The following is a 143,603-nucleotide window of genomic DNA, read 5'->3' as shown; positions in this document are numbered from 1 at the left end:
GCCATTGTCGTAACTGTGTTGAGCGGTTCACTTTATTTTCTTTGCTTCGCAGTTTGGGAGTTTGGGACTTTTTTACGTCCAAGGTTTTAGTAATTGGGCTCGGGATCGGGATCGGGATCGGGATCGGTTGATCGTACGAATAGGCTGATTCGTACGGACTTGAAGCACAGCTAAATGGGCTCTTCCTTAGAATAGAAAGGCCAGATAACTCGGATTCAGATTGCACTCCTCTCCTTAGAGGGCATCGTCCAATGAGTGCCCAATGAGACATCCAATGACTCAACTGTATTGTATACATCCACATGGCTGATTGGCTGTACACCGAGAAGTGTGTAGAGAGAAGTTGAATCCGAGTTACATGGCCTTCTGCCCTTCTTATTCTAAGGAGGAGCACATTTAGCTGCATTCCCTTGAAGGAGAGGAGCACATTTAGTTGCGCTCCCTCGAAGGAGAGGAGCTGAATCCATATAACTCGAAAATTCCACATAATGATTATATTAGGTATTTGGACACAATCATAAATCAAAATCAAGAAAGTGATATAGAAGATGATGTTTCAAAAAGAATTATATTATTATTGATAAAATGAAGAGGTGTGTCCGAAATGTTGTGTGACCGACGTATTCTTTTAAAACTCAAAAGAAAATTTAAGAGGACAATCATCAACCAACTATAAATACTTATAATGTATGATACAAAATGTTGAATAGTTACAAAGCATCATATAAATGAACTCAATGCAGGGGAGATGGAAATGTTAAAATAGATGAATGACAAAACTAGGAAGGATGAAGTATGGAACAATCATATTAGCACTAATTTAGAAATTACACAGATACATGATAAACTACAAGAATGTCATTCGAGTAGGCATGGCCATGTTTAACGAAAGACTTTAAATGCAACAGTACAGGATTTGATTCAAGTTGAAGGAATTAAAAGAATCAAGGGCAAACCTAAAATGACCTCAGGAGAAACTATGAAGAAAGACACTCAAGGCTTGGGCATTGTATCAAATATAACATCGAATAGAGCTTATTGAAAGACTAAGATTCATGTAACCGACCCCCTTTAATTGGAATAAGGCTGAGTTGTTGTAATTGTTGTCAGGCTAATGCAAATTCAGAAGCAAGCAGCATTCCACCCAACAAGAAGTTCAATTAGAAACACACCAATATAAACTTATGTAGCTCACAAACTTCCACAGATAACCATTTTTTGTGAAATCACTAGAGTAATATACATCCACAAATAAATTATGTAAACAAAAATTCCAGAAGGCTGTCTGTTTGGAAGGGAAATGAAAGTATAACAAACTCTGACATTCCAATTTTGGTGGTTAAATTTTTTTCCGCCAACCAGAGAATGAAAAAGACGGGGGAAAAAAAAACAGGTTAATCATTCAGAAGTACCACTTAGAGAGAACCCAAAAGATGAAGACGACCAGTTTCTTATTAACAAAAAAATTCTTCCAAGAATTTGTTTACAACAAAGTCTATCTTTTACACCTCTCCCCTAACCTATGTCAGACCCCCTTCAGGTAACACCAATGCATACTCAAAGAAGGGCTGCAAAACAGGACCAAATTTAGGAAAAACTCCCGCAGACCCCATATTTAAATTATCTGATGATGAATGCCCGCTATATCAGCCTCTTTTATCATGTATTTACAGTTGATTTCACCCTCAGCAACACAGCAGCAAACTTCCACCTTCAAAAGAGTCACCATGACAAGCTATGCGGTACGCAGGAGGTTATCTGCCAACATAAACAGAGGGAGATAAGTGATCCTCCCCATGACATTAGATCAAATAAGATTGAATGTGGTGCAACACTAGCAAACATGCTCTAAACCAAGGCTCAAAACTACCAAAAAATCAAAACACTGACAATTGATTACTACTCTCTTGGTTTTGTTTTCACCAGGAATGAAATGCATTATTCTATCCAAGATGAGTAGGCTAGATATCCAGTTTAAAGTAATACTTTTTTAACATCCAAATACTTGGGAATGCATTCAAAATGAATTTATCATGGATTTAGTAATGGGGATCAGTATCGGCTGAGCCATTCCAGAACGGATGGATTTGCCCCTGTTTTTCTTTAAAAATCGATTTTTTAAACCCTTTTACCCTTTGTCTGTAACAATACACCTATACAGGTACGGCCAGGAATCTGTGTCAACGGCCGATTCGGCCAATCCAATACCGATTCCCCAAACCATGAAACTGATTCCATTCCAAGTACCAACCAAAATGTTGCCCTAACAATTTCTGCTGAATCATATAGAAAAATTGGATTTGACACCTCCACACAATAGAATCCATAGAAACTACCACACCCATAGCATCAGACTTACAGGCCTTCGTAGAAAATGCACAAGGTTTGTTCAAGTTATATCACCATGATTAAACATTAACGCAAGTCTATCATATATCTCATTATAGCAAGATGAAGATCAAGATCCAGACATCGATGCATGAACCAAGATAATGGACATACCACTGCTGGCTTTTCCTGAACTCTGTAAGAACTGGGTATATGTTCTCAAAGGCAGTGTAAGTTTCATCTCTAACCTGAAACATTAAACATACTTGCAGATGTCAATAAGCCAATCCCACAGACAAATTATAAAACAAAACACTACAAAGAACCAACAAACCAACTAAAAAAATCAAAATTAAACAAGGAGTCGTATATTACCTTAGCCCCTGTGAGAACAATTTTTCCAGACACAAATATGAGCAGGACAATCTTTGGTTGTTTCATCCGGTAGATAAGGCCAGGGAAAAGCTCTGGTTCATACTGTACCAACATGATGCAGCTGCATTCAAAATAAGAACCCACTCGGAAAAAGCAGAAAAGCATGATATACCAGGAGCAAATAAAAATGCCCTCTCCTACACAGATGAACTAAACGTCTGATCTTTCAAAAATGAAATAAATGCAGACTTCAACAGTGTCAACTTATCATGGCCAATGAATGTATGCGTCAAACTATCTAGCTTGCATAAGATTCACCCACTACAGCCCTACCAATACTATTTTCTACGAGGGAGATGTTTTCCTCTGCATTTACCCTCTACCAATCTTCAATCTACATTTCTCGAATACTGTTTTTCAAAATATAAAACCCTCCACAACACACCCATGCATACAAGGGTCTTGACTAATGTAACAAAAGAGAAATGACCACCTACAAAATGAATGAAAATGCAAGATGGTAAACAGACCAAGTGGATACTTTTCTAGAAAAACATGAAAGACAAAACAATAGCTTAATATGTATCTGAAAGTATACAATAACTTGATATAAATCCTATCTCAGGGCGGAAATTTTTACTTACGCTGGAAAAGGCACCATGAGAATATGCAAGACCTTCAAGCCTAATGGGAAATTTCACATCACAGGAACCAACAATGTTCTGAATTTTGAAGTCCTGCAGAACATTATAAAAAATATCAGAAAAGAAGTATAACTCACAAGTTCATATGGATAAAAGATAAGGCATATAAATAAACAGAGAGAGAGAGAGAGAGCAAGTACCTTAAACTTAGCAGGAAAACCAAGTTTCTGAATTATTCGAGCATACTGGAATAAAAAAAGTTAACAAGTCAGATTTAACAGAGAGAAATGACTACAATAACAGCATCCTTGAACAAAAAATACAAGCTTATTAGCATTAAGAACAATTTATATATCATCCTCTCCTCCCCGACATTCTCTTCCTTCTGTTCATTCCTCTTGACAAATAAACCAGGAATTGAATCCGTGTGCAATTCAAGTGCCCCCCCCCCTCTGTTCCACGTGATCATTATTTACAATACATGAACAAGGAATCAGTTTAACTTATTAAAAAAAATCATATGCAATTCCAATCTTTCTCCCCCTTATTTTACTGTGTTCATTCTTTTTAATAAGTAAACCACGAATCATCCAAAATAATTTAAATCCCTATGCAATTACTTACCTTTCTTGCTGCCAATTTTGACTCTTGTTCGCTCTTGGCTCCAGTACAGACCTAAAACAGCAGGCTTTCACAAGTCAGGATACAGTGAAAAAGTGAACATTGTAATGCAGCTCAAGATTCTAGAAAGAAATCTAGAAGAAAGAGCTACAACTAGGATCCTATAGAAGTCCATAAAATCAGGTAATGGACAGAATTTACTGAAAATAAGCAAAATTCAATGTCTCAAAATCAAACAATCAGATATGGATGTAATTCTGGTCAGGCATGGAGCTTAACCAGACCTAACATTCAATGTGAAATTAATGGAAATCAGAGATCTCAAACTAGATGAAACGCAACTAGCTTAAATTCAAGCTACAAGCAAGAACTGGAAAAGTACTGCTGCAGGGTTTGGTACTCATCCATGGAACAGGTATGGGATCAATCTAATAAATTGCGTAACTACAGATTTGCAGTTCATATATAATAACCAGCAAGAATTTGTTAAGGATTCCAAGATCCATATGTAGTATAGAAGAGAAGAATATAGGAAGAAATCAGGGGCAAGTAAAAGAATTAGATGAAAATATCAGAATTCATAAATAAAAACAGAGAGAAACTATGAAAGGATCAAGAAGAAGAAAGAATATGAAGGGGGGGGGGGAATGGAAACATATCACCTGGCTATAGAAGAATAGAAGAATAGAAGAATAGAAGAAGCACAATCAGCCAGTGAATTTGGAATACTCCGGTCCGTATGCACGGTAACACAGCAGCAAAATACTCGAGAATAATAAATTCTTAAATCAAATCATGCTTAAGTGACGGAGGAGTGTTTACACATATAAAGACTCCTTAAAATTCCTAATTAGACTTGTAAAAAAGCTCCTACTCACTCACAAACTCAATTAGCTTAATAGACCCAAAACAGAACTCTATACTAGCTATCAAGGAGTTAACTCAAACTCTTCACGTAAGATACTAATCTCGAATACTGACTTCACCTCCACTTTAATGGCTTATAATTAAGGCCCATTACAAAATCGACCCCCATAAAAAAGTGACCCAAGGCCCATAGAATCTGTCCATGGCCCAAAATAAGTTCTTTCTAGGCCCAATCAGGCAGTCTTGGCTGGATCACATTGCTAATAAATTAGATTGCAGTTTCATCAGGGGGAAAAAGAAAATCCTAGGAGGATACATGGTTGGAGAATTCAGACCATGCTAGCCAGAAACGAGAGCAAACTGTCTATTACATCAGTTAAGTTTCCAATCCGGGAAAATATCTTGTAAGGAGTTAGTTGGGGAACTGCATCTGGGACCATAAAGTGATTAAACTCGTGGTTGTCTAGCATGTAAAGTAATTTAAATGCTTCCTAAATATTCACCCAAAAAAAAATGCTTCCTAAATTCAGTTAGGTCTTTGTAAAACCACCATGGCAAGGGAATTAGTTAGTATTACAATCCTCTCTTCTCCCCCCCCCCCTTTTAGCCAATGGGTGGGATTTCCATGACTCCTTCGTGTTGTTTTCTAGTGAATTCGAGCTTAGCTGTGACTTTGACTTTGATGTCGCTGCCCAGTCTGCAATAGAGATTTCTGCTACAAATAGTTGCTGTAAAAGCTCTCTCATTCCCAATGACTACCCCAACCTTTCCCCCCTGTCCTTTTCATCAAAAAACCCCACCATAACACTTCTCTTCATGTGCATTCAATCCCTGTCACCTGCATTCCAACCCTAACCCTAAAACTGAAGACATTAAGAAATCCATTAAACCCTATTCAGAATCTATTTTCATTGACCCCTTCATATTCCTTTACCCTAAACAGCACGTGAAACAAAGAACCTATAACACTAGAAATCATAGTACCATAAGGAATCCAGAAGCTTTACAAATAGCAGGTATCCTCTCATCCAAAGTTTTCAAAAGGATTTGAGGCATAGGCTTGAGGAGTGCTGCAGGGAGAGTAGGCAGGAAAAGACCCTGGGGCATATTGAGAAAATGCAAAAGCCTGCAGAAGATATGCTGCAGAGGGATAGATGTGCCTCGCACCTTTTTTACAACTCAGGAGTTGGGAGACTGCCTTATTACATAGGTATTTTTCTGACACTCACAATAATGCAGTTTTTTGTGATTCTATTTCTAATTTAATCATTGGCATATATGCACAATAACATCCACTGGTGCTACATCGGATTAAAGGATATAAAAGTGTGTTAAACAGTTTTGCCTCCCACAATCTCAGTCCCTGCAAACTTCAAGTCCCAACCCTCGACACAGTGAAAGGGTTTATCATCTTCACTCTTCAAGCCGTGACCATGCGACAGAATCTGCAACCCAGCGTCGCTACCCCCGGCATCTCTTGTTCCTTCTTCTTCTTCTCTTCTCCTTGCTGTATTTTTGTTTTTTTTCTTCTCTTCTCCTCCTCCTCTTCCCCGAGACGCACTGTTTTCTAACTTTTCTTTTTCCCCCTGCATTTCTCTGTATTCTGTAACTAGTAATCTGTAAATGATTTTGTCTTTTTCTTCTTTCTTCTTCTCCCTCTTCTTCATCTTCCTCAAGTTCGAGCTCCTAAGACTTCCACTATTGGCAGATTCGAGTCGAGTTTCACTGTTTCATGTCTGAACCTACAGGTACCTTCAGGAGTTTTTGGTTGATCGAAGACCTGATTTCTGGAGTTGCTCTTGGTCATTCTTAAAAGGCCTGAGCATTACCAATCTATACCTAAATTATCAAACTAAACAAAGCTCTATAGAATGAGCTCTCTCATTTGATAGCAGGCTGGGTTACCCCTGACGTAAGTTTCTATCGTGTCGTGGGTTGGAGGAGGCACTTTGTTATATCTACAGAATAGCCACTTATGCCTATATTTCTTTATATTAATCCCACTTCAATTTAAATTCCAAAATTATATTTTTTTTCTATTGTTTGCAATTATTTCTGGTGTATTTTTATTGTTGAATTTTCCAAGTGGCGTATTTGTTTAAGTTGTAACAGTATTCTTTTTTGCTTTTCCAAGTGATTTATTGTTAGCTATTATCTGTGAGACTGACTATATACTCGAAATATTATCTATTGCCTATTACTCTTAGTTTATTGATTTTATTATTTTTTACAAATATGCTTCATTATATCATATATGTTCATTATTCGTTGGTTTTCTCAGATTAGGTCATTGCTAGAAGCCTAGCATAATGATACTATATTTCATTGATATGATTCTTGATGTAGCATATAAGTAGAATTATATTATTGCTAATATAAGTAAGAATTATACTAGATAATGGATATATTAAAAAAAAGTAATACTAGAACGCTTAGGCAGTTGCCTTTTCACTTAAGCACATAGGAGCCCTCCAACTCCTTGGGTTACCTAAAGCTTTGACAACCATGGTTAAAAATTTATTCTATCTTCATTGTGTCATACATCAATTAGAACAATTTACACTGGCTTACAAACCCCTGTTACCCTCAAACAACTGCAGTAGTACAGTAAGTACACATAATTATCAGCACACAAGAGGTCACTAAGCCCTTCCATACTGATCAATTTTTTCCGATGTTCCCTCTTTTGTGTTCAGGACATGAATAGACTGCTCACAGCTGTCAACCAGCAAAATGAGCCAGCAAAATCCAGCACATGACATAGGATTTCAATTACCCATAAAAAAATTGCTCAACCTTACATATCAAGCATTAGTTAAGGCAGCTTGAGTGGCTATAGGATGGAAGCAAAGAAAAACGAAAAACGAAAAAACAAAACAAGAGATGACCATAAGACAGTAAATAACAGGAAATAAAGAATATAAGATAAAAATTACTTAACACTCAATAAGAGTCAAAATACTTGCTTCAAGAATTACTTACCATCTTTCCAGATGCAAATATCAATGCCGTAGTTTTTGGTTCTCTTATTCTCATAATTACTGCAGCAAAACGCTGCAAGAAATAAGCAAAATGATATATAAGTACAGAAATTTCTGAACAGAAAGAAAGTATATAAATCTAGAATCCTGATCTCTCCCTGGGCATAAAAAAAAATATTCTATATCAAATTGGGAAGAAATCACATTCTGTTCACTCCCACTCCGAAGTACAATAAACTACACTCCATAATGTTCTTCCCTTAAGGAACAAGAAAAATATATTTTAAAAAAAAATAATAGCATGTTCTGTTGACCAATCAACCACCAAACTGGGATTGAAACAAGGAACTCATTGCATGCAAGAGTTTAATGAACAATCTATAATCTAGATTCATAATGGTTAAAAGACGGGAAGATAAACATGCCAAATATGCTATAAAGGATTTATAACCTTAGGGTTATATTCTGCATTACGCGCTTGCAGTGCAATAGCCTTAAGATCCAACTTGCAGTCCAAATTGACTGTTGATACAATGTTCCTGCATACAAGAACAATACCAAATCAGCTGCCATTGCCACTAACAGAGAAGCACATAATTCCAAATCCAAAACTCCAGTAGCATTAAACGATATTAAAATGGAACATTGTAATAGATGTCTCAGGTGGTCAATATTACAAAAAGCTGCTACAGGTTATGGGAAAGAACATTACTTTTGGGAATTTACACAGAGCATGTTCTCACTTCTCACATAGGTCAGTGCACTACTGGGATTTCAATATAAACATATAGAGACATTATGTGAGCTGACACTTGTTATCTACATGTTGCTAGGCACTAGATGACAGGAGCTATTTTCAGATAGGCCATGCAAATTTTCTAATTAACCTGGCGAATCTGAGAAACATAAACCTTTTTAAATGATAATGGAATTATTTTAATTGTTCATGCACATTTACTGGAACCATATAAGTATGCCAACTCTAGCAGTCGTCTCATCTCTTTAGATATCTTTTGGCCAAAAAAATAGTAGTCCTCCCAAATTTTCCACCAAGCTTCAAGGTTTCAACACATTAAGATCAACAAAGTCAAAAAGGCTTCAAAACAGCTGATTTTCTCCACATCTAAGGTCCACCGATCTTCATCTCAAACCTCCTGTAGGATCAAGTGCCAACCCAAGAAGGGGGTGAATTCACTGAATTGAGCCTTTTAAAAAATGAAAGAGTGATGGCCAAAACTTGAATAAAATACAAATGTGGAAGCCAATAAAAGTGAGTGCACACACCCACCCAAGGAATTTATAAGTTAAAAATAAGCAAAAGAAAGAGACAACAATTTATGGTGGTTCTAGAAACCTTCACTATGTCCACTTGAAGGTGCTACTCACACACTCCTTGCATTTCACCAACTCTCTACTGCTTTACCAGGTAGCAATAAAACTCTCTACAACTTGTAGTTTTCCTATTGGCTCACTATAAAACTTCACAACAGTCACCAAGTGACTCTTCTTGTGTACTAAGCACAAGACAATAACACAACAAGAACGAGAGAAAAAACAACTTCTACAAACAACAACCACCATAACCTTATCCCAATTAAATGGGGTCGGCTACATGGATCCGAAGAGGCCGTGACAATAATATAAATAAGAGAAGTAGAAGGAAGTAAAAAAAGTAAAGAAAAATAGAATAAAATTACTAAAGAAAAAAATCTAAGCAATAGTCAAAGCAGCATCCCAGGAACATCCCCCTATAAGGATTTCTCAAAATATTTAAAGACCAAAGAGAGAATACTCAGATGTATGTTGTTATGTTGTTCTATCTTTTTGAAGGTCGACAAATCCCCTTTAAATAGTCCAAGAGAGTTGAGAGAAAATAAGCACATTTTGCCTAAAACAACTCTACGCAGACGTCTGCACTCAAGTACAAATGTCCACTGCGATTCAACGGTAAAAAAACTATCCATTAGAATACAAACACCCGTGCTATAATACAACTTCCGCAACTTTAAGTGGACGTCACCTGGAGATGGGGCTAAAAAAAACCCTCTAGCTCAAAGATCCGCATTCGAGGGCAGGTGTCCATGCTGGCATGCGGATGTTTGCACTTGACCACAAACGTCTCCAGCCAAAGGACCTTAAATCAACACTAAACTCGGCTCGGACATCTGCACAAGTTCAGATGTCGAAAGTTTTTGTATCAGGACTAAGCTAAGTCAAAAATATATAACTACCTAAGCTAGGGGTATTATTCCTTAAGGTCTTTTGGTATGAGAGATGTACATATATAGGGTTTCATTAATTTACTAATTAAAGCAAAAAAACTCTATACTATGGCTCTTGATTCCATCTTGATTTTTTCCAAGGCTTAATGTCTTCAACTCTTGATGTCTTTGGGTCTAGATGAAGCTTTCCATTATATTTCTTCAAGCTTCCATGACTTTGCTCAGAGAGGGTGCTTGCTAGGCATATGTTGAATCTCCATGAAGCTACTTCACATCTTGGCATTAATTAATCCTTGTAACACTCCTACATATGTTAGAAATCCCACAAACCCTCTAATGTAGTCCGAGATAGGTAGGAGACCTACTAGGAGCCAAGGTAATGGGGTCACACACAAAGGCTGGCCGATTGGGTTATGGTTTAGTAATTTAAGGCAAAACATGGGTTAGGGTTGGATATTGGGAAAAGGGTTTATAGGGTATTAATGGACCGGTCTAGAGGGCTATAATGGTATAGAAAAGTTAGGGTTTGGATGAGTTTTGAAATTCTGCAATTTTGGACAGAATTGAATTTTAGGTCAAAATTAGGGTTAAAATTAGGTTTAGGCTAGGGTTGTCTTATATGGTAATGATAGACAAGTGTAGGGAAGTCTAATGGTATAGGTTTTATGATGTTTAAGTAAATGGAAGTAGGTTAGATGAGTTGGACAGCAAGATAAGGTTATTTGAGACAATTCCTAATGGAGGTAGGAGAAGGGGATTCTAGGGTTTAGGGTGGTGGAGGTCTGATGAAACTTGGATCGAGTGTCAATAATGATGTAAGGGATGTATGCTGAAAGATTGGTTTGAAACTGATGGACAGATTTGAAGTTATGGAGGAATCCTAGTTAGCGTAGGAGTGAGAAGAAGAAGGTTTAAACAAAGTTCAGATTCAAACTTACTGGATTTGAAGAGATCTTCAATGGCAACAGCTTTGAAGATGAACAATGGGGTCTCCCGATCTTCACGATGCAAGGAGATAAGTAGCAGCCCTCCCAATCTTCACAATGCAAGGAGTCAATTGGAGATCCACCAATCTCTTCCACCTTGATAAACCCACAAGGATGCAACACTCACAAGGAGCAACAGCAACAACAAAGGCAAAAAGCATAAAGCTGAGTTTTTATTAATCAAATTCGTATTCAATGTTGGCCTCCCTTACAAACTTATATAGAAGACTCAAAAATAGACTTAGACACTAAAAAGGAAAGGCCTAAACCAATCCTTAACCTATTAGCTAACTTAAACTGACCAGAAAACTGAAATAGACTCAAAATAGAGTCCTAATCCAGCCCAACTAAACTACTAAAAGAAAAACTAATAAAATCACTTAAATTGAACCATTAGTTGAACCGGTTCAATTTAAAACACCAAATAAAAACCTAAGTACGGAAATAAAACTAAGTATGAGAGCTAATCCCGTATGCAACCTATTTTCCCATATTTTAGACCCATAAAAGTGGCCTATTACATTAGAAACCCATGGGATCAAAGGCCCAACATGTATGTAACTCAACCCTAGACTTATTCCCAATGAAACAAGTCCTATTTGGTGATGAATCTGCATCACCCTCATCCAACTGTTTTCATCACCAAAACACGGGACATGAACCCATGATCCAACAAACCCAATCCTACATCATTCACTCCACATCTGCTTAATGAGTAGAACCAAACCATGCATCTACTTTTTCCCAGTCCATAAGAAGGAATATGGCCAAATAATCAAGAAGGAATGCCAACATTTTTGCTTTTAAAATAACATGGCCATACCACAGTATGAATGTCAACACACAATAACATGAGACTGTGAGTCAACGGTTCAATCCAAACCATTACAACCAGTCACTTTGGGTGATAGGAAAAGGTAATCAGTCAACACAGGTAAGTCTCTCAATTCATCAACATATGTATGCATATAACCTAAAATCTACTTCCCGGCATGGAGCACAAGCTACAAACAAAATAATCACTCAGAATGAAATTCATACTCAAAATTGGGTTATAATGAGTAATGAAAACTCCATCTTTATCTAAGGGTTTGACAAACTCGGGAAAACTGTTTGTTACTTTAAGAAATCACTTAGAGATGCCCAAACAACAAAAAGAAGTTGATGGAACATGCCTAAGTCAACTGTTCAATAAAGCTTTCTTTTAGTGGCTGAAGATTTGAGAAGACACTAGATTAGTAGCAAAGAAAACAAGGTGGTAAAAGAGTCTTACCATCATACCTTCGTTTGGCAGCACAAACAGGGATCCATGACTAGTGCTTTAACTTTCTGCTTCCCCACATGGCAAAATGAAGGCTTATTTTGTGGTGGAGACTAATAATGAGAAAGGACCAAAAATAAACTTTGACAACCAATATTACGGGGAGAGTGCCCAGGGCATGGAAGCCCACTTAGGTGGTTGATGGTGACAATTGGGGATCCCTAACTAGTAGGACCATATTTGATGCACGATCCAAACTACGTAACAAAGAAATAGATGCAACACAGAAAAAACATTCGCACTTTAATTGATGCTTAGTAGAACATGGTCCTCATATTTCTTTTGCAGTTCACCTTCAATTTCCTAAGCCTTTAGTTCACCTTCAATAAATGTAACACAAACAAAACATAAACATTCACACTTTAATTAATGCTTAGTAGAACATGGTCCTCATATTTGTTTTGCAGTTCTCTTACAATTCCCTAAGCCTTCAATTCACCTTCAATATGTAGAAAGAACCAAAGCTACCTATTGAATCCACGAGCTAAAGGGCATCTCATATTGACAGCATCGTCTCAACTGACAGAGAAATAAATGTGACCAGCAAAGAAAACCTTAGCTCGTCAACCAATGTTCAATAGAAACTGGAAATTATATTTACTTCAAAGTTCTCTAATTAGAACCTCAGCTTTGAGTCCACTGTCCACCTTCTATATGTGAATAACCAAAGTTGCATAAGAATAGTTTAGTCAATCGCCAATGAAGTGAATAAAAATTGCCAAGGGATGAGAATTCAAGCCAACCCCTGTTGCTTATATACGGTATTCTCTCAGAAAAGCAAAGACAAATCAGTACCTTGCCTGTCACTCATTAAAGGAAGGGTTTATAGTTGCTCTCTTTAGTAAAATTCAGGTCATAACCACGTTAAGTACACATCATCCATCCCAAAAATTCGTAGTTGCAATCGAATAATCAACAGAAACCGTAGATATATGGAGACATATCTACTATCAAAATGATAACATTGTGCACCCATGTTTCCAATAAATTTGCCAATACAGACGTTCCTCTCCTTCCTACAACTTTAGGAATGGGAAAACGAGGAAGCATAAAAATGAATCTCATGGTTGGATGTACGAAGGCTACATGATATAACACAAAATCCTACGTCTCCTTCAACAAATCAGATTTTAGCTTAAAAGGTAACACGCACTAATAATTGAGAAAAAATCCATTGACCAAACGCCGATAGAAACCAATAGGAAGGAATCACTTACTGAAGCGTAGGAACAATGCCAGAAGGATGCTTGGAAAGATCTACCGGTTGGCTCCCTTCCAAGACCTGATCTGCCATGTTCCCTTTCAGATTCAGACCTTCCCAGTAATCAGATCAGTTTCTTCGATCTACAAATTTGTTCGTATCCTTGCGAAATCAAATCAAATCAGCTCTATTCGAGACTTAATACAGGATTATGAAAGAAAAAAGCGAAGTCCTAATTCAGGTTCGTCGAGAATATGAATAAAGAGAAACCCTAAGTCGTCAAAAGATTATGAACAAGAATGGCGTACGAAGGGTTCACCTAAGGTAGAGAATGAAGAGGATATATGAAGTTCAAGTTTGTTTGAGAGAGGATCTAACGATTCTAAATATTACTAAGCACCAGATCAGAACTTCCTCGTTCAATATCAAAGTTTTCAGAGACAAATCGGAAACAGAAATCTATGAATCTTCAGCCAAAAACGAATGAGAACGTTCGATACTGAGCGGCAAAGTTTCAAAATCAACTCTCTTTTATATGTATGAGATGAAAGAATGAGAGGTTTGGTGGAAATATATGAGAGCGCAAGATTCACAGAGGGAGGGAGAGAGAGAGACAGGAGAGAAGTGAGAGAGGAGAAAGAAAAAAATGAGAGGACGACAGCCGATGCTTATCTATCGTCTCGTCCAGTATTTATTGAGGCTTACCGGTTAGGGCAACCTTTAACCGGTCATACGGTGACTCACTGGAAGCACCCGGTTGTCTAAATTTCCTATTTATACAATGTTTCTCGAGACGTGGTTCATGTTCAGTTGTTCGGCTAGTGGTGTCAAACCATGGTTCTTAGTATCGGTATCATGTCGGGAGTATCGGCCGATACTTATATATTAATAAGGTCATGGTCCTCATGGACTCATGGTGTACTCAATAGGAAGAGTATCATTTCGGTTCTCAGATCAGGCGATCCGATCCAATACTTATTTAAAAGCTACAACTTGAAATATATTTTTATATTTTTTGGTCAAGAGATTGCTGCCTGGGCCTCTAGAGCTTGTGCGTGTTGGCCAATAAGCACACGCGCAAGTATCATCTTGGGTGGAATTTCTATTTTTTCACAGGGACAACGCAGTACTTTAAAGTGCTTCTGTATCTAGGCACAGGAGCCACACAGGCCACGTGATCAGGTAGCATTCTTTTTTCCATTTTTTTTTTCCATTCATACTTTAAAATAACTAAATCTCATTTTTTACCTTCAATCAAGCTACTTTTTTTTGACATTCCAATCTATGCATCCAACAAATTTGATTTGTCAATTTCTAGGGTTATTAAGGTTAGATTTGATCAATAAATTAAAATGTAATATCAAACTCCTAGTTTGGATAATGAGAAAAAAATGATAACAAATACAAAATCAGGAAAGGAAAAGGAAAAAAAAAAAATTGAGAATAATGTATTTTTTTTCTTTTTTGCTAAACAATAATAGTTTCCTTGCTACCCTTTTTCTTATTCCCTACTCATCTTAAAAATTAAAATTGTTCATTTTCCATTAAACTTATATTTCTGACTCATTAAAAATCATGTTAAAAAAAAAATAAAATTATCAGTAATCCTAGTATAAAGAATAAAAAATTATTTGAAAGGTACACATGGTTTTTTATCTCTTTTTCCTTTTTTGGTATAAACATGGTTCTTGAGGTTTTTTTTCCCCTTGTAATATGTAAATGAGTCAAATTTAAAACTGGAAAAGAAGGGGAGGGGAGAGGGGGGAGAACTTTGTATGATAAAAAATTGATAATAATAAAACAACAACAATTCAGTCTTACCCTAACTAAATGAGATTGGCTACATAAATCCTTACCCTCCATGCTCTATTCGAGGTCATACTTGATACAAAGCCTCAATTGTGCATGTCTTTCTTCATCACTTCACCCAAAGTCATATTATTATTGTCACAAATGTATTATTTTTTCACATGTCACAAAGCATCTATTATGGTACGTGGACTGATGATATGTCTATTATGACAATTGGATGGAGAGGACATGGCCTTGATTAGCCACATGTCAAATTTCAAAGCACACAACGTGTTATACCCGTACCCCGGGATATAATTAAATATCATTTCTTCTCGTGACGTGTAGATACCGCTGTCATGTATGCTGGTGACCTGTTTTCCACGATGGTCAAACCTAGCTACAAAATCGTTGACCACAACACGGGTTTGCCTGTGGAGGAAAGATTCCTCAACCGCCAGTGGGGAAAGTTCGTTGACGGCGACTTCGTCGACTACCCTCCAAGTACCAGCCCGGGAAGCGAGGAGTTCAGGAGAGAGCATCCTGGACCGTCACCTCAGTTGGATAATTCGTTCGGTGATGAGCTTAGCATTGCCGTGGCGAAGCTGTTCGGGGTCATGGGTAATAAACCATGACAGGGGAAAAGTAAGTTCTAGCCTCAAGACTTATTAATTATTCTTCCCTTGGTAACCTCAAAGTGCGGGTCCGGGCTTGAACCGCTCGAACTATTTTATGAGAGAAGGGAATAATTTAAGTTCGGGTCCCACGTACCTTTAGGAAGTACATTGGGGACTTATACCCATCTCATATGAACCCATCTAAGAATGGGTTTTTCCCTAATTAAAGTTGTGGGCAGACCCATTTAACCTATTGACCCAATGATGGGTTATTCCATCCACTTACCCACATAGGACTAATGGGTTGACCCATTAGGCCTCATGACCCATTTGACTAGAGTTACCCCAAATACCCATTTATTATAAATGAGTCCAAGAGGGAGAGAGAGAACATTACTTCTCCTTCATCATTCTCTTCTACCCTAAATCGTGGGGGAGAGAAAGAAGAGAGAAAGAGAAAGAGGAAGGAGAGAGAGGCTTGGAGGAAGGTGGAGACCCCATCTCTTGGGCCATAAATCGTGGAGCTCTCTCATCTTGGGGGTAGGTAAGCTATTGAACCTTCTTCCTTCTTCTATTTTGGATTTTAAAAGGGGTTGGGTAATGGGAGAGATTGACCTAGATCTCTCTTGGAACCTAGGGAGTCGATGGAGCATTAAAGCCAAGCTATGGTGGAGTTATTTCACTCCATTATGAGCTCTAATGTAAGGGTTCTCATTGCCATTTGAGAGATTTAAGGTTGGACCCTAATGAGCTTAGGATGGAGTTTCCTAGAAGTCCTTGTGCTTTAAAACCACTTGAAATGGGGTCCTTGGAGGGAATCCTTGCATTTTGGACCGAAGGTGTGAGGGTTTACATGTGGGTTCGGACTGCAAGAAATCACCACCAAATTACCTTCGTGAAGGCTGAAGGTCGTTTACACTTTCTAAACCACATCCATCCACCTTGACCAAAATTTCCGAGCCCTGTGAAGGTCGGATTTACACTCGGTTTCGATTTTACAAACCACATCCGCATCCGACCTTGACCAAAATTGTCCTCGAGCCCCTGTGAAGGTCGGATTTACACTCGGTTTGCTTTTACGAAACCACATCCCATCCGACCTTGACCAAAATTGTCCTGAGCCCCTGTGAAGGTCGGATTTACACTCGGTTTCGTTTTAAAAACCACATCCGACCTGACCAAAATTGTCCGAGCCTCGGTTACTGTTGACACATCACCCTGAAAAATTGTCCTGAGCCCCGTGAAGGTCGGATTTACACTCGGCTTGATTTTCGAAACCACATCCGCATCCGACCTTGACTAAAACATCCCGAACCCCGGTTTCCTAGGATTTACATGTGGTTGCGAGAATTTTGGCATGAAACCACTCCTGCAACCACTTTGTTTCCGAAACCTTATACTTAAGTGTTTATGGGAGACCTTTTGGGGATCCTTTCCCTTCGCTCGTTTAACCTTATTTCACTCTTTGTATAGGTTAATATATTCATTTTTGTGGCTTATTGCTTGATCGAGGCGACAAGCGATAATCTTGGTGCTTGGCGTATACGTAGTGAGTGGGTTTGGTCGTTTGGGCTTGTTATTATTATTGCATTATATATTATGTAATCATTATAATTAATAAGCATGTTTGTGCATATTGCATACTCTTATATACAATTGTTATAATGTTGATTGGTAATGTGGTACCTTGATGGGTCTCGCGGTCTGGAACCCGAACACTATATACATTTATGAAGAAATTTTGTTGAATGTCATGTTGAATGTATGCGCGTGTCGTGGCTTGTGTAACCGGGCACTAAACCGGATGAAAAGTTGATGCGCCGGATTACCTCTCGGGACGATAGGACTTGCATGTAGTATATTGTGGCTAGGATTTCACACCCTTATGCTACGACCCTTACCAACAGGGGTTTAGGTGTTGGGTAATCAATCGTGCACGGATTCTCGTGGAGGTGGGAGAGGCCGATCATGGTAGTATTGGTTATCGGGGTCCGCCATTGAGTGGTCTTGGAGGCTTCGATCGGCGTAGGTCCCACGTGACAATTGAGGTTTCATTGTGGCGATAAGTTAAGTGACCCACAGTGTCTCCCGAGTTGTCACAGTAGCATATGCCATTGACTTAGTTGTTTGTTAGGTGGAAAAATGGACTTAACATGTGCATGCATCATTGGACTATGTGAATTGCGTGTTTGTGCATCCCCATCCCCTCACTGGCTCAGTGGAGCTAACCCCCTCGTGCGCACATTTTTTTTAGATTATGATGCAGGTGACGGATATCTCGCGGGACTTGGAGTTCAGCCCTCGGGATACGATGAGATCGGTGAGGAGGAACCAGAGGCCGTGTTTGAGGAACATGGCGACGGGTGTCCTTGCGATGATTGTGCCTACGGGCCGTGAGGATATTCGGGACTCGATCCCTTTTTGATTACTTTTGAGGCTAAGGCCTATGGTGAAATACTTACTATTATACCATTTTTGATAGTTATTAGATGGTCATTGGAAATGTAACTAATTACTGTATTTATCATCTAGCCTTTGAACATCTTGTAACTATTCGATTTATACGCTTCCGCAATACTACTGATCCTTGGAATGTAATATTCCTCTTTTCTGCATTCTAATATTATATTGTGTTAATATTGGTTATGACTGTGCGTTGGGACACTGTGTCAGTGATCCGGGCGGTTTAGTAGGATGACACGCGTCGTCCTAGTCACCCTTTATATGATATTATATTCCTTGTCTGGAATAGGGGCGTGACAGCGTGGTATCAGAGCGAGATGCTCTGCACCAGCCACAGTCTAGCGGATTTGTGATTTACTCTCCACAATAGGTTGCTAAGTTAAAAGCTTCCAACACTGCATAATTGGAATGTGTGTGAATGCTAGGGAGAAGACTAGTTTAGGGTGAAAGCCGAAGACAATAGCAAATGATAGGCACAACAGTGGAAGGAAAGACATGTGTATATATTTATAGATATATTCCTTCGTTTCAGCTGTGAATACATTTTCCATAAGCCAAATGAGTGATTACAAAAAATTCAGCTGAACTGTAAACTTCAAATTCTTACAACCAAGAAAAAGAAAAAAAATTTACTACATGGTAAGACAAATAGCTAGGAGTCCATAGAGAGCATGGTGGGAATGGACAGGAGGTCTACTGCTCCATCTCATCATCACTACTGGGCTCATCCTCTGTGCCCTCATCATGGAGGTAGGAGTGCAAGTCCTCCATCTGCTGCTCGAAGCTCTCCATGCGTCTGTCTGATGCATCGAGCCTAGTGTTCACTCCTTCAAACCCCTGAGCCATGCTGGTGCTCATCGGCCCAAAGCTGCAAGAATCCTATCGATGTCTAACCCACTAGGAGCGATGCTGGGATGAAGAGGCCTCATGCACAGCCGGTTGAGAGGAGGCTCATGTCACGAGGCTCGGGCCGTGGCCCTCTGCTGGGACCAATGGCTCCCCATCACTATATGCATCCATCGCAATTCGCATCCTCGCCTTGCATTACGATCTAGAGGTGGATCTTCGGTTAAGTCTTGATCCTCCTCACTCAAGTCAACTCCAAAATGCTGGAAAATAGTGGTGAGCAACCTCCCATAGGGTAAATCTAAGTTCTTCCTGGGATTTCGCCCCGCATGATCCATAGTCCGCATGATAATGTAGGGCGGGCGGATGGGAATGCCTTTGTAGAGGTGATAGGCCACATAGCCTACGAAGATGGAAGGCATGGTGCGGTGACCTGCTATAGGCACGATGTTGTCTTGCACAATCCGGCTCAATATCACGGGAGAATTAGCAAAAGAAGTCTCGGGCACTTTCTTCTCGAATGCCCCACGTGTAAGCTCCTGTATAATTCCTGTATGCCTCTCTCTGAGAAAGGAGTAGGGATTCTTCCATGGTGCGTAGTAGGTCTTCTCTCCCCAAATAGCTACATTGAGGATGCCTGCCAACTGTGCCCCTGTGAAGGAAATGGTGACTCCCTTGACATAAGAGATGATCCGGTAATCTCGCGTGCCTAGGTTCTCGGTGTGCAGGTTGGCGTAGAAGTGACGAATGAGCTTGGGATAGAATGGCTCTGGAAGGTTGAGGAGGTTGGACCACCCCAGTGCTTCAAATCTCGGCCCTACTTTGTAGGCCTTGAGGTCTTCCAGTACTACATCTCTTCCCTCCAAGATACTCTTAAAGCGAAAGTGGTCTTGGTACATCTCTTGTTTCTCTAGGTCTTGGAACCATAGTGCATCCAAGGCAGCTAGGGCAGCTTGTTCGGCCCGTGCACGCCTTGTTCTAGGAGCCATTTACTTCCCTAACCTGCAACCAAGGAAGGCCAAGGATATAGAAACATATTAAGTCAATGCTTGGATATTAAGGCCTAAGCAGATATACAATGAAAAGAGACAAGGAATTAGAACCTAGACCTTGATTCCTACAACAGATTAACCAAATTACAGCAGGAAATGTACTAGGAAAATTTTGTTGTGAATGGTCTAAGGAGTTAGGGAAAAGGGGAATGCATGGCCAACATGTAGATGCAATCATAGAGGATAAATGTACATGGCCACATTATGCTTGGAGAGCATTATATTATGCAAGCAATTAGTTCAAACAAAAATTGGACTGAATTGATAAGAAATATACTAAGAAAACCAAAGAGGAAATTTTCAGAATTTGGTTGGAAGTTGAATGGCATAGTAAACAATATACATACATGGCCATATTATACCTAGAACATGAAGTTTATACCAAATACCTAGTTCAAGCAATATATATGGAGCTAACTTGTGGTAAATCATGCTTAGAACTTCAAAGAAAGGAAAATTCAGATATGGTACATGGATTTTAACTCATAGGGACAATTATTCATAGCCATGTTATGCTTGGGATTAAGCCCTCTTATGAAATGATAAATGCAAGCAAACAAGGGGTGCATTCGATCATGAGGCATGCTTGAAACTCTAAAAGAAAAAAAAAAAAAAATTCAGATGTGGTTCTTGGAGTTCAAATTGCAAGAAGTAAATAGGTAATGGCTTGAGACAACCCCAAATTACATACACCAAGCCTACCTACCAAAACCGAACTTGATTTGGGCAAAAAAAAAAAAAGGAAATAGAATTTTCGGTTAGGGTTTTGGGATTTCTCCAAAATCCAACCCAAACCCATGGTGATGGTGCAAAATTGGGGTAAATGCCTCAACTAGGTTGCATATGATGGGAAACGAAGGAGGGATGGACAAAAATCCATCTATATAGCTAGGAGAAAACGAAAAAAACTCAAACCTAGTAAACCCGAAATGGGTTTTGGGGTTTCTCCATAAGAGAAGTCGAAGGGAGAAAGAGATAGATCGATAGAGAGGGAAGAGGTCATACCTGAACTCGATCGGATTCTGTGGAGGTGGGTTGGAGTGCCAAAAATCCACCTAGAAGGGAAATGGAGCAAGAACGAGTGCGGTTTTGGGTTCTCCAGAGCGTAGGGTGTGTTTAGAAATAGGAATTTGGGTTTTGAAAAAGAGTTTCGAGTTAGAAATTCTATTTTTGGGCCATGCGGTTTTACACTCGGGTGCAAAACTTTGAAACCGACTGTGAATCCGCGGTTTCCCGAGACCAGACTTTGGTCCTGTGAATCTCGGATTTACACTCGGATGCAGCCTAGTGAAACCGCACGTAAATCCGACCCGGCCAGAAAGGGTTTTTTGACCCTGTTTTGCTTAACCAACTTGTTTCTAATGCTTATTACCCTCATTATTGCTTCCCTTACCCCTCGTGTAACCTGTGTTTACCTTTGCAAATCGATTTTTGATTGGTTTGCTTAATATTGCTATTGTGCCTATAACTGTGGGTGTTGACTGTAACCAGGTGTGAACCATGGTTAATACACGGTCAAATGCCAACCGTTCTCCTGCTAGGGAAGAAGCCGGTGAGGCTTCAAATACGGTTCTACCGGTAGCACCGCTGATTAGTAATAATGCGGATGTCGCGCGTTGTTGAGCAATAGGTTGCAATCCATGGAGCGAGAGCATAGGGAGGCGCAACAAGAGCGGCGCCAATTTATGCAAAACATGTTGCTATGTTCCAAGCCTTTGTTAGGGAAAGGCGGCCGGTGCCTCCTCTGTGCAAGTCAATCCTCCCCACCCCTTGTGGTTCTGCTGTACCTAGTGTTCCTGCGGCTCAAGATCTGCCGAATTCCTTTGACACAAGAGGTGCCGGCACCTACTCTACCTCCCACTTCGGTGGCTCCTCCGATCCAAGCGGTGGCTCGGCAGGTAGATCTTTGCTAGGTTATCGGAAAGATTTCGAAACATCGTCCTCCAACCTTCTACAAGATGGCCCATGATTCCTTTTTCCGGCAACATTTATAAGGGATCTTGAGAGAATCTTTGAAGTGATACTGATGCAATGACACGGACAAGATCCGGTGTGCTACCTACCGCTCAGGGTGATTCGATGCGTGGTGGCTCTCCTCTAAAGACCATTTTTGGGCAACTCACCCGAGAGGCAACTTGGGCTCAATTCAAGGAAGTCTTCTTCAAAAATTTCTTCCCTCAAAACTTAGTGATAGGAAGGAGTCCGAGTTTATGAGCTTCTTTCAAGGATCCAAATCGGTCCTTGAGTACCGTAAGCTTTTGAGGAGCGTTTTACTTCGCCCGGTACACATGAAGGCCGAGAATGTGAAGGCTAGGAAGTTTGAAAAGGGGCTTAGACCTAGCATTAGTATACGTGGTGCTACACAAGTACCCTACTTATCTTTGAGACGGTCCAAGCCGCTAAGGTGATTGAGGACCGAGAGAGAGAATTACAGGGCCATTCAGGTGGTAAAGACCCATGACCTCTCACGAACCTAGGATCCACAAAATTCCAAAAGAGAGGATCCTACACTACTACTTTTCGGTCCCGATCCGGAGGAGTCGGATGCGTGCAAGCACCCAGGCCTACATCAACTCCTCACTATGGTTCCCAGAGACTCTCATATGTTACAATTGCAAGGAGTCCGGGCATATGGTTCGAGCTGTCCTCATCCTCGGATGATAGGACCTCCAGTGCGGCTACACAAAGGCACCCCAAGCCAAGCGATTGTGCGTTCTCTTCTTCTGCTTGGCCCATAGATCTCAAGGTCGGTGTGATACGCTGACAAATGAAGAGGCCCGGGCCGATCCATGTTATTACAGGTAATGCACTCTACTCTTAAGATATGCATATTATAGCTTTTGTTTCTATGATTGGTTGTCATTGCTTGTCGGTGTCGTTCTTGTTTGCTCTCAACTGCTTATGCTTTATTTGATTCGGGGGCATCACACTCTTTTGTGTCCCCTAGTTTTGCTAAGAAGATGTCCATTGAACCAAAGCTAATGGCCCAGAAATTGATAGTCAGTACACCAACGGGTAGCAAGGTTGAACTTGACTCGGTTTATGATCCTTGCCCGGTATGTGTGGGTGGTCACGGACTCGAAGCAAGCTTAATCTGCTGGATATGAAAGACTTTGATGTGATTTTGGGAATGGATTGGCTATCAACTCACAAAGCCGATCTAATCATCGAGAGAGGAAGGTTCTATTCAAACCAGTGAAGGTGAAGAGTTTGTGTTTATGGGTACTAGGCGGGAGAGACCCAAGAAGGTTATCATCTCTGCCCTCCAAGTACGAGTTGTTGGCGAGAGGGATGTCGGTGTTATCTAGCATCGCGTGATAGACACTGAAGCCAAAGGCGAGGCCTTTGGAAGAGTTGTGCGTGGTGAAAGACTTTCCGGATGTCTTTCACGAGGATCTAACGCGGTTGCCACCAGATCGCGAGACAGAGTTCATGATAGATCTGATTCCTGGTGCAGCCCCAGTATCCAAGGCACCTTACGGGATGGCCCCAACCGAGTTAAAGGAGCTACAAGAAGCGGTTGAATGACTGTTGAAGAAGGGTTTCATTAGACCCGGTGTATCTCCTTGGGGAGCACTGTGTTGTTTGTGAAAAAGAAGGGCGGTAGTATGCGTCTGTGCATTGACTACCGTGAGCTCAACAAATTAACAATCAAGAACCGGTATCCTTTGCCTAGGATCGATGACCTATTCGATCAACTACGAGGTGCTAAGGTGTTCTCGAAAATTGATCTCCGGTCGGGGTACCATCGATTGAAGATCGAGAAATAGTGATATCGGCAAGACGACATTCGAGATCTCGCTATGGTCATTATGAGTTCTTGGTCATGTCCTTTGGGCTGACCAATGCCCGGCCGCTTTTATGGAGTTGATGAGCGGGTGTTCCACGATGTTCTAGACAAGTATGTCATTGTCTTCATTGATGACATCTTGGTCTATTCCAAGAAGCGAGGAGGAGCATGTAGACCATCTTCGCCTAGTATTGCAACGCCTAAGGGAAAGCGGTTGTCGCCAAATTCGATGTAAGTGTGAGTTTTGGCTACAACGGTGGCATTTTTGGGACACCTTGTTTACGGTAAGGGTATAGAGGTTGACCCTGGCAAGGTGAAGTCGATGGTTGGTAGGGCGATACCCAAGAATGTGGCGGAGACATTCGTAGTTTCTGGACTAGTGGCTATTACGGAGATTTATTGAGAACTTCTCAAGGCTCTCCGCTCCTATGACACGGCCGACCGAAAGGGTGAAGTTCGAGTGGTCGATAGGTGTGAAAAGAGCTTCCAAGAGCTCAAGCGGTGGTTTCCGCTCCAGATGCTTACCATTCCTAATGGTGCTGGAGGGATGGTAGTCTGATGATGCATCTAAATTGGGCTTGGGTTGTGTTCTAATGCAAGATGGGAAGGTAGTAGCCTATGCTTCTCGGCAATTGAAGGACTATGAGAAGAATTACCCGACCCATGATTTGGAGCTTGCATTGTGGTTTTCGCTCGAAGATCCGGAGACATTATTTATATGGTGAGAAGAGCGAAATATACGGTGATCACAAGAGCCTCAAATACTTCTTTACACAAAAGGAGCTCAATATGAGGCGGCGACGGTGGTTGGAGTTGTTGAAAGATTATGATTGTACTATCCATTACCACCCGAGGCAAGGCAAATGTAGTAGCGGATGCGGCGAGCGAGAAATCTCGATCCTTGTCACTGGCATCACTAGCGCGGTGAGAAACTCATTGAGGAAGCTAGAAGGATGGACCTGGAATTCTTGGTTGATGGTGTTACCTTATCTCTATCGGCTTTATCGGTACAATCCCACCTTTGGTAGGGCGAATTCAATCGGCCCAGGCTTCGATGAGGAGATTCAAAAGGTTATTGAGGCTATCAAGGGGACACGCAGTGGGAACTGGATTTTACTTTAGCAGTGGTGTTCTCATGTTCGGACAACGGCTATGTGTTCCTAGTAACCCTCGATTGAGGAAGGAAGTGTTAGGCGAGGCCCATGACTCTCCCTATTCTATTCATCCGGGTAGTACGAAGATGTATAGAGATCCGAAGGAATATTCTTGGTGGAGTGGAATGAAGAGGATGTGGCTGAGTATGTGGCAAAATGTCTTACTTGTCGGCGGTGAAGGCGGACGACAGCGACCTCATGGCCTCTTATAGTCATTGCTGTTCCCGAGTGGAAGTGGGAGCATGTTACCATGGATTTTGTCACCGGGTTGCCCGCGCCTAGAGGTGTCGATACCATATGGGTTGTCATTGACAGATTGACAAAGACGGCTCACTTCATCCCCATGAAGATTACCTATTCGATGGACAAGTGGCTCGCTTGTACATTGATAATGTAGTTCGTCTACGGAGTTCTGTCGACATCATCTCCGATCGGGATCCCGGTTACATCTAAGTTAGGGGGTTTTCGAGAAGGCAATGGGTACACTGTTGAGTTTTAGTACAGCCTTCCACCCTCAACAAACGAGCAGATCGGAGAGGACTATTCAGACATTGGAAGATATGCTCCGAGCTTGTGCCATTGATATGCAAGGCAGCTGGGACGAGCATCTCTCACTTATTGAGTTTGCTTACAATAACGATTACCAGGCTACTATAGGCATGGCACCGTTTGAGGCTCGAGTATGGGAAGAAGTGTTCGGACACCGTTATATTGGGACGAAGTAGGTGAACGGCGTATTCTTGGACCCGAGTTGATTCAGGCAACATGCGAGAAGGTGGACTTGATTCGTGAGCGGATCAAGGCGGCTCGATCCCGAGCGAGGGTTATGCGGACTTGAGGCGGAAAGACCTTGAGTTCACTATCGGCGATAAAGTGTTCCTTAAGGTATCACCCTCCAAAGGGGTGATGCGTTTCAAAGAAGGGCAAGTGAGTCGAGATTTATAGGGCCTTTTGAGATCCTTGCCGGATTGGACCGGTGGCATATCGGTTAGCACTCCCTCCATCTTTAGAAGGTGTGCACGACGTCTTCCACGTGTCCATGTTGAGGAAGTATGTCCATGATCCAAGCCATGTATTGACGCATGAACCACCAGAACTTGCGGCCGACATGTCCTATAAAGAGCTGCCTGAAAAGATTTTGGACAGCAAGGTTGTTCATCTTCGCAACCGGCCCATTCATTATGTGAAGATAAAATGGTGCAACCATCCGGAAGAGGAAGCTTCTTGGGAGGCAGAGGTAGAGATGCGGGCGAAATACCCTTTTCTTGCCTATCTACAAGGTACGTCAAATTTCGAGGACGAAATTTCTTATAAGGTGGGGGGGATGTTATACCCGTACCCCGGGATATAATTAAATATCATTTCTTCTCGTGACGTGTAGATACCGCTGCCATGTATGCTGGTGACCTGTTCTCCATGATGGTCAAACCTAGCTACAAAATCGTTGACCACAGCACGGGTTTGCCTGTGGAGGAAAGATTCCTCAACCGCCAGTGGGGAAAGTTCGTTGACGGCGACTTCGTCGACTACCCTCCAAGTACCAGCCCGGGAAGCGAGGAGTTCAGGAGAGAGCATCCTGGACCGTCACCTCAGTTGGATAATTCGTTCGGTGATGAGCTTAGCATTGCCGTGGCGAAGCTGTTCGGGGTCATGGGTAATAAACCATGACAGGGGAAAAGTAAGTTCTAGCCTCAAGACTTATTAATTATTCTTCCCTTGGTAACCTCGAAGTGCGGGTCCGGGCTTGAACCGCTCGAGCTATTTCATGAGAGAAGGGAATAATTTAAGTTCGGGTCCCACGTACCTTTAGGAAGTACATTGGGGACTTATACCCATCTCATATGAACCCATCTAAGAATGGGCTTTTCCCTAATTAAAGTTGTGGGCAGGCCCATTTAACCTATTGACCCAATGATGGGTTATTCCATCCACTTACCCACATAGGACTAATGGGTTGACCCATTAGGCCTCATGACCCATTTGACTAGAGGTACCCCAAATACCCATTTATTATAAATGAGTCCAAGAGGGAGAGAGAGAACATTACTTCTCCTTCATCATTCTCTTCTACCCTAAATCGTGGGGGAGAGAAAGAGGAGAGAAAGAGGAGAGAAAGAGAAAGAGGAAGGAGAGAGAGGCTTGGAGGAAGGTAGAGACCCCATCTCTTGGGCCATAAATCGTGGAGCTCTCTCATCTTGGGGGTAGGTAAGCTATTGAACCTTCTTCCTTCTTCTATTTTGGATTTTAAAAGGGGTTGGGTAATGGGAGAGATTGACCTAGATCTCTCTTGGAACCTAGGGAGTCGATGGAGCATTAAAGCCAAGCTATGGTGGAGTTATTTCACTCCATTATGAGCTCTAATGTAAGGGTTCTCATTGCCATTTGAGAGATTTAAGGTTGGACCCTAATGAGCTTAGGATGGAGTTTCCTAGAAGTCCTTGTGCTTTAAAACCACTTGAAATGGGGTCCTTGGAGGGGAATCCTTCAGATTTTGGACCTGAAGGTGTGAGGGTTTACATGTGGGTTCAAACCTGCAAGAAATCACCCTGAAATTACCTTCCCGTAGAAGGCCCCTGTGAAGGTCGGATTTACACTCGGTTTCGAGTTTTAAAACCACATCCATCGACCTTGACCAAAATTGTCCGAGCCTGTGAAGGTCGGATTTACACTCGGTTTGTTTTACAAACCACATCTACATCCGACCTTGACCAAAATTGTCCTCAGCCTGAAGGTCGGATTTACACTCGGTTTCGATTTTGAAACCACATCCGCATCCGACCTTGACCAAAATTGTCCTGAGCCCTGTGAAGGTCGGATTTACACTCGGTTTGAGTTTTACGAAACCACATCATCACCTTGACCAAAATTGTCCGAGCCTGTGAAGGTCGGATTTACTCGGCTGTTTAAAACCACATCGCATCCGACCTTGACTAAACTGTCCCGAACCCCGGTTTCCTAGGATTTACATGTGGTTGCGAATTTTGGCATGAAACCACTCCTGCAACCACTTTGTTTAAACCTTATACTTAAGTGTTTATGGGAGACCTTTTGGGGATCCTTTCCCTTCGCTCGTTTAACCTTATTTCACTCTTTGTATAGGTTAATATATTCATTTTTGTGGCTTATTGCTTGATCGAGGCGACAACTGATAATCTTGGTGCTTGGCGTATACGTAGTGAGTGGGTTTGGTCGTTTGGGCTTGTTATTATTATTGCATTATATATTATGTAATCATTATAATTAATAAGCATGTTTGTGCATATTGCATACTCTTATATACAATTGTTATAATGTTGATTGGTAATGTGGTACCTTGATGGGTCTCCGGTGGGTACGGTCGGACCCCGAACACTATATACATTTATGAAGAAATTTTGTTGAATGTCATGTTGAACTGTATGCGCCGTGCCGTGCTGGTAACCGGGCACTAAACCAGATGAAAAGTTGATGCGCCCGGATTACCTCTCGGGACGATAGGACTTGCATGTAGTATATTGTGGCTAGGATTTCACACCCTTATGCTACGACCCTTACCAACAGGGGTTTAGGTGTTGGTAATCGAGTACACGGATTATGTGGAGGTGGGAGAGGCCGATCATGGTAGTATTGGTTATCGAGGGTCCGCCTTGAGTGGTCTTGGAGGCTTCGATCGGCGTAGGTCCCACGTGACAATTGAGGTTTCATTGTGGCGATAAGTTAAGTGACCCACAGTGTCTCCCGAGTTGTCACAGTAGCATATGCCATTGACTTAGTTGTTTGTTAGGTGGAAAAATGGACTTAACATGTGCATGCATCATTGGACTATGTGAATTGCGTGTTTGTGCATCCCCATCCCCTCAGCGCTCGGTGGAGCTAACCCCTCGTGCACACACTTTTTTTAGATTATGATGCAGGTGACGGATATCTCGCGGGACTTGGAGTTCAGCCCTCGGGATACGATGAGATCGGTGAGGAGGAACCAGAGGCCGTGTTTGAGGAACATGGCGACGGGTGTCCTTGCGATGATTGTGCCTACGGGCCGTGAGGATATTCGGGACTCGATCCCTTTTTGATTACTTTTGAGGCTAAGGCCTATGGTGAAATACTTACTGTAATACCATTTTTGATAGTTATTAGATGGTCATTGGAAATGTAACTAATTACTGTATTTATCATCTAGCCTTTGAACATCTTGTAACTATTCGATTTATACGCTTCCGCAATACTACTGATCCTTGGAATGTAATATTCCTCTTTTCTGCATTCTAATATTATATTGTGTTAATATTGGTTATGACTGTGCGTTGGGACACTGTGTCTGTAGATCCGGGCGGTTTAGTAGGATGACACGCGTCGTCCTAGTCACCCTTTATATGATATTATATTCCTTATGCGGAATAGGGCGTGACACAATGACACATTAATTTTTTTTTTTTTTTTTTTTTTTTTTTTTTTTTTTTTTTTTTTTTTTTTTTTTTTTTTTTTTTTTTTTTTTTTTTTTTTTTTTTTTTTTTTTAATATAAAAAAAAATAATTTTTTTTTTTTTTTTTTTTTAAATTTTTTTTTATTTTTTTTATAAAAAAGTTTTTTTTTTTTTTTTTTTTTTTTTTTTTTTTTTTTTTTTTTTTTTTTTTTTTTTTTTTTTTATATAAATTTAAAAAAAAAAAAATTAAAAAAAAAAAATTAATTATTTATTTTTTTTTGTTTTTTTTTTTGTTGGGTCCCTTTATTTTTAATTTTCTTTGTGAAAATTATTTTTTTTTTTTTTTTTTTGGCTTGGCTCAACAAGTTAAAGAAAATGGTCTATTCTGATCTTGGGTTTTCCTGAGTAGGCTAACCAATGTGGGCCTAGAATTGACACCCCTATCCATGCATGTGTATCGATTGCTAGAAGTGTGTCCAACAAATCCATTTTATGTTTTTTAATTCATATTAATTTGCATGACATCATGAGCCTTTTGCATTCTTAGATTTGACTTAAAAACATTCAGGGCAAGGGACGGGATTGAACACCTTGTTTATATATGGTCAGCACATTGTGTATTCCTAAGAATGGAGATTCCAAAACACAAGTGTGGGTGTACATATTGTGTGTACATTGAATCGGATCATTTAAAGTTTGCATGTGTTACTGCCAATTGATTTGGAATAAAATTCTAGTTAGTAGTGTATGTTTAGTCTGCGGACCTTAAGGGTTCTTATCAATCCAGTCACGCATTGTGAATTTTGACGTATCAACAGTTAATGTCACACTGACTATATATCGGTGTACTGGATTCACAGTGTTTGGCCGTAGTCGAAAAAGATGTTCAAAATGGAATCCACTGCCCCATGAGAGAATATTTTGTAATTGATTACATAAATCCAGATCCAGTGGCATTTGCATAAATTGTTTACAAAGTTTTTAAAATAAATATTACTTATTAGGGTAGTTATCCATATCACAATGTAAGCTGATGTTTTCTAAAACCACAAGATAAATTTAAACCATCAAATTTTTTTTTATAGTTTTTTAATCTAAAACTGTATGTTACCGCTCAGAATTGAGAGAGTGCATAATAATGTCCATAGTACTAGTACAATGTAAGGACATACATGACAAGTATGCTAATACAAAAGTGGTATTTGATTGAATTAGATTATGATGTGTGGCTAATCTGGACCATTTCCTCTCTATCCAATGGTCGGAATGGACATATCATTTGTCCACATGGCAAAATAGATGTTTTTTGACATTTGAAAAAAGAACAGACCTGTATGACAATAATAATCCACTTACTTATTAATATTATTTTATCAAACATTTTTTGAAATGTTTTATTGGTCTAATCATAATTATAGAATCTTTGGACAAGTTCAACAGACTCGAGTCTGATAGTAATTTATTATATGCCTTATAGTTTATTATATGACATTACAAAATGGAGGGACTAATTTATAAATAATTGCTACTTTGGGAGATATTTGTCACAATCATAGTTGTCAAAGTGTCGCTTAGGTGATCGCCTAGGCATCCAGGCATCTTGACAACTAATGGTTCAAATTTGTTTTGTGATTTTTAAAACAGTAATTCCCATTGGTACACGGACAACAAACCGAATAGTAATGATTTTTAAAATATATAAAAGAGCAAAGAAGACTAGAGAGTGTCTCGATAATGTTGCCACTTTACAACAAGGCAACTCATGATCCTTCTCATGTTTGACCTAAAAAAGAAAGATCCAACTTATGTTGTAAAAATTTGCCATTTAATTAATATATTTTCTTTTTTTTTTTCATTAAAAAAAGAGAGCTTATGTTGTAAAAACAAGATGCAATCAAATTTTTTTTAATGTTTTTTAAAAGAGTGTTGTCCTTAATAAAACAGATATAAAAGAGAGTTTTCAAAAATAAATTGAAAGTGACATATCATTATTTCATTATCACTGTCATGCAATCTTTCGAGTAAACATGTGAAATGATACTAATATCCTCATTGAAAAAAAACATGTGTCATACTAAGAGGGCAAAGAAGTAAGGTTACAAACTATTTGACACCTTGAGGGGTGTTAATAAGAAATTCCCTAAATAAAATAATGGTGTTGGTTATGAATTACTACCATGACGAGAGGCTATATGTTTTGAGTCTATGAATAATTTTGTAACGTTTATAATTCTCAACAAGTTTTGATAGAATGCTTAACACCTCCCAGGCATCTTGACAACTAATGGTTCAAATTTGTTTTGTGATTTTTGAAACAGTAATTCCCATTGGTATATGGACAATAAATCGAATAGTAATGATTTTTAAAATATATAAAAGAGCAAAGAAGATTAGAGATTGTCTCGATAATGTTGCCACTTTGCAACAAGGCAACTCATGATCCTTCTCATGTTTTACCTAAAATAGAAAGATCCAACTTATGCTGTAAAAATTTACCATTTAATTAATATATATATATATATATTTTTTTTTCATTAAAAGAAAAAACTTATGTTGTAAAAATAAGATGCAATCAATTTTTTTTTAATGTTTTTTAAAAGAGTGTTGTCCTTAAAAAAACAGATATAAAAGAGAGTTTTTAAAAATAAATTGAAAGTAACATATCATTATTTCATTATCATTGTCATGCAATCTTTCGAGTAAACATGTGAAATGATACTAACATCCTCATTGGAAAAAAATATATGTCATACTAAGAGGGCAAAGAAGTAAGGTTACAAACTATTTGACACCTTGAGGGGTGTTAATAAGAAATTCCCTTCATAAAATAATGGCGTTGGCTATGAATTACTACCATGACGAGGGGCTATATGTTTTGAGTCTATGAATAATTTTGTAACCCCCCCCCAACCCTCAAGACACATATAGCAAGTGATGAATTCGTGTCATCTAAGAACAAAGATGTTAGAAGCTATACTTACACTATCGTTATTAGCTATAGTAAGATTCCTTTTTCCGTGGATCTTTTCATGTTGTAATCTTTAGATCACGGAAAATTATAAAAAAAAAAGGTGAAAAAATTCATGTATAGTCACATTAATCCCATCAAAGCTTCATCAAATAAGGGGAGGGGGTTTTGGGTATTTCAACAGTCGCATGTTCCAATTCAATAGGTTTTGGCGCAATCGTACACCATGCAAAAACATGCACAAAGCCATTGGCCTAAAAAAAAAGATGGGGTTTTGCTAAAGTTACAAAATCTTTAGTAGCATTGTTGACAATGCCAATATGAACATGCATGTGAAAATGATAGAGGGAAGGAAATAAAAGTTATCAATCTTGATATCTAGTTGGACATATACAACTCTTTGGGCATCAAGTTTTTGTGAGTTCAACATTTACATAAAAGCTTTATTTTTTTTTTTTTTAAGGAGATCTTCTATGAATAATTACACATTCAAGAAATAATAATAATGCTTTCTTTATAGGTAATATTGAATTTATTCATAAGAAATTTAAAAGGAAGAAAATGAATAATGTACAAGCCCCGAAGCGCCAAAGCAAAATAAGCAAACAAACATCACTACCCTACCCTGGAGAACAATCTCCAAAACCCAGCAACATAAGTCCAAAAAAAATAAATGAAAGAATACATTATATAATTCTCACCTATATATATAATTTATTATTTGATGGGCTCTCAAACTCTATGGATGTATTTTTTAAACTTTACCCATCAAATTCCAAAATCTAAAAAAAAAATTGGGAGGGGGGGGGGGGGAGGTTTTGTGCACGGCCATGCATGGTGCACGATTGTGCATTGAACCATTGGATGGAGGTGAAAAGTGGTGTATCATACATGGTCATGCTCATCCAAGAGTTTGGTGCATGATTGGGCACCATGCATGGCTATGCACATAACCATTTGCCAAAAAAATCAACTTTCAATTAAGAAAAATATATTAACTACATGTACAAAAAATCCAATATATAATAGATATATTTTTTAGATGTGCCAGTAAATTTGATATATGGTCTATCAAAAGGCACCATATGCATTGAATCAAAGTGACCAAATCAAAATTCACATGGCAAAACAGTAATCCACGAAAGGAGAGGGGAAAATAGGGGTGTCAATCGATTCAGGTCAAGATACAAAATGTAGAAAATCAAAACCGAACCAAGAATAGGAATACATTTTCAAAACCAAAAGTGAATCTATTCAGTTCAGTTTCGATTTTTATTTGCTTCCTTATTGTTGAATTGGTTTTCATATCCTATTTTAGGTGTATAGGCTAACTTTTTACATCTTCACCACTAAAGAAACACTTATTTGTTAGGGTCATAACCCACCAAATTTTTTTTTTCAAATATTAAAAAAGAATATAATTTATTATCTACGTTGATTAAAATATTAGAAACAATATAATTTTATCCGAATCCTTATTTGGCTCGAAAATAGGTAATTCGATCGGTTTAATAGATTTAGTCATGAAACTAAATGCGAATCGAACCAAGAAAAACATCCAACATTTGAAACCAAATCGAAACCGATTTACTTCGGTTAAGTTTGATTCGGTTTTCAATATATGGTCGGTTTCAGTTTCGGTTATAAATTAACACCCTAAAGGGAAATATATCACCAATTTAGAAAACAAATTTATTATCCTTTTCTCCTCTCCATTTTACATCAATAATATTTTAAGGAACCAACTTATTTCAAAGGGCTTTTTAAGGTGTTAATCTAGTGTACAAGAAATCCTTCATACTGTCTCAATTTTCTATCAATAATAATGTCTATAGGCACCCATACATTTTTAGACATCAATATCATCATAGGTTGATTTTAGTCCAATTTAAATGTTCTATGTCAAGATAATGCTTTGCAAAATATTTACAAAAGTAAATTCTATTTAAACCATATGAGTAAATTTATATTATAGAAAAGAGTCAACTTACTCAAAGCTATTAAGGGATTGAATGTGTTGGAAACTTGTTTCTTATTGTTTTTCCTTTTATTCATTTGAACTAATATTGGGAAATGATAATTCGTGTTTAATTATAAAAGAATTTCATTAGAAATGATGTATTGACAAACTAAATATTGTGACTTTTTTATCTTTTGAGTTCCAACAAATGATATCATGCCTTAAAATATGATCGTGACAAATTGTTGTCCCTCATCAATACGGTTGTTAGTTTTAGGTTTTTTTTTTTGTTTTTAAAATCAAGAGCTTCAAATACCTACCTTTGATTTTCTTATTATTCGTCAACAAGAATTAAACCCTTGACCTTCCACGTTTGCTTCTTGCAAAGGACAAGTTGTTGTTTTAAAATTCAAATGATGTTTCTTAATTGATCAACATTTAGTATTATACATCGTTGTTGGTGATATATAGTTTTACAAAGTTTACTTTTGAGTTTTTAAGGAATACATTGATTGCACAAATTTTCGAGCGTATTTTAATTTTTTGTACAACATCATCATCTAATTTTTTAATTTTTTTTTTCTTAATGGGTCACATTTTTTTTTATACACTACTAACTTGTTTTTTTTGGGGGGGGGTAAATTATGCGTACACCCCTTGTATTTTGCCTTAAATACAAATTGACCCAAAGTTTCAAAAAATGAACGAGTACACCCCCTGTACTTTTAAAACCATGCTAAACTAACAGTCCGTTAGCAAGTAAATGTTAGGTGATGACATGATTTTAAATTAGACATGAAATGACTATTTTACCCTTAGATACCTACTAACCTAAGGAGTGGGTGAAGAGATCCCCCTTCTTCCATCTTCCTTCTCAAATATCTTCAAATAGACCCACAAGATAATCCTCCGCAAACTCCTCAAGAGCAAGCACTATGTGGCTATGGAACTGCAACCTCCTGAAGCACAAACACCCTCCGCTTCGCTGTAAAAAGTGAAAAGAAAAAAAAACTAGATCGAGATAATGAAGATGGGTCTCCCTAAACCAAAGAAGAACAACTGTTGCATCCATTTCATTCTTTTCTTCTTCTTCTCCATAGATCGAAACTGCCATCACCAGCTTCACCTTCCTTCCACTATAGCCCTAACCGCTACCCAAACCTGGAAAATAGTTTAGATTGACTGTCTTACAAAGTTTACTTTTAAGTTTTTAATTCTTTGTGCAACAACATCAACTATTTTTTTCCCCTTCTAATGAGTCACTTAAATTAGTAAATTTTCTTTTTGTGTTATCTACCTATAATCAATTTTCACTTCATTACTTTCAATCATATTGTTATTAACGTATACATTACTTTTTTTTTTTTGGTAAACAACGTATACATTATTTACTCTATTTTTTTTTTCTCCTTATCTTAAAACCTTTTGATTTCAAAGTTGATCATTAAAATTTCAATCCTACATTTATTAATGGTTTTATTTCATCGATCATAACAAAATCATCAACCAAATAACACATATAAAGAGATCTCATCTTGAATATAGTCAACAAGTCTATGATTAGCACAAACATATATAGACTTAAAGCTGATATTGATATACAACTGGGAATTCGCTACTAGATGAAAAGTTCATTCGCAAATAAAATCACAAATGTTTGACAGAAATCTGCTTTTAACACATAAACGTATAAACCGTTCGACAAAATGTGCCAACGAGAAGTAAGGTATTCTTATTCGTGTAGAACCAGAGCTCACACAGTTAGCCCGAATCACTTGCCCAAAACAGAGTCAAAAAAGGATCACGAGAGCGCTGGTTTATACATAACCGCCGTTAGCCCGAATCACTTGTCCATTAACCCACTCACCGGCATCGCTGGCCAAGAACCCAACAATCGGAGAAATGTCCTTGGTCTCACCGAGTCGACTCAGAGGGCACTCATCGATCACCCTCTGTATAACGTCTTCGGTCTTCCCTGCAAAGAACATGTCCGTCGCAATAGGCCCCGGAGCCACACAATTTGCAGTGATACCAGCCCCCTTAAGTTCTTTCGCTAATATCTTTATCATCGTCTCGACGGCCGCCTTGGACGCGGCATAAGCTGCATACCCAGGCTTGAGTGCTCCAACCAATGACGACGAGAAACATATAATCCGACCCCCACCGCCGCGAACCAACCGATTTGCGGCCTCCCGACAACAAAGGAAGGTCCCTCGGGTGTTAACGTTGAAGGTATCGTCGAAGTCTTCGATGGCGGTGTTGGCTAGTGTGGGGTATTTGGAGTCGAGCACGCCAGCAGCGTTGATTAGGATATGGGGTTGGGTTTGGAACGTCTGCTCCGCGTGGTCGAGGAGGGCTACGACTTGGGCGGGGTCGGATACATCAGCTTGGAAAGAGACGGCCCGTAGGTGGGAGGAAGGGGCGGACACGGGATTGTTGATCTGGGCGGCGAGGAGGTTGGCGTGGGAGGAGCTGGAGCTGGAGGTGTAGTTGAGGACTACTTTTGCGCCCAGGGAGGCAACGTGGAGGGCGATGGCGCGGCCAATCCCCCGGGAGGCTCCGGTAACGATGGCAACCCGGTCTTGAAGGGGCTTGGTTGCATCAACGGCAGCCATTGGAGGATCGATCTGAAAACAATCCCCAGCAGAGAACCCTAAAAAAAATCCTCAACAGAGGCCGACGATATTCAGAAGATCAAGGAAGCAGATGGCCTGAATAGTGGCGTGTTACTTCGGACATTTATTAAGAAAAAAAGGTTGGGTTCGGCCGGCCCCTTATTAAAAAAAGAAAAGGGGGGGAGTGGGATAAGGGATTCTTAATTAGGGATTAGTAAAAATCCTATGGATTTATAGTGACCAAGGAGAATAACTTAAAAGTCAAAGGAAAATTCGGTAAAATTATCAAAAGGAGAAGGATAGGCACATCCCCCGCGTGCAATGAGCTACGCAAGCGACATCAATGGAGTTGAGGGACAGAGCATCATACAAGAGGAAGAGAGGATCATTTCAAAGGGGAAAGAGGGGGTGGGGGGGATGTGCTAGCTTATTGTAGATCCCTGGTGTGTCCAAACTTTTCTCGTTAATTCAGTAAAAGGTTAAACAGATTAGGGTTGTTCGTATCCCCCCGCCTAAAAAAAGGGTAAATTACATGACACCCCTTGAGAGTTGAGCGATACTCAACTCACCCCCTCTTATTTGAAAATACACACCTGTCTCTGTATTAGAGCTCTATATTAGTCCTTATCATTAGTTTTATGTGGTTAACTTATGATGTCAGCAAGTTAAATAAATTTAAATCCCTAAACGACCCTTGATCAGTGTAAAGTAATTATTTTACCCTTGGATCTAAAAACCCCAAATTTGATCCTTTTCCTCTCATGACCTGCAACTCAATCTCATAAGTTCGCCGGAGAGAAGAAATAGAAGAAATTACAAGGATTGTACATCAATCAATGAACACAATAATAGCATCTAAAATAAATAAATCAGAATGAAGAAGAAAATAGTCGACAGTAGATACCACTAAATGCTAGCAGAAATGCTACCGGCGTGCCCAACTCTCCAACCTCCTCCCATAAAGTATAAACTGTATTAAGGGCAATCTGTGAAGAATCCTTACCCTTCGTGCCTGTCTTCTGCTTTCAAAAGGAACCCTAGAGCGTAAGTCATCCTCGCCTCTTCATTACAAGCACTTGCTTTGCCGGAGAAATTGTCGGTTCTTGCATCGCCGGTTTGGTCAATCGAAGGTAAGTCTTATCTCCATTTCTCTCTTTCGCTCTAGTACATGTATTCATGGTTTCTGCTATTCTAATTCTTAGATTCACATGAAACACATCCCATTCATTAAGAAATGAGATTTTTAAAAGAACAACAATTCAACTTCTTGAAAATCAAAATGAAATTTCTGGGCAAACTTTACCATTAAAATTGTCTAAATAGTAGTTTTGAAATGGAAATTGTTATCAAAATAAAAATTCCACTAGAAATAAAAGCGAATTTGTAAAGAACGGAACATATATGTACGGAGAAAAAATATTACTACCGTGTTTGGTGGTTAAGTCTCCTTTAATCAATCTCATATTCTCAGGTAATAATCTCTCAGTTAGGTCAATTCCTTGTCTTTTTTATTTTTCTTATTGCCCAGCGGTACTCTGTTCTCTTATCCATTTTCTTCACATCAATTATTGTTGTTTCTACTATTCTAGTTCCCAAATCTGTATGAAACTTTCTTATTTTATTTTTGTTGATGTTCTCTCTGAACTTACCGTAGCTGAGAAAGACTTAGAATGCCCTAGCAGAGAAGAAGAGGAGAAGAAGATGGGAGAGAGAGGAATGGGTAGATATGTCATTTCACTTTTTGGTTTGATTTAAGTTAACACCGTTACTTTAGAGGGGGAAAGTTGAGTATTTTCAAAAAAGAGGGGGTGAATTGAGTATCGTTCGATTTTCAGGGGGTGTCGTGTAATTTACCCTAAAAAAAAGGTTCTCTCATCAATGGCATCAAGATTTTGGGGATCAGTATATGTATCGCCCGACATCAATATAGATACTTGGTCGAGATCAGTTCCTCTGCACGTACCAACAGGTGAACATACATGTTAGAGCCAACCACTTGTCCTATTTTTTCCATTTACAAGGGGAGGAGGGGTTTTTATGAAAATAAAATTAAAATGTGATTGGCTCTGAGATGTACGTTCACCTGCTGGTACGTGCAGATGATCCATTCTCTATCTTTTGAGGGCCAATATCAATACTTGATCAATATTGGATCATTGATACGATACAGTATACATAGAGTGTAAAATGGTCAAAATAATGTTGGTATGGTATCTTTGAGGGTAAAAACAACAAACAATATGATAGATACAACCTGAAATCAATATCGATATCAAATCTGAAATTGGCCGATATCTGATCTAATCTGATATTGTAGGCTAAATCCTTGAGCGACATAGGAGAAGACACCAATAAAGGTGTGATAAATCATTATCACACATAGGAGGGCGGTGAGGCATTTAATGTGAAAAGGAGAGAAATAGAGACAAAGGTGCTCGTGTAATCACTCAACGACTGAGAGAATATTTACCCGAAGTTCAATATCCAAAGTCCAAACTGAACAAATGGAGTGTTTTCCTATGTATTTTGGTACTTATATCTCTTCACGGGGAAAAGAACGCTACCTGGTCCCATGGCCTGCGAGGCATCTATTCCTAGATACAGAAATATGTGAAAGTACAGTGCTACCCCATGGAAAGGCAGAAGTCTCATCTAGGATGATGCTTGCAGGCTCTAGAGGACCAGGCAACAATCTCTTTCCCATTGTTCATATACAAAGCCAAGCCCATATTATTAGTTATGAGGCTACAAATCTCAATGACAAATTTTTGCCATGAACAAAATTAATCACCGAACTCGCAGCAGTTGCATCTTTTCTGTTAGATTAACCATTAAAGTACTTTTCTGGGGATTTTTATCGCCCCTAGTGCATGATCCCCCAATGCACGTCCAGTGCACCCCTGAGAGATCGACACCTGGCAAGTGACCATCCAAAGATCAATTTTGAAAGCTCAAAAAATCACCCCAAAACCCTGATTTTCGAAGAAATCACTTCTCCTCTCCTTCGTCTCTCTTCTCTCATGATGCGACAATCGGTGATCAAACCAGGACCATTCTACCAAGGGAGAGGTACGTTGTTGGTTCAACTCTCCTCCCATCGGATGTGAGACATCCTTATTTCCCCCCTTCCCCTCCTCCCACCCCCCTCTCTTGGGGTGTCGTCCCCTAATGAACTATGGGCCCTCAGTAGGCTTACAATAAATAGGTAGTTATAAACACAGTTATGAGTATAGGGATTGGATCGGCCATATGGTAGATACCATATCGGTTGAGCCAGAATAGGGGATGGCAAAATGGTCCACAAAAACTCCTGTATCAATATTTTGAGTGGCTAAATGATTGGTTCTTGCTTGATATGGATGATCCGTATCTCAATTGATACGCATTAATACTCGGATTATGACAATAAATTTGTGGGTGAAGAGTTTACCTTGTATCACAAGAAAACTTTCTCCATATAAAATCGTTTTATGTTTTGTCACGCAAAGTTTAAAAGTGTAATTCTACTTACATGTTGCATTTGTTTTTAATTATATAGAATAGATTTAATTTTGAATACACTAGGAAAACAAACCAATAATGTAGATATGTGTATAGTTTGGACATTAAATGTTTCGTTTGAATATTGAGGATATTCTCCCAAAAAAGTCAAAAGGTGTTTTCAATAAAATTTACAACCCTACAGAGGTATCTGGCTTTCACGATCGCGGTTTATCCTATAAGCATGCATTGTCGAAAGTACTCAGTTATTGCAGAAATTTGACTTTGTAGCTGTTCGTTCATTTCAATTAGACGTTTGAAACTTTCAACTTAGAAGATGTGGGTGAAAGATCAGACTCAGACTCCACTTTCGAGTTTAGAGTTAGACGCTCACGTCTGCAAAATTTTTAGATATCCATTGAAAGGATGATATGATGGATCTACAATGTTTATAAGAATATTAGCATTTATTAATGGGCGGTGGAAGTTGCGAAGAAGCCACATACAAAATTGAGGGGATATTCGCATCCCAATCAGATAGGAGATAGGGTGGGTCCCAAGTCCTACCTCCTAATTAATTAAAGATTCATTTCAGACGGTAAAGCCACCATTCACGCGGATCACCTGTCCGTTAATCCACTCGCCAGAGTCAGAGGCGAGGAACCCAACGATATGAGTGATATCCTGAGTTTCTCCGAGTCGACCCAAGGGACAAGCGTCCACTATTCTCTTGATGGTCGCTTCTGTCTTACCGGCAAAGAACAATTCCGTGGCAACGGGGCCAGGGGCGATACAATTAGCAGTGATCCCCGTGCCCTTGAGCTCCTTGGCTAGGATCTTGGTCATCGTCTCCACAGCAGCCTTCGACGCTGCGTAGGCACTATATCCAGGAAGCAACGATCCCACCACCGATGTCGTGATGCAGATGATGCGTCCACCTCCACCACGGCTCATGCGGTTGGCGGCTTCTCGAGAGCACAAGAAAGCACCTTTGGTGTTGACGGCAAACGTGGAGTCCCAATCGTCGACGGTGGTATTGGCTAGGGTTGGATACTTGGGATCCAAGATCCCTGCACAGTTGACCAGGATATGAACAGTAGTGCCAAAGGCTTGTTCGACCTGGTCGAATAGGGACTTGACCTGTGGAGGGTCCGACACATTGGCTTGGACTGCTATGGCTTGGACGGATTGAGAATCGGAATTGGAGTTGATCTCGGAAACTATGAGATCTGCTTGGTTGGAGCTAGATGCATAATTGATGACGACTTTGGCACCGAGGGATCGAAGGTGGAGAGCGATAGCACGACCGATGCCGCGTGAAGCTCCCGTTACTATTGCCACCCGCCCATCCAGGGGAAGTTGAGGACTGCTAATTATTCCACTATCAACACCAGCCATGAGTAGATCGAGAGAAAGAGAGACGAAATGAAGTGATGTTGTTCGATCGGTGGCCAACAGCTTAATTAAATGGTTGATTTGCTGATACCCTTTTCCTTTTCTTTTCCTTTTCCTCTTCCTCTTCCTCTGGTTTGAATTTGTAGTTAAGTTTTCTTACCTATACATTTATATGCATTGTGAGCTCATCGTCCAAAGTGTTTGGCATCATAGCTTACGCATGAGAATAGATAAACAATAGTTGAAAATAGAAACTCGAACTGACAAGAGTAGTATATATATGGGAAAATGCTCTCTGTGCCGGAGCACAGGCTACGCATGGGCTGCCATTCAGGGGGAAGGTGATCATTTCGCCCACCCTAATGCGCCTATCTTCCTTTTGATACCGACAATCAAAATGGTGTTATGTAGATTTTATACCATTGGGCCCAATGGTAGGAATATTGGACTAGGAAGATGATTCCGAATCCCAGCTGTGTGTAGCTGGAGTCTTATCATGTATAGGTTGAGTTCAACAACCCCATTTCTCTGGTCTTTAATGTCGGATTTGGATCCTCTGAGGCCTGGGGTTGAGCGGCCATTGTGCTGGGCTCAACTTTGAGCTGAAATGAAACGGGCTAGGCTGGGGCTGAAGTTCAATTTGGATCCAAATTTATCCATTTCTGAACCAAGCCCAACCCACTTGTTCCTCCATCCTATACAATCTAACTGTTGTACCATGGTTTAAGTAATTGGTTTCAGTAGATATGGATACGGATCAGCTATTATCGGATCGTTTTGCTCTATTTTCTAAAAAAGAAAGAAAAAAGATTTTAAATCGTTTTACCCTTTGTCAGTATCATTAAACCGATAGAGAACCGGATCGAAACTGGAAATAGCCTCACCAATAGTTTATTGGTCCGATTCTGGATCTACCGATAAGTTATTGGTCCGGTTCTAAATCTACCAATTAGGAACTTGTGGAACAGAAACAAACTCACATTCTAACCCTATATACTATATAATTCTTAAGACTAATGGTCATGAGAGATAATGTCAAACCTTTTATTTTTTAGTCTTTCAATTTTGGCTGGTACCACTTATCTCATATGCTATTTTACAAAAGATTTGGCTGTGAATTTTAAGGGTCCATTTGAGAATGCTAACTTAAGAACATACCTTAAAATAATTTTAACATATGAGGGTGGTGGTGTTCTATTTGTTAATTAATAAAAAACAATAGGTGATATAGACTAGTTCTGCGATTTAAGAAAAAAAATGAAGCATATCTCATGTGATTGTAGTTAGTGTCTTAAGATAATATTATTAAATATTTATAGCATGTGTTAGGGGATAAATTATTATTATTATTTTTTTAATTTTGGACTACTAGGAACCGTTTAAGAAATAGAATTGGCCCACCACCCGTTAGTTAATGGTTCTAGATCTCAAGTTTGGAACCGATTAGCTTATTGGTCCAATTCTGATCCTGACCCCTTAAGGCTCAACTGTTAAAGAACCGGATCGATAATCCAAACCAGACCAATGGACACTCCTGTCATGGCACATGAAAAGTTGTTCTAAATCTTCCTTGAGTCCCTCCTCCTTATGTAGTTCAATCTTGGGATTAAATTTCCTCTACGCTACGCTACTGATGTTGGTCACTCTCTAAATTTAAAAAAGGAATAATATTTAAGAGAATCTCTTTGGTTGATAGGATTTCCTTTTCATACTTTGATTTGATCTCTCTCTTCCACTTAGGGCAACTAGTAAGTTTCCATCTCTTCTCACTCTATTCCAAAACCCAAGCATCCTGAAGTGGGTCTGAAGTGGGTCGTACGTGTTTAGGGATTGAAATCTGCCGAAAAGATGAGGAGCAGCCCTAATAGCCGCATTCTGAAGAGCAAAGACGGTGGCGCAGATTTGTGTTGCAGTGATGACATCTTAGCAGAGATTCTTATTCTCTTGCCACTCAAACCGGTCATCAGATCAAGTGTGTATCAAAGAGGTAGCACTACCTTCTCTCCCACCCTTGTTTCTGTGATAGTTCCTGTCCCATCCCAATCGTCAATGCTGCCTTTTGGGCTTCTTCCAAACCTCATCCATAGAAATCGTCTCTGGTCTCGGAACTATCAAAGTTCAGATGCCACCAATGAAATTCTTGGCAACATCACCACCACCACCACCACTGAAAGTGACTCTTTCAATAGTGAAAGAAGAAGTTGGAGATATCATCAGGTTTGAATCATCTCAAAAAATTCTGTAACTTGCTTGGCAATATCATCTGTTCTACCGATGGACTTTTTCTATGCGGTACTCATAACTCTAGGACGACGTATTACATATTCAACCTTGTCACCAAGGAGTCTTATCGACTTCCTCCTTGTACGAAGCAACAATCGTTTAGAGAACCGGTTATGGGTTTGGTTGGTGTTGCCGTCGATTGTGATGATGTGCGCTCTGCTCCTGTTGCCGATGTTTCATCAATCTGATACAAAGTGGTGCGTTCGGAGGATGGCGGCGTGGTTCGAACATCAACACAAGAGATGCCATTGAGATTGAGACTTTCTCCTCGGAGACTGGTGAGAGACTGGTGAATGGAGGCAATCCACGGTACCTGTCACTGGCCCTGGCTTTTATAGCAGCCTGTACGGACCAATGAAGACCACCGTGATAAGAGGAGCCATTCACTGGCTGAGTCATGATTTGTTCGACATTGAGGTGTATGATCTGTATAAGGGAGATGGTGAGAATCATCTAGAGATGATTAAAACTCCTCCATTCGTCTACGGCGGACCCTTTGTCATGGGAGAATCTACTGATGGCCTACTCCAGATGGCAGCGCTCGATATTTCTTGCATGCTTATTAAGGTATGGGTTTTCCATTCAAACAAGGAGGAAGATGAGCGCCAATGGTCGTTGATACATGAGCTGCAAGTCGGTCCACTACCACCATTTGCTGATCCTCGATTCAATTACGGCAGTTTTCATCTAATGGTGTTCCATCCTCATAATTCCGAAGCTGAATTTGTTGGAATTTTAAAATATTTTTTATTTTTTATAAAAAGGTTTATCAGAGGGTTTTGTCGTTTCCTAATAAACACTTTAATGACCAATGGATGTGCCTATTGGAAAACTTGTTTGAATGGTCAACAAACAAGTCTTATTGGAAAAGACATGTTTTATGGGCATATCCTTTGGAGACATCCCTTGGGGTGTCTTTTGGTCTCCTATATAAAGAGAAGAGTATTGCCCATCTCTCTAATAATTTTTGAGAAAAGTTCTTTTGTTTTTCTTTCAATCTTGTTTCTCCATTGTTTAATTGAGTGCAGCTCTCCATGCCTTTAGTAGTCTAGTATTTGAAGTGCATCATTACTAGATAGCTTTAACTGGAGCACTGTTTTATCTTGGAGGTTGATTTGTAAGGACCCGGTTGAACCATAGGGGCGTCTACAGTCTTAAGGAGAGTGACTTTCATCATGACTCAGCCCAACAATTTCTTATTTTCTTTATGGTTTTCAGGCTTATGACGCGTTCGTTATATGGTGCTTGAGATTGTTGTCATTGATCTCGATTTGTGTACATTAAGATAAGTAATCTAACCCCTTAGTTACATATATATAGATATGTATGTTTTGGAAGATTCTTTCCAATAGTATTCCTCAATTTCAATGGTCACATCTTCCACTATCACCTCAACACTACTACTCCAAGATTGGAAAGAGTTCATTACCGCTGCAATGCCAAAAGAGGCTGCCTGCCTGCAACAATACTTTCTCCCACTTTGGCCCGTATCTCCTCACCCAAATACTAGAAAGATAAGACGGCCCTAGTCCCTGATCGATGGATCTGCCCCCAATTTTCTTAATTATTTTGGTGGACATCTCAAATTACTGGTAGATTGATCCTTGCACCCCCTCTGTATCTTGTTGTTGCTAAACGTTATTGTTTCAGGGATGGGTAAAGAAGAAGAAATTGCAATAGGCTTTAAATTATATACAGCACCAGAATTTACGGCAAAAAACTGACTTCTGGTTGACACAAGCTACACTGGTCGATAAACCTACAAATCTCAAAGAATAGAACACTATGAGAGGGCAGGAGCAGACTTTGATAAGGGTTCGTCATGCCTAAGTAGACAATATTGACTTATTGTTCAGTAATCATTTTATAGTTAGTTTCTCCATTCTAGTATGATGTAGAATTGTTTCGGTGGCCATTTCAGTTCAGTTTGGTGACTGACTTGTGTCATTTAAAAAGAATGAAAGGTAAAGAATGTACTTCAAACAAATTTCTAAATTTGTGTCTATATTATGAATCTCCAATATGTTTTGTGATGAGACCATAATAAATTAATAAACAAACACCAACCCCCAAGTTCATGTTCATCTCTGGATTTTGTTTTGGATAATATTCCAGATCTTATCCTTGTTAAATCATGTTTTGGACTCATCATGCACGGTCCTGTCCTCCTCTCATAAATTGGGCAGAAATGAATAAAATAACCCCTATTTCACACATCGTAACTAGTCCCCACCTTATGTACGCAGATTTACAGAGGCTTTTCTAGACTAGTATTTTTCGTCTAGGCTGAAACAGAAGATAGAGGTTGAATTCCTCCAACTAACACAATGTTCCCAACCCCTATCAAAGTATGTGAGTTTGTGTTTTTGATTTAATTCAACTTCAAAACCTAGATTTGGCAATTTTCTCTTTTTACCCCAGTTATGACACTTTAGAAATTATAAAATGCTAAAAAAATGCATAAATTTTTCAAAGCTGATTCACTTAGAAATTGAGTTGTGTAAAATAGTAATCCGTATTCTAAAACAGAAAGAATCCCTTAACTCATCGTCTTATGAGAGTTCCCTCAACTCTGTATCTTTCTGTTGCTAAACGTTATTGTTTCAGGGATGGATAAATAAGAAGAAGGAATTGCAATAGGCTTTAAATTATATGCAACATCAAAATTTACGGTAAAAAACTGACTTCTGGCTGACACAAGCTACATTGGTCGATGAACCTGCAAATCTCAAAGAATAGAACATTGTGAGAGGGCAGGAGTAGACTCCAATGAGGGTTCGTCATGCCTAAGTGGTCAACATTGACTTATTATTCAATAATCATTTTATAGTTAGTTTCTCCATTCTAGTATGACGTAAAATTGTTTCAATGGCCATTTGTTCAGTTTGGTGATTGAAATATGTCATTTAAAAAGAATGAAAGGTAAAGAATGTACTTCAAACAAATTTCTAAATTTGTGTTTATATTATGAGTCTCCAATATGTTTTGTGATGAGACCATAATCAATTAATAAACAAACACCAACCCCCAAGTTCATGTTTATCTCTGGATTTTATTTTGGACAATAATCCAGATCTTATCCTTGTTAAATCATATTTTGGAATTTGGACTCAGCATGCATGATCCTATCCCCCTCTCATAAAATTGGGCAGAAATGAATAAAGAACCCCTATTTCACACATCGTAACTAGTCCCTATCTTATGTACTTAGATTTGTAGAGACTTTTCTAGACTAGTGTTTTTCGACTAGGCTGAAACAAAAGATGGAGGTTGAATTGCTCCAACTAACACAAGGTTCCCAATCCCTATCAAAGTATGTGAGTCTGTGTTCTTGATTGAGCCAATTCAGCTTCAAAACCTAGATTTGACAATTTTCCTATTTTATCCCAGTTATGGCACTTTAAAAATTATAAGAATGCCAAAAAAATACAGAAATTTTTCAAAGCCAATTCAATTAGTAATTGAGTTGTGTAAAATAGTAACCCGTATTCTAAAACAATAAGAATCCTTCAACTTATCGTCTCATGAGTGCTCTCTTTGCCATACACTTAAACACTAAAATCATTTCATTCTTTTGCCTGCAGAACCCAATCTTGAAAACCACATGTCTATGCCAGAGCTTTGAGAGAGATCATGTCAGATAATATCTATCGATGACATCATAAAGAAATTTATATGGTATCACCTGTACCAAATAGGCAAATCCAAAGATAAGCAAAAGCAAAGTTAGAAATACGTAAAATAATTAGGAAACTACCTCCTTATCATTTATATTGACACCCGATTCAAAAACTGCTTTGGTGCCAATAATAGAACGTTGAAATAAACGATCATTGTAAATAGTAGCATCATCCATGATGACTGAATTCTCAATCTGTAGACACAAATAAATAAATTAATGCATAGCTCAGAAAGACAAATACATACTCAATATACTTACCTCTTAAAGTAAAGAGATAAACAACTACACACACACACACACACACACACACACACACACACACACACACATATATATATATATCCCCTACTCCCTCTCACAGGGCACCATGAAATGACGCCCTTGTCTCCTAGGTGGATACCAATGCATGCTCTCCTATATCAATTGGTATCAGAGCCAATGATCCTACAACAATGGGTGTTCCACTGGTTTGTGTTTGGTTGCATAAATCTGTCTCCGATGAGGTCTTTTTTTTTTATGAATTTATAATTTGTTTCAAGACTAGTGTTGTAATTATTAGCCTCAATATTTTCAATAGCTACAATCTCACATGGGTCATCACCTTTCAAATTATAAATCATATCCATTAGTATGTCGAACAATCGTGGTATGAGCTACAACACTTCCTTAATCATCTCACTGGCTTCCTAATGACCCATGCGCTCGATCACCGTCATCAGAAACTCGAAAGTGAGGTGACGGATTTCATCCTCTAGTGTTACAATGTCTACGTACTACAAGGATATAACCATGTTGATCAGGTGCTTTGGCATGAAATCTGTTTCAACCAACTCAAGAAACAACTCTAGAACTCGTTGAGCCCACTCTGAGTTAGTAGGTTCCACTGATCGAGTTAGAATGTGATTTATCGCGGGAACTAGATCGTGACACTGTTCAATCTCCAAAGGGTTGTGGAGGAATATTATGAGCTTAACAGAAGGCTGTAGTGCAGCTATAAAAAAAAATCGAATGATCAGAAGCCAGTCACCCTAGAAGGACCTGATGTAGAGCATTGAGATAGGGAATAAGGGTTTCCACGATGTGCTACGATAACTTTGCAAACATTACAATAGCAAACTCTTGAAGCATTAAGGAATCGGAGTTCGCACAGTTGAACGGAAACAGAAGAAGGTCAGGCCATTCAGCAATAGGAAGGATGAATATGGTAACCTCCATGTCCGTCTCCCACAGGTTTTTTCATAACAAAATTATTGTATTATTCTTTAACATAAGTAGTAAACGTACTCTTGAGATTATTTTGGTTAATAAGATGAATATGATCTCAGATGGCGAAACAATGAATATTTCAGATGAAGAGCTGACGAATGAGAATGGTAATCATGGCATGTATGTTGGGGTCATCGTTAAATGGATGAGATATAGTGAGATCAGGGTGGTTATGTAACTTATTAAGTTGGTAGTCTTTTATGAGATTAAGTACTTCCTCTACGTTCGCTAGCACTCCATGATCGGGGGACTTGAACTCGGACAGTAGCATTCAAAATCCATTCAAAGCGAACATCACGTAAAATTTGGCTTCCACAACCTCTGGGGGAAATAAGTTGCAAAACATATTAGGATTTTCCTGGGGATCCATGTTAGCTAAATATGAGTTTTGGAGCAAGTGAAGAAGAAGGAAGCTGTTTCAAGGAGGGTTTTTATTTTTATTTTTTATGAATTATTAATCAATTTATAAGGTAAACAATGTGGGATATACAGTATACCTCTAACGTGAGAACCGTAGCCACGTAATATACAAACCCTCATCGGAGACAAGTTTAGGCAAGGCAAGGAAGTGGGTTGGCCACCACCATTTAACTGTTACAGATTGAACCTTGAGGACAAGGTTCTTTGAAGGAAAAAAGAATGTCACATACATGACAGTCCTTAATCTTTATGAGTGAGTTTCTGTGAGTTTTGTGTGTGGAAGAGAGTCTTATAGGTTTGAATTAATATTATCATGGATGGTTGGTTAATTCGGTTTAATCTGGTTAAGTTATAACTTGTACGAGAGTGGGGATTGAGGAGTATTTGTAAGTTAAGTAAGTAGCGTAACCGATAATAAACCCTTGGGTTCGATGTTGTAGGAAGTGGGTTGTCGAATAGGGATTTGGTTGTTGTGTGGCATTGGTTACACGTAGGTATTTAAATATCTCTAAATTATAATGGTAAATGAGGTTTGATATGAATAGAAATTTATCCTATTGGATGTTGTTTCATTCAAAAGAACTATTTCATTATTATCTCTTTCTATTTCTTTCTTTTATTTTAAATTATTCGTGCACATATCAATTGGTGTCAGAACTGACGATCCTACAATCATAGGTACTCCATCAGTGTGTGTTTGGTTGGGTAAATCTATCTTTGATGAGGTATTTTTTTTTATAAATTTATAATATGTTTCAAGGTCAGTGTTGTAATTATTAGCCTCAACATTTTCAATAACCCCAATCCCACAGGGGTCATCACCTTCCAAATCACATATCATATCCCTATTTCACACATCGTAACTAATCCCCACCCTATGTATCCAGATTTACAGAAGCTTTTCTAGACTAGTATTTTTTGACTAGGCTGAAATAGAAGATGGAGGTTAAATTCCTCCAACTAACACAATGTTCCCAACCCCCTATCAAAGTATGTGAGTCTGTGATTTTATTGAGTCAATTCAACTTCAAAATCTACTTTTGATAATTTTTTCCTTTTATCCCAGTTATGTCACTTTAGAAATTATAAAAATACCAAAAAAATGTAAAAAAAATTTCAAAGTCGATTCACATAAAAATTGAGTTGTTTATGCCTGAGCTTTGAGAGAGATCATGTCAAATAATATCTGTCGATGACATCATAAAGAAATTTATATGGTTCCACTTGTACCAAATAGGTAAATCCAAAGATAAACAAAAGCAAGGTAAGAAATAAGTAAAATAATTAGGAAACTATCTCCTTATCATTTATAACGACACTCGATCTGAAAATCGCTTTGGTGTCAACAATAGAATGTTGAATTGAACAGTCATCGCAAATAGTAAGATGATCCAGGATGATTGAATTCTTAATCTGTAAACACAAATAAATAAATTAATGCATAACTTAAAAAGACAAATATATAATTTATATACTTACCTCTTAAAGTAAAGAGATAAATAACTACACACAGTAAATAATTATTATTCTAGTTCTGCTTTTAAATTTACCATACCTTTACATTCGAATCAATTCGACAATGGTTACCTATGACTGAATGTTCCACAATACAATTGTCACATAATCTAAAGAATTCCCCAATTATACAATGTGGTCTTATTGACAAGCATCAAGACAACTTGATCAGTTTAAAAACATACAAGCAATGGATACTTATGACAGAATGTCCCACAATAAAATTCTCACCCAATCTAGAGAATCTTTCAATTATGCAATGTGGTTCTACCTACAAGCATCAAGACAACTTGATCAGTCTAAACATACATACACACATATATATGTATCCCTACTCCCTCTCACAGGGCACCATGAAATGACGTTATTGTCTCTTAGGTGGATACCAATGCATGCTCTCCTATATCAATTGGTATCAAAGTCGACGATTCTACAATAATGGGTATTCCACCGGTGTGTGCTTCATTGCGTAAATCTGTCTCCGATGAGTGATTTTTCAAAGCCGATTCACTTCAATTGGTATTCAGCTTCAAAACTTAGATTTGATAATTTTCCTATTTTACACCACTTATTGCATTTTGAAATTATAAAAATACCAAAAAATGCAAAAAAAATTCAAAGTAGATTCACTTAGAAATTGAGTTGTGTAAAATAGTAATCTGTATTCTAAAACAAAAAGAATCCCTTAACTCATCGTCTCGTGAGAGCTCTCTTTGCCATACACTCAAACACCAAAATCATTTCATTCTTTTTTTTGCAGAACCCAATCTTGAAAATCACATGTCTATACTTGAGCTTTGAGAGAGATCATGACAGATAATATTTGTCGATGACATAAAAAAAAAATTTATATGATCCCACTTGTACCAGAAAGGTAAATCTAAAGATAAGCAAAAACAATGTAAGAAATAAGTAAAATAATTAGGAAACAATCTCTTTATCATTTATAAACACTCGATCCAAAAACCGCTTTGTTGTTAACAATAGAACGTTGAATTGAACAGTCATCGCAAATAATAGCATAATCCATGATGACTGAATTATCAATCTGTAGACACAAATAAATAAATTAATACGTAGCTCAAAAAAACAAATGCATAATATATATACTTATTTCTTAAAGTAAAGAGATAAACAACTACACACAGTAAATAATCATTAAACTAGTTCTGTTTGTAAATTTACCATACCTTTACGTTCGAGTAAATTCGGCAATGGTTACCTATGAAAGAATGTTCCACAATAAAATTGTCACCTAATCTAAAGAATTCCCTAATTATGCAATGTGATCTTACCTATAAGCATCAAGACAATTTGATCAGTCTAAAAAATACAAGCAATGGATACTTATGATGGAATGTCCCACAATACAATTGTCACCCAATCTAGAGAATCCCTCAATTATACAATATGGTTATACCTATAAGCATCAAGACAACTTGATCAATCTAAACACACACACACATATATATCTCATACTCCCTCTCACAGGGCATCATGAAATGACGCCTTTGTCTCTTAGGTGGATATCAATATATGTTTTCCTATATCGATTGGTATCAGAGCCGACTATCCTACAACAATGAGTATTCCACCGGTGTGTGTTTGGTTACGTAAATCTGTCTCCGATGAAGGATTTTTCAAAGTCGATTCACTATAATTGGTATTCAGCTTCAAAACCTAGATTTGGCAATTTTCCCATTTTACCCTAGTTATTACACTTTATAAATTAAAAAAATACAAAAAAAATACAAAAAAATTTTAAAGTCGATTCACTTAGAAATTGAGTTGTGTAAAATAGTACTCCGTATTTTAAAACAGAAAGAATCCCTCAACTAATCGTCTCACGAGAGCTCTTTTTGCCATACACTCAAACACCAAAATCATTTCGTTCTTTTTTCTGTAGAATCCAATCTTGAAAACCACATGTCTATGCCTGAGCTTTGAGAGAGATCATGTCAGATAATATCTGTCGATGACATCGTAAAGAAATTTATATGGTCTCACCTGTATCAAACAGGTAAATCCAAAGATAAACAAAAGCAATGTAAGAAATAAGTAAAATAATTAGGAAACTATCTCCTTATCTAAGCTTGTCAATCGATACGATTTTGATAATACAGTACGATTTTGGTATGGTACAAAAAATAGGTACTTAATACCGATATCGTACCGTACTATTTAAGAACCCTATTTTCAATACCACAATCGTACCATTACGGTACGGTAAGAAAATGGTATAAAAAATGGTATTGGTTCGGTATGAAAAACGGTATGTGGTGTGTGAAGTTTAAGATTTGAATGTATTTAAAATGATGCAAGTAGTAAAAATGCAAGGGGATCCGTGACAGTTTAGTTATTAATGACAAATTAACATTAACAGTCTGACAGAAAAAGTCAAAAAGATGGTTTATTGTTTTATGTACAAAATCATTTAATAGATGTACATGTGACAGTCTGACAATAAAGGGTCAGGCTGGATATAATTTCTTTATGGTTTAAAATTCAAACTGTGTGGTCAAATCACTCGGCTGCTTTTACATTTATTTAATTTTACAAATATACCTTTTAAACGGCACGGTTTCGGTATATACCAACAGTATTGTATCTAATACCGATACAGTACCGTACTATGGTCAATACCATTTGATCATACTGTACCGTACCATTTTTGCAATGTACACTGGTGGTTTCGATTTCGGTATACGGTTACGATTTCAAATTGACACCCTTATCCTTATCATTTATAATGACACCCGATCTGAAAATTGCTTTGGTGTCAACAATAGAAGGTTGAGTTGAACAATCATCGCAAATAGTAGCATAATCCATGATGATTGAATTTTCAATCTGTAAACACAAATAAATAAATTAATGCGTAACTCGAAAAGACAAATACATAATCTATATACTTATCTTTTAAAGTAAAGAGATAAACAACTACATACAGTAAATAATCATTATTCTAGTTATGTTTGTAAATCTACCATACCTTTACGTTCGAACGAGTTCGACAATGGTTACCTATGACAGAATGTTCCACAATACAATTGTCACATAATCTAGAGAATTCCCTAATTATGCAATGTGATCTTACCTACAAGCATCAGGACAACTTGATCAGTCTAAAAACATACAGGCAATGGATATTTATGACAAAATGTCTCACAATACAATTGTCACCCAATCTAGAGAATCTCTCAGTTATACAATGTGGTTCTACCTATAAGTATCAAGACAACTTGATCAATCTTGTTGTGTCAAGGAATCGCCTAGTAGTCCCTTCGAGTGCCGCAATTTGCAAAAGGACCTTTGTGACAAAGGAGAACCGGTGTGGTTTCATCTTAGGACTCTCCGATGCCTAAGTTAGATCTCTCTAAATAAACAGATAAATAGTTAGAATTCAAGATGGGTTAATGGGGTAGAGTACCTTGAAATTTATAATGGAGTGAGACGGTGTGGAGAGTCCCAGTTGGTAATGAGTAGTCCTCGTAGTAGATAGACGTTCCTAGTTGGTAGGATTCATCTCTTGGTTGGTTGCTCCCCCATGGGAGGTAGAGTCCCAATAGGGAAGATGTTCTCGGTAGATAGACATGCATGCGCCCTTATATATTGGATAAGGTCCTTGGTGCATGAGTTTGTCTGAAATTTTACCTCGAGTAGGTGGTACCTTCAACTGATGAGGTGATGTATATCTCGTCGGTGATGTTAGTAGCTTGCGTGTAGTACTTAGTCTTGGACCTTAGACGTTTTTGTTGGTTTTTTATGTTCTGGGTCAATCAAGTGAGGCGTAAGGTGGCCGGGCTGGAGATGGTCTTCCCTCTTGGGTCAGGACACGTGGTGGCCCACGATTGATCGATATAATTTTGGTTTATAACTTGGTCCCCACTCTCTTGGAATGGAGTGTTCAAGAGAATAGTTTTCCTGTCTTTGTATCAGTGAAGGGCTTGACATAAATAGGCTCTCTCGGAGTATGTTCCTGTGAAACTTTTAGTGAAGTGGGAGAGGTGGAGGGTTCTAATCCCTCCCGCTACACTTTTTGCATTTTCTTTTTTGTTTTCCTTTCTTTTTGTCCATATCTTCCTTTTTTTTCCTTCCATCCTTCACTATTCATTCATCTTGTCTCTCTCTTACTTTTTGTTTTTCCCTTTGCTTTGAAGCGTTTCTCTCTTGCTTTGGAATTAGCCATTATGTTAAGTCTAAACACACACACACGCACACACACACATACACACATATAGATACTAGCATGTTTCTCAAAAAACGTACTACATGATCAATTCTCGGGTACTCATTGTTCTCATCAACTGTCATGAACGTATATATAAAATTGTTATTTATTAACAATAATTTTTATTTAGCAAACAGAGAGAGTAAAGAGGGAGATTTCTATTACCTATCAATTTAGTACTATAATAGGTTGATGATCAAATTGTCAATGTCAATTTGTGGTATTAATAGATTTATTTAAAGTACCCTCAACCTGACTAGAATACAATACTATCTGGTAGTCCAATTGTTGTAGATAAGAACTCTTTCGATCATTGTTCCAAAAGAACAAATGTTCAAGAAACTATTTGATTGTTTTCCAGTAATATTAATATCAAAGTCAAAATATAATTTAAATAAAATAAATGTTATAAATAAATTAAAACTAATATTTATTTTATCCAATTCTTACGTTTCAGTGCACAGGTTCTTAAAATCAATAAAAGTTCTTGTATCAGGTGATTATTTAATAATGAATGCATGTAACGCATCCAAGTGTTGCTGAAACTTCGCACTCTTTTCTTCTTCATTTAATATACTTCAAATAAAATAATATAAAAAATTATTAAAATATATAATAAATACTATTAAACAAATACTAATGCTCACGTTATATACATACCATGATTATCTTTCAGTAGACAAACAAACTTACATGACATGTCATCAACATGTAATCACTATGTTGTTGATGAGTTCATCATTATATTTCAATCCATGCTTGTATAAATGGAGTATGCTTTCAAATATTTACCTACAATATTAATAACACTTAAAATTAATACAATTTAGAAATACAAAATTTAGATATAAAAGACAAAACATAGACATAAGGAAAATAACCTGCATAAATTTTGTAGATGTGTAGAAAGAAACATTGGTGTCTGATTGAAAAAACTTCGAATTACAAATTTTGAAGTATTTTCTTGTATGTACTCATGTAATGTGTCAGCCCTTTCATATACATTCATGTAAGAGCACCATGAAATGACATCCTTGTCTTTTAGGTGGATATCAATGCATGTTCTCCTATATCAATTGGAATCAGAGCCGACGATCCTACAACAATGGGTATTCCATAGGTGTGTGTCTGGTTGCGTAAATCTGTTTTCGATGAGGGATTTTTCAAAGCTAATTCATTTCAATTGGTATTCAGCTTCAAAACCTAGATTTGGTAATTTTTCCATTTTACCCCAGTTATGGCACTTTAGAAATTATAAAAATATAAAAAAAATACAAAAATTTTTTAAAGTTGATTCACTTAGAAATTAAATTGTGTAAAATAGCAATCTGTATTCCAAAATAGAAAGAATCTCTCAACTCATCGTCTCATGAGAGCTTTTTTTGCCATACACTTAAACCCCAAAATCATTTCATTCTTCTCCCTGCAGAACTCAATCTTGAAAACCACATGTCTATGCCTGTGCTTTGAGAGAGATCATGTCAAATAATATCTGTCGATGACATTATAAAGAAATTTATGTGGTTCCATCTGTACCAAACAGGTAAATCCCAAGATAAGCAAAAGGAAGGTAAGAAATAACTAAAATAGTTAGGAAACTACATCCTTATCACTTATAACGATACTTGATCCGAAAATCGCTTTGGTGCCAACAATAGAACATTGAATTGAACAGTCATCGTAAATAGTAGCATAATCCATGATGACTAAATTCTTAATTTGTGGACACAAATAAATAAATTAATGCGTAGCTCAAAAAGACAAATACATAATCTATATGCTTACCTCTTAAAGTAAAGAGATAAACAACTGCACATAATAAATAATAATTATTCTAGTTCTGCTTGTAAATTTATCATACATTTACGTTCGAAACAATTCGGCAATGGTTACCTATGACAGAATGTTCCACAATATAATTGTCACACAATCTAGAGAATTCCACAATTATGCAATGTTATCCTACCTACAAACATCAAGATAACTTGATCAGTCTAAAAACATACAGACAATGGATACTTATGTTAAATCCGTGCCCAAAACCCGGTTTAAAACTCGGTCTGACCACCGGTCTGGTTTAAACCTTTTATGTAGAATCGGAAGCGGAGTACGCTCGTGAACTGTGGACCATGATACTCAAGCCATCCCACAAGATTGTTGACCGTGACTCTAGAGAAGTCGTCGAGGATAGGTACATCGACAGAGATAGGGGAAAGTTTGTCTTCGAGGGTGCATTCCTAGCATTTCCTTATTTCGAGGATCCGCCCGGCCCTCGTCCGGTGTACCCGTTCCCACTTATAGATGATTAGGAGTAAGTTAATATCCTAATAACTCATGAGTATAAATACTAGAATGGGCTTAGGACCTGATGTTCCTTCTAATCATATTATGGGCCTAGTAGTATAATGGGCCCAATAACTTAAAATGGACCTAAAGACCTAAGACAACCAAACATGACTTAAGACTAAAGTGAGGTAAATAGGGGTCAATCCACTATTCACCTCACAATAGAAAACCTAAATCGTGGAGAGGAAAGGAGAGAAGGAAAGAAAGAAGAAGAAGAAAAAGAAGAAGAAGAAGAAGGAAGAAGGAACGAAAGAAGAAGAAGAAGAAGGAAGAGAGGTGGAACCCAAGCTTACTCTCCTACATTGGTGAGCATTCTCTCTCTCTCTCTCTCTCTCTCTCTCTCACTTCCTAATTTATAGACCTAGGGTTTGGACTTATGAGCCATGAGTGCTTCATCTACCCTAATGGAAAGGCCATTAATGGCTAATCTTTGAAGCTTAGTTATAAAGACACCTAATCCTACCTTGAACCCCCTTTCACCCTTTCTCCATTTATGAACCCTAAGTTGGGGATTTACCTCCATTTATGGGTTTCACCAACCCTCATGGAAGACCATAGAGGTGTGGTTTGTGGGTTGTTAAATAACTTTGATTAAAGCCCCTTTCAAAACCCCAATACCCAAACCCATGAGTTTTCTTTCCATATGTATTTTAATGGAAGAAAACCTAATCGATCATGGGGTTTACAAACCCATGTTGGGTGTATGCTATGGCACCTTGGTTGGAGTTGTTCTCATGGCCAAAGAGACCCCTAAAAATCCCTAAGAATATCCCATTTTAGCCCAAGACTTTGGGGTTGCAAAACCATTCTCGGAATGGCATGAACAGCAAGACTGGCACATGGACAGGCACATGCAAGTGCCTGTCCCTGAGAAACTAGATCTGCCGGTGGGAAGTCCGAGAGGGACAGGCACATGGACAGGCACATGGACAGGCACATGCAAGTGCCAGTCCCTGAGAAAGATCTGCCGGTGGGAGGTCTGAGAGGGACAGGCACATGGACAGGCACATGCAAGTGCCAGTCCCTGAGAACCTAGATCTGCCCGTGGGAAAGTCCGAGAGGGACAGGCACATGATATAGCCTTACTGTATGTGCCGGTCCCCTATTTTAGCCTTGTTTGATAACTTATGGGGCTCAACTCTTCTAACCCTAAGGCACTAATCTCTCCCCACGTTGTACACTCTCTTTAGGTTGACTGACCCGGCTCGGGGGCGTATTAGTACGTGGGACAGTGTACTTGGCATCGAACGCCGATTTGAAGAGCTCCGTACTGACGATTGACTGAGAATCAAGTGAGTGAGTTAAGCAAACATCTTAATTTATGGAATGTTTGTGTGTCGTGTCTTGCGAATGTCATTCATGCATGTGTGCTATAATATATAATTATTAGTAAGATATATGACGATATAAATGTTTAGATGTTGATAGGACTTTACATTCTTGTCTTGCGATATTATTTATTTTACTGCACTATGGTGCGAATGGTGTTGGATTTAGTTATGGGACTCGGGTGCCGGTTGGTGCTGGACCGAGGATTCCATAATATGGACTCACTCATGGCATGTAGATCTAGGGCTTCGAGCGGGATCAAGTGCCGGTGGGTCTTGGGCTTGACATTGTCGTACTTGAAATTGCATTAGAGTTGTCCATTGCATTAGGTGGAAACGGGATGGTGACCGATCGACTGCCTTCGGTATTCACATCTCGTACTTGTATATGTACGTATGGGCTAGAGGGGCGAGAGGATAGCCGGCCGACCGTATTTCAGTATCTATGGACTCGGCCTCTGGCCTATGCACATGCGTACCTCACTCATACAATAGGTGAATGCTGGCTAGGATAAATGTTTACCCAGTACTATGACCCTTACCGACAGGGGGTTAGGTGTCGGTCAAATCCGTGAGTTTCGACCGTTATTCGGGTATTCCCACTCGGGAAGTTCGGGCGCCAATCGTATTTTGGGCCGAACGCCGGGACGGGATTTGACTCGGGGGTTTACGTATATCTCTTGGTGGAGACCGTGCAAGAGGCTTCGGTGCGACTCGGGTTTGTCATCGCGGTATACCATCCGTTTATGGTACCGATGTCGGGATGCTACCTAAGGTGTTGCTATAGTACTATACTTGACTTAGTTGTGTGTTAGGTGGATAACAATAAAACTATACATCATCATTCATTCATGTAGCATGATTGTAAATTGTATGTGATGTACGGTCTACCTTGGTGGTATGGGACACCTTGGTATCCGTCCATCATGTATGGTTTGCAGTCAACCCCATTCATTATTATTATTGTGTATGCTTTGTGGCTTAGCCACTCATTGGGCTCAGTTGGAGCTCACTCCTCGAGGAAACATATTTTTTAGTTGATGCAGGTACATTCGAGCAGAGTGGCACAGAGTACGAGACTCCTGAGGCTGGTTACGTTGATTGGTGGGCTCCGGAGATCGTGGAGCATGGACCGAGTGTTCTTGCGATGTGTGTTCTTTGGCGGGACGAGTGACTTATGGCCGGTGGCCATCTTTTGATGCACTTGATTATTCATTTTGAATTATAGGTGTATTCTTTTGATTCCTTTCATGATAGATGTATTATTTATATAGTAGGTAATACATAAGTCCTGATTGGAATGATTTGTACTGGGAGGATTACTTAAACAACATTATATAAGTTATCACGTAGATTCTGTAGACTCTGATATTATTATTTTAATCTGTTTTAATCTTCTATGGTCGTGTGTATGAGTTAATCCTATTTACTGCATCTGCGATCTTGGCGGTTTGGGAGCGTATTGGTACGCTCTGAGTTGCATTCCCCGTGGTTCAGGGATGGGGGTGTGACAACTTATGATAGAATGTCGCACAATACAATTGTCATCCAATCTAGAGAATCCCCTAATTATACTATTTGGCTTTACCTACAAATATCAAGACAACTTGATCAATATAAAACACACACACACACACACACACACATATATATATATATATATATATATATATATATATATATATATATATATCCCTTACTCCCTTTCACAGGACACCATGAAATGACGCCCTTGTCCCCTAGGTGGATACCAATGAATGCTCTCCTATATCAATTGGTATTAGAGCCGACGATCCTACAACCATGGGTATTCCACCGGTGTATGTTTAGTTGCATAAATCTGTCTCCGATGATGAATTTTTTTTTTTTAATGAATTTATAATATGTTTCAAGGTCAGTACTATAATTATTAACCTCAACATTTTTAATAGTCTCAATCCCACAAGGGTCATCACCTTCCAAATCACATATCATATCCATCAGTATGCCAAACAATCGTGGTATGAGTTGCGACACTTCTTGAATCATCTCATTGGCTTCATTATGGCCCATGCGTTCGAATAGTGTCATCAGAAACTCGAGAGTGAGGTGACGGATACCGTCCTCTAGTGTTTCAGCATCTATATACTGTAGGGACATAACCACCTCGAACAGATGCTTTGTCATGAAATCTGTTTCAACCAACTCATGAAACAACTCTAGAGTTGGTTGAGCCCACTCTGAATTAGAAGGTTCCACTGATTGAATCAGGATGTGATTCATCGCGGGAACTAAGTCGTGAAATTGTTCAATCTCCAAAGGGTTTTGGAGGAATATTATGAGCTTAACAGAAGTCTGTATTGCAATCAGAAAAAATATCATCTTTGTTGATACCCTTGTGCGTGCTTTCATTGGTTCACGCACTGGTGCAGGGGCTACACGACCAAGCAATGATCTCTTGGCCATAGATTTAATAATTGAAATTTAATGTGAAAATTAATATAAGGCAAGAGAACGCTAATTAGTCTTGTAGCGCTTGCACTAGGGCGGGGGCCAATAAGAGCATGTGCAAGAGCATTTAAGTGAATGAGGGGTTTTTTAGTTCATTGGGGGCTGAACGATCATTTTACATTACGGTCCTATATTTAGGTGCAGGAACCACGCGATCGATTAACATTGTTTTTCCTAGGGGTGTCAACTGGTCGGGTTTGATCGGGCCTAGCTGGGCCTCATGATGCTAAAAGCCTGCATCGTGACCTCTCATTTAAGTTTTTGGGCCGGGCCTGGTCGGGCTCGGTTGGGCTAGGTTGGTTTTGGGCTATGATCGGTCCATAATTGGGCTGTGGTTATGTTTAACTCTAAACGGGCCTTAATCAGGCTCTAAACGGTGTAGCCACATAGGGTTAGAGAAAAAAAAAAAAAAAAAATGAGAAGCACCATTCAAGTTGTCCATTTCGACCCATTTCAGCTCGATCAAGTCAATTTTGAATATAATGGGCTTATTAAAATGAGATACAATAGGTGGACTGTGGAGTAAGGTGCTTATTAAAATAAGATACAATGTGTGAACCATTCAAGCTGTCCATTTCGACTCATTTCATTTTGAATATAATGGGCTTACTTTCTTTGATTTAAATACCAATTATGAAATAAAACTTCTCTTACTCAAGCAATTTTCATTTTACAGAATATGATGAGAAGAAAACAACATGTAACAAGATTAGACACAACCACACAGGGGAGACCGGGAGAGGGAATATGAGGGGAATTTTAAAGTTAAAGGGTCGGGCTAGGTCGGGTTGTAACCGGTCGGGCTAGATCGGTCCGGTCAGGTGCTTGACGGGGTAAAACCCCACATCGGGACCGCCCGCTTACTAAATGTGTCGGGCCGGGCTTTAGTTGGGCGAGCTCAATCGGTTCTACCGGGCCGGGCCTGGAATTGACACCCCTAGTTTTTCCCATTAATATATGACTAATTTAAATCATACCCTTCCTACTTATATTTTCCAAGTCATCATTCCATAATGCAAAATAGTTGGTTGGATTTTTCTAAAAAAGAGAAAAAGGTGGTTGGACCTAGGTTTTTAAAATCAAGATCAGATCAATTAATTTAGATTAAAATCTAACAGAGGCTAATGCGGATCCCATTCTAAAATTTTGGTCAGGGAACCTTGGCTGATTCTAACCGAATCGTCATTGGAATGGAAAAGACAAATCCGCACTTTGGATGCTCTGTTCCATAATAGCCTAATAGGAATCTTTGTAAGGACATTGTCTCAAGCCAATCTTGATGGTCCACATTCCTGCGCCTCAATTTCCTTCCAGTGTAAGGCTGAGGCCAACTCTGTCTCTTTCCACCTTCTAGCAATAAGGATTTTTCAATGCAATTCCACCATTGCCCTTCCTTTTTTAAGATTTTCACCCTCTCTCCCTTCGGCTCCCACTAGATGAGGTTACACAACAAAGGCGAAAGATTGGCTTGAACAACCTTCGCCGAACCTAATCCGTCGAAAATAGTTAGAACATCTCCGAAACTTGATCAGAAAATTCCTTCATCAGTTTGCAAAAACCAAAGCCCTTTGTAAAATCCTAGAAATGGTAAACAAATGATACCTTGAAGTGAGTTACTGCTAAGAGTGTCAATTGGTCGATTTGATCTGGTTTTTGACTGGATTGAATCAGTTTCGGTCTAATATTGGGTCAAATTGAAACTAAACGATCAAACTGAAATCATTGATCCAATTCGATTTGTGGTCACATATTTTTTTGGGTCAAGGGTGCTTACATACAAATATGTCAAAAACATTAATATTTTGTGGGCAAGAGAACACTAACCTATTGTATAACCCTGCACTAGTGCGAGGGCCAATAAAAGTGTGCACAAAAGCATTGGTTTGTTTGAAATTTTTTGATTTCAGTGGGAACTGAGCGATCATTTCATATGCTCCAATGTCTCGTGTAAGAACAACGCGACCAGTTAACGTTCTTTTTCCCGTTTCCTATTTGTTTGGATATATTTTTGGTTTTTATCGAGCTGGGGGAAGTCTGGTGGACTTTATTTACTTACGGTATACCAAAATGTCTTTTAATTTGTTCATGAGGGGTAGTTTCGTCTCATTAGTTTTTGGTCAAAGGGTAGTTTAGTCTCGTAATGAAGCCAATTGAGGGGACGGCGGGGGAATTTCGGAAAAAGATTTTCGAATTTCATCGCAAGCAGCTTTTAAGGAAGGTAGTAAAAGATCGTGAAGAGTAATGACAAAAACAGGGAATTGGTATGAACGATGATTCTCTCTGTATCAATCGATCTCCCGAGTTTCTGTAGACTGGTAGTGAGAAAAAACCCTTAGCGCCGTTTTAACCTTCTTTTCTTGGAATTTGGATTCTCTACCATTTCGACGGATTTGAAGCTTCTCTGCCCTCCCAATCTTCCTGATCGGGCAAATTTCTCGCTTTCAATTCGGCACCAGTGTCACTCAGATATAGAACAGAGCTTCCCTCGTTTCTCAATCAGGTATTCTTGCATCGATCTCTTGCCTCTATGGTTCTTAGATCATCTAGAATCTTAAATTTGGGAAACGTTTTAAACTGCTTTTACTTTTATTCCTCTAGAATAGTAGTAGAATGCAGCCTTTTCTTTTCAAGCACTGATTTACTGTCTCGGGCTATTTTCTTTGATTCAATTTATCATTTTGAAGCTAGCCCAGGTTGGGATAATCATCTTATGAACTTCCCAAAAGTTATCCAGGGCTATATTATTGGATTTATTGAAAAAAAAGGGGAACCATTATATTTCTTCCATCTTCTGTTTTTATTGTTGGATGTATGATTTCAGTATTTCGAGTGGATTACAGGCTTCTTTGTCGTTTCAGACTTGAGAATGGGTAGAAATCTCAGCCCAGTTCTCCAGCGAGAACTGGCGAACCTTGACAAAGATGCAGATAGCCGAAAATCAGCTATGAAAGCACTAAAATCGTACGTGAAGGATCTGGACAAAAAGGCTATTCCACTCTTTCTTGCACAGGTTTCTGAAACCAAGGGACCTGGTTCATCATCTGGGGAATGCACCATTTCCCTCTATGAAGTTCTTGCCCGTGTACATGGCCCTAATATTGTTCCCCAGATTGATAACATCATGTCCACCATCATCAACACCATGGCTTCCAGTTCAGGATCCTTCCCTCTCCAGCAAGCATGTTCAAAGGTAGTTCCTGCTATAGCTCGATACGGGATTGACCCACTGACTCCAGAAGACAAGAAAAGGATGATAATCCACTCCCTCTGTAAGCCTCTTTCAGATTCTCTATTGGGTTCCCAAGAAGGCCTTGCTTCGGGAGCTGCATTGTGTCTGAAGGCTCTTGTTGATGCTGACAACTGGCGGTTTGCATCCGATGAAATTGTTAATGAGGTTTGTCTTAGAGTTGCCGGGGGATTAGAGGAAAAACCCACTCAGACAAATTCTCACATGGGGTTGGCTATGGCTTTGGCAAAGCATAACAGCCTAATTTTCGAGGCCTACGCAAGGTCACTAATACGATCTGGACTACGTATTCTGGATGCTGGTGTTTTGGATGGAAATTCTCAAAAGCGATTGTCTGCCATTCAGATGGTGAATTTCTTAATGAAATGTGTAGACCCTCGGAGTATTTTCACAGAACTGGGGGCAGTAATTAAAGAGATGGAAAAATGCCTCTCTGATCAGATGGCTTTTGTGAGTGGGGCAGCTTTTGAAGCATTACAGACTGCCAAGATAATAGTCGCAGATAAAGGTTCAAGATTTGAGAGGGATTCAGGTTCAATCACAGGATCAAATTTTGGTAGGAGGAGAGATCATGGCAGGCGGATAAATTCATGGAATTCAAGAGATCCATCTCCTATTTCTGCATCACCAGAATCACAAACTGTTGATTCTTTCGTTGAGTATGATTCTTTGGTTGAATCGCCAGTATCAACTGGGCAAGTGTCATGTAACTTGGATCATGGAGGTAGGTGTGTCAACAGGAGACTCTGGAAGAATGAGAATGGGAGAGTGGATTTGTCACTCAAAGATAATTTGTTTTCAGAAGTGGGTATGGGTAGTAACACATCACACACTTTTGTGGAGGGCTTTGGGGATGGTGAAATAAGCAACAATGGAGTTCAATCAGGGGAATTCTCAGGGTTTTTGCAGGAAAGTCCTAGCAATGGCGTAACACGTAGCACCACTCCCAGTCCACAGGTAAAACCCCTTTCATCCCTTCTCTTCCCCCCCCCCCCCCACACACACACACACAGACACACAAAAGTACACATGCATAATGGAGTACCGTGGTGAGCCCAAGGTGCTCACATTGGATACTAAACCCCAAGATTTCAATGGTGAAAGTAGGCCTCTATCATCCACCATTGGATCCAGGATCCAAGGGTGTTAAATTTTGACCTTGGACCAGCGGTATAAGGGTGATCCTTTAGGGCCTGGTTGACCTCACCATTAAAGATATTCATTTCACTGGATAATCTCTGCTATGATCACTCCATTTAGAAGCTCTTGGTTTAAGGATAGCACCATGGTTTAGATACAAAATAATTGGGATAGCTATTTACTGTCATGCTTTGGTTACTCTATTAAGTTTATTATTATTATTTTCAAATATCAGTTGAATCTCAAGGATGATCTAAACTGTGTAAATCTGACTTTATTCAGTGTAGGAACCAAGGTTCAGCTTCTACTGTTTTATGTATTCATGTGTTACTAATAGAAAACATAACCCTGCCCCCCTTTCTACTCCTTTTCAATCTTCAGAGGCCATTCTCTCAACTCAACATTGATGGTATAAAGATCTTCACAACTCCGAGGAAGCTTGTTCGTTCTCTTCAGGATCCAAATGATGTAAATTCTGACTTTTCTGAGAAGCAAACCATAAGGTTTAGAAGCCCAGCCTTGAACCAATCACAATGGATCCCAAGAAGGAAATTAGAACGGAATGCCATATCATATGATCTAAAATTTGACGTTGAAGGTACCAACAATGTGTCTAAGACTGGGGAGTGGATGCAAATTGACTCTGAATCAGTGTCATCAACAGATGATGTTCTCACCAACGCTGCACAAGTCTATGACACGGTGAGCACTGAAGATAAAACTGAAGCCAAAAGTATAAAAAAGAGAAGTTTTACGACGGTTGCTCTTAATTTGATTTGTTGCCTCTTCATCCTTCTTGCAATTTCCATTTCAGTCATGTGGACTGGTACTCTGGAGGAAGGATCTAATCTTGTTCCAACCTGATTCCAGATTTCTGTAAGAGAATCTGTAATCAATTTTACATGGCCTAGTTATGATTAACAGTAACAAATTTCTCTGAACAAATATATCCATTAGGGAAAGCTTGTCTAATCTTTATGTACCGTCAGATTTGTAGGTCTAACCTAATGAAAATATTTATTTCTTTTCATACTTGATGTTTATTTTTCTTTCGTATATGGAGAAAATCACAGCAGACCAAATACTTCTTTGCGAAACCTTAGATTATCTATTTTGCCATCCATTAAGGGAAAACTTTCAACATTTTAGTTTGTGGTTATTCGTTAGCTTTAAGTTATCTGGTTAATTGGAGCCGTGGACTGCAGTAGGTTAGGCTAGTAGCATATAACTTGTATGAAATATGGTGCTTGCTTGGGGAAGGCATAGGAACCATGGTACTGGCATTGCGTTGACAAGTCTTTTGCGTTGGATCAGAGTTTGAATATGTTTTAGGCAAAAGGTTGTTTGCATGACCTGGCTCCTAGGTGACCCACGTAGTTGCGTCATGTGGGAGGATGATGTGGCAATTCTGACAATTGGATAGATAAAGCATGGTATGGGTTGGTTATATGTCAAATTTCAGTGCTTTGTTTAATCATATACCTTCCATGTATTGGCATCTACCTTCTAGGTAGTCCATATGTTAATGCAATCTTTTAAAGCTTTTTTTGCCATGTGGCCAGCTCATTTGGGCTGAAATTTGACATATGAGCACAACTTTGGGTTCCACCTGTCCACAAAATTTGGATCTCATTGGTGTCGTGATGTGACTCATATTTGGGTTGTAGGGGGAACCTTTATAGGCCATCCCGGAAATTGTAGCTCTATTTTATTATTTGCACCTTTCTTTCACTAGTTTATTTCTCATTTGAATTGCTTGTGGTAGGCTAAGCTAATCGGTCTCATCTTCAGTCATTTTTCATTTTAAAATACAAAGAAAATGATAATGATTGCCCAAATTAAAATTGATTATGGGCTTATCTCTGTAAGTTCTCCCCCCCCCCCCCCTTTTTGGACATTTCTTGCTCATACAAGTTTTTTGAGTATTCAAGTGAGTAGTGCTTTAAAAATGTATCAACCATTCTTTCTCTTTGCTAATTAAACATGCTCAAAGCCAACAAGTAGAGAGAGTTTATTCCTCTTAAATTGGTTAGTTTTATATGCTAAAGCCTAATGATCAAAGGAAAGAGGTGGACAGTGCCAGTATGAGGTCTCTAGTTAAATCAAAGATTCCTTCCTGGAAGAGGAGGTGAAAATATGTTAATCAGTTCTTTATGTGTTTGATATGGGAACATAAAAATATAATTACATTGCATCAACAATTCAACTTCACACAACTCTAGATAGGATATGAAATGCACTCTTCTCCAACAAAAAAGGGAAAGAAAAAAGGTGTGTGTGTGTCTGTGGGGGGGGGGGGGGGAGCTCAAAAAAAATTTAATCTACTCATGAAAGATCAATTACAAATTGTCATGCTCAATAACCAGTGCTCCTCTCCAACCTTCACCAGGGTTCACGACCACAGGTACTAGCATTGAAGCAGGGCCAGTGCAGATGAAATAGTCATTTCCATACTTCTGAGATAAAGAACCAGGGCTTGATATGTATATGTCATCATAGCCCATCCTTATGAACCTGAATTCAAGCCCCTTACCCTGAAGGGTGACAGGGAAAAGGAAGGGAGGGGGGGGGGGGTTGTACATGGTTAGATCAAATTATCCCATAATCAACTTTTTACTTTTTATATATATATGATAACGAAAAATTGAAAATAATGACATTCAGCTTTTCATTTTGTATATCAAATGCTTGAACAGGTAAAATGAGTTTCAGAAAAGGTCATATGGAGATTCTTATGGGAGAATATGAGGAAGACACAAGATCTATTAGATTTGAAACAGAAAAACTTAGAATTGCATTATTCAATTTGTATGAAAAAAAAACACAGAACATTGCTAGATCATTTAAGGTATAAGATATCATCACCCAAAATGTTTTGGGAAAGAAAACATCTAGTTACCTCAAGTTTTTAGCAAATAAAACAAGTTGGCCTAACAGCTTCAGTACAATTAGGAACACAAACTTTTAAAGAAATTTATATACATCCTGCATGCACTGTTATATCTCATGAAATGACATCCTTTGCCTCAATAGATAAATAAATTTGATTTGACAAAAGAAACCTGATAATACCTGATCAATGGTTTCATATTTGGAGGGTGGGGTGTTATAAATTCTCTTCAATCTTTCAGTTGGAGGAGCTGTGTATACCCTGCTGATTTTGTTGCTCAATATGGTAAACACCTGGTCTTCTACTGTCCATGAAGCTAGTTTATCCTGAGTTTCAGAATCAAAAGAGAACCAGCCTGCGGGTTCGGGTTTCATTGCTTCAGAGGGAGACAAGATTTCAAAGCTCGAAGGCAATGGTGGGTGGCTACAGTAAGAGCAGCCTCTGAGCCCTTGGATTGCTGTCCCTCCTCTGTTTTTAAATTTGAAATGGGTTAAAATTGCACTGGTTAAATTGACAGCCTTGCGGCCATTGTTCTTTACCACAACTGCAGTTGCCATGCTCAGAGGATAGAGTGAGACAATGTAGTTTATCTCAAGAGCTCCACAGGTGCAGCTCAATTCAACCTGCAGCAACAGCAAGAACATATCAAACAAGCAACCTAAGAAAATCTACAGGAAAACAATTAGAAAGCAGTTACCTGAAGAGCATCAATGGAGTCAGAATCAACATCCTTCACGACCCATTCTGAAGTAAACAACGGTGAGGATGAGGGCTTTGAAGTTGAAGTGGAGGGTTGGGATACTTGGTTGAGGACGAGACCAATCCCCCCTTTAATGGAATTGGAACCTCCAGGGAGTGTGTAGAGAACCTCCTCGAATCCATCATCTTTCCAGTAAACCTTGGGCTTGTAGGAGGTGACAAGGCCATCTGGAATACGAACGCTGAGGGAGCTGCCATTTCTGACGGTCAGTTCGACGACCGGAACATCACCTGATTCTGTGAACTTGATCCCTTTCCGGCCGAAATTCTGATTGAGAGTAACAGCTGGGCTTGTTTCTGTTACCAGGGATGAAGATGATGCTCTGATTAAATTGAGTTTTGGTTTGGGGAGAGAGAAAGGAAGAAGAGAAGCCATTGGCAGTGGCTTGGACTATTCGTCTATTCTATTCTATTCTGCTTTCTTCCACAGTCCACACACTGCTCTGTTCCCTGCTAAGCTAATCCTCTCATGATACTTTTTCTTGAGGAGATTGTAAAACTCATACTGCCACGTGTCAGTGACCCATTCCCCCACACAGAAAACGGATTTACCGAATCTGAACTCTTTTCTTACCCTAAAAAAAAACAAAAATCTGAACTCTCGTCACATCTAGGGTTTATAAACTCGGAATCAGGATCTGGATCTGGATCGGTCTGGCCGATGTAGAATTGGCCTGTATCAGTCCCAGAATTAGTATATTTTAAGCATCTAGGGATTTTTTTGTACAATATCGATGGGAGCCAAATGGAAGGGGGGAATTGAGACTGGTCTCGGCTGATATTCACCGATCTAATCTGATTTTTAAAATCTTGACCACATCAGAGCAAACCTACTCCTGCGGTGAACCACTGCTTGACGAAAGATACAGAGGTGAAAAGAATGATTTGCAAATAAAACCATTGAGTTAGAAATAACAATGTTTATATTAGACATAGGGTGGAGACGGTGACCATCCCATTCACTAAGGAACGGGAGAGGGTATTTTGGAATATACTAAAACTCTAGGATTCAAAACTCAATATTTATTTTGGGGGGTAAACACAAAACTCAATCACGTACGTACTTATGTATTTAATTTCTTTATAATAAAATATAATAATTTTTAAAGCTCTATATTGCCACATCGCCACATCAAACCCTGCTAAACGCAAGACCTTTTTTTATTGCCACATCTCCAACACAGATTTTAAAATTGTCACCAAAAAAAAAAAAAAAAAAAAAATAGAGATCTTCAAATTTGACACTAATACCATGGGCATGGGAATTAATTGTACACAAAATTTGTCCCCTACAAATCAGCAACTTGTTAGATATTAAGTCTGACCACGTAACATCTATGGTTGGATAAGCATTTGGACAGGCTCCCTTGAAAATTTCAATTTAAAGAATTATAGATTAAAAAAAATGAGTCCTTATTTTTCTTTTTGATGTTTTGCTATAATTCTGAATATTTCTTATTGAGTTATTCATTTATCAAATTATTCACAAAGATTATTTGGTAAGTATTTTAAATTTAGACGTCAAATTATTTGTTAGTCTGTTGTTAGTTATTAATGTGAAAGAACCATTTTACTCTTGTACTAAACCATTAGAATTTACAATACTATTCTTCCTTAATCTTCAACATTGGTCAAGGGTAGTTTAGGGATTTAAATTTATTTAACTGGCTGACATCATCACTTAACAACATAAAACTAACGGTAAAGACTAATTTGTCATATTGGGGTCTAAACCAGGGGGTGATGTCAGTTTTTTCAAAAACCAAGGGATGATCTGAGTTTCGTTTGAAACCCAGGGGGTGACATTTAATTTACCCTAAAAAAAATTCTTCAAACCTTTAAAAAATTATCAAAATGGAGGTTGAAGTCTTTATGCTTGAAATTTTAAGAAATATTTGTGAATTTATTAGCTATGGTTAAGAAAACTAGTTTTTGGTTAAGTCATTGGATGTCAACCAATGTTTTGAAACAGATACAAAGCTGGATCATTCAAGCCCAATCAAATGTTTTAGAAATCCTAATAAAAATTTGGGGTAAAGAACACTACTTGGTCAAATGACCCGGGTGGCTACTGCACCTAGACACAAAAGCTTGCGAATTACTACGTTGCCCCCATGGAAAGGCCAAAATCCTATTCAGGGCAAATGCTTGTGCATACATTCTCATTGGCCAGCGCACACATGCAAGTTTTAGAGGTTCAGGCAGCGATCATTTTCCCAAAATTTAATACTGGGAGAGGGATCTACATCACTACATGTTGTTCGCTTATATTGGCATCTCACAACCAAACCAATATGGAAGAGCCTCATATTTAATGAGAAGAGAAAAAAGGGGAAAAGGAGAGAGACAAGAGGAAGCGCCTCCAATGTCCTCACAAGAACTCGACACTTGTCTTCTTTTTCCTACTTCCATATAACAATGAGCCTGATCAACCATTGGGAGGGTTTGCACAAAGTGTGGATCCCAGATCTTTTCAGGACCCACATTTTTTTATGGTAAAAAACAAAATATATTACTAAGGGACTGAAAAATATATAATATTTTTAGACTGAGCGTGTCTGGCAAGATTAAAAGCTAAGGCTATACAAAATGAGTCTCCTTGTTTATCAAAACATATATCTTGGGATATATCAGAAATATAAACTAAGTCCTTTATAACATGCCTAGGCCAAGGAGAACTGGTTAGAGATGGAAGAACAACAGTGATCTGTTGATTTGAACACCACACTCCTTTAATCTTCAATCCCATACTAGAGGCATGATCTAGGCCTGTTCGGATACTAATCAGTTCTGGTTCCATGCATATAGGTAGTAGCTGTACATGTCCTGCAACAAAAAAGGTAAGCTTGCCCTCTATCAAAAAGATGCAGGACCATCCTGTCAAACTTAATCCAGGTATATAGTATCCACATGTGGTAGAATGGGATCCACTGATAGAACGTCAACAAATGGTTCCCTCAATGAGCTAGTGAGTAATTACAGGCACCCCAGAAAAGCAAGTAATAAGTTTCTTTCTCCCTTCCAGGATTTGATCCAATATGGATTTAAAACAGGGAAGAGGGTTGGGCACGCCGCCAGCTTTCCTGGAGCTAGTGCCTGTGACCAATGGAGAGAGTAGGATGGGGAGGGGAGGGGCAGACTCAGGTGCGTGCCCAGCCTTTACCCGTAAAATAGATATCAAATTATATCAGCATCAATTCTCCAGTACACTTCTAACAAAGTGTGAACTGAAAAGGGATCTAATGGCAGGATATGGTCACATTCTTGACAGTCTAAACACTCAGAGATGGTCTGTGAAAACCATGATACCAAATAGAAATCAAATAGTCCAGGAATGTAAACGATAAGCCTATATCCAACTCAGCCTTATCTACAACAGTCACAAGATCAAAGTCTAACCAGGTCGTTGCATGTGATAAGAAGATAAGCAAGGATCAAACTGTTACATATGATAACAGCCCAAGCATTACCGAAGATACTGTGGATATCTCCACAGTGTTTGAGTCATCGCCTAACTCTCCTAATCTCCAAGATCATACTAAGAGAAGTTCTAGATTGATACAACAACCTTGTACTTATCTTTGTAAATCCATATTTCCTAACCCTCTTCATCTATATAAAGAGAGGATTAGTGAAGAATTACAGCAGTGAAAATATTAGTTGTGTGGATGTAGGTTTTGAGAAACCGAACCACGTTAAAAATCTGTGTTCCTTTCTTCTTATCTTCTCTATCTCCTTCTTTAACTTCAACATGGTATCATCCGACCAGGGCTCCTTGGGATCTACCAAAACCTACCCGACCTTGGAACAGGGCCTTCTACTCTACCTCTGTTTCCCTCCCTTAGCCATGCAATTGCTATTAAGCTGAGCGACACTAACTACCTGCTGCGGCGATCTCAGTTCATTCCCCTCCTACGAGGATATGATCTCTATGGCATGGTTACAAGCACAACACCATGCCCTTCTGAATATCTCACACCAGTGGCCGCTGCGTCTCCAACGGATCCACCCACGATCAACCCTGCCTACCAAAACTGGCAGCGTCAAGACCAACTTCTCATGAGCTGGTTGATTTCCTCCTTAACAGAATCTGTCCATGCTCAAGTCGTTGGCTGCAACACCTCTCATGAGGTTTGGCGTACTCTTGAAAGCTCTTACAACAATATCTCCAATGCACGTGTGCTGCAACTTCGGTTTCAGCTTCAAAATACCAAGCGTGGTTCTTCAACTATTCAAGAGTATCTCCTACGGATCAAGAGTGTCACTGATCTCCTTGCTGCTGCAGGGAAACCCATCACTGATGAAGACCTATGTCTCTATACACTCGGTGGCCTCGGATCTGAGTATTCGGCATTCGTCACATCGATTACCACCCGTCGAGAACCACTGTCCTATACTGACCTGCGTGGTATGCTTCTCACACAGGAAATCCGAATGCTTGATGAACAGTCTTCGACTGAGTTGACTGTCACAGCCAACACCGTCACCACTACTACTGAATCTCGTGGTGGCCGCACCAACCGTGGCACCAATGGTCCACGCACTGGCCGTGGTAATTATCGTGGTGGCCGAAATGGTCGTAACAACAATCGAACTGGATACCAACGATATCCTAACCAAGGTATGAATCAACAGGCTACTCAACCTCATAATCCTGCTCCAAATGTTTGTCAAATTTGTAACAGGGCTGGTCATAAGGCTCTCGATTGTCGCAATCTCTTCAATCATGCATACCAACCACCTCAAGACAATGTGCTACCTGCTGCCAATCTGGTCGATTATAATCATACTACACCAGCACCCAATAATGTCTGGTATCCTGATTCGGGAGCAACGAACCACATCACTGCTAATATGGATAACCTGGCTATATCCACTGATTACACTGGCCAAGATCAGGTCCAAGTAGGCAATGGTTCAGGTTTGGAAATTTTACATACTGGATCATCTAATTTTTATTCCTCTGATAAGAACTTTGTTCTTCCAAATATTCTACATGTGCCTACAATTACTCGCAATTTATTATCGGTATCTCAATTTACAAAGGATAATAATGTTATGTTTGAATTTCACCCTGATCGTTTCTATGTAAAGGATCGTTACACGGGGAGATGTCTTCTCCAGGGAATCAGTAAGGATGGGCTATACCAGCTGGCTATGAATAAAGGTGCTCCAACAGTCCATGGACAAGCCCCACGGGCTCTAATTGGTGAACGCACATCCCTACATCAGTGGCACAATCTATTGGGGCATCCAGCCCTTAGTATTGTTCGTCAGCTTACTAGTAGCTTTCATTTACCATTAAATTCACAGCAAGGTTTTAATGTTTGTAATGCTTGTCAGCAAGGCAAAAGTCATAAATTACCTTTTTATTCCTCATCCCATCGTTCTACTGGCCCATTAGACTTACTATATTCTGATGTTTGGGGGCCGTCTCCAATTTCATCATCCGATGGACATCGTTATTATGTGCATTTTATTGATGATTTTAGCAAATTTATATGGTTGTTTCCCCTCACTAGTAAGTCAGATGTACTTCCTGTTTTTATCAGATTCAAGGTTCTTGTTGAGAATTTGTTTGACAGGAAACTCAAGCGTCTACATAGTGATTGGGGTGGGGAATACCGCTCTGTTTCCAAATACTTGGAAAATAATGGCATTGAACATCGAGTATCTTGCCCGCATACTCATGAACAGAATGGATCTGCTGAAAGAAGACATCGTCACATCGTTGAGACGGGACTAGCCTTAATGTCCCATGCAGGTGTTCCTAAATCATATTGGCACCATGCTTTTGCTACAGCAGTTTTCTTAATTAATCGGCTTCCAACTCCCATCCTTGGCAATGTTTGTCCTCTATTTAAATTGTTTGGCACTCAACCAGACTACATGACATTACGGGTTTTTGGAACAGCTTGTTACCCATTACTAAGGCCTTTTAACAAGCATAAACTTGATTACAGATCTGAGCTGCATGTTTTTCTTGGATACAGTCGCAAGCATAGGGGCTATAATTGTCTAAACATGCGCACAAAGCGCATTATCATTTCCAGACATGTGGTCTTTGATGAAGACCGGTTCCCATTCCTTGAGGCTGCCGCACGGTTACCATCCACTGATCCCTTATTAAATCCTTCCATTCTTGGCCCACCACCAGTTCTCTCTTGGTCCCACCCACCATCAAATCCTCCACCAACTACCCCAATTTCACCCCTCTCTCAATCTCTACCTCTACTTCCACCAAATCTCCAACTACATTCTCCATCAAACCCCCCACAGGCCCAATCGCCTCCACAAAATCCCACACCGGCCCAATCAACTTCCCCCACCACCCCCCACGCTCATTCTCCTCAATCCACCTCCCCACCGGTTCAACCCACATCACCATCTGTTTCACCATCAATTCCACCACCGCCTCTATCATCAAATCCAAACCCACCCTCTACCACCACTTCTCTCCATCCCATGGTAACCCGGACAAGAGATGGTACACGCCGTGCCAAGATTCTTCTTACTACCAAACAACCTATACCCATTTCACTATTAACCGAATCGGCGGCTCAAGCCTTGGAACCCACCTGTTATACCACTGCCTCTAAAAATCCACATTGGCGTACAGCCATGGATACTGAGTTTAATGCCTTACTCAAGAACGGTACTTGGACCCTTGTCCCTCCACAGCCTCAAATGAATGTCGTTGGGTGTAGATGGGTCTTCCGCATCAAAAGACTGGCAGATGGATCTATTGAGCGCTATAAAGCTCGTTTAGTGGCAAAGGGGTTCCATCAGCAGGAGGGACTGGATTATTCAGAGACATTCAGTCCTGTCGTCAAACCCACAACCATTCGCCTTGTGTTGTCCTTGGCTATATCTAAGGGATGGATAGTACGACAGCTTGATGTTCAAAATGCATTTTTGCATGGAATCCTTCGAGAAGAGGTGTACATGACTCAACCTCCAGGATACACTGATTTGCAGTTCCCGAATCATGTGTGTCGTCTTCATAAGTCTCTCTATGGCCTTAAGCAGGCTCCAAGGGCCTGGTTTGATTGATTAAGTGAGTTCCTCACTGCGTTCGGCTTTCTTGGGTCTAAAACAGATACATCTCTCTTCATCTATAACACTGCTGAAATTACAATGTATCTTTTGGTATATGTAGACAATATTGTCCTCACTGGCAACAATTCACAGTTCATCAGCCACTTCCTTGGTCAACTAGCCAAGACATTTGCCATTAAAGATCTAGGCAATCTTCATTATTTCTTGGGCATCAATGTTCAGAACAGTTCAACCGGACTCATGCTCTCTCAACGGCAATATATTTTGGACCTCCAAGATCGCACTCACATGATTGGTTGCAAACCTATATCCACATCCATGTCACCATCTCAGTCACTGTCACGGCTAGGAGGTACCCCGATGGATGACCCTACTCTTTATCGTAGTGTGGTTGGAGGTCTTCAATATGCGACCTTGACAAGGCCTGATATATCATTCGCCGTCAACAAAGTGTGTCAGTTCATGCACCGTCCTTGTACTGAACATTGGGCAGCAGTAAAACGAATTTTGCGATATTTGAAATCAACCATTGATCATGGGCTTTATCTTCACCGCCAGCCCACGTTACAGCTTTCTGCTTACTCTGATGCCGACTGGGCTGGTTGCCCTGATGACAGGAAATCCACAGGTGGCTTTGCTATCTATCACGGCACAAATCTAATTTCCTGGAGTTCTCGCAAACAAGCAACTGTGGCCCATTCAAGCACAGAATCAGAATATAGGGCTATCGCTAATGCTGCGGCGGAAATCACCTGGCTTCAATCACTCTTAAAAGAACTCGGTATGTACATGGCTCAAGCGCCAATGCTGTGGTGTGACAATGTTGGTGCCACCTACTTAACGGCTAATCCGGTGTTTCATGCTCGTACAAAACATGTGGAAATCGACTTCCACTTTGTACGTGACAAGGTTGCAAAGGGTGACCTCGACGTTAGGTTTATATCAACCAAGGATCAAATTGCAAACATCTTTACAAAGGCTCTCGCCAGTAAACGATACACTCATCTTCTATCCAAGCTCAAGGTTCAGCCCACCTTGCACTTGAGGGGGCGTGTAAACGATAAGCCTATATCCAACTCAGCCTTATCTACAACAGTCACAAGATCAAAGTCTAGCCAGGTCGTTGCATGTGATAAGAAGATAAGCAAGGATCAAACTGTTACATATGATAACAGCCCAAGCATTACCGAAGATACTGTGGATATCTCCACAGTGTTTGAGTCATCGCCTAACTCTCCTAATCTCCAAGATCATACTAAGAGAAGTTCTAGATCGATACAACAACCTTGTACTTATCTTTGTAAATCCATATTTCCTAACCCTCTTCATCTATATAAAGAGAGGATTAGTGAAGAATTACAGCAGTGAAAATATTAGTTGTGTGGATGTAGGTTTTGAGAAACCGAACCACGTTAAAAATCTGTGTTCCTTTCTTCTTATCTTCTCTATCTCCTTCTTTAACTTCAACAAGGAAGAACCAAGAACATAGATCAGATTACTATATAACTAAAACTACTCCTTAGCAAGTGGTTTGACTGTGTAGAAATCACATTACTAGGTCTAACGTTAGCACTGAAGATGCTCATTGCATCTCTGTCTAGCAGGTTTAATTTATGCCAAGATTTATCACAAATTTCATCTATGTACAGTGAAAGGATCTAACTTGGTTGGACAATAAAAAGTTAAGATAGCTAATTTCCCTTCTCTTACATTGAGCTTTGGCTTCTTTATTATACCTTAGAAGCTGCCTCAACTCATCACCACTCAGATGGCTATTGGTCAACAAAAAACCCACAATATGGAACAGGAACCCAGGTTAAAGAACAACAATATTTTATTGAATAGTTAAAAGAAATAGACACATATATAAAAAGTCCACTAAAAAAATAACAAAGCTAAATAAATATTAGAAAAAGGTACATATATCTACAGAACCATCACCAAGCCAAAAAAAGCATGGGCACTAATATGAATGACAACACAACTGCTGAAGGTCTGAGGGAGGAAGTGAATGATACAATTTGAATGATGAAATTGCATGTACCCTGTGAGGCATTCTGTGTGGTCATCATGGCCAGACCCTGGAAATTACAGCTCAAAGGTTGCTGATTCTGAACTTGGAAATACATGTTAAATGCATATGAAACATTACCTTGAGCATCCAAGGCATTACATGATGAACCATAACCAAGTGCAGTGCAATCAGAAAAGGTACAAGCATAATTGATGTTATCTCCAAGTTTGCTCAGGTCCTTGGCATTTGGATTAAACACACACCAGCGCTGAGGTAAATATTGCACATCCACTGCTGCCGCTAGAAGCTTGTTTTGGCCCTGGCCTGAGAAATCCATTGGGAACTTGGGCTGCCCATCATATCTAAAGATTCCCCAATGACGCTCAAAGTTCCCAGGAGCAATGCTCTTGGCATCCTCATCAATGAGTCCAAACAAGTAAACTTCTATATACCCAGGTCGCAATGGAGTACCTTGATTGGCAGCAAGTTTTTTCAAGAGCCCATTGTAAAACCTCTGGGCATAAAGCATATTTGCATTCTTGTCTCCATCTGTGGGCCAACCAACCTCCCCAACCAAGATGGGCATGTCCCCATACCCAATTCCCTTCAGAGCCGAAACCAATGTATCAAAGTTTGCATCGAAGACATTGGTGTATGAAACCCCATTATCATTTATAGGGTTACTCGTCCCATCAAAGAACGCAAAGTCAACAGGGAAATCTGGATTGGCATAGAGACTTAAGAAAGGATAGATGTTGACAGTGAAGGGAGCATTGTTCTTACTGAGGAACTGGACAATTTCAGTCATCAGTCCACTGATGTCAGGCCGGAACCTTCCAGCAGATGGGTAAGGATTGCTATCAGGTGAGTTGTAGACATCAGCATTCAAGGGTACAGTGGCCTTTATGGTGTCACCAACCCCAGCATCATTGAGTGCATTCTGAATGTTCTGAAGGGCAGGAAAGGTGATATTTGTAAACGAGTTGTTATACGACGAAAGGAAAGGCTCGTTCCCAACTGCTACATATCTGCCAGTACACAAAAAAGAAAACCATGATCATAAGCACCAGTTATCCACTAAGTATCAAGGGTGCCACTTAGGGGTGATAGATCCCATGAAGAGAAGAAAGTAGCAAGACGTTAGAGGGCCACACACTAGGTGTGAGAATCTTTTCGTCTAGGTGCAAGAGACGTCTTCTAAGACCTATCCGCATACCCATTAATGGTCTCATGCCTCATGAAGAATAGACTGTCAGTAGAAATTTGAAAGTTCTTTCCCCGATAACAGAAAAATCACCAATTACAGATCAAATCAAGAGATTTTTTAAAGCGTTGACTGAAAGTGAAGGATAGAACTTGCTTCTTGAAATAAATTCAGAAGCTCTTTAAAACACGAAACAAGAACTTTCTTCTTGTTAGATTTAGTCAAGTATTGAGTAATTGAAATGCCATTCTTCTCTAACTTCCTTTCTTCTGAATAATTTTTTAACTGCAGTGAACTCTAAAAAAAGACAAAGCTCCTTGAGCTATGAAGAGGAGGGACAGAAAGGGAAACGAGAGTCACGATTGCATCCATTTTCTAATTCTTCCTTTATTTACCCCACTCCCTTTCCAGTTTTTATTACATCAAGTTTAAATAAACACATCCCTCAAATATCAAGCAACAAATCCAAAATGAAATGACATATAAGGGTAAGCATCCACAATATCAATTCATGAGATGCCTCCTTTGAAGCTTGTGATAAAATTCTATAGTCGACAAAAGCATGGACTAGGATAGAATCCTGTCTCCACACCTTCCCTGCCTTTGAACAAAAAAAAATGGTTTTTTTTTTTTTTTTGAGAAGATTCTTGCATGCTAAGTTGGTACTCAGAACTGCTTGAAACCCATCTTTACCTATTAACTACCAACCTCTGACCCAAAACTCATTCTCCATCAACACCCCCTCCCCCATGTTGCACGTGCCCCAAAGAAAACAAATTTTATTTATAAAAAGATTGATTCAGGTAAAGAGTGTGTGTGTGTGAGAGAGAGAGAGAGAGAGAGAGGATACAGAAAGAAGCAGCATTAAATGCCAGTACAAGAATGGCAACAAGAGTTGCAATCAGTAAGCAATTAAGTGATTAAACACAATATTTATTTATTTATTTTATAATTTTTTGCAAGGGACAGGTACCTCACTATCATAGAACTTGTGAATACTGTACAGCTAGAAGTTCAACTGGTCAGCCCAGAAACAACACCAGTCGAAACACAGCTACCAAATTTTCTTTGAAAGTCACTACCCACTGGTTGCCTATGAAAAGCTTGGTTGGACCATCAGCTGGGAATAACATGAGTCATTGGCACTGGGTCAGTCATTTAGTTTCGGATGGTTTTCTCTTGGCAAGTATCCACAGGCCTCAGTGTCAAAAACTTTCAAATTGCAGAATCTTCACTCACAGGTCTAAAAGTCTATTCACGGTTCTATGTAAGGACTGCAGTTTTGAAAACTTTCAGACAGAAGGAGCTTCATTCTCTAGTCCAAATAGTATAGCACTCTGCTCTATGTATTAACCGTGAACCAACTTTGGAAACAGCCTTTCCTGTGAAGGAGCCATAGTTATCAAGGCGGGAAGGCGACCATGGCATTTTAGATGGGCAAAAAGCAAGGCGCTCACCTAGGCATCCAAGGTGACCAAGGAGTCTGGACGCGGCGACGCCTTGATAACTATGAAAGGAGGGGGTAAGGCTGCGTACATTTGCCCCTCCCACACCCTGCAGTAGCGGGAGCATCATGCACTGGGATGCTCTTTTATAGATCAGCAGGTAATGAATTGAAAGTTGAAAGTTTAAACTACTTGTCTATCCATATAATCTGAATTTCTATGGCTTTTTATACGATGATAACTCTGTCCAGAATCATATTTCAAAATTCTATTGCCTGATTTCTTCTTAAATGAAGTTTTCATATAGCCAGCCAAAGAGGCACATTAAATGTACCTCTTTGAAAGTATGCCTGGCATATGGAATCCAAGCTATGCCTTCTATACACAAAAACTTTGCGAAAAAAACTAGAGCACAATAAAATGACTTCACAAGTAAAAGCCATAATTTTTATCAGCTGCAGCATCATGAGCCAAATAAGGCCCAAATTTTATCCAATCAGAGAAGCAGTTATCAAGACACATTAAGTTCCTCCGAATTCAAGAAAGGGAGAAAGAAATTAGAAGGAAAAGAAAGGAATAAAGTAGAAAGCTTACTTTATGTTCACTCCTCCATTGAAGTTATACCGAGTGACATTTCTCCTGACCCACTGCTTGGCCTTGCTGTAGTCGTTCATATCGGCAAGCATGTTATTTGGGATGGCGACCATCACTTCAATCGTACTTCCAGCCAAAGAACTCAGAGTAGATTGGTCAGCATCGAACAGCTTCACTTTCTCAAAACCATTGTCTTTCAACATCTGAGCTACAACGTCAGGAGGCAATTGATGTGTTGCCATCGTTCCCCAGTTGACTCCAAGACCAACAACATGAACAGAATCCAATAGCAGACAAACAGAGAAAACCCAATATGGAAACCAGATCCTGGTCATTTTTTCTATTAGCACAGAAGATTTAGTATACAAAAGCTGGATTTGCAGAGATGGGATGGAAGAAATCAACTAGAGGAAGATGGGCTTAACAGAAATAGCTAAGGAAATTATCAGCCCACAAGATGCAGTATACAAAATCCTAGTTTTACAGTGATGGGAAGCAAAATATTGACTAACCAAAGATGGTTGTTCTATAAGGGGCACAGCTGAGGACTTTATACTTCACTGAAGTGGAGTTAAAAAGTAACGATTTTTGGCTGGTGGGTTTGTCCGATCTCCAAAAATCCAGCTACCTATCCGAAAAAAATGAGGTTGTGGAGTAAGGCTTTCTGATACACACAGGTGAAACGGGAAAGCAAATGGGGAAAAATTATTAAAAATCAAAAGGCGAATGGGAGAAAAAGGAAAGAAAAGGTAGGAGAATCGAAAAAGGGAAAACAAGGATGAAAATGAACTACCGGCCAACTAGGGTTGTGGAAACAGAGTTGAAGCTTATTGAGACAAAAAGAAGAAATCAATAGAGTGCTAATAAAAACTCAGTTTTTCAATAGAAACGCGTCAATGCTTATTCAAATGGAGAAGGAAGAGCGCTAAGAAAAACAAAGGCACCATTCAAGACAACCCACCTCCGAAAACGATAATAAAAATCGAGTTCGGCACTTCGGCTACTGGGTTTTTCACTGTGGACCAGGACGAATCTAAAAACTCGCCAACAAACGAAGAAAAGAATAAACCCGAAAGCACAAAGGAAGAACTGAATCAGTAATGAGAGAGCTGGTCTCTTGGTAAATGAATTTCTATTACAAAAACAAAAGGAGAAAAGATTGGTAACCTAAAACCAGAAACAATTTCCGAGCCTCCAAAATGGGAATTGTCGTTAGGGTACACAATTTCACGAGGAGTCGAGACTGTGTGTGAGGTTGAAAATCAGAAGAAAAAAACAATTAAGGTAGCAAAGGTATACTTTTAATTATCTTTTTCAGTTTCCCTTTCTGTATCAACCTTTCGTTTCAGTGATGTGGAAAGTGGGACTGATCACTGAAGAGAGAGAGAGAGAGTATCTTTTTGAAAATAATTAAAAGAGTTAAAATACAACACAAATTGGTACAAATTGGTTATTGGTTCTTGGTTCTTGGTTCTTGGTTCTTTCTTTATTAAGGAAAACGAGAAAAACGAATTGGGAAATAGAGAAATTTGAAAGGAACCATGGAAAGCAGGGGAAGTCGCAGCTTTCAAACATAGAGCCTCTCCTCCTCCACGAACGATGATGGTAAGACTCTGTGAGATGAGGTGCGGCACACGTGCCCACATCTAAGAGCGCCCACATGGTTTTGCCGTTGCACATGAGTGATGTGTTGAATATATGGGTCAGGCTGTGATGCACTTATATTTTTGGTATTTTTGGTCGGTTGCCGACAAGTTTAGACCGTTGGATATATAAATATATAAATTATTAATAGGTTCAAAAATCAAAATAACTTATGGAAATTGACACTATTTTCCAACAAATTTACGTCAACTATGTTTACGTTCTGTTTGGATGCTAGGAAAAGAAAAAATTCCAAAAATGTTGAATTCAAAGAAAACGATAGGTAGACAAATCAATCATTCCATTATCATGATTTTTGTCTTATGATGTTCTTTTTTTTTTAAAACTAAATAGCACCAATGGTATTGCAAAGAACGATCTCATCTATTTGAGATCGACATGGATCAAAATAGGAAAGACTATTGCCGTGTTAGTTATACATCCCGATATCGTATCAATATCGATGAGTTTCTACCCAAAAAAACAAAGTGTGAGTGTGGTGCACACAAGAATCCAAACTCCGCCATTGTGGATTTTTAAATTAGGGTTCATGTTCGCAAGTTGTGCCTAGACACATGGGCCGGCCACTCAGGGGGGCAGGGTGGTCATTACACCCACCCCCATGTGTCTGGACGCAGCAACCTACGCCTCCGACAGAGAGAACATTCTCCCTTTAAATTATTAATATAAGTGGATCTGAGTGAAATTGCTTGTGGGTCATAGAGACTCCCTCTCATACAGGTACAGCCCACGGGGAATGGTTGCTTGGCAGTTCTTCAAATTGGGACCTATGCAATGCAACTGTGGGAGGCAGCCACATTAACTATATTATTTTTCATGGAATGCAATATTAATTATGTATTAGCTCAAAAGGCAAGGGGTTTGCTTATATAATAATCTGTGGAGCAGGAATCTCAGTGGAATCTCCAGTTCTCAATAAGATCCCAAGTTTTCTTTCTTACGAAGTTGCAGAGACTGAATTCTCTCTTTTATAATGGCAAAAGGCAAAAGCTCCTTTACACTGCCCACTTAGGAATGCTTTCCCCATGACCCACCTTCTCTTGCCATGTAATTTGGTGAGATGGCAATTTCAATTTCAACCATTATAAGGATCTATATTCTGGATTGACCATATCTCTCAAATTTCAAGCTTTAATTCAATCATATAATAATGTATTGACATTTCCCTATAGTTTCTATTTTTTTTTCTTCGAATTTCTCTAAAATTTTATTATTTTTATTTATTTTTAAAATCTCTTTTTAAGGATATACTCTCTTAATTTTCTAATTTAAAAAAAAAAAAACCCAAAAACTAACTGTAATTCTTAGAATTCAAGCTGCAATTTCAAACTTCAAAGAGGAGAATCGTTCTTTTTTCTGAGTTGTCCAAAAGGATATGGATGAACTCATCTAGGGTGGAAAAAAAGAGAATAAAAGATAGAGGTGACCTAGCTAGGAAGTTTACACATGGCATGATGGGGTTCTTCCATGTGTCATCCATGTAACCCTCTCTTTGTTTGACAAAATTTGTCCAATAGGCACTTGCCAATTGGCAAAAGCCAAAACCATCTTTTTCTTCCAGAATTTAAACTCCCAGCATCTCTGCACTAACTAACTTTAGTAACTTTGCTTTAGAATTCAGAAACCACAACAGAGCTTCACTGTAATACAAAAGTCTAAAAGATTTTCATTGGAATCTTACACATGGCAACCTAAGTGGATCCATTGTTGTTTACCCATTAAATTCTTTCATTAATTGGCGATCAACTCATTGCTGTTAGGATGGCATTGAACTAATAATCCCAGTATGACAACTAACTAAAAGCTTCATAAATAATACACCTTTCGGCATTACTTTTTATTTTATTACAAACAAAAAGAGGAAAGAAAAAAAAGGGTCCTCTGAGCAAATGGGAATAGGAGAACATACCAATAAAATGTGATTAAACGATGTCGTAGATAGAAAGGCGAAGAAGTTATTTATTTCAAATGAAGAAGAGAGAGATAAGGGTGCCAGCATACCTTCCCTTGACAGTTTGACAGTTCAGAAAACCTCTTTCTTTATATGAGTCTCGCTTTTTATTTTTATTATTATTATTCTTGTATGTTCAAGAAAAAAGCTTAGGATATATAAAAGTTGACTTTGTTTCAAAGTGTTCATAATTTTACTATTTGTTTTGGGTTTATGTCAATTACATGTATGTGTGGTATATACTTTAACAAATATTATATTTTACATGCATGCGGAGGTGTTTTCTATGACACGAGAATGGTAAACCACACCAAGATTGGGAGATGGATTTATTCAATTAGGGAGATCATATTTGGTCGAGAGAGCGAGAGTGTCAATGTGGGTCTCATTATGTGAGGAAGAATCCTCACTCCAATGTCTTGGGGGATCTTTTTCTTATATTTTACTTACACTTTTGAATGTCTCTAAATTTCATTGTGTATCCATACATATCCATTTGTCTTTGAAAATTGACTTATAGATGCTCTCATAATTTGCCATGAAAGGATTATCGTAAAGGGAAAAATATAGTGTGGAGGTAGACCAATCCCCAAATATTTTACTTAAGTCCATTTCCATCCACTTGACTTGACTGACTAGAAAAATAGTTTAAGGGTGTGGTGTTATTAGGAGGTTCAGTCTCAAGAGGGTTCTACAAGTGGATCTTAGTTATGTCATTCGACAGGTTAGACAAGACTATAAAATTGTGGTTAGGGTCTGCTTTTGTTTCTCATATGTCAAGTTTTAGTTTAAACAGAGTTTGTCAAATATCAAAACAAAGCATTGAAGTATAGAAGAGATTCAGTAATTCTCAGAGGACTAGTAGACATGCATGGATATAAAGAAGATGCATGCTACTACACAAAAGAGTATTTGATTGAATTTAAGTATATCAAAATTAGCATATAACCAATCCAAACCACTCAGGCACGATATTTAATGTTCAAAATTTCTAAATCATCATGCTTCCACATGGTAAAAACAGGTGACCAAGTTAAAAGAAAAACCTTTCCAAATAGACCTGCCTACAAAAAATTTCACCATAATTAACGATCTCTAAAAGAAGGGTTTGGTTTCCCTTTACTCAAGGTAAGGAAATATTTCTTCACCGTAGGCATTAATAAGGGTAAGATGATGATTATAAGTGAGGATAAGGGTATTTTCAAACTTTCATCCTATAAGGAGGAGTATTTATGACTCTTACGTCTGTTGGGAATATGATGTCATATATTCTGTTGCAGAGGTTTGTGGGCTGATTTCGAAAGACCATCGAAAGCCCGAAAGACTCAAAGGGAACTTGAATCAAACTTCACTAATCCATCGTGGCCAATCAATATTGTGTGTCATATCAAAATCAAGTTCCAATGAAATCGATACATATCAGCCGATATGATACCAATAGTTAGAACATTGCCATCGATCACCTTTTTTGCCAACCACTGTAACCCTAGCTGTTGAGTGTTTTTTATGATAAGTAAATTGTACCCTTTATTAATTCAATGACAAAGTTGTCACATGTCTTGACTAGCTAAACATCTGCATGAACACTTATCTTGAGCACCACACGTCAAGTTATTGAAATACTTAAAAGGCCATGGTTGTAACATTATTCTCCATTAGTAGTGACAGAGTTCTAATTTTACTGTGGATTTAGTCAATTTTTTGAGCCACATAAATCTTTGTGTTATGTCTGTATTATTATTTTCTTTCTACTATGTTTAGTTTCTTTATCGTGGTTAGGTTTCAAGTTCTACAAGATCATGGGTCTTCTTTCTTCCACAGTGGGGAAAAAATAAAAACACTTTCTTCTCAAAAGAATTATTGAATTAAAAACATACCTTCTACAAGTTTACCTTTTCTTTTCCAACAAGTGACTTTTCTTGTGTCTCCGAAAGATGAATTCCATCGATCTATCCTCTGTACTTCTTTTCTTTGCACAAAGTAGTTGCTCAAGATTTTCTTGATCCCATGCCCTATTAAGAAAACTATTAGCTTCCACCATGTAACTATATGTATTTATGATGAAATCACACTATAAATACAAGGGAAAAAATTCCTCTGCAGTCCCTTAATCTTGCGGTACCTTGCAGTTCAGGCCTGAGAGCTGAGCATGTCGAAGATGTGACATCCATGTGACATCCAACGGTGCCAAGCTCGAGAAGAAAGAAGAAAAAAAAATAACTGGGTCAATTGAGCTCGTACCGTTGGATGAAGCATCTTCCACATTCTGAGCTCTCTAATCCGAACTGCAAAGCACCGAAAGATGAAGAAATTATAGAGGATTTTAATCCTAAATACAGAGGTGGTCTTAATTAATATTCCATTTGTTTCCAAATAAAACCCAAATCAAGAGAAGATTATTTATTAAAATTAGTATACAAAAATAGGATTTTATTTGAAAGCTTTGTCTCTTTCTTTATATTGCTTTTCATTCGAAACAAACATACCTAAAATGCAAAAAGTCTTACCATAGCAAAAGAAAAGAGATAACCTTATACTTAAATTAAAAATGCCTATTTTACCCATATTCCTCTTGTCATTACAATATAATCCACAACGGCTTTGAAAGTCGGCTGCCAACTTGAGATTATAGATGTCCACCTTTTCCCTGGTCACTCGGGCTGAAATGAACTCCTAGCTAGTGTTATTCCCTTTATAGAAACTGAAATTTATATATGGGAGAATATTCTTTTTGCCGAGGGCGTAGGCTGTGCTCAGACACATGGGGGTGGGCGCAATGACCAACCTGGCCCCTTGAGTGGCAGACCCATGTGTCTAGGCACAGCCTACGCCCCCGGCACAGAGAACATGAGCCCTTTATATATAATGCACAAAATAAAATATAATAAAAAACTAGTCAAACAATTACAACACAAGTATACACATAGTTCAGTAAGGTGCCTACTATATTTATGATGAGATGAGATCGATTTCATTAGCAATGGAGAATAAGGTGATAAGCTCTTTTTCTCTCATCTCTCTATTTACAAGAATTCCCTCTTAACCTAATGGTCTCTATCGCTAGCAATTTAAAGGAAAAACATAAAGATACAATGTCTGAAATTACCTCCATATAAATCCTACAAATTTTCATTCAGACTTTTTAATGACCCATTTAGAGGGCGACTTATTACTTACAATCAAAATCAGAAAATACAAGACATCAATCCTCAACACCTCCTCCACCACCCAAGGTTGTAAAACACGTTATTGGATATCATATCGGTCACTGTTGATATTGATATTGATATGTATCGATTGAATTGCACTGTACCAGTTCAATGCTAGATCAAAAAGTCATTTAAAAAAAATCTATTTTTTGATCGTATTGACCAATTTATATTGGTACCATATTGCATCAGGCTCCAACAATATTGATTGTTTTTTATGATAAGTAAAGTTTTACCAATATATATATTGGTAAACAAATGTCACATACCTTGACTAGCTACACATTTGCATGTTACAGTTAAATACTTAACCTGATCACCACAAGTCAAGTTATTGAAAGACTTACAGAAAGTACTAAAATCATGGTTTGGATAACTTGTAAAAGTGAAATTGGTCTTTACTCCTTATGCATCCAGATCTTCTACGGCGTGCTGCCCGTAGCAACTTGAGCGGTGCACAAACAGGGCACGGCATAATGACCATCTTACCCCTGCCCGAGTGGGGTTAAGGCGGTCATTGCACCTTGCCTTATTTGTGCACCGTTTAGGTTGTTACAAGCAACACGCCGTAAAAGATCACGATCCTACTCCTTATAGGAATCTTGTTTTTTTATGAGGAACAAAAATTATACTACTAAGAAAAGGAAAAGTTATATCTTGTACGTCCATATTGAAAAATACTATAATTGTCCAAAATGGCCTGGGAAGTCAAATACCTAACCGCACTATGTAAGTTAGAGTTATGATACCAAAAAAACACTAGACATTAGTAAAGTTTGTGGTTAGATCAACGAATTGAAGAAGTAAGTTAATTGCATTACAAGGCCAGCAAATATCATCAATTGGATGTAAAAAATCGCATAACTCTCTACTGCTGCACCATATTTCTTGAAGGTTAACCTTCGATCTTTCAGCATGTTTCAACCCCCTGCAAGATCTCAAATAGTTCTACCTCGATCTTGTCTCTTGATGTAAGAAATCCTGCAATTGTTAAAATATCCTGTCCATCTAATAAAAATGCAAATAGCTCAATTTGTTAATTTTAGATGTGGGTTTAATGCGCTGCCCAAACTAAAACAAAGAAATTGAAATCATGGTTAAAAGCAAATAACATATTGTTGGGATGGGGGTGGTCATAGGAGGTACAGACTAAGAGGATGCGGGGAGTGAGAGAGTAATTATTGAAATCTTGTTGATGGTTGGTGTTTTTATCCCCTCATTTTTTATTTTTTTTAATCTTTTAATTCCATATCCCTATTTGAAGGAAAAAAAAAAAAAAAGAGGAGGATAAGGTTAGCGGCCAAATGCACCAACCCTTTATCACGTGGCCACTAAGTTGTCTGATACGATTGATTCCTTTTGTGGGACCCTTCGTGCTTCTCTACCATCAGCACTGTAAGGTTCCCAATCCTTTTGGAACCCAGTGGTTCCAAAGTGGACCCACTTATGAATCACAGCTTATCCACAGTCTACTTGTCCATCTTTTCTCTTTTAATTCTTATCATTATAAAAAAGAAAAAGAAATCCTCATCTAAAGATATACTATTAGGGAAAGGGTTCTCTGCTCACATTGGGTTTTTTTTTTTTTTTTTTTAAATCTTATTAAAAAAATTAATAAAATTATTTAATATGAGTAGGCGTTCTCTATACCTCATGTTTAGATTTTAGAGAGGCTTCTTCATAATATTATACAGTTAGAGATTTCGTATGACTAATGTAGTTAACACAATGATATAAAATTATATGAATAAAGGTTTCCCATGACGTCAGAGTGGAAAACAACATCAATAAAAGGGTGGGAGATAAATTTGTTCAATCTGGGTCCACATTTTTTATAAGGAGAGAGGATAAATATGAATCTCATAACTCATATATGTTAGTGGGTGTGCGAGGAATCTCCACCATGAGGTTCTAAAGATCTTTTCTTCTCATATTATTTATTTGATGGAATCTTCTTTTAATGGAAATATATATTTCTAGTGCAACCAGGTAGTGAAGCCCATTAAGGTAAAAGTGTGACCTAGTTGAATTGCATGGGAGAATGGGACCATGAAATTGAAACCTAGAATGGCAATAGTCATGTGATCCTCTCATTAAATGATTAAATATGTTTATGCAATAAATGGTTCATTTCTAATTCCCTCATTCATGATCCATCACAAGGTCGAAATCAATATCTGTCATGTGATCATATAATTAAATGACTGAATGTATATATAATGGGAGAGATTCCTCATAAACGGACAATGCAAGGAGTGTGTCAATGTGGATCCCACATCTCATTATGTGAGACCCGTACGTTAGATTCTGTATTCTAAAGTCGTGATTTCTTTTTCTCATATATGTAATATACTTTTATAGGGTGAAAAATTCCCACGAAATCCAAATGGGGATTTTTCTTCTCACACCCTCTCACATCTATAGTGTATTCCAAGGCCAGCAATTATATACATTTAATATATAATTGAATTTTCTATAAGTTCTGGTGTTAGGAGAGGTTTTGGATAGATTGTGAGATTTTCTATAAGCAATCAAAAAATTAGTTGCTTGGGAAGTTAAGTTTTCTCTTTTTGTTTTGACAGGAACCGAGACCTTTCTGGGTTTCTTTTATTTCAAAAAATTAGTTGCTGGTGTTGATCACAACAAATGTTAATTTTCAATGGTTAAACCCTTTTTCTTTGAAGGGGCCCTTGGGGGGGGGGGGGGGGAGAGAGAGTGGGGAATGTTCTGAAAAACTTCATAGCCAAGTCTTCTGCTATTTTCATCAAGATGAGGATATTTCTTAACAAATTGGGTTTCATGCAGACTCAACCCCATAAGTTGATCAGACATTATAGTCACCCAACTTGTCAAAAAACAAAGGCTCAAGAAGCACTTCACCAATAAATTAATCAAACCATTTCATAGACGAGAGACCCAACCTAAATTGATGAGCTCAAAAATTATTTTTTTAATAGAAACATAGCGCATTAATTTAAGGAAGAGGGACCTCAGAGTAAGTAGGATAGGGGAGCACACCAATGAAGTTCGATAAACGGTATCATACATTGGATGGTAGCAAGGTCATTTCATTTTAAGAGGAGAGAGAGAAACAAAAAGGTGTTGGTGTGTCCTGCCCTAGCGGCTTAAGGAACCTTTTTCCTTAATTTAAAAAGTACATGTTGTCAGTGTGTACTTTCCTCTCACACCGTCCTCTCCTCTCTGCCCTCTCCCTCCTTGATTGACTGGCCCAAGCCTATCATCCAATGAATGGGCCTCTCACACTCTTACAGCCCATAGCCCATGGCTTCCCCCCACCCTCTATCTTTTTGGAGATGGATCTATACTTTGCCCTCACCAAGTATTTGACTACCCAGGTCTTCAGAGACTGGTGATCTTGTGAACCACAGAATTTGACTGGGGTCCTCTTGCCCTCTTTTAAGTTTAAACCTTTTAGAGGAAGGAATCCATCCAAAAATACAAAGGTGGAACATCTTTAAAGGAAGGCAAAGAAAGGCTTTAGAGAAAGATCCTTTAGGGTTCAAGGTGTAACCCTCAGGTTGGTATCCTTGAAAATGCTTTTCTGACTTCCATTGGTCCTGTGGATGTGTCTCAACTGCCTCACAGTGGATCAATATGAACCCCCTTTGAAGGAAGTTTCTAAGGTCTTTCTCCTTTGGGGCAATCAAAGATAAAGATATCTTCAACTGGAAGGATGTTTAGGTATTTAAATATTTCCAAATGAATTTTCAGAGTGGATGTTAAGTCTTAACCTTCTGTGATAGGTAAGCGTGTCTGGTGTTATTTTAGCCTTTAGACTTTATATCACCAATCTCTAGAGCTGTGCTGTCAATCTTCCTGATTCCTTTCCAATAAGATACCAATATAGACAGATGTGATATGATTATTATGGTACTTAGAAACTAGTTGAGATCTTGTTTAATTTTGAGAAGCCAAGTTTGGAATTGGGATCATGTTCAGTTGCAAGTTTCAAGGGGGTTGTGCCTTATTAGAAGACACAGCCCATGCTTCAATGATAACTTTGAATCTAATTACATTTAAATGTAAAGGCCAACATGGATAAGGCACTATGCCCACGTGGCTACTTCAATCCAAAGGATATCTGGATTAGCCATGTCATTGTTCCCCATGTTGAAGAGGCCCAAAAGAATATTAACCTATTTTCAACCCTTTGAAAATGGAGTTTTTTAATTATTATTTTCTCTCCTACTCCAACCATGTGGACCCCATGTGGATGATACCATTCTCTATACTAGCATTGGTATGGCATGTCGAATCCTCCCCACATTGGCATCGTGTGGAACGCTCTCCACATTTTTTATTTGAGGTTCGAACTTCTATACAAAACCATGGGCCTCCACCGGGACCATACCATAGGTAGCAAAAAGGGAAAGGCAGAAAAAACGGAGTCTTAAAGTACGGGTTTTAAACGGTATAAATTACAAATAGACGGTCAAATAAAACGGTAAAAAATAGAAAACAGACAGTATGGGTCTTAAACGTTTATATTTCAAAAAAACAGAACCAAAAAACCAACACTACTCTCATATAAATTGAGAAATTTTTATTTGAAACACATACTTCTAATTTCGGTACCCGAGCATTGACCTTGAATTGAAGGTGATATCATGAAAAATGTAGCCCTTCAAGTCATCTTTACGTCGGTGAAAAAATCAAGCCGATCAGGGTTTGGGAGAAAGAGATGTGGTCAGTTAAGTAAGTCATTATTCAACAAGTCCAAGATCTTAAAAAATGCCAAAAAAATGGGAACACGCGTTTAAAATGGTAATGCTTGCCGTTTGCTGTTTTTCCCTGTATGTTTGGAAAATATACGACAAAACGTGTTTAAAATGATAAAAAAAAGAAATGCGTTTAAAACTAACCAAGTATGTTCTAGCTTGGTGTTACCTAAGCCCAGCCCATTGACAACCCAAAAAGCCAACCACGTAAAGAGTCCTGACAAGCTGTAGGGGCCCGGGACCATCATCGGAGGCCCTTTGCTGCTTAAAAGCTATGACCCAGTAACTTATATCTCATGCACATTAGAACTCACCAGATCAATAGATTAATTTCTAGGTTGGCATCCCAGCGTAAAGGCATGGGGTACACAACTCTTCCTTCAAACAATCAAGGCATTAGCTCCACACAAGTTCTGGAAAGTGTCAAGTTATAAGGAAAAATATATATATATTTGCTTTGTCATGGATGAATCCTAGTTAATTTGCCTTCAGAAATCCTTGAAACAGCATTCATTTTCTTCAATGCAGAGAATGAGTAAGAAGAGAGATGATTTTCAACAGAGTCTCAAGATTTAGATGCAGAAGTAGCTTTAAATAATAAATACAAGAGGGACATCAGTTACCGCTTCATCTCTCACCTAATTCTCTCTTGGCACAACAAAAATAATGAAATAGTAACCTCAGTTTGCAGTAGATTTACCTCAAAGATGCCTGGTAGTTGTGGTCCTGCTTCCATAGTGTAACCATAATCCCAAGGCTAATTTCTGGAATTGCTCCATTAGCTGTATGAGTTCCTTTTTCAGCTATAGCCTTCAGGTTGCTGTTTGACCATTCTTGCTTGCCTCCCCAAGAGTGAATCTGGCAAACCTTCGAACCTTTATGTTCTCCCCTAGAGAAGCAACAGTCTGCTTCACCAAATCTTTCACCAGCAAACTGTCATTCTTGATGAAGGGCTGTTCCAAGAGTACAAGTTCTCCAAGCCTCTTTGAGACCCGGCCCTCTACAATCTTCTCTCTTATGTTCTCTGGCTTTGACAGCAAGTCCTCTCGTTGCATTTCCAGCTCTTTTTCCTTGTTCACTATACTCTCTGGAATATCTTCAATGGAGACGAATTGTACTTGTGGACAGGCCACAACCTGCATAGCAATATCATCTACCAACTCCTTGAATTTCTCACTTCTACCAACAAAGTCAGTTTCACAGTTGACTTCAATCAGTACCCCAATACGAGAATCATGGATGTAGGATCCAATCCTTCCTTCTGCAGCAAGACGGCTGGATTTCTTGTCAGCAGTTGAAAGACCCTTCTTTCGAAGGTACTCCTGTGCTTTCTCAAGGTTACCTCCAGTTTCTGCGAGAGCTCTCTTGCAATCCATCATGCCTGCACCTGTTTCTTCACGTAGTTGCTTGACTAGTGCTGCAGAGACGGTTACTGTTGGTGGTCTGCAATGAAGTTTTAAGTATCATTACAGTCTGTCAAGAGCGTAGAAATTAACAGGAAGAAGAAAGTAATGGATGTTACAGATTGGTATACTACACAACCCCTATTTATCCAATTCAAACCATACATAAGATACAAAAACCTCCAGAATTGCAACATGTTCAGTGCTCCAGACACACAGCATATACCCCCATGTGCACAGGACACACTGCCCAGTAATGTCAGCCATGAAGTTAAAAGTTTCAAATTGAAACAGGCCCCAAAAAGAGCTTTCTTTTACCATGCTGTAGCGGGATATTTCTATGAAAGTTTTCCCAGAAGGGAGGTGATGAGGAAAAATATGTATAACGATAGAATAAAATTCAGTAGGCAAACTCTAAGATTGGGATGACGTTTATTCAGTTGAGAAGTGTGCATATGACAGAATATAGGAGGACAGCATATTTACCATATTTATTAATTTAAAGAATGGATTTTAGAAGGCTATATTTTGTACCCATCTTCATACTTCTGAAGGTGCTGAAGGGGTGTGGGTGCTCAAGCCTGTTCTGCCATTTTAATAATACAGACATTTGTAATATGTATGCAATATATGTACATATGTATTTTTATCATTTGTTTGTTTGGTAAATAAATAGTTCAAGAATGGCGTAAATTTTGCTAGTTGATGTCAATAACTATGGTTGCTCTTCCAGAAGCACTATCAGGAGCATAAAGAAGGAAAGAAACACAAGGACATTTGAATCTTATGACGAAACACCTTATATAAAGGCAGAATGACAGATAAATCATAAAACCAAAGGAAAATATCTCTATTAGGACTTCTGCTTGAAGGGAATTCTTTGGAACTTGCCTTGACAATTTTATACATAGAAGGAACAATAGATGATTACGACCCAATTCTCTCCTATCATGGTAAAACTTTTCCAACCACCACAAATATTAACAGGCATGTTTGCTGAACTTATTCCCCCCCCCCTCCCCCCCTAAATTTTTTTTTACTGAACTTATAACAACAAACTGATGAATTCTAGCGTGTGATTACTTCAATTCATATTTTTCCTTTGGGGTACATGTGGGTAAAAGGGTGTAGAGTCCATCTGATGCAGAATGCAGATAAATCAGAAAGTAGGCTTGTTTTAGTGGAAATAAGTCTTGGGTTTGGTTACATATGTGTGGGACCTTTGGTCCAATGGGTTTTCTTTGTAATAATGGCCCTAAAATATGACCTTGAATAGAGCTGATTGGAGGGCTAGGATCCATGTAACCGACCCCATTTAGTTGGGATAATGCTGAGCAGTTGTTGTTGTTGTGGATGGCCTTAAAATATAGATAGAAGGAAAGAAACATTAGTTAAGATTCTTATTCCTTTATTTTTAATTATTATTGTTACAACCACTTGTCCCAAAAGCTCGAGCTGTCAAGGGCATGGTTCGAGAACTCGCGAGATCTCGGTTTTTTTGAGAAATCGAGTCGAGTTACCATACGATTTTAAAAATTACACTATCTCGGTCGAGTTCTCGGGTCGACCCAGAACTCGACATATCTCGGTCGAGTTTTGTCCAAAGGGCATTTTCTTCCCCATTTGAAGCTCCTTCATTTTACCTGTGAATTTCAAGTTTTGACCTTTGGGAGAGTTGAATCAGCTGCACATTTGAAGGATTCAGCTACACATCTTCCTCAAGTGGCTTACTAGGTGCAAAACTACAACAACACTATGACATGGGAATTCTATGTGGATCGTGTTAGGACTGAATACATTAACATATCACATTTTATGTAACATTTGTTTAAACATTGATGTATTGTACACTTTAACATTTCTAATGCTTATTTAAGTTATTTTAAGAACATTAATTGAATGTTTTGATTGCTTTCTATTACTAAATTATGTGTAGAATAGGGTATTTTAGTATGTCGTCGCCTATCAACCTATGGTCCGAAGTGAAACTCATATTTGGACTTTGTTTTTGCAAAATCCGATAGTGCCATTGTGTTTAAATGGCCTAAAATAAGCTGAATACCAAGTTTCAGACCCAAACTAAGTCTAAAACCCACCGAGTTAAGGCTTCGAGCGGAAGAAAAAATGCACCAACTCGGCGAGATCTCGACTCGACTTGGTTTTTCCAAGGGCCGAGTTGGTACCAAGTTCCAAGTTTTAGTACCTTGGTCAAGGGCCACAACAATGTAAATCAACACACAACAACACCACCCCCGCACATGCATGCCCATACACACACACACACGACTCTGCATGTGGCACCAAGGGGGCACAACCAACTCATAACACAAACCCCTCGCACTTACCAGGGATCGAACACTTGACCTCCTGACTCTGATACCATGTTACAACCGCTTACCCCAAAATCTCAAGCTATTAAGGGCGGGCCACAACAACGGTTATTAAAATGTGTTAATTGGGCTGGATTAGGTCTCTAAGAGTCCAGCCTTGTTTCAAGTTGCTTTCTCCATTATTTTATAGTATCCTAGTCAATTAAAACCACCTCCAAGGTACGCTATTAGCTAGAGGAGTTTTAAGCTTAGTATGAGTCATATTTTGAATCTTTTATATAAGTTCGTAAGGGGCTACAGCCATAACTGTCTAGGTGTCACCTAAGGCGACAAGGCAGCTTTTCAGGATCTAGGCAATTGGCCGCCTAGTTGTCTAAAAGCCTAGATCCCAAAATTTGTTGGAAGGGGGGAAGAGGGAAAAGATGAAAGAAAAGAGAAGTTTCAGCAGCAGACATTGAGCTGTCAGAGTTGCAGCAGCTGCCGGAGATGCAAAAAAAAAAAAGCAGCACACACTGTGCTGCCGGAGTCGCAGGGAGAAAAAATAGCGGCAGCCACTGTGCTGCCGAAGTTGTGGAAGAGAGAAGAAGAAATCTGCCTCTCTTCTCTCCCTTTCTTTGGTTGTGCTGCCGAAGTTGCGGAAGAGAGAAGAAGAAATCTGCCTGTCTTCCCTCCCCTTCTTCGGTTGTTAAACACCTATTCAGCTGTCAAACCCTAGTCAATAGCAACTTATATTTAGTCAAATGATGGAATACATCTCATTAACTTGTTTGTTGTAATTCACCCAAAAAAAAAAACCTTGTTTGTTGTATACCAACAAATAAAAAAAATTAAAAAAGACATCAAGTGTGTATAACATAAATTTTTTTTAAAAAAAATCAAGTATCAAATATATCATTTACTTATATGTGCACAGCTAGGCAACTAAGGCGATGCCTAGGCGCCTGGCCACCACTATGGGTCACCTTGTCACCGTAACATATGGCTACAGCCCTACATACGATTTGATGAATGATAGTTTGGCTTTTGCCTTAAGTTCTGTGGTGATTCAGAATATGGTTCTGTGGAGATTCAATTTCAGCCCGTGCTGGTGATTCAATAGGTTAGATTGGTGGTGATTCCAATCAAGGATCAGGTGGTGTGGTGATTCCTGATTCATATCCCCTTCTTATCTTCTTAATTTCTTTTTTTTTTTCCATCAGTCCAGGTCAGATTTCTTTACTTAATTCTTGTGCATGTTTTCTCCTTCAATTCAATTCTGATTTATGACTTTAGTTAAGGACTTTGTTTACAGTTTAATCATCATAAGTCCACTAACTGATTCTGTTTTGAACCCTCAAAGAACCTGCCATCAATTTCATCCTCAGTAAGATTCTTCAATAACTTCAAATCTGACCATCAGACTCTGGTCAAACTTTGGAAGGTTGTTCTTCTCTATTATTCTGACCTTCGACCAGATTTGAGTCAAATCCCTATTGACTTTGCTCTATTATTAAATTCCTATTGAATTTTGGTTTCTGTTAGAAGTTTCAGTTTCCTGTTTCAACAAGGAAACTCCTGTATACAGAGATCAGACCATTGGATTGGTGTGAGGCTTTTAAGGGATTATTCTTCTTCCCTGTTAGACCACTCGACCAGATTTCTGGTCACATCAGGCTTGTTTTTTGCTCCTGTTAAAATTAAATTTATGTTTTCTGGTTTCTATCCCCTTCACTGCGATTCTGGATAACTAGGAATTCTGATCCTTAGCTTTTAGGTGATTTAGAACCAAATACAACCACAGGTTTGATTAGTGGGTGCCCTGGAAATGTGTGGAAATTACAGTCTTAATAGCATTTAGGCACCAGCCAGAGCCGGACACCAAAATTGCTGCCCATCCACAAGGAATGGGTATGTGACCATATATTATTTTGATTGAAGTGGATCTTCTTAGTTAATGAGAGAAAAAAATGACCACCATAATATTACTTTTAGAGAGCAGACACGTGGAAGAAGAAACCACTTACTTTTCTACAGTGTCCTTGGCTTCAACAGCAGCAGATTTATCTTTTGCTGGTGCAGCAGGCAAGGGCTTTGCTGCAGTTTGGGCTGCCACCTCTGCAGCAAAATCTTGGGTTTTTTTCTCCAACCCTTCTCCAAGATTGTAACGCACAAACCTATTTACCTTAATATTTTCTCCAATGGTTGCGATTGTCTGCTTCACCCAATCCTTTACTACCAATTTATCATTCTTTATATAAGGCTGCTCCAGCAGAGCAAGCTCCCCAAGCCGCTTATTGATCCGACCCTCCACGATCTTAGATCTTATCTGCTCTGGTTTTGACAATAGATCTTCCTTTTGCATCTCGATCTCCCTTTCCTTGTTCACAATCTCTTCAGGAACATCATCAACATTAAGATACTGCACTTGAGGGCAGGCAGCCACTTGCATCGCAAGGTCATCAACTAACTCCTTGACTATGTCACCCCGTGACACAAAATCTGTCTCACAATTCACCTCAATCAGGACCCCAATCCTGCTATCATGAATGTATGAACCAATCCTACCCTCTGCTGTAATTCTGCTGGCCTTCTTATCTGCACTTGCTAAGCCTTTCTTTCTGAGGTACTCTTGAGCTTTAACAATGTGCCCTCCAGTTTCTGCAAGAGCCTTTTTACAATCCATCATGCCCGCTCCTGTTTCTTCACGGAGCTGCTTTACAAGAGCTGGAGATATGGTTGCTGCATTCCATACATAAATTGAAGTCAGCAACTATAGGAACAGATACTGTTCTCCCATTCACCAGACTAGCTTTCCATTAATCTCTTGAGATCAAAATTTATATGCCAAAATCCCTTGGCATGAAATCTGAATTCACAATTGACAAAAAATTTTGGCTCCTAATTAACAAAAGTTACTAGCACAAAATCATGTCTGATCACAAGATACTCATACCAAAGGGTAAAAAGAGCTTCCCAGTGCATGAGGCTCCTACTGCAAGGTCTGGGAGGGGCAATTATGCAGCCTTACCCCCTTTGCAGGAGATGCTGTCTCCAAGTTTCAAACTCACAACCAACAGATTGAAATAGCAATGTGTGCCGCACAAAAATTTACGAAAGAATTTTTTAAAAAAAAAAATTTTAATCTGACGTGTCACAAAAACACTTGTTAAGAAAAATCATAATTTACATTTCATTTATTCTTTGCACCACTTATACTAGTTACTATCATCCATGCTGAGCTTATGCCTTATCGATTACAATACAGAAATCCCTCAAGTGTGAGGCACACCCCACACCAGAAAACCAGAAATCTAGAGGGTCATATGCTTCAGTTATCATTATTTTCCCCATACAATCTATTTCCCTTAAGAATATTTATTCCCCATGTCTCTTGATATTGCCTTCATATCTTTAGATTTTCTTGTTCATATGAATATGTCATGTATTATACAAGCAATTTTGTGAGGATTATACCAAGGATTAAGGGATCGGGATCAAGGATCAGAGGGGTCCCAATCAATCTGGCAATGTCATCCGGATCAATCTGGGGTAGCCAATCCTCAGTTGATCCTTAAATGAACTTAAGATTGAACAGCAATAACCTGGCTAAAAGCCCAATTCAGATTAGCCCCATCAAACTCTAATCCAAGTGATCCCTAAATCCCTAAGATATCCATGTCTGACATCATTTTCATCCCAAAATTGTGTTGAATGCAATTTGCAATATACAAATGTAGCAAGAGCAGGGAAACCTAAAAACCTTTAGTTGAGGTTGCCTGGGGAGAACTGTCAGCCTGTCCATTCGAGTTGCTGGCATTGCCATTCTTCTCAGGTGTCGGTGGCAACTTTTCATTTTCGTTTGATGTAGCTGAAGGGACTTCCTTGCCTACAGTAAGAGGTGCTTGTGTCGGCACTTGATCATTTGTTAAAGCATCATCAGCTTGACTTGTTATGACTTCTTTCTCATCTTTGTTTGATGTAGCCAAAGTGACTTCATTCTCTACAGTCAGAGGTGCTTGTGTCTGCACTTCATCATTTGCTAAAGCATCATCAGCTTGACTCTTCATAACTTCCTTTTCATCTTCATTTGATGTAGCTGGAGAGACTTCATTCACCACACTTGGAGGTGCTTGTGTTTCTACTTCATCATTTACTAGAACATTGTCAGATTGACTGTTTATAACTTCCTTTTCATGTTCATTCAACATAGCTGAAGGGACATTGTTCTCTACAGTCGAAGGTGCCTGTGCTTGCACTTCTTCATTTACTAAAGCAACATCCACTTGACTCTCTACAAATTTCTCACTGTCAACACTTTCTGAAGACAAGATCTGATCAACACTCATTTCTCCAGCTGGGTCAGTTTTTCCATTGCCCTTCAACCCATCAGTTGCAGGAGCATCTTCTGGTATCTGGTTCTCAGAAGGAACACTTGCCTCAGGTGTCACCGTTTCAGGAACCACCTCCTCTTCCAGTATGGCTTCTTTAGAAGCATCCACACTATGTGATGAACTAGAGACTGTCCCTTCAGTATTCTCATTGCCACTCTCGGGTACCATGAAAGGAGCATCTAGAATAACAGATGCTGCTTCCACTCTGTTTCCTTCCTCTTTTGAAGAAGTTTTATCATCTTCAACAACCTTATCCACTACAGAAGGCACACTAACCTGATCCTCTTCACTGCTTGTTGGCTGGTCTGGCACTTTTGGAATGTCAGTCTCCATTTCAGTCTGATTGACCTTACCCTCTAAATTTTCTGAAGTTTTTGGTGTTACTGTAGTTTTAGCTGTATTTTGCACTTTCTCCCTCTCATCCAAAAATGCAGCAATATCCTTGTTTTTACGGAAAGCTAACAAAAAGGGGTTAGTAGCTACATGCACCACCCCCTGGCTGAGCTTTGAGTTCAAAATTTCAGCATTTTCTTCTTTCTTCATTGTCAAGGTAACCTGTCCTCTCGTGATACGTAACACCTTGACGCCAACTTCTTGGCCAACCTGCAGCATAGAGCCCCCCATAATGTCTGCTAACCCTTCATCAGATTCTTCAGATGTAGGAAGAAATCCTTCCGCACCTTCAGGAAGTGCTATAAAAGCACCTGCTCTAGTTAAGCTCTTTACAGTGCCCTGCAGGTCCTGACCCTTGACAAACTTTGAGCTTTTCTGCACCTCATCTCGTTTTTGGTTTGACTTTGTGCCATTCCTTCTCGTAGTTCTTGACTTATCCCCAGTGGCAGTAGCATCTTTCCGTTGCTGGAACTTACTGGTATCATCACTCTCCCTCATGGATAGAGAAATCCGTCCAGTCTCAGTATTTAATTCTACCAACCTCACCTTCACCTCTTGGCCAATGGAGACAACGCTTCCAACATCCTTAACAAAACTATCACTCAACCTAGAAACATGTACCAACCCATCTGTGAAAGCTCCAAAATCAACAAAAGCACCAAATGGCTGGATTGATCTTACTTTCCCTGTAAAAGTTGCACCAGGAACCAAATCCTCATTCTTCACAGGTGGCATCTCACTCTTCCTAACTGGTCTTGAGCGTTTTGATTTAATATTTGGAGTAGCACTGGCATTGTCACTCAAGGAAGGTGTTTCACTTGTCTCTAAAGCATTAGATTCAACTTCAGAAATGCCATCAGCATCTTCACCTGCAATGGCAGGATCCGACGACTCTACTGCTACTTCAGTCCCTGCAGTTGCTAAGGTATGCACTCTCGACCCAAGTACGGAGAAACCAGTTTTGTATCCAGGGAATACTCCCACTGATGCTGATACAGGTACAAAAAGCTTTTGCAAAGGTAATTTTTGTTTTGTGCTTTTCCCCAAAGAATTACTACTGGTCAGACAATTAGTTTTCCTTGACACAAAAGGGATTGCAGGAACAAGTCCAGCATTGCTCACTGAGAAAGGAACTACAGGTGTCATGTTCACAGGAAATTGTACAAGTTGAAAGTTATAGTCTGCAGCTAGAATTTGTTCATCATTCTTCTTCTCACCTGTGCAGAAATGAGTATGAGAATGAATAAAGAGAATATGTATTCCAAGAGAATGAGAAAGAAGTGGGTCTTAAGAAGCCATTGTTGAAGCATAAAAATGGGAAAAATCTAGGAAAATTACACCAACAAAGGCAAGATTGCTGTACAGAATAAATGTACTCTGCGATAAACAGTATTTGAACAAGGATATATGATAGAAATAATATCAAGACGTTTAAATTCTACTCTACTATCTACCTCCATGCTTGGTCTATTTTCCGAAGCTCACAAATTCGTTTCAGAATATATTTTCATTGTCAAGCAGATGGGTATAACATGGAGCATTATTATGCTTGAGAAGCTTCATCTGATAAACCACCCTCTACGAGACTCTTGATGAACTGAAATTATTTTTATGAATAATTCAATCATTCTTAAACAAATTAGGTTTGTAGATAGCCTTTATTCCTCACTAAAAAATTAATGTTAAATGTGATGGTAATGGCAGAAGCAGGAGAGCTAGATGGTTAATAAGCCCTATATGGACCAGTAAGAGAGTATCCTCCAGAATACAAATGAAGGATGCCTTTGCAATCAACAACATTCAAAACTAATAATCTTCTATCAATTTATGTCTATAGGCAACACAGATAAATTTCTTGCAGGGGCAGAGCCAGATTCTTCCTCTAGGGCAGTAACCAATCAAAAGCAAGGTGGGTAATAGGTCGGGCTTTGCTAGTACAAGTTCAGCCTTATTAAGTAGTAGTCAACATAACCCTTTCTAGAAAAGGTTGGGGGGGGGGGGGGGGAGTGAGCACCAATCAATTCTAACCAACCCTACCATTTAAAGAATGTAAGGTCTTCGCCAATTTTACAAGGCAACCAGGATCGGACCTTATAGGCCAAAAAAAGGGGGTGGAAAGGGCTAGTTTCTTTTGGATACCATACCCCTTAAATCTCACCCAAATCTTAAACATGTATGTTAGCCAAAAAATCATCAACTATGATAAATGTTAGTTTAAAATGCTACAGATAGTAAATCGATCCTTCCTTTTGGCTGCATTATGAAATTCAATTTTATTAAAGAATTGAATAACAAATGAAAAGTATTACTTATCATCACTCTATCCTCCATATGCCTCAAATAGGAGAGGCCGAGAATATAATCCACCCAAAAAAAAAAAAAAACAATGTACTCACTCACATTGCACGTACACATATACAAATATAATTAGGAGGGATTTACCTCCCCCATCCCATCCCCCACCCCAAAAAAAAAAAAGAAGAAGAAAACCCCGTTGAGGTGGAAAATTAAGGGATAGCTATACACCCTTCCTTGGCCCATGTTTCATACAATACTATACATAAATAAGAAAAAAAGGAAACAAATTCAAGGGCGGGGGGGGGGGGGGAACACACCTTGGCTCTTCCATATTAATGAGTACCATCCTCTTGAGGACAATATAGAGAATAAAGTTCATATGGACTGGACCAGAAACAGATGGCATTACATCAATAGCACCATAATTGATAACACAACAGCAAAGTGATATAGGCATGGTAAACAACCTGCATGTGTGAAACTATGAAGCTAAAAAAACAAAATGTTTATGACAAGAACCCTTAGTAACTGTCACAACTTTAATAACATCCATTATAGTGTTTGTGGACTATTTTATTTATGGGATAAAGAATGCTAACCGGTTCTGTGCCTAGGCGTGTACCTGCGCCCAGGCACAGCCCAACGTGAAAAGACCGCCGCTGCCCCCTGGAAAGGCGGAAAGGACCAGGGGCAGTGGTGGTCTTTCTGTGCTGGGCTGTGTCTGGGTGCAGGTACACGCCCAGGCACAACACTGGTTAGCTTTCCTTTTCCCTTTATTTATTTATTAGTTTTCTCTAAATCATAAAAATTAATGGACATCTGTCAAGGTGCTATGATAGAACTCATTCCAAAGCTAGGTTTTATGCATATTTTGGTATTGGAAAATCTTAAATTGTCCTTTGGATGCGTCAACAACTTAACAAAGTCAATTTATTTAAATGATTCTGCCTATATCTCAAATTCCAACGTTTGCAATGAATTCCACCTTAATGACAAGTATTTCAGAGCATTTGATCACAAAGTAATTCCTATCTATATCAATTTGTATGCATGACTTGCCAGTGCTCCGGATTAACACTGGTTTCTGCTTGGAGAGAGAAGAAAACTGGTTGAATTTGAGACAATGATACAGAGGTTAAGACTCCTTGTAACTGGAATATTTCCTCCAGATAACTGGGGTTCGACACCACCAACCTCATGGTTGTGCCATAAATGTCCAAGCTACCTCTGCAAACAATGTTGAACTTTTGTCATCTAAATTTAGAAGAAAGAAAAAAAAATAAGTAAACAACCCGAAATTCTTATGCCAAGTCTTCCTTCCATCAACCTGTTTCCCTATTTATCAGGGAAGTCAGTTGAGCTCACGACGCAGATTCTCAATTTTGTGAAAATTATCCATTTGGGTACACCACCTATAAATGACAAGTAATTCCTAGAAAGAAGAATAAAATATGAAACTCTCTCCTCTCCAAAGTGAACTATAAAGCTACAGCTTTCAAAGGAAGATCAAAATTTTGAACAAAAAATCCAATGGCCACTCAAGTCTAAAGTACTAACAGCCCATCAGAGGAGTACTACAACAGAAAATTAGAGGAATCCAATGAAACTCGAAAGAAGAAAGGACGTGCTGAAAGGAGTTCCTGCTCAATGAACATTTTACAACTGAAGAACCAAACCAACACAACAATAGCGCTCACCCAATACAAGAAAGCTACACAGCACCCGGCATCAAAATTAGAGAATCCAACCCAATCAGAATACAGCCACAGCCAAATACCTGTGGAGTGTCAATGCCAAAGACCCGAGCCTCCGAGTCCGAGGGAAACCTACAACGATTCTCTTCCCTCAGCGTGAGATGTGTGTCTCTCTGGATAGGCTTTCTTCGTCAGTTACGCAGAGTCTGTCTCAGACAGGGATGAGACCTGAGTGGGAGAAATGAAAGGTGAGGCTTTAAATCCTTATCCCGCGAGGCCATGAGCATCGCAGTGGTATAAAAGTTAAATAAACTAGACGAAGGTGAATCGTAGTTAAATGCCTTCCTCGCTGGGGTTGGATTCGCTTCGCTTCGCTTCGCTTCAGTGGTGAGTGGGCTCGGTTCCATTTGACATAAGGTAAGGTAACAGCCAGGCATTAAGGATTCTACTGTGAATACTGAACAGTAACTTGTGAAAAAGGTTTGGCCCAACTCCATAATTACCATCTCTCTCGCTTCTCACTTATGCCATGTTTGTTTTGCAAGAAATGAATAGCTGAATATTCTTTTTTTAGTGAATTTTTTTTCATTATTTTTAACTTGTCTTTTTTTTATATTCACAAACTTTCCTGTCTTAATTATTTATTAAGCCAGCAGCTCATAATCAGCTGGGATTTTAAAAATCGGTATCAACTTGGCCGGATCAGCTGATTCAGATTTTGACTGATCCAGATCGGCTGATCTGATTCAAAAATCGAGGTAAGGGCAGCATGCAAAAAACCGCTTGGTCGGTTGATTGATGGCTAATCGGTTAGAGTTCATGGCCCCCACAAGGTCGATGGACCATCTCTCCTGATTTGCAAATTGTGCCAGAAAAAAACAAAAAACAAAAAAAGCAAACCCCCTCTCCCACCTTGTCTAGCCTTCCCTTCCTAACTTAGATTAGGAAAGTGAATTTTATCTTTTTCTAGGGTAGAAACCCAAGATGACGTTCACCACATGGTAGAAGAAAATAAAGCATTGACAAATCATTGAAAAGTCATAAAATAAAAAATAAGAGGGTTATAAGATGAGTACCAACACATGCGTGGTTTTTTTTTTTTTTTTTTTTTTTTTTTTCGGTAGACACCAACACATGTTATTAACTCATCTTTTCTGTCAAAGTTAAAATAAATGAGCAAACCCTTTTTCGGCCATCAGCGGCATTGTATTGTATTTATTATTGAATAAAAACACTTCTGCCACCACATGGTTTAATTCCGTATTAAAAAATAAAAGAATGAAATGATTTCATTCCATATGGTTTCCAAATGCTGCCAAAGGAGTACAGCATGACAAACAACAATTCAAATGGGAGGTAATAGCTTGGGAGAATTGATTAGTGAATTTTGGAAGCTATTGTAAACCTCACAAAATTTCTAAGCAACACATTAGGTTTAGCTTCCCATGCCTGACAATAATAACTGCTTGTCTAAATCTTGAAAGGGAATAAAAAAAAAAAAGAATAAATGAACTACTTTTTTATTATTGAAAATTGGAGATTCATTACAAGTCACATATTTGAAATGGTTACACACTCAACAATATCTAACTCAATGCAGCTAATGGATGGCGGATTCCCATGTCATTTCTCTAAATGAACCAATCAATTTGTATGCTGCTTTTGGCGATTACCTGCAAAAAAATTCTATAGATGTGTAAGACAAGTTTATAAATCTATAATATTCAACCAAATGTTGAAAGAAATTACATATGAATATGAATTGGAATAACCACGCAAGTGCACTGAACTCTCATACGACCAAAACAGACAACTCAACTCAGCTTTATCCAACTAAATGGGGTCGGCTACATCAATCTTCTTTCACTAATCAACTCTATTCAAAGCTACATATGACCAAACCATACTCCGTACAAACAAATCCAAAAGAAAAAATTGCAGAAAGCAAATTCCGGTATAACATTGACAGGGGGAACAAAATTGAGATGGCTGCAACTCTAAACACAGATGATGAATTGCTAGGGCTAAAGCATCTGTTATTCAGAAGAATTAGAATATCTGTTATTCTTAAGAAAGGATTGTGGGAATACAGTAAATAATGCTATTTTCTACAGAAATCACCAAAAACATCTGTGCTGTCCACCCAATGCTCTTAACTAATTGCCCGCAACCTATAATGCAGCACTACAGAAGTTCTATGGAAGGCAGCCTTCAGGCTGTCTTTGTTATTTGAGAGGCACTAGTGGTTATTCAATATATAGCAAAAGTTTGGAACTCAAGCACGCTTTTTTTATGCAAATTTTGCCGGTGATCTTGACAAAAGGGAGGTAAACTACGGGTTATGCATTTCGGTTAGGGAATTGTCCAAGTAGTTGAAAATCAAAGCTTCAATCACCTTATGAATGTGCTAGGGGTGTTGTCGACTACCGAGGCCAAGTATATGACGTTGACAGATGCTTGCAAGGAAACGGTGTGGCTTCAAAGTTTAATGCGTGAGAATATGAATGTGCTAGGGGTGTTGTCGACTACCGAGGCCAAGTATATGACGTTGACGGATGCTTGCAAGGAAGCGGTGTGGCTTCAAAGTTTAATGCATTAGAACGGTATAAACTGACAACCCATGGATTTCTATTTTGATAGCAAGGGTGTTGCTTGGTCAAGAACACGGTTTATCACAAGAGAAAAAAGCATATTGTGGTTAAGTCAAGAAAGTAAACAAAAAACGCTTGAGAAGAAGAGTTGAGATGAACAGTGACACCCCAAGGATGCACATCCAACGAATGGGCACTTGCTCAATAGACTTTGAACTATTCTTCTCAACCTTCAAATGTCCAATCAGAAAATGAATCAAATCGCAAAAAAGAGAGGTCCAGTTAGAGGTTGAAGGTTGAAACTTATCAAAAGGATGTGCATACATGGCGTCTTACATACCAAATATTTTGACCGCATTATCATGGTTCCGGTCTTCTGCACATTTCTACACACCAAGTTCATCTTCAAGGTAACTGTACTCGAAAGTGAACTCAGTCTTGATCCTCTGGCACCTGTTTATTGGCAACATGCAGACAAGTTGTGAGAACCAAAAATTACAACATTTAGAAAAAAGAACTGGATCTTCTCTCTCTCATTTTAAGGACAAACATTCAAGGCTACAAATAAAAATAAATAGACACTATTTTCCAGCAGTAAGATTAGGGATGTTCATTCATAATTGCAGAGACACAGGCAGCAACGAGAGAAAGAAAATAATAAAAGGCACATTATGGTTGCAAACTAACACAACCGAAAGTCGCAGAGAGTACCATGAAAATTTTCAAAGGATGGGAATGGACAATTTATACCCCTCCAGTCACCCACTTATCAGCCCACAGATACCCTCCACTCTCCACTATGCTCTCCTCCAATTAGTAAACCAACCAAGAACGTCAAGGAATATTCTCCAACTATCAATCTACCAATATGAATTTCATGAACAGGATGTCCCACACCCAAAACAACATGCTAATCTTGTACTTTGCCATGAACAACTTGGAAAAGAAAGAAGCACAACAAAGTATTGTTAGATGTCAATCCCATTGTATGATATTCCGTAGGCCTCTAGGAATTGTGATGGGCATCTGCTAAGCTTGAGGGTGGATACTTAAGGCCCAGAAGCTTCCCTTTTTTGGATATGCATCAACATGTAATACAAGCCCAAAGGCATGAAACATGCAACTCACCTGCCCCTTCCACTTTTTAAGGTGGCTAATCTTGCAGTGATCTGAGATCTATAACTGTACCGCTAGGCCATTCTTTCAGTTACACCTGGAGTGTCACCCTAAGGTGTAGACCTCATATGCTTTTTAAAATACAGAAGATGGATACCCAACACAAACACAATATTAAATTATTTACATTATTTGAGTAGGCATACTTGAATCAACACAAAAGTTTTTCAAAGAATAGAGCACCACAACTCAGATAAACAATACCCAATTTGTAAGTACACAGCTCAAAACACTGATCAATGGCAAAATTCAAAGTACAAGGGAGAAAAAAAAAATTAAAAAGATCAATCGTTCTGAAAAAGTGTGAAAAAATACATATTTAACATACCATCCATGTTGTAAGTCATCATTGGCAATGTGAAAGTCAAAGTATACATAGGTCCCCTGTTCATATTCATCAGTGGTAACTTTTGGTTCCTCGTGCCGTTGGAACCATGTGTTATATTTCCTGTGGTATCTCCATGATTGCTTTTTCAACTCTCTTGCAGCCAAGTATTGCTGATAAGTATTCTGCACATTATCTTCAAGTTAAGAAAAAGCTAAGATAATATAATCACAAACAAAAAAAGGGCGTACCCAGTGCATGAGGCTCCCACCGCTGCAGGTCTGGGAATAATATAATCACAAAACATTGCATCATAAATAAAGAAAAAGAGAAGCAATTTTTGGATGGAACATGTCTTGTGCTCAGAGCCTCAGATAGAGGGAACTCAATACACTTTCACAACCAAATAATTTGCTTCATAGGTAACAAAATATGTTAGTTAAAAAATTTAAGTATACTAAGTAGGCCCTATGTTTTCCTCTTCTTCTGAGGGTTCTCACCTCTCTTCAATAAACAGTCACCCCCCCCCCCTTCCCCACCAAAAAAAATTAACAGATATATCATATGCAATGAATACACTTGTCTAAGTAGAAATCTCTGCATGTGACAGAAATGTGAGCATCTAACAAGACCATATTCCAGAAAGTGGAGCATTTTTCTTAGCGACAAAAAACTAAAGGGATACTAAACACACACACAGATACCTGTTGATAGTAAAATGCAAAGAACAGGGTATCAGTGCCCAATGTGTCAATACCCAGTCGCTCCCAGAAGGCAGGATTATTGACAATGGGTGCCTGCACCTGAGGATAGCTCAACGGGGTCACTGCAGGGTGTCTCTGTCAGCACAAAAACAATGGTTGGAGATTAACATCATGATTCTGCAACCAGTCAAATTACACAAAAAAAAACAAACTATTGAAATGAAAATCTCATACAGGAATATAGCTCTTTGGACGTTCTGAGTCTTTGGGTTGGGGAAGCTTGTAGTAAGCAGCCTCAAGCATCTGCAAATTGTACAAATGATCATGCATCCCCCCAGAATTTGCAGTTGATCCACTGAGGTTATCACCGATGGCACCAAGGTCAGAAACACTTCTTCGACCAATGACACCTAAGCTGACTGAAGGTTGATTGGATTGTATAGGTTGACCAGGGGAGAGATCAATATCTCTAGGCATTTGGGCAGGCTCAATCAAAGAGCCAGAACCTCCAGCCTGCAATGTTCAAGTAAAGGTACTTATAAGTCACAATAACTGAAATAGTAAGTGCATAATCATCGTAAACCATTGGTCACATACAACACAAAACAACTAGGATACCTATAACAACCAAAAAAAAAGGTTTTTAAGGTGCTATAGGTGCAGAGAACAGCAGTTAAGCAACAGTTTTGAGTGATCTGATTTGTTGAGATGAACTGTGGTTAGAACCAAGAAAATGGGGTTTGGGGCTTTCCCCCATACCAAAAAAGCAGTTAAATTCACCTTTCAGTTCTTACTTATAAACTTTCCACTTCTGTTATCTTTTCTTTTCCGGTAATCAGCAATAAATCTATATATATATATATATATATATATATAGCCGACCCCATTTAGTTGGGATAAGGCTGAGTTTGTTGTTGTTGTTGTTGTTGTGTGTGTGTGTGTGTGTATATATATATATATTCCGTCCGATCTTCAAACTATCGCATGCACTCGCTTAGCTTCACTTGCTTTCTGGGCCCGGTGGGAGTGTAAATATATATATATATATATATATTCATTCATGCAAGAAAAGAAATATTTACGAATGATATGGCTTTCAGAAACCCCGCAAAACAGGTAACTATATACCCCACAAATAACATCATCCAGTTTGTGTTTAGACAGTAGTTATAACTTATAAGTCATATAACAGACGATTTGTGATATAAGATTCACTAGATTTACTTCAAACAGTATACAGACATGACTAAATCTGAACTGACATTGGAACGGTAAAGTAGGACTAATGGGTTCTTAGAAGCAATAAAAATTATCAAGCTAAAATTTATTTGATTTATTGCTGTTCTGTATTTCTTCTTTGATTTATTGCTGTTTTCTTCATTGTTTTTGGATTTTTCTGGATCCTCCCAGGCTCCCATTTTAAAGCATACCAAATGTCCAAATAGGAAACCAATCAGAAACAGCAAGAATTCAACACAATCACCCCATCTTCAAAGTGTATCAATACGAATCAACAGGCATAACAAAAAATTGAAGAGGGATGTGGAAAGTTAAAAAATGCTCATAGTAAAAGACTAAGCCACTAAATATTTAACATACAGCTGCATCAACCGAATATGAAGTCTTCATATCATCCTCGTTCAAGAGATTCTTGTTGAGTCCAGAACTGGTAACAGGTTCAACACTCGCATCATCAGATGAACTCTGCTGTTGCTGCTGGTCCTCATTTTTCACATGGCCAACATCTGCATCATGAAAGAACATTACTTTCTTTCCTTCTTCATGCAAATAAAAGGTACAGATTACAACTTACAAGTGAAGGCGTATGGAAATACCCGAATCTTTTGGTGCAGGCGAGTTAAGAGCATGCTGAGTAGATTGCTGATGGATAGAATTTGACTGCTGTAGAGAGTTAGATGTAACAACATTGAGACCCGGAGCCTGAACTCCAAGGCCCATTCCAACTTGAGACTGTAAGGTTGAGTTTTGAGAATTGAACTGCATAGGCTATCAATTGTTTAGTCATGAAAATTAAATGTGCAGCATTGAAATGTACAATGGTTAAATATCAACATAAATTTAATAAAATTTAAGTACCAACACCAAAGCAAATTGTATAGTATTTTATGTTAAGGTATGTGTTTCAAAAGATAAAAATGTTACTCCTCTCCAATTCACCAAAAAAAAGAGGGGAAAGGGGGAGAGGTGCAGCTTGGACCATCATCAGCATGTACACAAGTTTGTGCATAAGTGTCATGCTGCTAGATCCCTTTGTTTCAAATGATTCTGGTCATGCTGAAGGCAGGTCTTGAAATGTAACAACAGGAATGAATTAATCGGTGAGAATTGCCTTTAACATCTGAGTGCCATGGAGAACCTTTAGGTTGCTTGGTCCAACATCCAAAGTTTCAAATAAGTAACATGTTATCAGAGTTAAGGCAAAAAAACACAAGGTACAAACCAACACTCAAACATGCTATCCAGCAAACTTTTATCAGGGAAAGTGCGAAGAAACTGGAGGTACAAAACAATGCTCTAATATGCTATGTCAAGAGCAATTAAATATGGATAAATAAACAAATACAAATAGCCCCCAACATCAATGGAAATATACAATGTAGACGCAATTATTGGTCAGCACTCTGCACAGTACCATATGAATATTGGTAATTTGGTGCTACTCCAAGGTTTATGCCGACAAATCGATTTCTAATCTATCCTATCTTTTCTTATCACTCATCTATCTCAAACATCCACAACTCAACAACAATCATTTAATGCATGTATGTATTGTTTCTTGATTTGCCCCCATAAAGAATAACTGGTCTAGTAGCCATCTTATAAAATTTCCCCTTCGATTATCATTGTGTGCACTAATCATACAGCACTCCAGAACAAGGATAAAGGCTCAATCACATTGTCAATCGTTTATCCATTCTGGCATATCTTAAAACTGCAAATAGAAACTCCTCCCCACTTCATGTTCCTGATTCTATTCAGTGAAATTCCTCTTCAGTGTCTGCTTCCCACGGATGATCAAAAAATACAACAAAATGAAGGTGGCTTTGGGTATCTGTTAACCATCAGGCTTACCTAGTCGCTTTCTCCCACTTCCTACTTTAACAAAGCTGCATTCTTACAATAGAACAGAAAAGACACCCACGCACATTAAGTAAAACAATAAACCTAGACAACAGTGAATCCAGAGAACCTAGAAAGTTAAAAGATTGGTGGAGGAAAGGAGGTTCAATCATATAAACCTGAACCCAGCATTAATTTACATTCTAGTAAAGGGAGGGTGGCTGAAGGAGAACCAATAGTAAAACACCCTAAAGGAGTGATTGAAACCCCTGTTACTGCAGAAACAAGACCTGTCTCATGCTGCATAACCAAAAGGGAAGGTGAAGCCGTTGAAGGAGGCAATAGTTTAGTTATTACATCCATCACAATAAAGTAACAATGACAGGTCACATTGTGTTTATGCATTTCAACAATTCAATTAGAACAGAAAAAAAGAACACTCAAGAGGTCCAAATTGAGATGGCAAGATGGGGCAAGTAATGCTCTTAAATGAGACTAACGACCTGCTGTAGGAGTGAGCTTTGTGGTTGGGCAGAGAACTGCTTAAGATTTCCTGCAGCAAGATGAGAGACATTAAGTTGACTTTGCTGCTGGACCTGGTTGAACCGCTGCAAAAACTTCTCTCTCTGATCAGGTGCAATTTCAGTTCTTCCACGAAATTGACCCTGAAACAAAATGGAAAATGATGAAGAAATAACAAAAAGATTTCATTAATTTCAATTCTGAAATGCTCATGCAGTAATGGTTGAATCAATTGAGTATTAAAATCTTTTACAGTCTCGTCTAGGGAACTGAGTTTTAAATGTATACATAGAGAAAGCTGTGTGCAATGAAAAATGCAAGCATGATATGGGGAGGATTTTTTTTTTCTTATTTCAATAAGGAAATTATCTACTCCATCCGACTAGGCCCGGGTTCGAATCTCAGGCAAACCATTATCATTTGGAAATTTTTATTAAAAAAAGAAATCCAATCCTTATTCAATATTCCATTTTTTCAATGCAACTCAATTTATATTTATTTACATCACAAATCATTCTATTCTGGTGGATATAGCTATAGAGCTAATCGCTCTATATGCTGTGATATTGGTTGACAGTGGCATATAAGTCATTAGTCATGTTATACTGTTGATTAGCAAACCTTCAGTTATCTATTTTTTATTTACTTCAGTGTGCTTGGGAGCCCCTGATGATTAAATAAACCAAGATTTACCTTTACATGAATAAATGAAAACAATTGAAAGATCAAATTAATTAGTATAAAACATTTTTTAAAAGACAAGATTTACAGCCCGATTGTTAGAAAATGACACAAATATTTTTTTGTGTTAGTTTTCTTTCTTCCAAGAATTATCTCTAAAAACAGGTTTTGACAAAAAATTAGGGCTTTTTATTGGCTCATCAAAAAGAGCTAAATTTTAGAGGACTTCTTCCCCACCACTAGAGGGGAACTCGGTTCCAGTTTCAGCACATTCTGAATGAAAGTGCTGCAACTTCAAAACCCGATTCAGGTTTTAGCCCAACTTGGGTTTTCTACTTACTCATCTGAAGTTGCTGATTTTCGGAGGACTCATTGTTCACCATGATGCAGATTCATCATCGAAATAGGCTTATTTCTTTAGAAATAAGTCTAGGGTTGGGAAATATATATGTTGGGCCTTTGATCCCAAGGGTTTTTTATGTAATAGGCCACTCTAATGGGCCTAAACTAGGGGTACATAGGTTGCATACGGGATTAGCCCAATACTTAGTTTATTTTTATGTTTTTTAATTGAACCGGTTCATATTGGTTGTATCCAATTGGTTCAATTTAAGTGATTTAATTAAGTGTCTTGTGTTTTAAGTTATTAGGGGTAAATAGGTCTTTTAACCTTTTAAAATTTTAAGTTGTTTTAATTAGGTTCCCCCCTTCACGATTTAAGTGAGGGAAGAGTTTAAATTGTATTAGGATTTAGCCTTTTATTATAAAAGTTCAAATCGTGGGAAGCTCCCTCACAAGTTTTATGAATTAAAAAATCGTGTTTGCTGCCATTGTTGCTGCTGCTGCTCCTTGTGAGTGTTTGCCTTGTAGTTCTATCAAGGACGAAAGGGTAGGTGGATCTCCTACGACTCCTTACGCCGTGACGGCTGGGAGGGTCCCTAAGATTGAAGGTGGTTTTATCTTTCTCCATTGCTCAAGTTCATCTTCAAGCTGTTGTTACTGGAATTCTGCAACAGCCAGTAAGTTATTTAATTTTCCTGCAACATTCCTTCTTATCCTAATCCTCCAATCTAGCCCTAATCCATCCCCACTGACCTCCACTAAACCCTAGATTGTCTAGAGACTGTCTAACCCTATTCTACCATCCATATCCTTTCAAACTTCAAGCATAACACCCCCATGGTAGCCCCTACACTCGATCCAGATTACTGCTCCCATTCCTAGCTCAAACCCTAAAATCCCCTCATCTCTACGAAACCTTAAAAACCCCAAATCCTTCCTAGACCTAACCAAGCATCAGAATTGCACCAAACCACAGCCGTACCATCTCCTTGTTGCCCCTAGGACTCCGCTAGAACCCCTGCCCAGAATTCCCACTCCAAACCCTAAATTCACCCTTTTTCCTAATTTTCAAAACTCGAAACCCTAACCCTAAATTTCTGAATTTTAATTTTTTAATTAAAACTTCATCAAACCTATACCATTAGCTTCTCCTAGACCGGCCTACTAAAACCATATAAAATTTGACCCCATTCTCATAAACCTAACCCTAATTTTGCCCTAATTCCCTAATTCTTCCCATTCGAACCAGCAGCCCCTTTTAGATCTTGTTGCTTGGCCTCTAGTAGGATCCTTCTCCTATCTAGAGCTACATTACATGGGATATTGTAGCTCTTCCTCTAGGAAAGAAACCAGTTGGGTGCAAATGGGTGTTTATGGTCAAACAGAAAGTTGATGGCAGCATATAAGGCAAGACTTGTGGCTAAAGGATTCACTCAAACCTATGGGATTGATTACCAAGAAACCTTTGCCCCAGTTGCCAAGCTTAATACAGTGAGAGTTTTGTTGTCCTGTACTATAAATCTAAGGTGGGATCTACAGCAACTTGATGTAAAGAATGTTTTCCTTCATGAAGAGCTTGATGAAGAGATGTACATGGAAGTTCCTCCTGGGTTCTCATCTGACACAACCAGTGGCAAAGTATGTAAGTTGAAGTGTGCTCTATATGATCTCAAACAATCCCCTAGAGCTTGGTTTGGCAAATTTCATAAGGCTATGACCTCTGTGGGGTTCAAACAGAGCAATGTTGATCATACTTTGTTCATCAAGCGCCATGGCAACAAGGTTACAATTCTTATTGTATATGCTGATGATATAGTTTTGACTGGGAATGACAGGGAAGAAATGAATCGTCTCAAGGAGTTTCTCGGACGTGAGTTTGAGATCAAGGATCTAGGACAGCTAAGGTATTTTCTTGGGATTGAATGTGCCAAATCATCAAAAGGCATATATCTTTCCCAGAGAAAATACATCCTGGACCTTCTATCAGAGACAGGGTTGTTGGGTTGTCAGCCTAGTGAAACCCCTTTAGAGGCTAACACCAGGCTGAAGGAATGTGATGGAGAACCAGTTGACAAAGGTCGTTATCAGAGGTTGGCAGGTAAGTTGATCTACCTATCTCACACACGACTAGACATTGCCTTTGTTGTGCGCCTGGTAAGCCAGTTCATGCATGATCCCTATTCCACTCATATGGAGGTTGTTCTTCGCATTCTTCGATACTTGAAGTCAGCACCAGGAAAAGGAATTCTCCTATCTCCGCATGATCACTTTCGAGTTGAAGCCTATACGGATTCTGATTGGGCTGGCTCCTCTGATCGCAAGTCTGTGACAGGGTATTGTACTTTAGTTGCTGGCAACCTAATCACATAGCGCAGCAAGAAGCGAAATGTGGTGGCTAGATCAACCGTCAAGGCTGAATTTCGTGCAATGGCCCAAGGTATTTGTGAGTTGTTATGACTTCGAGGGATACTTCAAAATATTGGTGTACCTATTTCTCTTCCCATGATGCTACACTGTGACAACAAGGCTGCAATCAGCATAGCCCACAACCCAATCCAACATGATCGTACTAAACATGTAGAGATTGACCGACATTTTATCAAAGAAAAGCTTGAGAGTGGCCTTGTTTATATTCCCTTCGTGAAGTCTGAAGATCAGCTCGCTAATGTGTTCACTAAAGGATTGAGTGGAAAACTGTTTCATCCTTTTGTATCCAAGTAGGGCATGATAGATATCAATGCTCCAACTTGAGGGGGAGTGTTAAATTGTATGGTGTATACTGTGGGGGTATATGGATACTTTTCTATGTATTTTTTCTTTTTAGTCATAGTAAGGTTACTTGTGTAATTTGCCTCTTTGAGGCTTCTATTATAAATAGAAGCTTGGGTTGTCTAATAAACTACTCAAGAATTTCAGCTCTAAACTATTTCTCTCATCTTCCAACAGTTTTTCACACTTTTAGACTAAAAAACGAATCAAGGAGTGCTAAAACATCATCCTTTAGATCATCCATACTCTTCATGGCTATAGACGATTACAACATGTAAGAAACCTCATCTTTATAACAATTTCAATTTAAAGCACTTGATACATTATTCACCATTTTAGTGTTTATGCATGACACATGTTATATATTGCTTATTTATATTGTTTTTTGTTCCAAAAGTGTATTTCCATGTGTATCTTGACCATTTCTATGTGAATCTGTATTGTTCGATATGTATCTCCGATACGATACGTCTCTTAAAATCACCCGACCGATACGATACCCGATACCGATACTTTAAACCCTGGTTATTACTATAAATACCCCCCACTCCTTTCCTTATGCCATTATTCTCGTCCTTATTTTGAATCCAGAAATACCCTCATACTATAACAATTGCTTCTATTTGAGTCTTCATTTTGTTTCTTGTATCAAAAGGGACCTACATTATTCATATATTTACAATTCTGCCACTCAATTCTTGTCTTGAGCTATTTGGTGATTGGATTGGCCCATAGTGAACCCAAGTAACATTTTGTGACCTGGGTGCCGCATCGAGGTGAGCATTAAGATCAAGATTAATTCCAGAGGAGTTGTAAATACAACATTGAACTTCTCCAAACTAATGGATGAAAAGACTGAACCTCAAGCTGAGATGGAGAAATAATAACATTCAGTAAGGTAGAGAAACATAAATACAACAAGCGTAATCCTTATGAAACTAAACTAGCGGATAATAATGTAAATATATGTTTGGAGCTTCAATGGATAGATACATTACAAGAATAAGATGAAACATGAAAACAGAATGATAGAGAGGCATACCACTTCATTCTGATTCTGAAATGAGCTTCCAGGTCTCCATTGTACCCCGGGAACTACCGAGGGGGAGAAAACTCTCCCACCTATAACTGTAGAGTCACTAACATTATTAGAATCTGATGAACCAGTTCCTTCAGCCTTAGAGACCTGTGGCAAAAGAATTCGGTTACTTAAGGGGGAAACCAGCGGTTGCACAATACCACTACTTCCAATTCTCTCATCAGCCCCTAAAATATTTCTCTTTGCAATTTCAGAGGCGGTAGGAACTGCACCAAGGGCTCCATTGCTAGGGATTGTATTTCCAGGACTTAAGGGTACACTATTTGATGGTTGGCTGGACATAACACCAGGCACAGAACCTCTACCAATACCCCTTCCCAATCCAATCTCAGCAAGAGATGGTGAGGATCTTCGGCCTGGAAAGCTTGCATTCTCATCTTCCTTCACCGAGCCAGACAGATTTATTGGTGATGGAGGAACAGCAGAAACTGAGTTATCCAGGACGCCTCGAACAGAACCAGCACCCGAAAGTATTGCTGAAGCAGTTGATCCTACAGCCAAAGTACGTGCTGAAATATTGCTGCTAACAGGTGCTGAAATGTTGCTGCTAACAGCAGCTGAATGATTCCCTGCAGGTGTTGATGAAACAGAACCCACAACACTACTTTTAGAAGGGGGAGTTCTCGGGACAACATCAGAATTACTGTCCTGGGAAGCTGTTTCTTCAACTTGATCCTGAATTGAGTTACCCTGTTGAGTAGTAGATGCTAATGGTGCCTAGAAATGAATCATCAAACACAACACTACGTTAAGCAAAGGCAAGAAAACAGCCAATTTGCAGGTCACCAAGAGGAACAAATAAGTATAGTGTAAACACACTACAAAATCAGTAGTACTTCAACAGTAAGCATCAAAATGGGATAATAAAATAAAATTTAAAAAAAACTCAAATCACCATTCATTTCATGTGCTAAATCCAAACAAGCAAACAAAAAGGAACATGGTAGGACAGAACAACACAGATATTGAATAAAAACAACTAATAAAAATCAGCACGCATGATTGTTGTACAAAGCACACGTGGAACACATGAACAATGAAATTTCAGCTGTTTTAGCTACTCTATAGTATATCCTAATCAACAAAAATTAAGAATCCTTCACAAATTGGTTGCCCAATAAGAAAGTAGGATCCACCATTAGTTATCTTCTGGCCAATCAGAAAACTGAGGTGAGATAGGATGGATCAACAAAGTCTTCTAATGGGTTATTTCTAGAATAAGTCAGATGTTTCCATTAAACACTGATTAAAGGAGATGTTTTCCTGTCGAAAAAACAAACACATACACACTTCCCACCTCAATATTCCTCAATATGTGCCAAGACATGCTTCTACATGCTTTTTTTTTTTTGGGCCAGGGGGGGCGGTTTGGAGATGGGGAGGTGAATTACTTTTATCCGGAGTTCAGGACTGAGTACCACATGATCATTCAATTTTTTCTCCCTAGTAATGTCCTTTTTTTTCCCAACAATGGAAAGTACTTAAGTACATACCGATACTTGAGTTGTTGAAACTGCTAAAGAAGTCTTCAATCCTAAAACTGCGCCAGCAGCACTAACACCCTATCAGGAGAAAAAGTGTGACAATATAAAATGTTCAGAGTAGCGTCTTTACTTTCATGGAATCATAACGATCAACCTTGCTTATATGAAGCAGAAGGAGCTCACCTTAACAAGTCCAGGAGGAACAATTGTAACCAAATCTTCAAGGGACTCCAAATTATCTAATGGTAAAGAGTTGTAGAGCTCATCAACATCACTAAATTCTTCAAAATCCTCCTGCAGAAATAATTGAAAAGGAAAACCATATGTATTACTACTAACAAATGATCCAAGACGAACCATTTACACAGATCATGCCAAACATAGAAACCTAGAGAGGAAATGTAGTCATATACTCCAATGAGTTAGAATAGCCAGGAGATGGGTCATACTAAGGATGACTAAATAAATGAAGGGTATCCCATCATCATTTAGTACAAACCTGATTGCGTTCAACATAGTCTTCTAAGAAATCTCTGACGTCATTAACTTGCTCGGGACTCAATTCATCATTATCCAGCAGCCTCAGGATCAATTCCAACTTCATTATATGAGCTTTATGCCGAACAATAGACGTCTCCAAATGTGTCTGCAAAAGTAAGATTAAGATTATTCACTAAGAAAATGGACATAAGTCATCTCAAGTAAATAGTTTTCCCTCCCAGCCTACCAATCGGGGTGGCCTTGTCTTTCCTTTCTTAACAGAGAGCCCCTCAATCTCTGCTTCAAAGTGATCAACTTGAGTCTCCAGCTCCCCAACCTATGTAAGAAGACATCTTTAGGATTTACACACATGATTGAAATACAACATCAAAGTACTAAATCACAATCACATCCAAGTCAATCAATATAGAAAATAAATATATATAAACTTGAAATTTGATACAGGAACAATGATGATGTAGACTCCATTTCAGGCAATCAACCATTGATAAATCCTTCATAAATACAAATGATAGATGCCTGTGCTTTTTCCTTCTTTTTTTTTTTTTTTTTTTTTTTTGGGGGGGGGGGGGGGGGTGGCGGGAAAGAGGGTTGGGGAAAGAACCCAATGGCTTCAAACCACCCATCAGTAATGTACTAATGTATGCATCACCAAACACAGGCATGATTATTCACAGACCAGCCATTCAACAAAAAACAAAAGAACAGTTTGTTGCACCATCATTGGTGACACTTTGAAAATGAAAATCAAGTAGCTGCAGATTAGTATCAGAGTGAATACCACCTTTTCCAAGTTCAGAAGATGGACAGAAAAACATATAATGATAACAGCTGTTGATCCATACCACATTGTTCAGCCAATCCCTTGTCTCTGATTTAGCTTTCTCTTTGGGATCCTACCACAAAATATTAGAAGAACATTCAATAAAAATATAGAAATGAAACAAAATGTGGATTGAAGAAAAACTTGAGGCAAAACAAAAGAGATAAAACTAGGTTAAAACTCACAAATGACAAATATAACTGGAATACTATCAATATCAAATCATTTTGAATCTTTTCATTGTGAAGAGATGGATGAGAAAGAACTCTGTCCAGTACTAGTTTGCAATTAAGAGGATGAACGCATATGGAGGTGCGTACTAGTAGTCTATTAGTAATTTCATCTTTAGAACAATATTTGACAGTTTGCATCCATGTGAAAGTAGGTTCAGTAACACTTACAGTTTTGGGTTGCTGACCCAACCCTTCTTTACTGAAGGCTTTCGTCTTAGTCTCTTTTTCACAGACCTTAAATCTTTCCATTTCACGTTCAATTTGCTTGCGAGCATCCAGCAGAGCCTGCTCATAAGAGGCACTAACCTATGTCAACATATATCAAACGAAAAATTGATTATTCACAGTTCATACTTGAAATACCAGATAAATAATATAAATTAAAACATTCCAACTGCAAAGAACATACACCATTATCAATGGAAAATCTATTAAAGAAGAGCATTACCCACCATCAACCGAACAAAATAAAGTTCAACCATGAAGACATACAAAGTAAGTTTTCTGAGGGAACTAAATGCATTCTTGTACATATAAAATGAATGACAAAAGAAATGATCATCATATATAAGTGCACTATTATATTAATCACAAACACCAACAATAATATGTCATAGGGGCAAATGTAAAAGAAAGGACACTGCCATTATCAGACCACATAGAGGGCTAACATGGCCAATGCAAAATTTTAAAACTATCATTCAAAAAGTAATATGGTGCATTTAACCACATCATTGCTATATCCTAAATTCCTAATGTAAGCAATTTCCCCCTAAAGTCACAACCTTCTTAATTTTTAGATTAAATTGCACCAACTTCTCATGAATAACCTTAATGACGTCAATTGATACAGCTAACACTCCCTTATGACCCAATCCCTACCAAATTATATCATTTGAACTCTTTCTGATGTTTTTCGCAAATCAATCCATGAGAAGATTTTCTCTCTGTTAACCAATACGCTATTGATAAAAACAAGAGCACAGCCTCGATGCTTGATCCCTTGGCTGCAGCCAAATTGAATTTCTGACACTCAACTTCTCTGCATTGGCTTTTTCTTCCAGTTAATGGAACAAATTTAATAATACTACTAAAATGTTGTACAGAGTGGTTATGGTTAACCATAGAAACAAAAAAGTATAGGAAGCCAGCATTGATGTCTTTGATGAATTGACAAGAAGTCTTGCCAGCTTAGGTCTCGAAATTCTTTAAAGGCCCAAACCACAAGTCATGTCTGATGCAGGTGCACTACCTTGGACCGATCCAAACCCACTTAGGAACCCAAACAGAGATAAACCGGGTCCAATTTGTGTTTTTGGCTAGTAGGATATTTTAGGATTTTTATATACTTCTACTTTGGGATTAACATGCAATATTTTATTTTGATAGCTTAAGTAGAAGATAGCGACTAGGATTTATTTTACTAATTAATTTGCGGATCCAAATTAGAGTAGGTTTCCTTTTCACGTTGGGTTTCTTTTTATTTAAGTACATGTAACCGTGCAATTAGAACTCAGATTTGAAGAATGAATTGAGTTTGTGTTAAGAGTGCCTGTCTGGCTTGGTGTTGTGCGATCCTTTCTCCCCTCCTTGTGTGATTCTTTCTCTCCCCCTGCAACTCTGATTCTTCCTAGATTTTCCCCTCTTCTCCTAACCAGCCCTCCACCAATGTCTTTTGTAGTGGTATTTGATATTTCCTCCCCTGGAAACGGCCTCTCTGCAAAAGTAGGGGTAAATGGGTAATGCTGTGTACATTATGACCCACCCCAGACCCGCAGTGGCAGGAGCCTCGTGCACTGGGTAAACCCATGTGGGGGTAAAAGAAGTTGGAAATGAGGATCTTGAGTATGGTATAAATACTACTTACCTAATAAATTAGAGGTGTAATTAGGGTAACATAGGGAAGTTAAGATGGAAAAATTATCAACAATTAACATGATATATGGAAATAGAAAGGCCGAGACATGACAATTTTGACGTACATAAGATCGCCCCCCCCCCCTCAATGAACCTCTAGAACATATCCTCTCAATGTAGAGTGGTTTGTATGGCATATGACCCCAAGATTCAACAGCCTAGAACAGACCACCATGACTTTTTCCCTGATTCAGTGTGGAGCAGACAGCAAAGTGGAAAACTATTTTGGGAAATTTCACCAAATGCTGTGACTTCCTCTAGTTCATAATTTGAAAACTCGTTTTGGTAGGACTGTCGATCAAACAGAAATTTGGCTGAAACAATGTATTTTTTGGCATACAGTTTCAGTAGGCCGTTTCGGTCGGCAAACGGCCATATTAGACTCCAATACTTCAGGGAAACATTGTTTTAGCCTATGTAAACATATGTAAACCTTCATATTGCAAGAAAAGTCACGCAAAGTGGTGTTTTGGATTTGCACTCTTGGTTGATAGTAAACGTCGAACACTACTGTATACCTTGCGTAATATTGCCTACCATACACATTGTTTTAGTACTAAAAGATAGAATAGCCTAATAAAAGAAGTAAACTATGCACCATGAATGAAGAAACATAATATTGATTAATTATTTATGAAATAGTACAAACTACAAAGTACAGTTAACATAGACACCTAAGTCCCAAGCCTCCCAACAATACAATATTGTCTGCTAATACGATCTATGACATGCTGGATCAAGTCCACTCATGGTCTGATGGAGCCGACGTGCATTTTCGTCCAATGGCATGACTAATACATGTCACGTCATAGTGTTCGAGAAGAAATGCTCATAGTCCACAACTGCCTTGTAAATGGCCCCATCTACATATTGGAGGTAAACAGCCATTTTGGGGTACAAACGGCTGAAATGACCAAAATTTTCAACCAAATGATGCAGATCCAAGCATCCACGAGCTGAAGAAGCCACCCTAATCATAGGGTCATAGTTATTTTAGCCTTAGTTTATTTTCTGCATTCTATACTTAGTTTTTTTTCAGTTTAATTGTAAACTTAAATTGAACTGGTTCATACTTGGTTCAATTTAAGTGAAATGATCCTATTGGCTGATAGGTTCTTATTTCCTATTGGTTACTTAGGATCTCTTTAATTTCAGCTGTTTTAAGTGTTTTAAAACTGTTTTAAGTTGTTTAATTATACCCCTCCACGATTTCTAAAGAGGGGAGAGTTGTAATAGATCTAAGACTTAAGCCATTGGCCTATTATATTAATAAAATCATGAGAAGGCTCCCCCACATTATTCAGACTTCAAAAATCGTTTCTGCTTGTTGCTTGTTTGCTACTGCTGCCATGCTCCTTTGAGAATGAACCTTGTGAGTAATATCAAGGTGAAGGGATTGGTGTACTCCGATCGACTCCTTGCATCTTGTAGATCGGGAGGTTCTGCTCTAGTTCTTCTCCAAGCTGCTGCCATTGGAGAATCTCAATTACAAGTAATTTACTGTTTCAGCATCCCATTCTTCTCCTATTCCTCTAACCTAAGTCAGACGATCCTCAATACCATCCCCTCCATTAATGCTACCTGATCCCCATTAAACCCTAGGTCTATTAAACCCTAACTCATTTTAAATCTGTCCAGCTTCATTCCTCCATTAGAGTCCCACCAAATTTGGACCATAGCTCCTTCTTAGCACCCCTCCACTCGATCCTAGGTTCTGCCCCCATTCCTACCTCAAAACCCTAAAATCCCCTCATCTCTATTAAAACCCTAAAATCCTGTCTAGATTAATCTAACCATCAAAGTCACACCCTGCTACACCTGAACCTTCATCCCACCGGTCCTAACACTCGCCCAAAAGCCCTAGTTCAAATTCCCATCCTAAACCCAGAAACCCATCGCTCTTTCCCAAAACCTGAAACCCTAATTCTCTATTTTTTATTTTCTCACGCAAACAACATCAAACCTATATCAATAGCTGCCCCTAGATCTGCCTAGCATTACCATCTATCACACTTAGCCACTACCCTAACCCTAACCCTAGAATTGACTTAATTCCCCAATTTTGCCCAATCGGGCAGCTGTTTAGGGAGGTCCTGGTTCACTTGGCTCCTGGTAGACCTTTGTCTATCTACTTATCTAGGACTACATTACTGAAACTGTCGAAATTTTGGTGAAACGGTGCATTTTTTGTAACCAAAATTAGGGAAATTTCTAAAGAAATTATGTTGCTTCTGAGTTTCGCCTCCTATTTCGTCTCAAGCATGTCGAAACTAGCAAAATTTTGAACCACGCTCTAGTTATACAGAAGTACTACTCCACCAAAGGGCACAAGTAATGTCTATTTTAAAGGAGCAAAACCCTCTGAGGAAGAACTTGAAGAATGTGTGACCCAACCGGAACAAACACAAGTACATAACTGCCAAGATGAATGATTGTTTTCAATAAAAAAAAGAGGGCGTACCCAATGCACAAGACTCCTCCACTGTGGGGTCTAGGGAGGGTTATAGTGCACGCAGCCTTACCCCCACTTTCGAAGAGAGGCTGTTTCCAGATGAGCAACCTTTACTGTTGCACCAAGGCCCGCCCTCATGATTTTCTTCAATAGACACCCTTTAAAAATCTAACCAAATGAAGATAGATTTCAAAAGACAACAAAGTCTCCAACAAAAGAATCCCTCTTTCCCTTCTTCCAAATATCCCAAAATCAGGCCAAAAAAATTAAACTTCTACAAGATTTTATCTTCGAAACCAAAATGGATAAAGGATTTTCCAAAAGGAGACAACCCTACATTGGCTCTCATCAAAGAGTTGCAATAGGCTTCATCTAAAAATCAAACAGATGCAGGGGCAACCTGATGCAACTGATATACATGCATCCTTTGAGAGAGATCAAGCAGGAGCAATAGAAGAGAAGTTACACAGGAAGTGGGACCACCCCAAGGCCATAAGTAGATCCCCTTCTCCACACAAGAATTCTGGAAAATAAAGAGTGACAGACTTGAAGGCTTTAAGTTTGTAATTTCTTCTCATTGACTTATGTTTGTGTGTTGGGAACAGATCAGTCATATACTACTAAGGGGGACCAACCTGTCTTTTGTTTGTTGGTTGTATAAACCATTTCTTTTGCTTGTAAGGTTGTATTGTCTCTTACTTGTTAGGGCACCCATACATAAGCCCACGATTTTCACTAAGACAAGTAAAAGACAATACTACACTTACATAGAAAAGACATGGTTTAACCAACAAACAAACAAAAGACAGGTTAGTCCTCCTTAGTAGTACACAACTAATCTGCCCCCAACAAAACAAACATGAGACAAAGAGAAGAATATACAAATTTAAAGCCTTCAAGCCTATCACTCTTTATTTTTCAGAATTCTTGTAAAGACAAGGGGATCTCCTTATGGCATTGGGGTGTTCCCACTCCCTAGGTAACTTCTCTTCTATTGCTTTTGCTTGATTTTTTTCAAAGGCTCATGTGTATCAGTTGACCGATCACCAATTCTAGTACCCCATGGACGCAAACATAATTGTCGAAGCGTCTAGGGCCTTGGACAGCTTGGTCGCCTTGCATCTGGAACCCCCCTCCAACACCTTGGGTCGCCTATATGCCGTACAACTATGGATCCAAAAAAAAGTCCATGAGATCCTTTAGGAAACCCACATACTAGATGATTTTGCTTTATTGGCATTATTCGTATCCCATGAGAAACCATATGCTATTGAATCAAATTTGGTCACTAAATTTTCTTTTCTTATCTAGAAAGTTTTTTCAATTTCTTAAAGTCTCCTCTCATAGCCAGAACACCATTATTTTAATTGAAAATTCAGAACGAGCTCTAATCCAAGCCCTCTATCTTACTCTAAAACCGATTATTCTCATAATATAAGCAACAATTTTTTTGAAGGCAACAAGAAAAGGTAATATACAACCTCCAGAAACCGGTTTTTCATTAACAGTTCGCTACACCCATTTCTTGAAGAACTAATAAATAGTATTGTAATCTAGGGTGATTTCTAAAGCAACTTGGAGAGTTTTTCAGTAGCGGCAAGTTATAAAACGTCCACCAAAACAATCATTGAAATGAGAATCACAAAGGCAATCCCAACGACTAATTAATTAGCTAAAGGGAATCAAACATAATGACAAATTGACAATAACATGGAAATGGATGCCTCACATTAACTATCTCTGTATATCAAAAACTGTATTTACCCATGTAATGTGCTTCAGTTTTGTGGTTTAACTGATCACATTGTAATTTCGATTTTTATGTTGTCTCTTTTAAGAATTTCTACTAGCCCGGAAATTTCAAAAAGGAACCACACTTTAAAAAAAAAAAAAAAAAGGGAAAGTAACAGTCGCTAACCTTCTTGTCTTTGATCTCACTCGACTGTATCCATGTCTTGATCTGGTCTCGGTATCTCTGAAGCTTCTTGATCTCTTTCTTCAAATCAGCCTCGAATTTCTCCTTTTGGTTCGCATTGTCAGTATCGTAAACCTAAACATCAAAAGAACCATCAGTATTGACTAACGAGGGAACCGAATCACCCTCCAATAATGTAAAGAAATAATTCAATAATCGTAAATGTATTCCTCGGTGCATGTTCCTTCGAAGGGACCTTGTTCCAGATGCTGTCGAAGACATCAACGCCTTCTTGGACCTTCTTGAGGACCCGATCGATCTCTCCCTGAAGCTTTCGGCTAGCTCCCATGGTGAAGCTGAAGAAAAGTAGCCAAGTACAACGAATATGAGAGCTCTAACATTTAACAGTGGAGTTTCGATTTGTATCTTCTAGGTTTCTGCTTTCAGGGCTTTCCGTTCCAGCGCCATAGTGTGAAGAAGAAATAGGATTTGTTCGTGATCGTAGAGCTTCGCCGATGGAGGTGGGCCCGTGTTAAGACAATCAGAACCGTTAATAAGCGTAAAATCCAAAAAATGATCGAATCGTTTTAACCGTTGGATGATTAGAATCTTTTGATCATGGACTATTCAATGGTCTCGTTGTGAGGAGATCGGATGGCTACGAATTTCCTAAATTGGCATCCCCGACTATCCTTCTGACCAGTTTAGCAATTTGATTTCTACAGCCAATGAGAAGCAACCGAATAAACTTTGACTGTTTGACTGCAATCCGTATACAATGCTTTTCATTTTTTGAGGGTGGTGCCGTGGTGGTAAATTATGCTGCACATCTTGGCCCATTTTGAATGGGCTCATAGGGCCTGTGTAAAATATTAAACCCGGTTTACCATGTGGTTTCTAAGCCCCATATATTCAACCCTAAAGGGTGCCAATTTAAAATCAGCACCGATACCGGACGTTAAAATTGAACCGGCAAAAAAAGTTGTTTTCTTTTATTTTCTTGGCTCGATCTTAGTTTTCGTTTAGTAAAATTTTATTCTATCTGGTGTCCATTATTTGTTGGTTTGAACCAAATCAAATGAAGTGTAACCCGTATAAATCGAACCCGACCCAAACTTAAGTCATACTAAATCCTAAAAGGCTATAACTTGAATTATAAGATTTCAATTTTTCTAATTTCCTAGTCTTTCTTCTTTAAATTCAAGGCCAATATAAGACATTCTCAAATCTCATACTAAACCAAGTAAGGTAACCAAATAATACAAAATTGTCGTGATTGTATACAAGTTAAAGAGAGTCAAATAAAACCAAACTGGAACCAACTATAACTGCACACATTTGGTTTGATTTTGGTTTTTATATATTGTATCATAAAACCGATCTGAAACTAAACCAAGAACTGAATCGAACCAATTGACACCCTTAATCCAACCTCTGTAAATGTTCCAATTCGCCTCAAGCTTGTTGCCCAACATTCTCCCTCCCCCCTATCTCCCTCTCACTTCCCCTCCATCTTGATAACTCATCTTCCTACAATGTGGTTCCTTTGCCTTTGCAAACGATTTACTCGTCGCAATCTTTATCATTCTATGTGCACTACTATTTCTCCATGCATTGTTCCATATACACCAATATTTGGGCAATTCTATGCACATTATGTGTAGTGTTAGCCTCTCGAATGAAAAACTATCAATCATGAAACGGATCCAACTTTGCACCGATCAAAGCTTGTACATCCATTATGCAACTAATCCACTTGCATGGATTTTCCACTCATCGGCCTTTGTTTTTTCAAAAGCATTTCGGTTTACCTACATATACTGATATGTTGGAACTATGGTAGATGATTGTCACCCCCTCGTAGATCTTCTCATCAGGTGAGATTTAACTGCTGGCTCTTGAGGGACTTGTCTCCCTATTTACATCACCTAGGAGAAACATAATCACTGTCGTATCTCCATTGTCTTGTTGTATGTCTCCCCCTCGTTATGTGCTATAGGAGGAGGATCTGGAACGAAGACCAATAAGGTCGTCAATACACTTCGGTGAGGAGGAGTGATGGGATTTTCCATTCTATGAAAAAACCACTAGTAATGGCATTCCATATATGCTATCCAATGTTTTATAGTGGATTTACTTCATGTAAATGTAGTTGAACTGCTTTTTATTTTTTGAAGTTACAATCTGGGTTAGTTGTCATGGTCCAAGTCCACTAACATCAGATTTCTTTAGGCTCCGTTTGTTTAGAGGGGATTTAGGTGGGATAGGAGAATTGGGGTGGGAAAATGCTGATGTGGCATTTTAAAATCCAATGGTAAACTTACAAAAGTTCAGGGGACATCAATAATTGTTTTGTCTGCTGATGCAGCACTTCAAAATCCCACCAAATTGGTTACTATTAATGGGAAAAGTAACGTTACGTCAACAATTCCATCCCAACAAAATCCTACTAACATGTGGGTCTCATCTTCCCAACTTCCCCTCTAAACAAGCAGGACCTTAAGGGCTTTAAAATTAGGTTTGTTTGGGACCAAAACTGTCAACTTGAATCAACAATAAAATTGGAACTGAAATTGATATATTTTGTGTAATTAGAATTATTTAGTAATTGATTGGGATAAAGTTCTCTGCAATGGGGGTACAAGGTGCGCCAAGACACATAGGAGGTGGGCGCATAATTAATAAGTTCGCATATTAATTGCTGTATCCGACGTATGAATCAATAATCCGACTCTTACCGTATTCTATCAGGTAGTATAATTTTATACGTGACTCTAAAGAAACATCGTTTTAATTGTCATATCAATTGCATATTAATACATATTTGTTAGTTTTAATTAAGTGAAATAAAAATCTAAAATCTAAAACACAAAACCTAAAAGCCCAAAAGTCGATGAGAAAACCCCCAAACCTGAAACCTAACTCTTGTTTAGGTTTCATTGTGTAAAACCGTTTGAAAAACCTATTAAATTAATTATAAAAACCTAATAAAATGTTTAAACTGAAACATTATAGTAAATGATTCAGGTTTCGTTTTTTTAAACTGTTTAGTTGAACGATTTGGTTTCGATTTCTACCCCTAAGCATGCTAAACCAAACGTAATTGAATCGTTTAACACCCTTAAGATTGACGGTTAAGGTTTTAAGAATTAAGAATTGGATCAGTGAATCGGCCAAATCAATCATAATTGATCCTAATTCCAACTGATACAATAAGATTCACACCCAAAAACTAGGGGTGCAAGTTTGGCCTTGTTGGCCCAAACCCGCCCTGAGCCCAAACAAGGCATGGGCTAAGATACTTGGCCTTGAGGGCAGGTCAAGGCTGGAAATTTCTCACCCTGAGTCAGGGTCAGGTTGGGCCGAGCCAAGGTTGAGGCCATAAGCTGAGCCCGATCTGGCGCAGCCCGACCCTGTTTTAAGTTATACTATAAAATATGAGAAAAATATCTCTACTTGATGGTGTTTCCTATGCCCTTTCACAGAGCACCATGAGATGACGCCTCTGCCCCTGGGGTAAATACTACGACATGCTCACCTATTGGCCCCCATGCTTGTGTAAAGGCCATGAAACTAAGTAGAGATTTCTTGCAATAAAATACGGCACAATGCTCACCTATCTACTAATTCTTCTCACTTAACTTTTAAGTGTTTATGAAAGCAAGAGAGATTAGAATTTAGTTGCAAAAAAATCAGTTTGCTCATTGATTTTTACTAGGATAAACCTGTAATTTTACTCCCATATTTTTTCTAAGCAATCATATTAAAACACGTATTAAACACATACCGTATACACATTTTATTGTGACGGATTTTAAAAACGTAATATTATCGTGTGGGCCAATTAATTGCCGTACCCGAACTTACTAACCATGGGTGGGCAAAATGATCGGTTAACACCCTATTTTATCTCCAGAATGGTCGTAGATCAAGCAGAGCAGTTGGATGAGATTAGGGGTGTAAGTTTGGTCCTGTCGGCCTGAACCTGCCCTGAACTCGAACAAGGCCTGGACTGAGATATTTGGCCCTGAGGACGGGTCAGGACTGAAAATTTATGGCCCTGAGTTAGGATCGGATCGGGTCGGGTTAGGGTTGAGGCCTCGAACTAAGCATGGCCCGGCCCGGCCCGGCCCAACCCTGATTTAAGTTATACTATAAAATATATGTTGATATAATACATACCATTATAAACTTTAAACGTCACCCATATTTTTGTATATAATATTTTATATATAAAGACAATAAGTGATAGAATACATTTTATTATAGTGTTATTTTATGTAAAATTGATAATGTTCTCCCGGCCCATTCCCGCTCATGCATTTCTTTTCCCCTCTCCATCATCAAGGCGAATCAGGGTCAGTGGGGCAGGTCAAGGTTGGATTTTTCTGGCCCTAAGTCATGGTCGGATTAAGTCTGAGCCCAACTAAAGGGAGTTAAAGTTGGATTAGGGTTTTATAAAGGCCGGCTCAACCCGACCCTACTGCAATTCTAGATGAGACTCTTCCGGTACTTTCGGCATTTTGCGGAATGAGGGGATAGTTTATGACCATCGATTGATTGGAATTTTTTCTTTCTGACATCTGACAATTAGCAATCGAATTAGTTGTTCGGCTTTGGCGGGATTGGCTTTCGCATTTTGGTTTTTACCGCCAAATATTTGCGCCAAAACTATCCCGCTCTAAGCAGTGCCAGGTAACAATGAGACACCCTACGCTTCTCTCTTCATTATAAAAAGTGGTATACACGCAATGCATTTGACGCTATGAAGGTCTCACTCTCACAGTAGTAAAAACCTATAGGTTTTCTGGTTCTGTATTCAATCGCCATGGTTGTGGCTTTAGGTCCGGGGAAGTTTTATGGAAGCAGCCTGCCGAGGCCCCGAATCTACACGGACGTGAAGCTGAGCGATGATTGGAGTAGGGTAGATCCGCCGCTAACTGTCCTGGATCCGTTGCTCACCTGGGCTAACGACGCTCATTGGTCCATGGGTGGTCTCAGCTTCAAGCGTCACAGGCTTTAGGGCAGGATCGAGGGTAACATCAAGAAGCTAAGGGCCCAGCAGGAGAGGAGCTTTAAGAGAGAAGAAGTAGAGTATGAACAAAAAACCTAGTTCGATTTCTGTCCCTAACTCTTCCTTTTCTCTTTCTCCTCGACGACGAGCTCTGCTTCTCAATGAAGAGAATGCGGATGAAGAATCAGAAGAAGATGAAGAAGAGGTCGCAAGGACTCCTATTCGCAAAAGCTCAGCGAGGAAACTTGGAGATGAATTCGAAAAGTCTGCTTTTGCTGATACTGTTGTAGTTAGTTCAGTATCTGCGAGGAAAGGGAATTCTAAAATGAAGTCTAAGGGGCCCAGCAACGATTTCCCTGTTTCTGTAGAAACTAGCAAGACAAGTCCTCCGAAGAAGAATAAGAAGAGGAGCAATGAACCGATTACCAATTCAGTATCCCAATCCTCTCCTCTCACTCGACGACGACGAGCTCTGCTTCACAATGACGATGAAGAAGTAGAAGAAGAACCAAAGAGCAGCCCGGGAAGGCTACAAAAGAACAAGAGATCCATTGCCACTAAAAAGACTAGTAGTTCCTCTCCATTGAGTGCTGTTTCAGATGGAGTAGCGTTTCGGACCCGTGGTCGGAAATTGGAGGAAGATAATGCTCCTATTGGATCGCGCAAGCCCATCAGGCGCCGGAAGTGATTGGGTCATTTAAGGGGAGTGATTGTTACTGCTTATAGAAAGAGTTAACGGTATCTGCTTTGTTTTTGTCTTTGGTCTTGTATATGATTGCATTCTCTGTTATTTCTATACCCTTTCTAGTGAAGATGTGTACTAGGAGGAATGAAACTTAAAAATGTAATCATCTGTTCATGCAAGTGAAGAATTTAGTTTCTCCAACGAACCAATTGGGTAGTTTGTTATACAAAAATTCAATGAAAACAAAAAGAGAAAGGAAAAAATGTTTTCATTTGCTAATGATGTTTGATCACTACTGAATCAAACAGGAGAACGTGATTGCAATGTAACCTTTATGTAATAAGTTTATAACGAAACTCATTGAGTCTGGCAATCCAGCTTGAGAGTTCCTTTCTGTAATGCCCAATTGCCCACGAACCTTTGCACAATTTTTATGCAAATTTACACATGCACTGGGTAGGCAATTCTTCAGCGGATGTGCTGATGACATTTTCCTTACATAAGCATTTAAGGTTTTCCAAGTAGTTGTTAGTTGTTACCAATGCTTCTCTAAGATTTCCCATCTCTAAATCAGGTTTCTAGGTGGTCTTTTAACTTGGGTTTCTGTTAATTTGATGGGCAATAGACATAATGCAATCTATTTGTTCTTTGCTTCTTATTCCTGCCAGTTTTTGCACATTATTAAACTTTATATGATATCAATCTTCTACAAGGTTGTCATGGGTTAAACTACCTGGTCGAAAAGAACCCAGCCAACTGATGCTAATCATCAGTATTGGTGGGATATAGCAGGTTGTTGATAATAAAATGAAAGGTCCATCTCAATTTGCTTATCATTTTGATAGATTAGCAAGTTCTGCCCACCCTAGTTGATGTGTGTACTTGTGACCTGTTTTGTGGTTTCTCTAAATTGCTGTCAATAAAGAGAAGAAGAATCATATAGATTAACATCATGATTACATGTCCATTGGCTAGTATGCTCTTTTACTCCTCTCCCCCCCCCCCCCCTTCTCTCAATTCTAAGAGAAATTTAGGGGGATTAAAGTTACAGCCTAAGGAAGTTTGATTAAGATCATAATGTTATTCTATCAGTATCTTAAGCTTTATTTGATGTTGTATAGGAATCCCATTTCATTCATATATGCACAACTTTATGTGGGTCATCATCAGGCGTAACAGATCAATAGAGATGGTTACAAAGTCTTGATCTATTCAGATTAAGGTTACCCATTCTTCAATATCTTCCTTTCTGGCTGGTATGAATGTAGTCATGATTGGGACCTATTTGGGTAACCTGTAGCCATGATTGACTAGTTGTTTTCCTTTTCTTTTTCAGCCTGAACTTACTGATGTGCTGCCCTGGTAACGACTGTCGCAACAAGAATACATCACCAACATAGTTCAACTTTTTATTCTTAATTTCTATACATCTTCTCAACTCCACCAAACATGATACAGTTGGCTGAGGCAAACCAGATAAGTAAATGTCCTTTCGGCATGTGATTAGGAAGATAATTGTCAGGGCTTGACATGATTGACTTGTTGATATGGTTTCTTGTATTGGACATTATTATTCATGCATGCGACAAAGCTAGAGTGTTGGAGATCTTTGGTGTGCCTAGCAAATGCTTTAGTCAAGTTCTTTGCATCAACTTGTCTGCTGATGTTGATGCCTTTTAGATCTTATTGGCATGCTTTGACATTTAGAATGTGTTGTTCTTGAATTAGTATTCATTTGTATCAATTCTTGGTATAAATTTGCTGGCTTATATTTTGCATTTTGAATCTTACTGGTAGTGTGCTTTAACATTCGAAACAAATTTATTCTATTTTGCTTACAATAAATGTTGAGATTCAGGTAGTATTCTCAATGAACTTTTCATAGTGATGCAGTTCAAAAGAACAAGAAGGCCAGCAGCAAACCATGGCATCAAATTGGACCAAGAATGGGTTCATATGTTTAATTTTGAGAGTCCAATGATTTATATGGGCCATGGGCTTAATGTTTTTGGATTTACTATTGTAATGGGCTAATTCTATTAGTCCAAATATTAGAGATTTAGGTCCTATACGGGATCAAGTAGTTAGATTTAATTTGTAGTAGTCTGTAAGCCTTCTATTTTGTTTTCTTTAGAATGTTCTTGCTTGTGCTTGAAGAGTTTCTATTCTTGTAATGCTGCAAAGTTATAAATAGAGTAGGGGGATCATACTATTTGAATGATTTTGACAAAACTATAGCCCGTTGTTGTGATTTTTTGTGAAAGCAGTTTGCTCTTGTGAGATGCAATGACAACTTTGGTGGGATGCCAAGTTGGACTGTTTAGATGTTAGTCAAGTTCTAGGTGCGAAGCCTAGTTCATATCCTTCTTTTATCTTCTAGTCTTCTAACAAATTCTTCTTCTTCAAAGGTCAAATCTACTCTTTCCTTGAACCTTGCACATATTACGTTTGATCTTTCACTTACTATTCTGTCTGCTAATTTTTGATGAATTTATTCTCGATTTCAGATCGTAGCTTAGTGCTTGAATAGTCACCAAATCAATCCATCGATTTCATATTTGTTGGCAGTAGACTGCCCTCTTTGATGCCCTGTGGCAGCAACATACTTTGCCTTAACTTCTATTTTCTGCTAGTTTATAATTCTTGAACTTACTAATTTGTTTCCTTATTTACTAATTCCAATATTAGTTTCTGTATTGATTTTCCTTTCTATTCTTTGATCTAGTTGTTGATTTCCTGTGGTTACTAAATCTGAAATCCTATTTCAGCAACTTACTAATTTGGTGATCCCTTGATATATCCAAATCTGTCTGTTGGATTAACATCCAACTTTGCTGGACTATTCATCTCATCATAGAGGCCATTTGATCAAACCTTGAACCCCATCGGAACCCCTTTGACCAGGTTGCTGATATCATTCTTTTGGAGGGGTTATTGAGAGACCAGCTTTTCCAGATCCTTGTCGACTATTGGTTCCCAACTTTGGGTAATTAGATAGCCATTACGTAACCTAAACAAAGAAAGTGCTGATTTGTTGGTCTGTTGTGTATTGTAAATTTGTAATAACTTCTGCTATAATACATAAGGTGATGTAGATCGATGGGAGAAGTCTGTCGAGATTTTGTTCTCATCGGTGCAGTGTTAGTGGGCCCATATTCTGATATTGTTTAAGACCACAAATCAGGCCCCATTTCTGTCATTGTCCAGCAGTTCTTTAAGGGTTATTTGGTCAGATTTGTGGGGCCCATTAGCTACTTGTGTGGAGAAGAATTCCAAAAGTTTTTGAAAATATTTGAGACCCATTCTTGATTGTGTGGAGATATTTTCTGGAGATGTTACAGTCCTTGCATGGGGGGGACTCTAATAGTTTTTAGTTAGTTTCTATTTTGATAAAGATTCTTCATGTGATAGTGCAGGCTGTTGGACAAGTGTGTGTCTATCAAACCCGGTTTGGTCCGGTTCAACCCGGTTCACCTTTGTATTGAACTTTTATACATTTTGGTTTAATATTGTCACATGCGACATAAACTTTTTGAGCATTATGTGTCCGTAAGTTTTACTTAAAATGGTAGTCACGACTAGGGTTTGGGCTGGGCACCCTTATCATATGGTCGTCGCATTGGGTATGCCTAGACATGTGATGTCAGGGTACGAATGCGAGTGCTCACATGTTTGATGTGTGCATTGGCGAAGAATCTACTTTGTTGATTCCCTCATGTATTACTGCCAGATGTAGGAAGGGATAAGTGTAACCGCATTCTTTGGTTCATCAATGACTGAGACTCAAGCGAGTCAAAGCCGGTGTTTTGGGAATGCGTGAATGCTTTGTGAGTGAAGGAGTTATCCAACATGGTCACCACTGCCCGATTAGGGGAACACTAAGATTGAGACTGTCTGTGTATAGTCGGATCAGAATCTGGATCCAGTGCCGTTTTGGAAATGGTTTTGTAAAATTCTATTTTACATAAAATGATAGATTATATATAATTATTTGAACAAAGTGTTTTATCGAGTTTTGCGGGACCCGATTAGATGCACAGACGCTCTTATATGGACATGTACTATGGATTGGGGTTTGGCAGTACATGTGTACATGCCCTAGATTCCATAATGATGGTATTGATTAGTGGGGGGGGGTTGTATATGATAATTTGTTATCATATAGGGAGTTATTTAGAATTTGCTATTTTAATTGGTTCTTTATTTAATTAATGGATATAGTGCTAATTATAATTATCCATAAATATTAAATAAAATAACTAATTAATACTTTCCCTATTAGATTCTGCTTCTTCACCAATTAGAAGCACTTTGAGTTTAAATGGAACTACCAAACAAAGAGAGAGAGAGACAGGCTCTCACTGGGATTAATTCTAATCCCTTCAGGGTTTTTAGAGAACCCTAACTCTATATATAGGGGACCAAAAAAGCAGAGGGGGCAATGCTCCACGTTTTTGGCTGGCCTCCTCTCTCCTGCGTTTTGGTCTCTCTCCCTCTTTGAGATCTCTTCTTCTTCTTCTTGTTTCTCTCACCTGTGATTGAGAGTTAGGGTTTTGAGAAAACCCAGATCTGTGCTTGAAGAATTTGAGAGCATCTGGGATTGGCTTGAAAGAACCTTGGTAGCGCCACTTTAGAGGTTCAGATCCGTTTACTTGGAGCGCTCATTGGAGGAAGAACCATTGTCTATTGGAGGAGCAACACTTGAGGCTCACCAAGTTAGCAATTCTTTATTGATTCCTTCAGTTATTGATTATTTAATATTTATGGGATGCGAAAGAAACTTGAATCGATTTATTTCCGCTACGCATTCAAGTATGGGATGGATCCCTCTTGCCATGTGATGGATTATAGATGATTTTCTTCGTCCCATTTGTGTTCCATAATTGCATGGGACACATGAGGGAAGGAGAAACCCTAACAGGGATGCACTAGGGTTCCCATAGGCGACCATGGGAAACCCTAAAATTAAAATGGGGCACCCATGAGACACCATGGGCTGATCCAATGCATGCAATACTTTAATTGGTTTATAATTGGTTTCCCTAGGGAACCATGGTTTGATCCCTGGATCGTAGTTTGACCTACATAGGCCGCTGTGCGAGGAGGGTTTCTCACATGCCTCCCGTCCTATGGCATTTGTTTCCCTCTTTGGGTTTCCTCATCACTTCACGGAGGGTGTGGGGGTGACTGCGACGAGGGAGGGAGACGACGATGAGGATTTTGTTGATGGAAGCTTGGAATATTCTTTTATCTAAAGGGAGTCACCACCTAGATAAGGGTCTAGGACCCGTACATGTATGTCTCTTTCGAGAGAGAGAATTAACTCATGATGGATAAGGCAAAGGTCTTTTTAGATTTCTGAGTAGGTACAAGGTTATGTGCGGAGAAGCTTTTACACACCTAGCCCCGCCCGGCCAAGGGTGGTCTCTTTCCATGTAGACCATTTGTATTAATATTGCTTTCTTAATAACTAACATAAAGAAGTATCCAGTGCATGAGGCCCCCAATACCGAGGGGTATGGGGAGGGTCATAATGTACGCAGCCTTACCCCTACTTTCACAGAGAGGCTATTTCCAGACTTGAACCCGTGGCCCCTTGTCACAATGGAGCAACCTTACCGTTGCACTAAGGCCCGCCCTCTGCTTAATAACTAACATGCTTCATAATAAATCCTACTTTACATTAGGCATCATGTATGCATTTATATCTATGTATGTATAAAGGGGGAAAAAGGGAAAAGGGAAAGATGAGTGAACCTGGGTATTAATATAGTTGTCTAGGCTGCCAACATTCCCTCATTAAGGCTCAAGTCAAGCATAGTTCAAGAGCATTTTGAAAACAGTAATATGCATGGCAATGTATTGAAAGTAAATAACATAAACTTGAATACCTTGTGTGGAAGCCAGAAATGTTGGAAATAACTTGATTGTAATCCCATAGCAAAAGATTCTTATTTGGCCTTCTTTTTCGGTAAAGGAAAGCGTACCAGAAATTGGGCATGGCTTCGAACATTTAAGGAGTTATCTCAGTTATGGGGAATCCATTGACGATGACCAGGTATGTAATGGGATTTTGTAGAAAGATTTCTTTCGGGGTTGGGATTATTAATCAAGGTGCATATTTCATTTGGGCAGCACAATGACATAAATAAGCCTTAAGAAAAATGAAAGCAGGCAAGACACTAGGCCCGAATTAGATCCCAATAGAAGTATGGAAGAACCTAGGAGTATGTGGGTATATTGGTTAACCAAGTTATTTAACAAGATTTCGTTCACAAGGAAAATGCCAGATGATTGGAGAAGCATTGTAGTTCCGATCTATAAAAATAAGGGTGAGTCCAAAGCTGCAATAGTTATAGAAGCATAAAACTAACGAGTCATACTATGAAACTGTGGGAGAAGGTTATTGAAGCCCGTCTGAGAAGAGAGACTCATATCTCGAAGAATCAATTTGGTTTTATGTTAGGTAGATCCCGTCTGGTTTTATGCCATATGGTCTTTATTGACCTGGAGAAAGCCTATGACAAAGTCCCTAGAGATTTAATCCAGCATGTTCTTGCGAATAGAGGGGTGTCGAGTAAGTATATAGAGGTAATTAAAGGTATATATGATGGTGTGGTGACTAGTGTGAGATTTGTGGGAGGCCAAGGCAAGGAATTCCCAATTACGGTTGGGTTACATTATGGATCCTAAGCCCGTATTTGTTTGCGCTTATCATGGAGGAATTAACTAAGAACATCCAAGACGAGGTACCGTGGTGTATGCTCTTCGCCGATGATATTATTTTGGTGGATGAGACAAAAGCATGGATTAACACTAAGTTAGAGATGTGGAGATCGACTTTGGAAACAAGAGGCTTTAATATTAGTAGATCAAAGACGGAGTATATGAGGTGTAACTACAGTCTCACTATGATAGATGATGACATGGTGAAAATTGAGAAGAGAGAGATATTGCCAAGTGACTATTTCAGATATTTGAGGTCTATCATACACAAAGAAGGTGACATAGATGATGATGTTTCACAAAGAATTAAAGTGGGATGGATGAAGTGGAGAGGTGCGACCGGAGTACTGTGTGACAGACACATTCCTTCAAGCTTAAAGGTAAGTTTTATAGGACTGTTGTCCGACCAGCTATGATGTATGGGGCGGAATGTTGGGCAGTTAAAAAGTGCCATATAGCGAAGCTATGTGTAGCTGAGATCAGGATGTTAAGATGGATGTGTGGCAAAACTAGGAAGGATAAAGTGAGGAATGAACGTATTAGATCTGTTGTGGGAGTGGCTCCGATCAGTGACAAGATTCGAGAATGTTGTTTGAGATGGTTTGGCCATGTGCAACGGAGGCTTGGGGACGCCCCAGTAAGGAGGAGTGATCTGATTCCGATTGAAGGAGCTAAAAGAGTTAGGGGCAAGCCTAAAATGACTATAGGTGAGGTTGTGAAGAATGACATGCATAGTCTGGGTCTTGTGCCAAGTATGACCTCAGATAGAGCCTATTGGAGGGCAAGGATCCACGTTGTCGACACCATGTAGCTGAGATTTTCTTGATTTCTTGGGCTATCATTTTTTCCTCTTACTTTCATTTTTCATATATATAAATATATATATAAATTTTTTTTTTCTTTTCCACTTCTCACTGTTCTTATCTCATTTCTTCTTTTTATTCCTACTACTTTGTTTTGAAAGGATCCACGTAGCAAACCCCATTTAGTTGGGATAAGGCTGTGTTGTTGTTGTAACGGCATATGTAAGACAATTATTTAAATGTTTTAGAAATCATTTGGGCAGCACAACAACATGCATAAACATTTTATTATTTGAAAATTCTAAATAAGCATTATAACAACATAAATAGGGGACTATAATGATTTCTATTTATGACAATTTCAGCATTATAACGGTATAAATAGGGGATTTGGAGACTTCTATTTATGGCAATTTCAACATTATAACGGCGTAAATAGAGGTTTTGGAAAACTACTGGAAAGGAAATCTATACTAAGATATAAAAGTAAAGGAAATAAAAGAGGGTTACAGTTAGGGTTATGATTAGGAAACTTGTTTGGCCCTAAAGGGCCTGGTTAGATGGAGTTTTGGCGTTTCTATGACGATTCTTGCATAATTCCAACTCCAGAGGTGTGTTGGAGACTTCTAGGGCAAATTTCCTAGAACCTCCTTTCTTTTTCTCTTTCTTTCCTTATTCTTCCTTGGCTGCTATTTATAGGCATAGGGGATGAGGAGGAATTTGCGGTCGCATAGAGGGTTTCGCCAACGCAGAAAGGGGGTTTTCGCTCGACAAAACCTGGATTTTACTGGTGGAAATGGCTTTTGTCGGTGAATTGGTTTTTTTGCACCGACAAATTGACCTTTTTGCCAGAACCGCCCTACTTAGATATTTTTTGGTGTGCAATTTTGCGGGAAAACCTTCGGAAAGGTTTTCACTTGTACTACTCGATGGTATCGCTATCAGGTGAAAATTATGTTGGAAATCAGGTCGAAAATGTCTTGGAAAGTGGGAGACCTGTACTTATTTGTTGGAAAGGGTGTTATTTGGTTGTACCTCCTTTAGTGGGTATGACCGATCTTTGTTTGCGAGGTTTAGTTGAGAGGGGCAAAGTGGGACCTTGAGGGAGACTCTAATACAATGTGAGTCGAGATGACGACCTGTATAAAGAAAATTGCTAAAGAGGTTCTAGGGGAGATGAAAGGTATTTGGCATGAGACATGGTGGTGGGATGATGACGTCCAAGCGGCCATTAAGACTATAAAAATGTGTCTTAAGGCATGACAAAGGTCTAGAGAGATAGAGGATCTAAAAAGATACAAATTCGCCAAAAACGATGTTAAGAAGATTGTGGGGAAAGCAAGGGCAAAAAAATATGAGGATCTTTATAATAATTTAAACTCAAAGAAAGGGGAAAAAGCTATATATAAGATAATGAAAATTAGAGAAAGGAAGTCCAAAGATTTTGACCATGTCAGATGTATTAAAAACGCAGTTATCAAGGCGAGAAGGTGACCATGGCATTGGAGAGGGTCTAAAATCAAGGCGACACCAACAAGATGGCAAGGAGACCAAGGAGCCTGGACGCCTTGGCGATGCCTTGATAACTATGAGTAAAAATGAGGATGGTAGAGTACTAACTAGAGATGAGAACATTGAGGAGAGGTGAAAAGAGTACTTCGATGGGCTTTTTCATGAAGGCTAAATGAGTAATAGGGCGGTAGAAGGCAACATTAC

General features: G+C 38.9%; 10 protein-coding genes across 18 annotated transcripts; 3 read left to right on the top strand and 7 right to left on the bottom strand.

Moving 5' to 3' along the window:
• Positions 1 to 1,425: 1,425 nt before the first annotated feature.
• On the bottom strand, positions 1,426 to 14,221 carry LOC122643985 (TATA-box-binding protein). 2 transcript variants are annotated; one of them, XM_043837575.1, is made up of 10 exons: positions 13,866 to 14,221; positions 13,563 to 13,743; positions 8,268 to 8,355; positions 7,818 to 7,889; positions 3,972 to 4,022; positions 3,548 to 3,592; positions 3,348 to 3,440; positions 2,704 to 2,805; positions 2,503 to 2,576; positions 1,426 to 1,758 (listed from the first exon to the last, which is right to left on the bottom strand). In XM_043837575.1, coding segments are annotated over exons 2-10 (603 nt in total). In that variant the 5' UTR covers positions 13,640 to 13,743; positions 13,866 to 14,221; the 3' UTR covers positions 1,426 to 1,757. The 2 variants fall into 2 exon arrangements, with proteins under 2 accessions (XP_043693510.1, XP_043693511.1); XM_043837576.1 differs by having other exon boundaries at positions 13,563 to 13,710; positions 13,906 to 14,221.
• Positions 14,222 to 36,211: 21,990 nt separating this feature from the next.
• Positions 36,212 to 37,309, bottom strand: LOC122641572 (NADPH-dependent aldehyde reductase-like protein, chloroplastic). Its single transcript, XM_043834848.1, has 2 exons — positions 37,276 to 37,309; positions 36,212 to 37,233 (listed from the first exon to the last, which is right to left on the bottom strand). Exon 2 carries the CDS (start codon positions 37,202 to 37,204, stop codon positions 36,407 to 36,409), a length of 798 nt encoding a protein of 265 aa, XP_043690783.1. The 5' UTR covers positions 37,205 to 37,233; positions 37,276 to 37,309; the 3' UTR covers positions 36,212 to 36,406.
• Positions 37,310 to 41,258: 3,949 nt separating this feature from the next.
• On the bottom strand, positions 41,259 to 42,117 carry LOC122641636 (NADPH-dependent aldehyde reductase-like protein, chloroplastic). The gene has a single exon (XM_043834921.1). The coding sequence runs from the start codon at positions 42,080 to 42,082 to the stop codon at positions 41,276 to 41,278; it is 807 nt and encodes a 268-aa protein (XP_043690856.1). The 5' UTR covers positions 42,083 to 42,117; the 3' UTR covers positions 41,259 to 41,275.
• Positions 42,118 to 64,103: 21,986 nt separating this feature from the next.
• On the top strand, positions 64,104 to 67,119 carry LOC122641369 (protein SINE1-like). The gene is made up of 3 exons (XM_043834579.1): positions 64,104 to 64,140; positions 64,499 to 65,844; positions 66,409 to 67,119. The coding sequence occupies exons 2-3, from the start codon at positions 64,507 to 64,509 to the stop codon at positions 66,889 to 66,891; spliced, it is 1,821 nt and encodes a 606-aa protein (XP_043690514.1). The 5' UTR covers positions 64,104 to 64,140; positions 64,499 to 64,506; the 3' UTR covers positions 66,892 to 67,119.
• Positions 67,120 to 68,355: 1,236 nt separating this feature from the next.
• On the bottom strand, positions 68,356 to 70,121 carry LOC122642865 (photosynthetic NDH subunit of subcomplex B 2, chloroplastic). Its single transcript, XM_043836468.1, has 3 exons — positions 69,615 to 70,121; positions 69,100 to 69,540; positions 68,356 to 68,561 (listed from the first exon to the last, which is right to left on the bottom strand). Exons 1-3 carry the CDS (start codon positions 70,050 to 70,052, stop codon positions 68,367 to 68,369), a joined length of 1,074 nt encoding a protein of 357 aa, XP_043692403.1. The 5' UTR covers positions 70,053 to 70,121; the 3' UTR covers positions 68,356 to 68,366.
• A 6,692-nt stretch (positions 70,122 to 76,813) lies between these two features.
• Positions 76,814 to 78,103, top strand: LOC122642191 (uncharacterized mitochondrial protein AtMg00810-like). The gene has a single exon (XM_043835620.1). It carries the CDS (start codon positions 76,814 to 76,816, stop codon positions 78,101 to 78,103), a length of 1,290 nt encoding a protein of 429 aa, XP_043691555.1.
• A 448-nt stretch (positions 78,104 to 78,551) lies between these two features.
• Positions 78,552 to 82,902, bottom strand: LOC122642648 (glucan endo-1,3-beta-glucosidase 8-like). Of its 2 annotated transcripts, XM_043836184.1 has the most exons (3): positions 82,413 to 82,902; positions 81,993 to 82,382; positions 78,552 to 79,777 (listed from the first exon to the last, which is right to left on the bottom strand). In XM_043836184.1, exons 2-3 carry the CDS (start codon positions 82,325 to 82,327, stop codon positions 78,673 to 78,675), a joined length of 1,440 nt encoding a protein of 479 aa, XP_043692119.1. In that variant the 5' UTR covers positions 82,328 to 82,382; positions 82,413 to 82,902; the 3' UTR covers positions 78,552 to 78,672. The 2 variants fall into 2 exon arrangements, with proteins under 2 accessions (XP_043692119.1, XP_043692120.1); XM_043836185.1 differs by having other exon boundaries at positions 81,993 to 82,902.
• Positions 82,903 to 94,118: 11,216 nt separating this feature from the next.
• LOC122642524 (polyprotein of EF-Ts, chloroplastic) lies at positions 94,119 to 106,254 on the bottom strand. Its single transcript, XM_043836025.1, has 4 exons — positions 106,128 to 106,254; positions 101,029 to 103,269; positions 99,293 to 100,007; positions 94,119 to 94,999 (listed from the first exon to the last, which is right to left on the bottom strand). The coding sequence occupies exons 2-4, from the start codon at positions 103,196 to 103,198 to the stop codon at positions 94,369 to 94,371; spliced, it is 3,516 nt and encodes a 1,171-aa protein (XP_043691960.1). The 5' UTR covers positions 103,199 to 103,269; positions 106,128 to 106,254; the 3' UTR covers positions 94,119 to 94,368.
• A 1,286-nt stretch (positions 106,255 to 107,540) lies between these two features.
• On the bottom strand, positions 107,541 to 129,137 carry LOC122642031 (CCR4-NOT transcription complex subunit 3). 7 transcript variants are annotated; one of them, XM_043835418.1, is made up of 17 exons: positions 128,916 to 129,137; positions 128,663 to 128,794; positions 122,544 to 122,681; positions 122,165 to 122,215; positions 121,546 to 121,635; positions 121,318 to 121,464; positions 121,002 to 121,112; positions 120,828 to 120,896; positions 119,281 to 120,051; positions 114,425 to 114,586; positions 112,676 to 112,838; positions 112,440 to 112,585; positions 111,075 to 111,353; positions 110,841 to 110,975; positions 110,140 to 110,321; positions 108,976 to 109,088; positions 107,541 to 107,717 (listed from the first exon to the last, which is right to left on the bottom strand). In XM_043835418.1, the coding sequence occupies exons 1-16, from the start codon at positions 129,006 to 129,008 to the stop codon at positions 109,022 to 109,024; spliced, it is 2,736 nt and encodes a 911-aa protein (XP_043691353.1). In that variant the 5' UTR covers positions 129,009 to 129,137; the 3' UTR covers positions 107,541 to 107,717; positions 108,976 to 109,021. The 7 variants fall into 7 exon arrangements, with proteins under 7 accessions (XP_043691353.1, XP_043691352.1, XP_043691354.1 ...); XM_043835417.1 differs by having other exon boundaries at positions 119,278 to 120,051; positions 128,916 to 129,136; XM_043835419.1 differs by having other exon boundaries at positions 119,278 to 120,051; positions 122,544 to 122,660; positions 128,916 to 129,136.
• A 4,618-nt stretch (positions 129,138 to 133,755) lies between these two features.
• On the top strand, positions 133,756 to 134,361 carry LOC122642190. Its single transcript, XM_043835619.1, has one exon. It carries the CDS (start codon positions 133,756 to 133,758, stop codon positions 134,359 to 134,361), a length of 606 nt encoding a protein of 201 aa, XP_043691554.1.
• The last annotated feature ends 9,242 nt before the right edge of the window (positions 134,362 to 143,603 follow it).

Source organism: Telopea speciosissima, chromosome 10 (assembly GCF_018873765.1).
Source record: "Telopea speciosissima isolate NSW1024214 ecotype Mountain lineage chromosome 10, Tspe_v1, whole genome shotgun sequence".
In the NCBI taxonomy this organism is placed as follows: domain Eukaryota; kingdom Viridiplantae; phylum Streptophyta; class Magnoliopsida; order Proteales; family Proteaceae; genus Telopea; species Telopea speciosissima.
The sequence above is the reverse complement of the archived record's forward strand: the minus strand, read 5'-3'. Positions and strand labels throughout refer to the sequence as shown.

Bases quoted from the DNA above. Each gene is read 5' to 3' on its own strand.
- LOC122643985 (XM_043837575.1), bottom strand. From the start codon at position 13,639: ATGGCAGATCAGGTCTTGGAAGGGAGCCAACCGGTAGATCTTTCCAAG. The intron at 7,890-8,267 runs GTTATAAATCCT...TATTTCTTGCAG, and splicing joins ATGCAGAATATAACCCTAAG to CGTTTTGCTGCAGTAATTAT. The intron at 2,577-2,703 runs GTAATATACGAC...TTAATGTTTCAG, and splicing joins TTGTTCTCACAGGGGCTAAG to GTTAGAGATGAAACTTACAC.
- LOC122641572 (XM_043834848.1), bottom strand. From the start codon at position 37,204: ATGGCTGCCGTTGATGCAACCAAGCCCCTTCAAGACCGGGTTGCCATC.
- LOC122641636 (XM_043834921.1), bottom strand. From the start codon at position 42,082: ATGGCTGGTGTTGATAGTGGAATAATTAGCAGTCCTCAACTTCCCCTG.
- LOC122641369 (XM_043834579.1), top strand. From the start codon at position 64,507: ATGGGTAGAAATCTCAGCCCAGTTCTCCAGCGAGAACTGGCGAACCTT. The intron at 65,845-66,408 runs GTAAAACCCCTT...TTCAATCTTCAG, and splicing joins GCACCACTCCCAGTCCACAG to AGGCCATTCTCTCAACTCAA.
- LOC122642865 (XM_043836468.1), bottom strand. From the start codon at position 70,052: ATGGCTTCTCTTCTTCCTTTCTCTCTCCCCAAACCAAAACTCAATTTA. The intron at 69,541-69,614 runs GTAACTGCTTTC...CTGTTGCTGCAG, and splicing joins ACTCCATTGATGCTCTTCAG to GTTGAATTGAGCTGCACCTG. The intron at 68,562-69,099 runs GTATTATCAGGT...GTCACCCTTCAG, and splicing joins AATATGAAACCATTGATCAG to GGTAAGGGGCTTGAATTCAG.
- LOC122642191 (XM_043835620.1), top strand. From the start codon at position 76,814: ATGTATCTTTTGGTATATGTAGACAATATTGTCCTCACTGGCAACAAT.
- LOC122642648 (XM_043836185.1), bottom strand. From the start codon at position 82,327: ATGACCAGGATCTGGTTTCCATATTGGGTTTTCTCTGTTTGTCTGCTA. The intron at 79,778-81,992 runs GTAAGCTTTCTA...GTGTACTGGCAG, and splicing joins AATGGAGGAGTGAACATAAA to ATATGTAGCAGTTGGGAACG.
- LOC122642524 (XM_043836025.1), bottom strand. From the start codon at position 103,198: ATGACACCTGTAGTTCCTTTCTCAGTGAGCAATGCTGGACTTGTTCCT. The intron at 100,008-101,028 runs GTTTTTAGGTTT...TATGGAATGCAG, and splicing joins CCAGGCAACCTCAACTAAAG to CAACCATATCTCCAGCTCTT. The intron at 95,000-99,292 runs GTAAGTGGTTTC...ACTTCATTGCAG, and splicing joins GCCAAGGACACTGTAGAAAA to ACCACCAACAGTAACCGTCT.
- LOC122642031 (XM_043835417.1), bottom strand. From the start codon at position 129,008: ATGGGAGCTAGCCGAAAGCTTCAGGGAGAGATCGATCGGGTCCTCAAG. The intron at 122,682-128,662 runs GTTAGCGACTGT...ATGTTGACATAG, and splicing joins GTGAGATCAAAGACAAGAAG to GTTAGTGCCTCTTATGAGCA. The intron at 121,113-121,317 runs GTTTGTACTAAA...TTATTTCTGCAG, and splicing joins ACTATGTTGAACGCAATCAG to GAGGATTTTGAAGAATTTAG.
- LOC122642190 (XM_043835619.1), top strand. From the start codon at position 133,756: ATGAACAAAAAACCTAGTTCGATTTCTGTCCCTAACTCTTCCTTTTCT.